Below are 144,179 nucleotides of genomic sequence, written 5' to 3'. Positions count from 1 at the left end.
GCCCCCAGCTCACAGTCCTGCTGGGTGAGAGGCATAGCCCCTAGTGTCCGCCACAATAATAATAAAAAAACAAAAACAAAATCTAATTGTCCCGTTGAGGAGAGCAGTATTTGAGCAAGAGTCATATTGAGAGAGACAGACAGACACAGAGAGAGAGAGAGAGAGAGAGAGAGAGAGAGAGAGAGAGAGAGAGAGAGAGAGAGAGAGAGAGAGAGAGAGAGAGAGAGAGAGAGAGAGAGAGAACAGACAGTTATTTGAGAGAGACCGACCAAAGTTACATATTTTTGTGTATTTCAGTAGTTCTAATTTGATAGTGCTTTTTTCAACCTGAAATGTGATGACTTCTCCTAGCGGGACATCAACATTAGAAAAAGTGAAACACGGTTTTTGTTCATATTTCCATGAAAGCTGTACACCACTAGGGTACTAAGATTGTCTTAGGGTCATGGTCATGTTTGACCCTAAGACATGTCTTAGGGTCAAACATGACCCAGACATGTGTGGGTCATGTGTGACTGTGTCCACTGATTAAATGCAGTCTTTCTGCACCGTGAAGAGAGAAAAACCAGATGGTCACACAGTTTGTGATGAATGACAGCTTGTTTCTTCGTGCAAAATAGATTTGGGTTTAAAGTTAAATTCAGTTGCTTTAATGTAGAGGTTTAATGAAGGCAGCTCATAAATGACCCTTAAGACCAGGGCAGTATACACAATGTGTGGACAACACGAGGGTTAAACATTCTCACAAGTGCATGCAATACCCTAACAATCATAGTGCGTGTTAACTATTTTTCCGCAATAAGCATGTCCGTCGTCTTCCACCTCAGAGGATGGACATGCGTACTACAGAAAAACAGTAAAAAACTACAATGTCACGTTAGGATTATGCATGAGCTCGTGAAAACGTTGGATAAGAAAAATAGTTAATGCCAGTGTAACCGGTTATTTTCTTGCCCGGTGCGGGATTCGATACGGGTGTACTGCACCACAAGGCGACATCACTAACCGCTCGGCTAAAAGGTCAGATCCGTTAGCGAGGGACTAACGTGTCTTATTAGTAGTTTACACCAGGCTAACAAGTAAACTACTGATGGGTGACTTCGGAGAAGGGGTCTCCTTTCTTCCGAGAAGTGCAGTTTAGGATCCCAGGGGACATCCAGCAACAGAGCTAGACTAGACTTACTCACGCTCCTCTGTACCTTCACACTGCACACAGACCAAGAAGCATCCACAGGTTTGTCTGGCTTTATGACTTCTTCTAATTTCAGCTTGTTCCCTGTTTCCCGGGCTCGCTAGAGTGGATTGGATAGTTTCCATCGGTACCAGGTGAGGGCACAGTACCAATGGCGGTGTTGTGGTTACACCGCCTCGAGCTGCCTCCCCGGCACGCTCAAGCCACTCCCCCAGCTCGGACATGCCGGAAACATCCGGGCGCTCGGCTCGCGCTCTGAGGAGACGAGCGCTGCGCTGCACCAGGTGTTTTCGATCATCTATCAGGCGCACCTGCAGCAATCAGGCAGCCCCCTACAAGAAGCCTCCCAGAACGTCTTTCCGTGCTTCGACGTACTGAACCCTGCGACTCTCCCTCCGCGACTTCCACGGCTCCCCGCGTCTCCCTCGCTCCTCGTCCCAAGCGACCTTCACGTTTTTCCCCGGACCTCTCCAGCGATCTCCCTCCGTGTCTTTCTACCCGGACCCCTCATTTCGGACTTGACTTATGTATCTCGGACCCGGACTTCCTCGGACAACCCCTCGCTCAACGAATTCGGACTTTGGTAGCCAGAATCACATCGTCTCAACAACGCCCACCTGAGATTCCCTATCCCCTGTGGCAGGGTTGTTTATTTTTCCTGCATTAAAATCGCCCTTCGGATTATCCCGGTGCCCTGTTGTCTGTCTGTCCTTTGGGTTTCGTTACACTGGCCTTTGGTCTTCATTCGAGACCCGTAACAGGCGGCCGTTGTTAACACGGGCCTCAGCCAATCCCGTATAGAGCCTCAATTGATCCGGTATGGTCTTGTCAATCCGCATAATCTACTACTACTACTTTCGGCTGCTTCCGTTAGGGGTCGCCACAGCGGATCATCCGGTTTCATGTCGTCCTGTCTTCTGCATCTTTCTCTGTCACACCATCCACCTGCATGTCCTCCATCACCACATCCATAAACCTCCTCTTTGGCCTTCCTCTTCTCCTCTTCCCTGGCAGCTCTGTATTCAGCATCCCTCTCCCAATATACCCAGCATCTTTCCTCCACACATGTCCAAGCCATCTCAATCTTGTCTCTGTTGCTTTGTCGCCAAACCGTCCAACCTGAGCTGTCCTTCTAATATAATCAATCCTAATCCTGTCCTTCTTCATCACTCCCAATTAAAATCTTATCATCTTCAACTCTGCCACCTCCTGTCTTTTCATCAGTGCCACTGTCTCCAAACCATAGCTGGTCTCACTACCGTCTTGTAAATCTTCCCTTTAACTCTTGCTGGTACCCTTCTGTCACAAATCACTCCTGACACTCTTCTCCACCCTGCCTGCACTCTCTTCTTCACCTCTCTCCTGCACTCCCCGTTACTTTGGACAGTTGACCCCAAGTATTTAAACTCATATGCCTTTGTCACCTCCACTCCTTGCATCCTGACCATTCCACTGTCCTCCCTCTCATTCACACATAGGTATTCCGTCTTGCTCCTACTGACTTTCCTTCCTCTTCTCTCCAGTGCATATCTCCACCTCTCCAGGCTCTCTTCAACCTGCACCCCACTCTCGCTACAGATCACAATGTCATCTGCAAACATCATCGTCCATGGAGACTCCTGCCTGATCTCGTCCGTCAACCTGTCCATCACCATTGCAAACAAGAAAGGGCTCAGAGCCGATCCTTGATGTAATCCCGCCTCCACCTTGAACCCATCTGTCCATTGTCACACTTCCCTCATACATATCCTGCACCACTCCTACATACTTCTCTGCCACTCCCGACTTCCTCATACAATACCACACCTCCTCTCTCGGCACCCTGTCATATGCTTTCTCTAAATCCACAAAGACACAATTTAACTCCTTCTGGCCTTCTCTATACTTCTTCATCAACATTCTCAAAGCAAACATCGCATCTGTGGTGTTCTTTCGTGGCATGAAACCATACTGCTGGCTAATCGTCACTTCTCCTCTTCACCTAGCTTCTACTACTCTTTCCTATATCTTCGTGCTGTGGCTGATCAACTTTATACCTCTGTAGTTGCTACAGTTCTGCACATCGCCCTTATTCTTGAAAATCGGTACCAGTATGCTTCTTCTCCACTCTTCAGGCAACCTCTCACTTTCTACATAATATCGCGAATTCGGGGGGCAGCCCGGCCGGACCGTCACAGCCGGGACGCGAACTCGGATCTCCCGCACCGCGGGTGACAACGTTAACCAGTCGACTAAAGGGTCCGACCTGTTAGCCAAGGGCTAACGTGTCTACTTATCCGTGCACGTTACACTACCCCACTCCTTCGGGAAGCGCATCCCCGCGCTTCAGCATATCAGCTCACCAATAGCCACCAACCCAGAGAAAGTCAAGGCTGTGGCAGAGTGGCCTCAGCCAGAGAATGCCCACCAGCTAAAGCGATTTTTGGGCTTGGCAAACTATTACAGACGTTTAGTAAGGAGTTACGCAGACATTGCCAGCCCCTTACACCGTGCAGGCAGAGATAGTGAAACCGTTGCAGTGGACGTACCCTTTACCAGACCGTCCCATCATACTGGATACAGATGCCAGCGACAAAGGGGTGTGGGCAGTACTCCCACAGGTGCCAGGGGGAGAGGAGCGGGTGGTGGCCTTCTACAGCCAAACCCTTAGCCATCCAGAGCGAAATTACTGCGTGACGAGACGCGAGCTGTTCGCAGTGGTGAAGGTTACGGAGCATTTCCATCCTTACCTGTATGGCCAGCATTCACAATCAGGACAGACCACGCCTTCCTACAGTGGTTGACCAACTTCAAACACCCGGAGGGCCAGCACGCTAGTTGGCTGGAACAGCTCAGTCAATATGACTTCCAGATCCAGCACAGAGTGGGGAGGCTTAATGGAAATGTGGATGCCCTTTCCTGCCGCCCATGTCTGGAGACCTACTGCCTACACTGTGAGCGACGGGAAAAGAGACAGGAAGACCTGCAGGAAGAGATACAGGAAGAGCACCACTTACTGCGCGCTGTGGAGGACCTTCCAGAGGGGTTGGAGAGGTTAACGTCGGAAGACCTGGGTCAGATGCAGGCTGTTGACAGCGAAATTGCACCTGTGTTGGAGTGGAAACTCAACTGACGTGGATGCACGGGGCCAGCTGGTGAAGAGTTTGTGGGCCATGTGGGACTGCCTGGAGCTGAAAGAAGGAGTCCTGTACCGCAAATGGGAGTCCTCCAGTGGAGGTAGGGTGGTCTGGCAACTGATAGAACCAAAAGCCCTCAGACAGCAGATCCGCAGGCTAGCTCACGACCTACCCACTGCAGGGCACTTTGGAGTCAACAAAACCCTAGCCCGCGTAAGACAGAGGTTCTTCTGGGTTAGTCTGCGCAGTGATGTAGAGAGCTGGTGCCGGAGATGTGATGCCCACTGCGGCGTCCCCAGGCCGAGATGCACGTGGGGGAAGGGATGGAAAGAGTGGCCATCGACATTCTCGGCCCCCTGCCTCTCTCAGAAAAGGGGAACCGGTATATCTTGGTTGCAATGGACTATTTCTCCAAGTGGCCGGAGAGCTATGCCATCCCAAACCAAGAGGCAACCACAGTGGCTGAAGTCCTGGTCGACGGGTTCTTCACAAGGTTTGGTATGCCTGACGAAATCCACAGCGACCAGGGTCGAAATTTCGAGAGTCAAGTCTTCAGAGAGATGTGTCGCCTACTACACATCAAGAAGACACGCACAACGGCGTTGCACCCCCAAAGCGATGGGATGGTTGAGCGGTACAACCGCACCCTCCTGGTGCAACTGTCACTCTTCGTCCAAAAGCACCAGCGTGACTGGGATGACTACTACAGTTGTTGATTATGGTTTATCGGAGTGCAGTGCGCCAAAGCACCGGTTACGCTCCAGCTTCGATCATGTTCGGCCAAGACCTGTGCGCTCCAACAGAGCTCCTTTTCTGGCGCCCTCCGGCAGAAGAACTGGGTGAAGCAGGGCCCGTGTATGTCCAGCGCATCCAGGAGCGGATGGAGAGAGTTCACGAGTTTGCGCGACACCACATCCAAGGAGAATCCAAAAGACAGAAGCAATAGTATGATACCCGTGCTCATGGAAAGCTGTACCAGCCAGGTGACCGTGTGTGGCTATACTGCCCCCAACGCCAGAGAGGATGATGCCCCAAACTGGGGAGTCAGTGGGAGGGACCCTGCATTACACTGGAAGCCCTGTCCGATGTAGTGTACTGGATAGAGAAAAATGGCCGGCGGAAGAAAGTGCTGGTGCACCAAGACCGTCTAATTCCATACAGAGAAGGGAGAGAAGTTGAGCCAGGCTCTACACCTTCAGCACACTATACTACGGCAGACGACAGCCAGCCAGACTTCGAAGCAGGGGCGACAGAAGCTTCAGCTGGGGAGGAGACAGAGGGCAATTGGGAGAAGGAAAAGGAGAGGACTTTTGAGTTGAGAAGATCAAAGCGACTGCGGCACCCAGCTCAGTGCTACTGTTGTACTGATGACGAAACAGCCTGAAAAAGAAAAAAAAAGAGCTCCTGAAAAGAGAAAAAGAGTTCCAGGGGGAAAAGGGTGTTCCTGCCCCCCCCTTCTGTGTTTCTAGGTTCCAAGGGCCAGGCGTGTTCGATATCCAGGGCCATCAGTTCAAGTTGCTGTTACATAGAGCTGTCACATTCGGGGACGAATGCTTTCTTTAAAGGGGGGGGGGGGGCAATGTAGTAGGATTCGGTAACCTTGCAACGAATGGGGGTGGGCTTTTTGGGGATGGTTTTTGAGCGGGAGTCGAGAGGAAGTAGGCGTCTTGATGTTTTGGTCTGTGCGGCGAGCAGCTAGTGCGAGTCGTGGGTGTAATAAAAAAGGGCAGTAAAACTCATCGATTGACCTGACATTGTGTCTCCGGGCCTCAGTATGGATCGAAACGCTTCATTCAGCATATCAGCTCCCTATGCTCTCACGCCTCTGGGCGCTTTTCGTGGCCTCACCATCCCACTTCTGACACTTACACATCCCACATTGTAGCGAATTCAGGGGGGCAGTCCGGGAACCGCCGCGCCCGGGACGCGAACCCGAGTCTACCGCACCACAGGAGACTATGTTAACCAGTCGACTAAAGGGTCCGACCTGTTAACCAAGGGCTAACGTGTCTACTTATCCGTGCACGTTACAATAAGATATAGTCCAGCTGTGTGCACTTTCCTCCACTCTTGTACGTCACCCTGTGTCCCTCCCTCCTCTTGAAATATGTATTCACCACATTTCCACCCTTTTCGCAAAATCCACCACCATCTGTCCTTCCACAGTTCTCTCCTTGACACTGTAGTGATACACAATTGAGGGTAGATTCACCAGGGGCTGCTGCTGCTTTAAGGCAGACGTTCAGAGTGCTGACGTAGGCACCGCTTAGAGTTTCCGGGGTGGAGCCATGTTAGCAGCAGCCTAGCGGTTGGTTAGCTGGTTGCCACGAGAGATTGTGATGTATCGGTGCCGTTTTGTGTGGCGAGTAAACGGAATTGACTCGACTCAATCTCTCCGTCTCCTCATTCCTGCACTCCCACAACACCATACCTACCCATCACCTCCTCATCACCCCTGTTCCCTTCACCAACATGTCCATTGAAGTCCTCTCCAATTACCACTCTCTCCTCCTGGGGTACCCTCTCCACCACGTCGTCCAACTCACTCCAGAATTCTTCTTTCTCGTCCATCTTACAATCCTCTCTCTTTCTCTTCCATATCAATCCGCATATTGACTTGGCAAATTTTTATCCGGATGCCCTTCCTGACACAACACTATCCTTATAGACAGGGACACGGCTGAAGCCCATGCCTGTCGCTATAAAAAACAAAAAACAAAAACTTTTTTACTTAGTAAAAACCCCGGAGACCAAACTATCCCTTCCATAGAACTAGAGCAGGGGTTCTCAAACTTTTTCACACCAAGGACCACTTGATCATAAAACAAAATTTCGTGGACCACCTAACCAGCCGGCCAACACCCCCCCCCCTCCCCGCCCCAAAAAACCTTTTAAAACAGTCTATATTAGGCTTACAATAGCATATTATGTTTTATATTACAAATTATGTCTGCAGAATATTACAATACAAAATATGTAATAAATAGGCTACTAGCAAAATTAGGCTAGGCTTCTACCATATACCTTGACCTTGATTTTTGTGAGATGTATGTGTAATTACTGTTTCATATTAATTTTGTTCAGAGCTATTGCCTTTGGTTGTGATGTGATGAATAAAACATGGGAATTTATTTGAAATACCACTGTCAGGGTGAACTCAATGTGAATTCATCATTAAAAGAGTGAACTATTAATGTTAATTTAACAAAAATTCGTTTTAATAGGAATCAAATCTTTGTACTGGCTCTTGTGAAGCTATGAAATTACACATTTCAAATAAGCATAACAGCTTTACAGGTAGCAGCAGTCAACAACTAATGGGAGGAATGCTGTTGCTTTTGCTGTTGCATCACTGACTCAATGTCTGGCTCCACACTAGAGAGTTTCAGTCTCATACAGGGGGCTACATCGATCTTGTTCCTCTGCTTGGTTTTCAAACCAACCAGTGTGGATGGAGAACCCAACTTCACAGTTGTAGGTGGTTGAAAACGGCATTAACACTTGCAAAGCAGACTCAGCCAGCTCAGGATGTTCAGGTTGGACGAGAACCCAGAAGTCTGTCAAGCATTTTTCTCTGAACGCCTTTCTCAGTGTTCCATCTGATGCAATGTCCACAAGACGATCCACCTCCCGTGCTGATAGTTTGGAACTGACGCGCTCAATGGGAGGTTGGTCTCCAAATGGATTTCTGATCCATTCAAGGTCCACATCCAATTCGGGAAAGTATCTTCCCAATTGCGTGTGAATGCCTTGCAAATGTTCCTTGAAGGCTGCAAGTGTGTTGCTATCCAGAACCTCTTCAGCTTCGGGGACAAAATCGGCTAGAATTGGGAAACAGTCAAACTCCTGGCGATCAAGACGCGCGCACCACAGATCCATTTTGATGCGAGTGGCTTTAACTTTGTCCTGCACTGTAAAAACCGTGACTGCTTTTCCTTGCAGTGCTAAATTCAAGTTATTAAGCGTGCTGAACACATCAGTGTAATGATCTGTGCCCTCTGGCTATGTTAACTTATAACATTAATAAAGCAAGGACGACTTCTCTCGTGCTGGGTGTTTATTCACCGACCGGATTCCGACTGACGTTGTTACGTACATCACGTGACTTTGTTGTGGCGCTACGGAAAGCCGTAAGGGACATTAGCAAATCAAATATTACTAGCAAATATTACATCTCCCTTTTTCTGAAAAGTGCTGCTTTCTCTGCAGAGATACAGACCACGTTGAGCACGTTTATAAACGAATACAATCTTAATAAGAAAGAATATGAAAATGGAACTCTTATATAACTGGACTGCAACAAAGTAGTGTAAAACATTTCCTTCCCTGTCTAAATGTGACACCGTAATAACATTTCATCTTTTTTTTTTTTTTTTTTTTTTTTTATAAGTCAAGGATTTGTCTTGGTTTGACCGTGCGACCTGACCTCGTGGTGTAACCAGGCTGTGTGTCTGGTTGTCGCTGATTGTTCGTGTCTGGAGGTTCAGCATGCTCTTGCTGATGGGCTTGTGTGTTGTTGTTAGCGCTGGTAACAGTCTGCTGTGAAGTGTGTGTGTGTGTAGTGTGAGTGTTCACTCTGCTTTGTCGCAGGTGTTGACGGTTGCGTCGGTAGATCTGACCTTCTTTGGTTTGGATGTGGTAGCTCCTGTCTGTGTTCGCTGGTCTTTCCACAGTTGCAGGTCTCCAGGATCCATCCTCCTGCCGGAAGCGGATTGGTGTGCCTGCGGGCAGGTGGGGCAGAGGTTTGGCTGTTCGGTTGTAGTATGCCTGCTGGCGCTGTTGACATACCTCTCTCCTTTTGTGAACATCCTCCTGACTGGCGATCTGTGGCTGCAGGTGTTTTGCTGTTGATGGGAGAATGGACCGCAGCCTCCGACTCATCAGTAGCTGTGCCGGTGATTTCAGGTTGTCCACCGGTGTGTTGCGATACTCCAGTAAGCTCATGTAGGGGTCTTTGTTCTCAGCTTTGGCTTTGTCCAGGATGCGTTTGGCCGTCTGGACAGTCTTCTCGGAGAGGCCGTTGCTCTGTGGGTAGTGGGGGCTTGTGGTGGTGTGTGAGAAACCCCATGTCTGTGAGAAGTTGCGGAACTCACCAGAGCTGTAGCACGGACCGTTGTCGCTGATGATAGTCTCGGGGATTCCGTGTCGAGCCATTGCTGCTTTCAGCTTCATGATGACGGCAGATGAGGTGCAGCTGTAAAGTCTTTCTAGCTCGAAGAATCTGGAGTAGTAGTCCACAGTGACTATGAAGTCCTGTGAGTTCCATGTGAATAGGTCTGTGCCTATCACTTGCCACGGCCGCTCGGGTATGGCGTGTGACATCATTGGTTCCTTTGCATTTGCGCTGCGCCGTTCTTGGCATATGCTGCAGTCTGCTACCGCATCCTCGATCTGTTTCCCCATGCCAGGCCAGAACAGTAAGTCTCTTGCTCGGCATTTGCTTTTTTCCACGCCAAGGTGGCTGGCATGGATGCGCTGTATCATGTCCTTGCGAAGCTTTTGGGGGACAATGATTCTCTCACCTTTGAACAGGATACCGTCCATTTCTGAGATTTCTGCTCTGTGGTTCCAGTATTCCTGGATGCTGGGCGGGCACTTTTTCTTTGTGTCTGGCCAGCCAGTGAGTGTGGCTCGTCTGAGTGCGGTGAGCTGTGGATCTTGCGCTGTTTCCTGCTTGATTTCTGTGAGTCTTGTGTCGCTCACAGGGATGTTGCTGAGGACTGTGTGCACTTGGGCCTCCATCCCTTCCTGTAGGTCACTGTCGTGGTGTTCTATTGACTTGCGTGACAGTGTGTCGGCCACCGGTATGTCCTTACCGGGGCGGTGGATGATTTGGATGTCGTATTTTTGGAGCGCCAGGATCATCCGTTGCAGCCGGGGTGGTGCTGCTGCCAGTGGCTTTTTTAGTATTGCCTCCAGAGGCTTGTGGTCTGACTCCACAATCACTTTTCGTCCATACATGTACTCGTGGAACCTCTTGCAGCCGAAGACCACAGCGTAGAGCTCCTTCTCTATCTGTGCGTAGTTTTCTTCAGTGCTGTTGAGTGACTTGGACGCATAGGCAATTGGTTTGCCATCTTGGAGCATGACAGCCCCAAGGCCACTTTTGGATGCATCCACTTGGAGTCGCAGCTCTTTCTGCGGGTCGAAATATGAGAGTACTGGACCTGGGTGCTGTGTAATGAGATTCTTCATCTCTTGGAACGCCTTGTCGTGGACTGCATCCCACACAAACTCACTGTCCTGTTTCAGAAGCTGTCTGAGGGGTGAGTTTATCTGTGAGAGGTGTGGAGCGAATCTGGCGAGGTAGTTGATCATGCCGAGGACTGTCTCCAGCTCTGCTTTGTTCTGTGGGGGTTGCATGTCCTTGACCGCCTTCACCTTGTGTGGGTCTGGTTTGATGCCTTCGTGTGAGAGCGTGTGGCCGAAGTAGCTTACCTCGGACACGCATATGTGACACTTGTCGGGGTTGAGCCGCACCCCTCGCTCCCTTGTGCGCTTCAGCATCGCTCTGAGACGCTGGTCATGTTCCTCTTTAGTCTTGCCGAACACTAGTATGTCGTCCACTATGGCCGTCACACCGTCCAATCCTTCATATGTTTCATCCACGCGTCTCTGGAACTCGTCTTGAGCGGACACGATTCCGAATGGCAGTCTGAGGAAACGATACCTGCCAAACACTGTGTTAAATGTCGTCAACATTGAGGATTCAGTGCTCAGTTTGATGGCCCAATAGCCTGACCGCGCGTCTAACACGCTAAAGTACTCAGCTCCAGCAAGCTTTGTGGTGGCGTCCTCCAGCGTGGGGAGGGGGTAGTGAGGTCGTTGTATCACTTTGTTAAGAGCTCTGGGGTCTAAACACACTCTAAGTTTGCCTGTCTTTGGCTTCTCAACAATGACGAGTGCGTTCACCCATTCTGTGGGTTCTGTTACCTTACAGATTATGCCGCCTTTCTCCATGCTGTCAAGCTCGTCCCTCAGTTTGCTGCGTAGGGCGATGGGGATTCTGCGTGGCGGGCAGACGACCGGCGTTGCATCTGGTGTGACGCGGAAGGTGCACTCGCCTGGGAACTCTCCTATTCCTTGGAAAACATCTGCATACTCATCCATTATGCTCTGTGATGTGACATTGTTTTCCTCGCTCACAGCCATCACTATTTTTACCAAGTTTAGGTCACGGCATGTTTTCATTGCCATGACTGGTGGGGCGTTTGTGTCAATGACGTAAAAGTCCAGCATCATTGCATTGTCTCTGTACTTACATTTGAGTTTGCATGTGCCTTTCACGCTCAGCGCGCCTCCTCCATATTCAGTGAGTCTGTGTATTGCTGGTTTCAGTGTCACATTTTTGAACAGCGCCTGGAACAGGTTGGTGGGAATAGTATTGGCCTGTGCCCCAGTGTCTAGTTTAAACTTTACCTTCTGTGGAGGTGTGCCTATTCCAACCTCTACGTAGGCCTGCTCGTTGCTTTTTCCGTTGTTCTCTATTGAGATGCAGTCTATGTACAGCTCTGTCTGTTCTCCCACAGCGGTGCTCTCCACTGTAATGTTGTCGAAGTACAGTTCTTCCTGCTCTCTGTCAGTGGTGCACTCTTCTGGGTTCTCTCCGACGGCATGTACTGTGCCGCGGTAGTACTTTGTCTGTCCCTGGGAGCTAGACTTGCATACTTTAGCAAAATGATTGAGCTTCTTGCATTTAATGCATTGTTTACCCTTAGCTGGGCAAGTGGCTTTAGCGCCGTGTAGCCCTCCACAATAGCTACACGCCCTAGCGGCGGTGCTAACGTTACCCTCCCTTTGTCTGAAGTTAGCGTTAGCTGCTTTGGGTGCGTTCGGTTTGTAAGTCTTTCTGCCTATTGCGTGCACCGTTTCATGTGTGCTGCCCTGGCCCATAGACTTTAGCTGTTGCTTTGCTAGCTCGTGTGAGCGGGCTACATCTATGGCCTTTTCTAGCGTTAGCTCAGCTCCCTGGCTAAGTAGCTTTTCTCTCACTCTGGGTGAGTTGGTGGCAAACACGATGCGGTCCCTGACCATCTCGTCGGCATTTGGGTAGCCACAGTCTTTGACTAGGAGCTTTAGCTCAGTTACAAATTGTTCGAAGGATTCACTCTCTCCCTGCATCTTTTCATGAAATTTATATCTGGCATAAATCGGGTTTGCTTTGGGGGTGATGTACTCAGTGTACTTATCGTAGTACGTTTCTAGCTTCTTGGCTTGTTCTCCGCTGAGTGTCCAAGTGCTGTGCACATCGCGCCCTTTTTCCCCTATCCAGAGCAGGAGGTAGCTGCATTTCTCCTCTTCGTTCTTCCCGCGCAGGGGGCCCTTGAACATTAGCTCCGTTGTTTGTCGAAATCGTCTCCATGCTTCAGGTAAGTTCGCCGATTCCCAGTCCATCCGTGGAGCTGGAACGCCGTACGAATCCATATTGGGTATTTAAACTCCGCTACTCTGACACCATGTAATGATCTGTGCCCTCTGGCTATGTTAACTTATAACATTAATAAAGCAAGGACGACTTCTCTCGTGCTGGGTGTTTATTCACCGACCGGATTCCGACTGACGTTGTTACGTACATCACGTGACTTTGTTGTGGCGCTACGGAAAGCCGTAAGGGACATTAGCAAATCAAATATTACTAGCAAATATTACAATCAGCAAGAAAGGCTAGTTTTGCGAGCCATTGAAAGTCCTGCATTCTGCCATAAAGTTCATCAGTTTGATGCAAAAGCAGCTTGACTTCATCGCGCAGTTCCAAGAGGCGGGTGAGAACTTTACCACGCGATAGCCAGGCAGCCAACTTCTGTGTGGACAAGAAGTCTTGTGTGCTCACTGCCCATTTCTTCACACAGAACTTTAAAAAGACGTGAGTTCAGTGCCTTTCTTTTAATTAAGTTGACCATTTTTACGGCCTCGTCCAAAACCTGTTTAAGAAAGGGTGGCTTTTTTTTTTTTTTACTGCCAACTGCTCTGTGTGGATACAGCAGTGCGTCGATGCGGCAGAGGGAGCGACAGCGCGGTCACGCGTCACCAGCAGGCCCTTGTGTTTGGCTGTCATCGCCGTGGCACCGCCAGTGCACGCGCCAGCACACCTCTTCCAATCAATGTTATTCTGCACAGTGAAGTTATTTAGGGACTCAAATATCGCCTCTCCTGTGGTGTTGGTTGGGAGGGATTGACAGAGAGGAAATCCTCGTGAACAGCACCCGCATGTATGTACGGCACAAAGCAGAGGAGAATAGCCTCGTGACCGATGTCCGTGGCCTCGTCCAGTTGGAGAGAGAGAAAAAGACTCTGACGCAGACGCGTCACCAGCTGATCTTGGACATTTGCAGCCATGGATGTTATTCGCCGCCTGACTGTATCGTTGGACAGAGGTACTTTGTAAAGTTCCTCACTCGCTTTCTCCCCTGGCATTATGTTGGCCATAACCTTTGCAGCTGGCTTAACCAAGGTCTCGCCGACTGAGTGAGGTTTGCCAGCTTCCGCAATGGGCAGGGAGACCTTGTATGAGGCTTCGGTAGCTTCCGCGTTTTCCCCTGCGGCATAAAAAACTGTGTGGCTTCCTTTCTCGTGTGTCGCTCGAGCTCTTCACGTTTTCTCTCCAAACATTGCGCAGGTTTCCAGGTGTATTCCTTGTGTTTTGACTCGAAGTGACGCTTGAGTTTGGCAGGTTTCATTGCTTCATTAGCTAATATGTCAGAGCACACAACACAATGAGGTTTTGGATCCTCAGCATCTCCCGGCCAGAAAAATCCAAATTGAATGTAATCGCTACTGTATTTACGTTTCCCTTTTGCAGTGGCTTTTTCAGTGTTGTGCTAGCTAGCTCCTGCTGCAAACTGTTAGCACTATGGGACTCCATGCTAACACTGACACGCTCAATGTGAGAAGGAAGTCTCTGCACCTTGTTGCTTACATTGTTCGTCGTTTCTCCGGATTTTCTCTTCAGCCACCGATCCATGATGTTTGTATTTTGAACGGTTCACTTCACTCTTTGTTAGATTCTACTTAATTTTCACAATAGTCAGGAGGTCTTTGATATGAAAATCCTGTTATTGGAATGGAAGCTAACTAGGTAGCCTAGGTAACACAGGCTAACTGAAGAGACATGACTCAAAACGCAGGTTTGCATTAGACAAATTGAACAAAATTCTTAGGCTTATTTAGGCTACATTTTGATTCACTTTTAATTTAGAAAACATTTAGAAAACAGCTGTACTCGTAACTTTGCATTGGAAGGCAGATGAAGGTGATTTGAGAAACACGATTTTTTTTGCAATCCTCCCGCGGACCACACTTTGGGTATCACTGAGTTACTAGAGTTTCAAGAGCCAAAATGTTCATCCATGCGAAAACCAAGCAAGCCTGTCCAGTTGAGATTGTTCAGTGTGAAATGAGCAGGGTAGTTATACAAATCATAAACACCCAGCTTGCAGATATTGTAATTGGCTCTGTGCATAACTGTAGTCTACTGACTTCCGGTTTGCACTGCAGCGGTCATACCAGTTTCCTGTTTGTTGGCGTGTGTTATTGACAATGGCATATTTTTCGCGATGCCTGCAAGATTTACCATGGATAAATGTCAATGACCTGAACAGAGCTGCCAAACGTTCACTTGCACCTCCCACTAAACGGGTGAACTATTTCGTCCACCGTTCCATTCGTGGACGTAACTTCACATTGTAGCGAATTCGGGGGGCAACCGCAGGAACCGCCACAGCCGGGATGCGAACCCATATCTCCCCCACCGCGGGCTACATCACTAACCGCTCGACTACAGGGTACGACCCGTGAGCCAAGGGCTAACGTGTCTACTTATCTATGCACGTTACAGTACCCCCCCTCCTTCGGAAAACGCGTCCGCGCATCCCACTTTTGACAACAATGTAGCGAATTAGGAGGGCTAACCGGATAACGTCGCCACAGCCGAGTAACGATCACGCATGGATAAGCGACTTCGTTAACCGCTCGATTAAAGGGTCCTACCCGTTAGCCAAGGGCTAACGTGTCTACTTATCCATGCACGTTACACTGACCCCCTCCTTCGGGAAGCGCGTCCGCACGCATCCCACTTTGGACAGCAATGTAGCGAATTCGGGGGCAACCGCAGGAACCGCCGCAGCCGGGACGCGAACCTGTATCTCCTGCCCCGCGGGCGACATCGCTAACCGCTCGACTAAAAAGTCCAACCCGTGGATTTCCGGTTTGGCGAATAGGTGCAATAGGCAGCGAGTTGGAAAAGCCCTGTCACCATTCCACATTTATTTGAAATCTGCTGTATTATTTACCCATATAAACATTGGAGAACCCGCTTCTAAGACTGGCTTCTGACTTGACGTCCTTTATATCAAGTTCAACATGGGCAAAACAACCACAACCAAAGACAAAGAAGCAGAACGTGAGGGGAATGGTAGTCAACATGGCAGGTTAGCTTCTGAGCTAACTAACGACGAATCCAGGTATGACGACGGCAGCAACACAGTGGTAACTTTGGCTGATATACAGAAACTACTCTCCGGCATGGAGGAGCGAATTATCACAAACATGGGCAGCACAAATTTCATCTATCCATGCTACTATTGCCAGATGTGGTGTATTGGATCGAGCACTCGGTGCTCGATTGTGTTGGACTGTCACCACTACTGAGTTCTGTAATACACTGGTCGAGCCTAGTAGTGTGTGATGTCTCCGTCAGTAAAGATCAGACTTATGCCGCATCCTCGTCTCCGTGTACTTATATATAATAGTGATTAAGTTAGTAACCCACGAATAGTAACACTACAATAGTGTACATAAGAGAAGTCACAACACCAGACACGATCAGACAATTCAGACCATTGAGACGTCAATGAATGACGTCCAGGGGAGAATAATCACACTCTAGAATCTACAGCTGGTCATCTTGTGAAGGAGAATGAACAACTGAAACTGAAGGTTGACGACCTCGAGAACAGGTCCAGGAGGTGCAATATTCGTATAACAGGCATACCAGAGAGAGCTGAAGGCACCTGTTGTGTCCGGTGCCTTTAAGACGTGATGACATAGCAGGAAGGAGGAGGAGTCTACGTGGAGTTTCGGCCGTTACTAGCGTACCTCAGAGATGTTCAATAAATAACCGTTGATTAAGATACTACTTTGCTTACTTGTTACCACAGTGCACACAACAATTGGCGACGAGATAATTTGGATTTACTTTGGAGTTCGTTTTTCCCGCTTGTTACAACGGCTGGGAATGTGCCGTTCCCACGTGTTTTCCCGCCCTGCCCTGGTGAACCTGCCGTTCCGTTCAAAACCTGGCGGTTAATTTGTGAGAACTACTTGCTAGTTATCACTGCTACTGGACACTCGTGGCCTACTGCAAGACGAAGAGCCGCTTTACTTCCCTGCCTGGGGACAGAAGGACAGAGACTTTTCTACTCGCTTCCCAACACAGGAACGGACTACCATACTGCTATGGCTGCGTTGGAGGCGCACTTTGTCCCGGGGACGAACCTTGTTGCTGAACGTCATGGATCCCGGAAGAGAGTACAAGCTCCGAATGAAACGGTTGTTCAATATGTTGCCGCGCTACGTGACCTGGCATCGACGCGCGACTTCAGTGACCAAGATGAAGTGATCCGTGATCAGCTGGTTGGATGCCTATACAACCCACGGATACGTGAGAGACTTCTGCTGGACAGTTCACTTACACTGGACAAGGCCGTGGCTACTGCTATACAAGTGGAGGCTGCACCGGAGCAAGCTGAAGTGTTCTGTGAGCCGACTGCCGCACCTGTGCAGGCTGCACATCAGGTGCCCAAACGACGAGGGAGAGAGAGAGAGAGAGTAAAACATGCTAACGCTGCTGCCGCTTCTCAACAAGGGAGGAACACATGTTACCTTCCGCTGTGGATCAGATGGACATTTAGCCAATGCATCTAAGTGCGCAGCTACATCCGTTACATGCAGGAAATGCAACAAAGTGGGACACTTGGCCAAAATGTGTTGTGGTGCCACACAGACATGCACAAGAGCGGTACGTGAGGTTGAACTACCGGAACTGACGGTGTTATATGCTGAACATTCTGCACATTTTAGTAATAAGATCTGTTATGCTCGCGCACCAGAACCTGACCCGTGTGGCGAAACCCAAGACAGACAGACACGAGATGACTTCCAAGTCTACAAAGGGGGGTTTTATTGTGGGAGGGGAATGTATGGTGAAAAAAGGCGTTCTGTTAGTGGGATGTGTGAATAAACTATGTGTGGTGTCCCGTGGTTTGCGTGTATAACTATGTGTGAGTGTTTTTAGCCAATGTGTGGTGCGGTATGTAAATGACCAGGAGGTGTTGAAGAAATGTGCGTGCACCTGGCGAGAAAGTCCAGTCCGTGATCCAAGAGGGGTTGTCCGAGAAAGTCCAGGTCCGAGATCCGGGAAGTCGAGTCCGAAAGGAGGGGTCCAGGTAGAGGGACAAGGGGGGAGATCGCAGGAGAGGTCCGGGGAGAAACGTGAAGGTCGCTGGGGACGAGGGAGACGCGGGGAGCCGTGGAAATCGCGGAGGGAGAGTCTTGGGAGTTAACAGAGACACGAAGATAAGACACTGGGGAATAAACAGAAAGCAAGGAACGCTGGAGGGCTTGTCAGAACTTTACCGCAGGGTTCAGTACGTCGAAGCACTGAGAGACGTTCTGGGAGGCTTCTTGTAGAAGGCTGCCTGATTGCCACAGGTGTGCCTGATGGATGATGGCAAACACCTGGTGCAGTGCAGCGCTCGTCTCAGAGCGCGAGCCGAGCGCTCGGATGTTTCCGGCACGTCCGAGCTGGGGGAGTGGCTTGAACGTGCCGGGGAGGCAGCTCGGGGCGGTGTAACCACAACAGGACCCCCCCTCCTACGGGAGACACCGGGCGACCGTCCGATGGCGTTGGGGTGGGCCCGATAGAACTCCTGCAGGAGTGCGGGGTCGGCCAGGTAGGACCGGGGAACCCAGCTGCGGTCCTCGGGCCCATAGCCAACCCAGTCCACCAGGTATTGGTACCGACGCCCCCGGCGGCGTACGGCGAGCAGCTGGTCGACATCCCAGACCATGTCACCACCGTCGAGGACCCTGGCGGGTGGAGGAGCTTGGACAGGGGGAGACAGGGGGCTGGTGGCTACCGGTTTGAGGCGCGAGACATGGAAGACGGGATGGATCTTGAGTGAGGTAGGGAGATGGAGACGCACCGCCGAAGGGTTGACGATGCGGTCGATGGTGTAGGGACCGACGTAGCGGGGAGCCAGCTTCCGGTTGAGGGTAGGGAGGGGCAGGTCCCGGGCCAGGAGCCATACCCTCTGGCCAGGTCGATAAGCTGGGGCCGGCACTCTCCGCCGGTTGGCGCTGCGCCGGGCCCGCTCTGTAGCTTGCAACATAGCGGCCCGGGCGGTCTTCCAAACGCGCCGGCATCGGCGGAGATGGGCCCTCGTGGACGGGACCGCTACCTCCAACTCCTGATGGGGGAACAGAGGGGGTTGATAGCCCAGGGAACACTCGAAGGGGGACAAACCGGTAGCCGAACTCTCCATGGAGTTGAGCGAGTACTCCACCCAGGGCAGGTACTTGCTCCAGGAGGCGGGGTTGCTGGTGGTAACGCAACGCAAAGCCGCCTCCAGGGCTTGATTGGCCCGCTCTGCCTGCCCATTGGTCTGGGGGTGATACCCGGAGGAGAGGCTGACCGTGGCCCCAATCCCCTTACAGAAGGCTGCCATACCTTCGAAGTGAACTGGGGACCACGGTCAGAGACAATGTCCAGGGGAATCCCATGAGGTCGGACGACGTGGGAGACGAGAAGGTCCGCCGTCTCGGCTGCAGAGGGGAGTTTGGTGAGGGCAACAAAATGGACGGCCTTGGAAAACCGGTCGACAATGGTCAGGATGGTGTCATTGCCTTGGGACACGGGGAGGCCAGTTACAAAGTCCAAGGCAATGTGGGACCAAGGTCGGCCGGGGACAGGAAGGGGGCGCAGGAGACCTGCTGGAGGGCGATGGAGAGCCTTGCTGCGGGCGCAGGTGGTGCAGGCTGCCACGAACTCTCTGGTGTCTGCCTCCATGGTGGGCCACCAGAAACCCCTGCGGATGAAGGCCGCCGTTCGGTAGACACCGGGGTGGCAGGCAAGATGGCTGGAGTGGCCCCACTCCAGCACCTGGGGCCGGACAGAGGGAGGCACAAATAGCCGGTTCCGGGGTCCATTGCCTGGGTCGGAATGGGCGCGCTGGGCCCTTCTCACCACTGATTCGATGGCCCAGGTGACGGCGCCCACCACCCGGGCCGGGGGAAGGATGGTGTCTGGGGCGTCAGGGGACCCCTCGGGAAACAGACGGGAGAGGGCGTCTGCCCTGACGTTCTTGGTGCCCGGGCGGTAGGTGAGGGTGAAGTCGAACCGGCTGAAGAAGAGAGCCCAGCGCGCCTGCCTGGGGTTGAGCCTCTTAGCCGTCCGTACGTAGGTCAGGTTTTTGTGATCGGACCATACGATGAACGGCTGCCCTGCTCCCTCCAGCCAGTGTCTCCACTCCTCTAGGGCGGCGTGGACGGCCAGCAACTCCCTGTTGCCGATGTCATAATTCTTCTCCGCAGGACTGAAACGCCGGGAGAAAAAGGCGCACGGGTGGATCTTCTGGTCCTCCTCCGACCGCTGGGAGAGGACGGCTCCGATGCCCGTGTCCGATGCGTCCACCTCCACGATGAACTGTCTGCACGGGTCCGGGTGGGCGAGCACCGGAGCCGTTGTGAACAGCCTCTTCAGGGCCAAGAAGGCGGCTTCCGCCTCCGAGTTCCAGGAGAAAGGGCGGAGGTTGGAGGTGAGTGCAGTGAGGGGGGCGGCCACACGGCTGAACCCCCTGATGAAGCGCCGGTAGAAGTTTGCAAACCCCAGGAAGCGCTGGAGTTGCGTCCTTTCGGTGGGCCGTGCCCACTCCTCCACCGCTCGGGTCTTCCTTGGGTCAGTGCGGACGAGCCCCTTCTCCACGATGTGGCCAAGGAACTCCACGGAGGCGGAGTGGAACACGCACTTCTCGGCTTTCACGAAGAGCCTGTTCTCCAGCAGCCGTTGGAGGACCAGGCGGACATGCTGGTGGTGTTCCTCCTCAGTCCTGGAGAACACGAGTATGTCATCCAGGTACACCACCGCGAACGTGTTCAGCATGTCCCGGAGCACGTCGTTGACCAATGCCTGGAAGACGGCCGGGGCGTTGGTGAGGCCGAAGGGCATAACGAGGTACTCGAAATGCCCTAGGTGGGTGTTGAAGGCCGTCTTCCATTCATCCCCTTCCCGGATGCGCACCAGGTGGTACGCGCTGCGCAGGTCCAGCTTCGTGAACACCGTGGCGTGAGTGAGTGGCTCGAACGTGGAACTCATAAGGGGGAGTGGGTATTTATTTTTCACCGTGATATTATTTAACATACGATAATCTATGCAAGGCCTCAGGCTGCCCTCCTTCTTTGCCACAAAAAAGAAGCCCGCCGCCACCGGGGAAGACGAGGGCCTTATGATTCCTGAGGCCAGGGACTCTGATATAATTGCGCATAGCCTCCTTCTCTGGGACGGAGAGGTTATACAACCGACCGGTGGGAAGGGCGGCCCCGGGAAAGAGATCTATGGCACAATCATAGGGACGGTGAGGGGGGAGGGAAAGTGCACTTTCTTTACTAAATACAGGGGCTAAATCGTGATAAATGGAAGGAACACCAGTGAGATCCGTGGGAGGAGGCACGGGTCTGAGGCCGCTGGACGGCGAGTGGGCGGAGCGAAGGCAGTTGGCATGACACGCAACGCTCCAACCCAAAATCCGCCCAGTAGACCAAGAGATGTAGGGATCGTGCCGTTCCAACCACGGTCTTCCTAACACCAGGGGCGCTGTGGGGGCGTGCAAAACCAAGAAACGGATAGCTTCCACGTGATTTCCCGAAAGAGTGAGGGAAGCAGTGCTGTGTGTGATTTTACCTAGTGAACGTCCATCTAGGGCAGCGGTCGGGAACCTATGGCTCGCGAGCCATATATGGCTCTTCCGGTGACGGCATATGGCTCCCAGACAATTTTGAGTTGAACATTATTTTTTTTTCAAAAAAATCAGTTTGGAACTGATTTTAAAATACTTGTGATATTTCTTAATAATACTGTGTCATTTTAAAGTAAACAGAAATTAGTTTTGAAGATAAATTTCACGGGTCACCCGTGGGTCGGGTCGGGAACCAATGGCTCGCGAGCATGTCCGGGTCATTGTAAAGGTGAAGAAATCAATTTTATCAGATAGCCAACTAGTTTATCCGCTTCAACCCTTGTAACGGAAAAGATGGCGAAAAGAAAAAAAGACGATGATTACCGTGCATTCCAGGCTGCGTGGACAGAGGAATCTGCATTTGTGGAGAGAGCAGGATCTGCGGTATGTCTAATATGCAATGATAAAATTGCATCGATGAAACGGTCAAATATAAAGCGGCACTTCGATACGCACCATGCTTCATTTGCATGGAAATCTCCAGCGGGGGACAGCAGGAAAAGGGCATGCGAGGAGCTACAGCGGAGAGTGCAGACGAGTCAGCAGCAACTACGTGTGTGGACCAAGCAAGGTGACGGGAATTCCGCTAGCTTTGCGGGGGCTTTGGCAATAGTAAGGAATGGAAAGTCATTCACAGATGGAGAGTATGCCAAAACACTCATGCTTGATGTGGCCAATGAACTGTTTGATGACTTCCCAAATAAAGACAAGATAATCAAACGAATAAAAGACATGCCCCTGTCAGCAAGAACTGTGCACGATCGTAGCATCATGATGGCAAATCAAGTCGAGGAAACACAAATTAAGGACATAAACGCCGGGACATACTTTTCTCTCGCGTTAGATGAGTCAACAGACGTTAGCCATCTATCTCAGTGCAGTATCATTGCCAGGTGTGCTGCAGGTGACACACTGCGTGAGGAAAGCTTGGCTGTTTTGCCAATGAAAGGGACAACAAGAGGAGAGGATTTATTCATGTCTTAAATGGAGTTTGCTAAAGAAAAAAAACTACCGATGGATAAACTTATTTCTGTCTGTACTGATGGTGCACCCTGTATGTTGGGGAAGAACAAAGGATTTGTAGCGCTTCTCCGTGAACATGAAAAGAGAGCCATCCTAAGTTTTCATTGCATCCTGCACCAGGAGGCGCTTTGCGCTCAGACGTGTGGCCAGGAGCTTGGCGAGGTGATGTCTCTGGTCATTCGAGTGGTCAACTTTATTGTTGCCCGAGCTTTAAATGATCGCCAGTTTAAAGCTCTGTTAGAAGAAGTTGGGAATCATTATCCCGGTCTGCTTTTACACAGCAACGTGCGTTGGTTGTCAAGGGGGAAGGTGCTCAGCCGTTTTGCAGCTTGCCTGAGTGAAATCCGGACTTTTCTTGAAATGAAAGGCGTCAAGCATCCTGAGCTAGACAACACTGACTGGCTCCTGCAGTTTCACTATCTCGTGGACATAACTGGCCATCTGAACCAGCTCAATGTGAAAATGCAAGGTATTGGAAATACAATCTCATCCCTTCAACAAGCAGTGTTTGCATTTGAAAGCAAGCTGGAAGTCTTTCTCAGGGACATTGAAACAGGTCGTCTTCTGCACTTTGAAAGACTGCAACAATTTAGAGATGCATGCTTAGCAAGTGACTCCACTCAACATCTGGATCTCCAGCAGCTAGCTGGCTTTACGTTCAATCTCCTGCAGTCATTCAAAGCACGTTTTGGAGAATTTCGTGCGCGCACTGGTCTTTTCAAGTTCATCACTCATCCACATGAGTGTGCAGTGGACAAAATCGCCCTGACATGCATCCCCGGGGTCTCTATCGGAGACTTTGAGCTGGAAGTTGCTGACCTGAAGGCATCAGACATGTGGATGAGTAAGTTCAAGTCACTTAATGGAGAGTTGGAAAGTCTTGCGCGACAGCGAGCAGAGCTGGCGAGGGAACACAAGTGGACAGAAATTAAAAATCTTCAACCTGAAGACCAGCCGATTCTTAAAACTTGGAACGAGCTTCCTGTGACATACCACACAATGCAGCGTGTGAGTATTGCCGTATTGACCATGTTTGGCTCTACATATGCATGTGAACAGTCTTTCTCGCATATGAGGAACATTAAGACCAACCTACGCTCACGTTTAACTGATGGAAGCCTCAACGCCTGCATGAAGCTCAACCTCACCACGTATGAACCAGACTACAAGGCCATCAGCAAAACCATGCAGCACCAGAAGTCGCATTAAAAGTAAGACATATTTAATTTATTATACGTTAAAAATACTATATGGCTCTCAATGAAATATATTTAGAAATATTTGGCTTTTATGGCTCTCCCAGTCAAAAAGGTTCCCGACCCCTGATCTAGGGCTTGGGCTGTGAGGGGTGTGTCTAGGGGGACGAGTGGAATGCCGGCCTGCCGGGCCAGCGAGGTGTCCATCAAACACTCGTCCGCCCCCGAATCCAGGAGTGCACCAACAGACAGTGAGCGGTTACCCCAGGTGAGAGTGACCGGAAAGAGGTGGTTGTGCTCCTTCTTGGGCTGGGGCTGAGGAAGGGTCGTCAGACTCACTAGGACACCCCTCACTAGTGAGCCGGGTCTTTTTGGGCGAGTCGGGCAGGCCTTGATATAGTGGCCCGACCTCCCGCAGTAGAGGCAGAGGTGGCCATGCAGCCTCTGCTCCCTAACTTCCAGCGGGAGCCGTGACCGACCCAACTGCATGGGCTCCTCCTCCGGCCTGGATCCAGAAGCCACCCAGGGTTGCGAGGTGGAGTGTGAGGGTGGAGAGAGCCCACGGGACGCTGACCCAGGGAAGGCACCGGTAGGACGGACGGGGGTTGGTCTATGGGAGGGGCCAGCGCGCGGGGCGCGTTCCTGGCGCCGCTCCCGCAGCCGTTCGTCCATCTGGAGGGCGAGGGTGACGAGCTCGTTGAAGGAGGCAGGGCGGTCCCGAACGATAAGATCTTTGATGGGCTCGCTCAGCCCCCTCCTGTACGCGCTCTTGAGCGCAGTGTCATCCCACCCACTGTCCGCCGCGAGTATCCTTACCTCCAGGGAATACTCTGCCACCGACCTGGCTCCCTGTTGGATGGAATGGAGGCGGCCGGCAGCGTCCTGCCCGTCAGCTGGGTGGTCGAACACCAGATTGAACTCGCGGCGGAAGGCACCATAGTCCGAGGCGAGCTGCTCGGTATGGCCTACCGCCGCTATGGCCCAGCTGAGGGCTTTGCCGGTGAGGAGGGACATGATAAGGGCTACCTTGGTCTCTCCTGTCCTATACCTAGCTGGCTGGTGTTTGAACAGGAGCTCACACTGACCAAGGAAACCCCTGCACAGCTCGAACTCCCCACCGAAGGCCTTGGGGCAGGGGAGGTTAGGCTCGCACCGGGGGTCCAGTGGGGGCTGACTCGGAGGGGGAACGTCGGGACCAGGAACGGGGAAACCGGAGGCCGAGCTGGGGGCAGAGACCGAGGCCAGGGCAGGGTGGTCGCTCATCCTGGAGACCGCTGTGGAGAGTGCAGCGATCTGCGCGGTGAGGGCATCTAACGTGCTCGTCGCGGCCTGGGAGCCGGACTGAAGATCGCTGATCTCTCCGGTGACACGGGTGAAGGCAGTAGTAAGCTCTGAGCAGAGAGAGGCAAGTTGGCAACTGTGACTTCTTACTACTGCCTCTAGGGGGACGGGGCTCAGGGGCGTCACAGGGACCGTCCGCTCCTTGGGTTTGCCTGGGTCCATAATGGCTTCGACGTTCTGTTATGCTCGCGCACCAGAACCTGACCCGTGTGGCGAAACCCAAGACAGACAGACACGAGATGCCTTCCAAGTCTACAAAGGGGGGTTTTATTGTGGGAGGGGAATGTATGGTGAAAAAAGGCGTTCTGTTAGTGGGATGTGTGAATAAACTATGTGTGGTGTCCCGTGGTTTGCGTGTATAACTATGTGTGAGTGTTTTTAGCCAATGTGTGGTGCGGTATGTAAATGACCAGGAGGTGTTGAAGAAATGTGCGTGCACCTGGCGAGAAAGTCCAGTCCGTGATCCAAGAGGGGTTGTCCGAGAAAGTCCAGGTCCGAGATCCGGGAAGTCGAGTCCGAAAGGAGGGGTCCAGGTAGAGGGACAAGGGGGGAGATCGCAGGAGAGGTCCGGGGAGAAACGTGAAGGTCGCTGGGGACGAGGGAGACGCGGGGAGCCGTGGAAGTGGCGGAGGGAGAGTCTTGGGAGGAAACAGAGACACGAAGAGAAGACACTGGGGAATAAACAGAAAGCAAGGAACGCTGGAGGGCTTGTCAGAACTTTACCGCAGGGTTCAGTACGTCGAAGCACTGAGAGACGTTCTGGGAGGCTTCTTGTAGAAGGCTGCCTGATTGCCACAGGTGTGCCTGATGGATGATGGCAAACACCTGGTGCAGTGCAGCGCTCGTCTCAGAGCGCGAGCCGAGCGCTCGGATGTTTCCGGCACGTCCGAGCTGGGGGAGTGGCTTGAACGTGCCGGGGAGGCAGCTCGGGGCCGTGTAACCACAACAAAGATCACCTGCATGGTGGATATTCTTGCTAAACAATCACAGTGCTGCACAGTGGAGCTGCTTGTGGACACGGGTTCGTCTGTCTCTATACTGCTGCCACAGAGTCTCTATGCACAGCATTTCAGAAGCCTTCCACTCACTGAACCTACTGCCAGGCTGATGTCATACTCAAAAACAAGCGTTCCGGTGCTGGGGTGCATGTCTGCTGCTGTTTCTCTCCATGGCCGCACTGCTACAGGAACCTTCTTCATTGTGGAGAATGGAACCCCGCTGCTGGGGAGAGACTTAATGACTGCGTTATGTGTGCGTATCGCAAAAAACAAAGTACTGTCTCCTGACACCTTCGCCTCTGCCTGTCCTCCTGCCCGTCTTATGACCTACACCTATGATGTCGTCTACCGCCCAGGTTCTGAGAATGCACCTGCCGACTGCATGTCTCGCCTACCTCTGCCTGCTACCTCCTCAGCCGATGAGTCTCCTGCGATGACGCAGAGTATGTTGCCCTCCTCACCACTGCTCGTGCGTCTCTCTCTGCTGCTGACCTTGACTCTGCCTGTGCCTCATGTTCTGAGGTCGTTAAGCTTCGTGTTATCATCACAAGGGGTTGGCCTCCTTCCTCCAAAGGCCTCGACCCTGTGCTCCTGCCATACTACTCACTCCGCCTGGAACTGTCTGTCAAGGACAATTTCGTGTTTCGTGGCTCCCGACTGATTGTGCCTGCTGCTGTCCGCTCTACGCTCATCTCCATCGCTCACAGGTCCTACCAGGGGGTGGTGCGGACAAAACAACGACTACGTGAACTCTACTGGTGGCCCAAAATGGACGCTCAGGTGCTCAGTGCCATCCGTTCCTGCTACTTGTGCCAGTCAAACGACAAGACAGCAAAACTACGCCCAGGCCCGCTACAACCTGTGCCGCTACCTGATGGACCGTGGCAAAAAGTTGCCATGGACATAGTCGGCCCCTTCGAGACTGCTGCTTCGGACTGCAGATACGCCATCACGATGACTGACTACAGCAGCAAGTGGCCTGATGTAGCCTTCACTCGTGACATTAGCGCTGACACTGTGCTTACGTTCTTGTCATCCGTGTTCAGTCGGCATGGAAACCCCCTGAGCATCGTCACTGACAACGGTGTACAGTTTACCTCTACATCGATTGCATCTTTCCTGGAGGAGAGACAGATCTCCCACAACCGCTCTTCTCTCTACTACCCTGCTGCTAATGGAGCTATAGAGATATTCAACCGCGGTCTGAAACAAACTCTCCAGTTGGCCGTTCAGCAGCATCAGCCGTGGAAACCAGCTGTGGTAGACTTCCTTCAGGTTTACCGCGTCACTCCCCACGCCACTACCAGTTCGTCTCCGTTCCAACTGCTCCAAGGTCGACCCATGCGAACCAAACTGACTCTGTTGCCTCCTGCTCCTGAACGTACATCAGCGAAGATGGACATCCGCCACAGAGTTACTCAACAACAGAGTACAGATGAAAGCCTACACGCCGTGCACGTCCTCCTGCATTCCGAAAAGGGGACAAGGTGAGGTTAGAAACCCCGAAAGGTCACAAGAGGTTCAGTGATCCTCTCACCATAAGGGAGAAGGTTGGGAACAGTACATACATTCTGAGCAATGGTAAGACTTGGACTACCCAGTCGCACGGACTTTCGATCGTGATACCATCACAATTATGACCTGATTTACGTGATGTGGTCATGACTCGAGAGTTAGGGTTAGGGTTAGGGTTCTATCAGATCGTGACCACATCATGTAAACCAGGTCATAATCGTGATTGTATCACGATTATTAATTAACGTGAGGCCATCACGATAGTCCGTGCGACTGGGTTGGACTTGGAATGCCTCCTCCCACCTTACTGCGTTCCCGGACACCACACCTACAGACAAAGACACCGTCGAACTGCAAACTGATCCTTCACCCAGACCTACACGGGGAACTCGCCGGTCTGTGTGGCTCAAGGACTATGTGACTTGAATTAAGAGACTTGAATCACAAATGGTTATCCTTGCTTATTCTTGAAAAATGCTTGATCGTTTATAGAAGTGTGGTTGTTCTTAAAAAAAGAAGCTTGATCTTTTGGAAGTGTTCTTGTTGTATTGAGATTAATCGTTGCACTTACACTGTTGCACTACTCCAGTCAGAGGGTTTGATTGTTAATGCATGCACTTAATTTGTTGCAGCAGTTATATTGTTTTCCTACCTAGACTGATAACAGTACAGATGCCCTCATGTGATATTTGTGATAGAGTGGTATATTATTTTGATTAATCTTATTGAGAATGCGTATTTTGTTTCTATACCTTTGATTGACATGCCTCCTGTTAATAGAAGTAATTATTCTAAGAAAGGGGGAAATGTTGTGTCCTGTGCATTTAAGACGTGAGGACGTAGGAGGAGAGAGAAGGAGTCTACGTGGAGCTGTGGCCGTTACTAGCGTACCTCGGAGACGTTCAATAAATAACCGTTGATTAAGATACTACTTTGCTTACTTATTACCACAGTGCACAGTGCACACACAGTGCACACAACCAACTTGTTCCATTGAATCCTGTCTCAGAGAAATATGTGGTGCCGGTGCTTTCTGCCGCCCTGTCACCGTAGACAGGGCGCATAGGGTAGCCGCCCAGAGGAGACGGGACGGCGCAGCTCGTCCCTTCATAGCCTCTATACACCACCTCCAGATGAAGCCCAAAATACTAATGCAGCTTGCACGTGAGAAAGGTCCTCTGTTTTACAGGGGCGCGGAGATCCACATCTATCCAGATTATAGTGCTGAGGCAGCCAGGAAGAGAGCCGCCTTCACTCCTGTCAAGACCGAACCGAGAAAAGCGGGGCTCGGCTTTAGCCTGCTCATTCTTCCTGCTGAGCTCCGTGTGTTGCAGGGGGTACCAGGCACGAGGTCAACACTCCGGCTGGAGCAGCTGCTTCAACAACACAACACCCCTCAGTGAGCATGGCCAGGGGACGTGTCATGACCGGGGCTGTCACATTCTCCGAGACTGGGTTGGTTGGACTGTCCGGTGCGTGAATAAAATTGCTGGCTAGCCGAGTTGACCAACACTTGAAAACTGAAGAACATCTCTCGTATGCTGTTAGTCCATGTGTGGGTGTTTATATGGGGGGGGGTCTGCGTTGTGAGCAGTTCATCATGGGGGGGGGTGTTTGCATAACGCTGTTCAGTTGTTCAGTGGTTGCTAACTCTACGCCTCTCATGCTAGGCCTCTCATGCTAAGCCTCTCATGCTAGGCCTCTCATGCTAAGCCATTAGCTCTCACGGTGAACCACATGCTGTCAGTACTAGCCGAGTACATAACAGCCCTTTATTTGGTTCAACGCTCAGCAGATGATCTCGGTCTGGCTGGTAAGGCGTGTTAAGTGTGTGCCTTGACTGTGTGCAGAGCCATGCAGCACGAGGGGTTTTCTTTATTTTCTGTATTTCTCTAACACCTCGCTATGTCATTGACGCGAATCTGACCAGGTAGAACAGAAACGGACGTGACGAATCTGACCAGGTAGAACAGAAACGGACGTGACGTTGCGTCCTCGGTCCTTCTTTTTTGGACCGGGCAGCCCGAAGGCTGCTGTGGTGCGTTGCTGCCCTCTGTTGTTTGTTGCACGTGTTCGGAGGTTGCGTCAAACACTGCAGAGTGCCTTCTTTGCCCATGTCCACAACTTCATGGCTCAGAACTTTTTTTTGTTTTGTTTGCTGGTTTGTTGTTGTTGTTGTTTTTAAATAGAAAACTAGCGGTCTAACTGGATGTTTTAGGGCTCTTACTTTGACTTAGACAGAACCCAAAATTCCCGATTATAGGTTTAAATGTCTATTTTTATTTAATTTTTTTTCCTCATCTTGTCGAGATGCAGAACTGTTGATAGAGACAGTGGTTGGAAGTTCGTTTTCACTATATCATTGCTTAGATACATAAGCAGCGGCATACCAAGTTAAATTCATTTTTCTTTGTTCTTCTCAGTTTTCCATAAAGACAGAGCTTGAAGTGCAGGATTTAAGCAAAAAGAGAATAACAGTAAAAGAGAAAGGGTCGACAGGCTTACAGGTACATGGGGCTTGAGTCCGCCCCCCCCCCGTCTTTATTTGTTTTGTTTTGTTCTATTTTTTTGTTTGTTTTTTCCTCCCCCCTTCTCTTTGCTTTCTTATCTTACCTTCTTTTCCCCATTCATGTGCTCTTTCAAACAGGACATCGTCTTTGGGCTGCCAAATGCGGTTTGCTTCTCCCTTTTTTAATTTCTTTTCTTAGACTGTCATGGTAGGTCGATCCAATAAGGCGACTGATAACCCTACTAAGTTCATATCCTGCAATGTAAAAGGGGTCAATAGCCCAGTGAAAAGACAGAGTTATGTCTCATTTGCAGCAATTGAAGGTAGATGTAGCATTTTTACAAGAAACTCATCTTTGTAAGGCCAATATTTCTGGTCTTAATCGAAATTGGTTGGTCAAATATACCATTCCAAATTTAATGCAAAAGCCAGAGGGGCAGCCATATTAATAAACAAAAACATGTCTTTTCGTTCCAGAGAGGTCATTAGTGATCCAAACGGGCGACATATTATTGTTGTTGGGAAACTCTTTGCCAGTCCTGTTATTTTAGTGAACTTATATGCTCCTAACTGCGATGAGAGTAAATTTTTTTGAGAAATTCTTTTTGAAAAATACCGAAGCTCGACAGTGGATTTCTCATAGTGGGAGGTGATTTCAATCTTGTGCTAGATGTAACTTCAGATAGGTCACCAAACACTCCCCAGAATCTCTCTAGGTCAGCTGGAGTTGTGAGTGACTTCATGAATCAATGTGGTCTTTCAGATATTTGGAGGTTTAAGTTTCCCCACACCAGAGCTTATTCCTTTTTTTTCTAACGTGTACCATACCTATACCCGCATAGACTACTTCCTACTCGATAACAGACTGCTGCCTAAGGTTAAAACTTGCTCATAAAATAGTATTGTTATATCTGATCATAGTACCATCATATTTGATTTGGATCTTGAAATCGTCCTCCCCCAAATAGAATCTGGAAACTTAACCCTCTTCTGTTATCGGATGACAAATTTGTGGACTTCATTTCAGCCCAAATACAATTTTTGCTAGAGACAAACACTTCCCCAGAGATCTCACAAGCCAGTGTACATCCGAGGGCAAATCATAGCTTATTCTTCTACAATTAAAAAAGAAAAAAAACCTCAAAATTAAAGGAGATTACTCAACAAATCCTGAATATTGACTCAAAATATGCTCAATCCCGGACCCCAGATCTATATAAGGAACGTTTGAAACTGCAAACTGAATTTAATCTTTTATCCACTGATGAGGCAACACGTCTCATTCTGAAATCCAGACACAACATCGATGAATTTGGAGATAAAGCGAATATCAAATCAAATCAAATCAAATCAAATCAATGTTATTTGTATAGCCCAATATCACACATTACAAATGTTCCTCAGTGGGCTTAACAGCAACACAACATCCTGTCCTTACACCCTCTCATCGGATAAGGAACAACTCCCTAAAAACCCTTTAACAGGGAGGAAAAACAGGAAGAAACCTCAGGGAGAGCACCAGAGGAGGATCTCTCTCCCAAGACGCACAGCGTGCAATGGATGTTGTGTTCACGCAATTTACACAACACAACATTGAAAGAGGAGAACAGAATTATAATGGACATGACATTTATGAAGAACATGATGCACAGGATGCCAAGCAGTGTCCACATGCCAACAGAGCAGTCCAGGACCCAAGCCACGCGACCAGCATCATCATGTAATAAGAAAAACTTATGTGAGGAGAGGAAGGGCAGGCAGCATCCAAATGGCGACCACCATCACCACGGAGACCTGGGAGGAGAACCGACTGCACATGCACGCAAGAGAGACTCACATGGCACCATTCACACACAGAGAAAGAGAAAGGAGAAGACATCATTCAGAGAGAGAGAAAAGACATGTTAGAGAAGAGAACAGTTTGCAGTAGTCATTAGCCATAATTAAGTCATCAACTAGTCATAATCTATACTCTGTCATCTATACTCAATAATCTTGTCGGCAGAACAGTGGTTGGTAAATTCATTGAGACAGAAAACCAACCCACCATCCAGTACAGGTTGTGAAGCACTCAACTTAAAGGCAACTAATTGTAAACTAAGGCAAAAAGATGAGTTTTAAGTTTGGATTTAAAGGACTCAACAGGCTCTGATGGTCTGATGGCAGCAGGCAGGTTATTCCACAACACTGGAGCCCGATAGGAAAAGGCCCTGCTGCCACCAGCTGACTTCTTTTTAACTTTGGGTACACACAGGAGCCCTGTATTTTGAGAACGAAGTGCTCGAGATGGCATGTAAGGTTTAAGGAGATCAGACAGGTAGGATGGGGCAAGCCCATTTAGGATTTTATAAGTCAGCAGAAGCACCTTGTATTCTGATCTAACGTGGATAGGAAACCAATGAAGGGAGGCAAGAATTTGTGTAATATGGTCAAATTTCCTAGTTTTAGTTAGGATTCTAGCAGCAGCATTCTGAACCATCTGAGGACTTTTAGTACTAGAATGTGGCAGACCTGAGAACAGAACATTACAGTAATCAAGTCTGGATGAAACAAATTCATGTATTAGAATCTCTGCATCAGCCATGGAGAGAAAAGACTGTATTGTAGCTATGTTATGTAAGTGAAAAAAGGCAGTCCTGGTGATTTATTTAATGTGCTTATCAAAGGAAAGGTGGGATCAAACGTAACACCAAGATTTTTGGCTGCCACACTTTGTGAAACCACAGAGTTGTCGATTGTTATCATTACTTGATCAAATTGGTGTCCGTGTCTAGCAGGGCCAATGACCAGCGTCTCGGTTTTATATGAATTTAAAAGCAGAAAGTTAAGTCACATCCAGTTTTTTCCACAGTGGCCAAGCAGGCCTCTAAGTTAGTGATTTGAGTATGATCATCAGCCCTTGTAGGCACATACAGCTGAGTATCATCAGCATAGCAATGGAAATTTATTCCATAACTGCGTATAATTTGGCCAAGAGGTGTAATGTAAAGAGAGAAAAGTAGAGGGCCAAGAACTGAGCCCTGAGGCACACCATATTTAACGTCAGAAAATGTTGATGTAATGTTATTATAGTAGACACAATGTGTTCTTCCAGATAAGTAGGACTTAAGGCAAGAGAGAGCTAAGCCAGAGACAGCAAAATTACAATATAATCTATCTAAAAGTATGCAGTGATCAGTGGTGTCAAAGGCTGCACTGAGGTCCAGTAGTACAAGCACAGAAGTGGAATCAGAGTCGATAGCCAGTAAAAGATCATTTACCACTGGTCAGAGCAGTTTCAGTGGAGTGACAGGGCCTGAAAGCCGACTGAAAAGGTTCATATAGATCGTTTTCTTTTATATGGGTCAAAAGTTGTTGATACACAACTCTCTCTAGTACTTTAGAGAAGAATGGAAGATTAGAGACTGGTCGATGGTTATTAGGAGACCATGGATCAAGGTGCGGTTTTTTAAGTAGAGGTTTAACCACAGCTGTCTTCAAACTGCTGGGAACAATGCCAGTAGTAAGAGATAAATTAACGATGTCTAGCATTGTAGGTCCAAGAAAAGGCCAGAGGTCTTTAAAAAGTTTTGCTGGTAAGGGATCAAGTAGGCAAGCAGTTGGTTTAGAAGCTGACACGAACTTAGTCAAAGTATCAAGAGAGATAGTCTCAAAAGCTGTAAGAACTGGAACTGTCAGTGACTCATTGTGTAGATATGAATTTAGTAAGACAGGATCTGCAGGAGTAGATAGAGTTGAAGAACTAATTGTTTAAGATCTCATCAACCTTATTGCAGAAAAAATCTAGAAATTCATGGGCTGTGAATGGTGAGCAGCGAAGAGACGACTGCTTTTTAGTAAGTTTAGATACAGTGTCAAAGAGAATCCTGGGGCTATGTTTATTAATATTGATTAAGTGAGAGAGATACGATGTTTTTGCAGTAGATAAAGCACGCGTGTATTTCAGTAAACACTCGTGCCACTTATAGGTAAAAAACTTCCAATTTTGATTTTCGCCATTTACATTCCAGTCTCCTACGGGTTCGCTTAAGAGCACGTGTCTCATCATTATACCAGGGAGTAGGGCTTTTTAGTCGCCTAGCTGTGGTAGTGACAGGTGCAACTGAATCGTGCTGACATTAACTGGACAGGTCAATAATGCTTCAAATTTGATGAGAAAATGATCTGACACAGCAGATGTGGTTGGTAAGACATTCAGATCAGAAACAGCTATTCCTTTAGATAAAACCAAATCAAGGGTGTTACCACTGCAATGAGTTGACTCTTTAATAAACTGAGTGAACCCAAAAGTATCAACTAGTGCCACAAAGGCGTTACTTAGAGGATCAGTAGCCTTACTAAGATTAATATTGAAATCACCTAGAATTAGAATCTCATCAGAGTGAGTAACAAGGCCTGAGACAAATTCTCCAAATTCTTCAAGAAATAACAAGTAACAGCCAGGAGGCCGGTAGAGTATCACAATTTGGACTGAGCCGAGTCTGTTCTTGGCTGAGGGAGATGGACCAAGAATAAGAGACTCAAAAGACTGTAATTTAGATTCAAGTGTAGAAGTCAGATTGAAAATAGATTTATATATTAAGGCAACACCCCCACCTTGTTTATTTGCCCGAGCTACATGGGCATAAGTATAGTCAGGTGGGGAAGCTTCATTTAAGGGAAGGAAAACATTTGGTTTCAACCATGTTTCACATAACCCAATCATATCAAAACTACGTTCAAGAATCAGATCATTTATTAGTAAGGCTTTGGTAAACAGTGATCTGATATTTACGAAACCAAATTTCAGCATCTTGTGGAAGTGATCAGTAGTAGGCAGAGCTTTAGAGCTACCAATAGGTGAAAGATTAATTGGAATTAGACACCTTGTTGAGAGTTTTGGCCACCAACGCTTTGGACGATATGTGGTCACATTCTTGATAACATTAGCTGTTTGGTTTTGTAGATTATTAGGTACTTTGTCGCACATCTCACCACTACCAGTGGTAGGAATAATTACTAGATTATTGTGATTCACACATTTAGGAGAGGAGAGCTTGGGAGCAATACAGCAGGGTAGGGAGACAGTCTCAATGTTATAGACCAAGCTATCAGGTTGATAATCTACCCTATGAGAAATTCCCTGACTAATCATATTAATTAAACTACTTGACTCCACATCCGCACTAGATTTAAACCTAGCAGGCTCTCTAATCACCTGCAATCTGCTGAATGACAAGTTCCTAGTGTCAAACTAAACGTAAACAGCTATCTATATTGCTGTCCCCAGTAGGGTGAATGCCGTCCGCTTTCAGCAGGTAAGGGCGGCCCCAGAAAGAAGGCCAGTTATCAACAAACAAGCCTACTCTACATCTCATCATTACCCCTCAGAGGTAAGGGGCCAGAGGCAATTAATCGATGCCGACACATCTTCCTGGCAAACTCAAGCATTCTGACTAGGCTGGCTTTTGTGATCTCTGATTGCTTCATCCTAGCATTATTGGTGCCGACATGAATAACAATGTTGCTGAAAGTAGTGGTGCTGTGTGCCTGGGTTCCCTGACTCTCCCTCCGTGATGCCAGCACCCTAAGATTATCCTCTGTGTCAGAGACTCTGGCCCCGGGTAAACAGTGAACCAATGCTGGCGAAGCTAATCTAACATTGCGGGTAATGGAGTCTCCTATCACTAGCGTACGTTGCTTTATTCTGTCGACAGAAGGGGGAGAAGCACGATGGCCGGTAGGACTACCAACAGGGCTGGTGAGTGGTGAAAACCGGTTTGCAGTCGGGAGAGGTGACTGCAGACCAGGTCACACGACCGATGGCTTGCTCTTTCGAGCCTTCCCACGTCGGTAAACATAGACAAACTCCGCCGCATCTGCTCACGAAGCTGAGCTAGTGCTAACAATAGCAGGCCTGCTGTCAGGCCCGGGGCTACTGAGCTAGTGCTAACAATAGCAGGTCTGCTGTCAGGCCCGGGGCTACTGAGCTAGTGCTAACAATAGCAGGTCTGCTGTCAGGCCCGGGGCTACTGAGCTAGTGCTAACGATAGCAGGCCTGCTGTCAGGCCCGGGGCTACTGAGCTAGTGCTAACGATAGCAGGCCTGCTGTCAGGCCCGGGGCTACTGAGCTAGTGCTAACAATAGCAGGCCTGCTGTCAGGCCCGGGGCTAAGGCTATCTGGAGTGCCCGTCACATCTAACGTAATCCTAGCCGAAAGCAGCTGCTCTAACTCACGGACACGTCTCTCTAGTAGAGACAACCTATCGTTAACTACGGAGCAGTCACCACAAACCATCGTTTTAACGAGGCTGCTTTGACTGCGAATGTAATAGAGCTAACTGGTAGGCTAAGCTCAAAGCTAGTGTTGAGTCTTATCTTTTGCAAAAGACTCGCCCGGTTCTTTGATTCAGGTCGACATAGGCAAATAAGAAGTCAGACGACTTCTTGCTGGTTCGTGATGTTTTATTTGGCACACAACAAATAGTTCACAGGTAATGCTGCAGCGCTGGAGACGTACCCTCGGTGCAACCGGGAGTCGTCTCCCAAATAACAGAAACACATAGTGATATATACTAAAACAACAAGGCGTGGTTCTTTTTCAGAGACAGGCGTGATCTTCTTTTTTGGTTTCCCTTCGTCACTGTCGATTACGTTTTCCTCGTGTTGTTTTGCATGTGTCCTAATCCGGTTTATGTGCATGGCGTTCCTGCTCCAAGGCCGTCCTAATGAGGTGGGTGCACATAGTGTTTCTACTCCAAGGCTGTCTCTATCAGGCCGGCGTACCATGTTCCTACTCTCAGGCCCAGCTTCTTAACAAACTGGGAACAAGAAGCTACCTACTAAACACAAGATTTGTATAAGAAAGAAACTAGAGAATCTAGCGATAAGTGAACTAAGCACAGAAAATAGCTAAATCAGAACAAAACGAGGAGGTTAGGGCAGAATATAAAGAACTACTAAAAGAAAAATAAAAGTTGTCGATCTCACGAAGCCGCCGCTCACGAAGGCGGAAGCTGAAAACAGCTGGCATTGATCAGTCAACTCGAATAGATTATTGGCTTTGCATGCCCGTCAAGCAGCTGCAACCCGCTCAATCACAAAGATTCAGTCACATACAGGAGAGATGGTGACAGATCATGATGACATAAACAAACACTTTTTGCAATGTTACTCTAGCCTCTATGCATCAGAATGTAGTGATGACCCTACTCCCCTACATGCCTTCTTTGAAAACTTGACTATTCCCACTGTATCAGAAGAAAAAAATACCAAGATGAGTGCGGACATTTCGATCTCTGAAATAATTTCGGCCATTAAATCTATGCAAAATAACAAGTCGCCTGGCCCTGATGGGTTTACGGCTGAATTTTATAAAAAGTTTTCCCTCCAATTGGCACCAATTCTTCAAGCTATGTTTATAGAGGCACTCTCCTCAGGCATTCTTCCTATGACTTTGAGACAGGCCTCTATATGTCTGCTGGCAAAGAAAGATAAAGATCCATCATTATGTGCATCACATCGTACTATTTCTTTGCTAAATGTAGATTTTAAGGTACTGTCCAAGTTCTTAGCTAAGCGCCTGGAGAGTGTGATTCTAAATATTGTTTCACCTGCTCAAACAGGATTTATTCAAGGCCAGCACTCTTACTCAAATCTAAGAAAACTATTCAATGTTGTCCACTTGGACCGGTCAAAATGCCCAGAAATTGTGATTTCACTTGATGTTGAGAAGGCCTTTGACCGGGTCGAGTGGAAATATCTATTTTTCACCCTCCAAAAATTTGGCTTTAAAGACGAATACATTGCTTCGATCAAATAGCTTTATTCATCTCCCCTTGCAGCTGTAATCTCTAATTACACCCAGTCTGATTACTTTCCCCTTGGAAGGGGGACAAGACAAGGGTGCCCACTCTTCCCCCTATTGTACGCATTAGCAATTGAGCCCCTAGCAATAGCACTGCGACACTGTAAGGACTTTAAAGGCATACACCGAGGTGGGCTAGAGTTTAAAGTTTCTCTCTGTGCTGATGATCTGCTTCTGTATGTCTCTGGTCCAGCTTTATCACTCCCCTGCATTCTAGACATCCTGAATCAATTTGGAAAAATCTCAGGGTATAAGATAAATTTGCAAAAAAGTGAACTCTTCCCTTTAAACCCTGAAGCAAATGCACTTCCTCCTAGCCTTTTCCTCTTTAAAAGGGTCCAAGATGATTTTAAACACTTGGGAATTGAGGTCACTCGCTCCTTTCCAGCTACTTTTACAACAAACTTCACTGCTCTTTTTAATATGTGTAAACAGGATATGAATCACTGGTCCTCTTTACCATCATCATTAATAGGGCGTATTAACCTAATCAAAATGATAGTATTACCAAAGTTTTTATATCTCGTCCAAAACATCCCCATCCTAATTAAAAAATATATTTTTTAAAAGCCTTGATAAAAGTATCATCTCGTTCATATGGGGGAATAAGTCTAGCCGAATCAGCAAAACCAATCTCAAAAGACCAAAGCGCTCAGGAGGCCTGGCTTTACCTAATTTCCTTTTTTTATTATTGGGCATGCAATATTCAGAAAATAATTCACTGGTTTGAAGACAAACCAATTGCAGGAAAGGTAGACTGGGTACGATTAGAGTTATCATCATGCCAACACCATTTGGGCTCAGTGGTTGGTGCAGCCTTGCCCTATCTTAGCAATAACTTGAGTTCAAATATAATAGTCAATCACTTAATAAGAATATGGGCTCAGTTTAGAAGGCATTTTGGGCTGCAAGGAACTTCTATCCTCTGCCCTATTAAGTCTAATCACATGTTCATTCCCTCCTGTACAGACCCTGCATTTACTTTATGGTTTAACAAAGGAATTAGATCAATCCATAATCTATACATAGAAGACATATTTGCATCTTTTCCTCAATTATCCAAAGTCTATGACTTACCTAAGAACCACTTCTTTCGTTATTTACAGATCAGGAATTTTGTACAAAAGACATATAACTAATTTCCAAACAAACCCATAAAATCACATGTCGACCCTATCCTGGACTTGAATTCAGACCATAGAGGATTGACATCCCAGATTTATGAGTTCATTAACAACATCAATCCACATTCCATGGAAAATTTAAAACTGGCCTGGAACTCCGATCTTGGAATAGCTTTATGAGATGACCAATGGGACTCTATTATAGATTTGATACACACATCATCTACGTCTGCTAAACATGGCTTAATATGATTAAAAGTTGTACACAGAGTACATTTTACTCATGCTAGATTGGCAAAGATTTATCCAAACATTGAGCCTTTATGCCCTCGATGTAGAGGCCAGCCGGCATATTTAATGCACATGTTTTGGCGGTGTCCGAATCTCTCCACATTTTGGATAAAAATTTTCAAAGCCTTTACGTGAGATGTTTGAAATCCAATTTGACCCTGACCCAATCGGTGCTCTCTTTGGTTTAACATCAGAGCAATCTCGTGCTCTCTCACCAAATGAAGCCCATGTGATCAGAGCTTTCACCACATTGGTTGCGAGGTGTTTGATCCTCTTAAAATGGAAACAACACACTCCTCCATCCTTTTCTCATTGGGTCAAAGATGTTATGCATTTCTTAAATTTAGAGAAAATTAAATACACACTAAAAGGGTCATCTCAAACCTTTGCTAAGATATGGAAGCACTTTCTGGGTTTCTATGACTCTCTACAGAACCCCTTGAAAGAGTAGGGCAGAAGCCGTAAATGTCCTAACACAGTAATGAGCATCCTGTTATGGCTCGCTCACCCCGCGCCGTGGCCCGCCCACCCCGCGCGGGCAGCCAATCGGTTCGTCAGGGCCGGGCTTAGTCATCAGGGCTGGGCTTAAGTTTGGTGGCCTCCCACGTGCCCTTTGTCAGTTCGTGTTGTAACCTCCCCGCACCCGCAGTAGCGGCTACTCTCCTCTCACGGTCCTTTTCTCTCCGAACTCATCCCAGCCCTTGGTTCATGTTTTTCCCTTGCAAAGTTTCCCCGTGGAAGTATCCTGCCGTGTTCCCGTTTGGATTACCCGCGAGTTTTTTTTCCCCTTGGACTTTCCGTTTTTTCCTTGTCGCTCATTGCCTTCCTATGTTTGACTATTTGTACGCGTAAGGAATAAAGTACGCCAGTTTTCGGCTAACCCCATCTGTAACGGGGGCAGTCCTATGCTGTTCTATGCTGGTCAGCCTGCTGCACACCCGTCAGTCTCATCATTAGCTCTGCGTTGTGTTCTATTTTGGGTGGGGCCCCAGGTGTTGTGGGGGGCCCTCAGTCTCTCATCATCATCATCATCATCATCATCATGATCAAGGAAGGAGGGGGGACACACAGGACTCTATTTGGCCCACCTTGCCATTTATTTTGGTTTCAAACCCTTCGACAAACGTCCAGTCCTCCAGCTGGAGCGGTGTTTCTTACGGACGTGGGGGTCGAAGCTCAACCACTGCCCGGACTTCACTCGTGTGCGTTAGATGGAGAAACCGTCCACGGGAATGTAAGAAAGGATAAACAAGTATTTTATCCCACAGCTTGCAGTATCTTCTTACAGGGATACTCAAGGTTACGTTCTCCTCAACCAGCAAAACTGTCCTACGGTAAGAAACACGCGTGGCTCGGCCCGGTCGCTGCTTGACACTCCCTCCACAAAACAAAAATGGCCTCTCCCGCGTTCCCTCTTCCGTGTACCCACAAGACCTCGCTCTTAAAGCGACAGTACATGTATATGACGGTCGTTGTAAAACATACATAAAAGTAAATAATGACATAAAATAAAATGTAGTAAACACAAATAACAGCACACAGACAGGATTTGGTGATATTTCATACTCAAACAAAATAAAATAAAAACATTAATTTTAACCTGGTTACATTCACCCCTCCTGAAATTCACCAACATCCTGACAGCAGGATAAAAAGAGAAAGAGGAAAGGAAAAGCCCATCACTGACTACTGGCACAAGTGAAAAGAAGGACCTAGTCCTCCAGTCAACTTAGGAGCTACCTCGGTTACGAGGTTCAGAAAATAATGAGGTTGATCAAGTCTCAGTATTCCCTTAGATCAATGTGACGCCTGATACGCCACACCATGCACTTGGCCCAAAACAACCCTGTCTGATAGACACGTAATAACTCAGATTAAACTAGTCTGAATGACTCCAACCTCCATCAAAGTTCAATCCCTCACACTCCGTAGAAATGGCATCTGAGCCATAGATTCTATTAACCCGTTCACAAGCCCAGTCCATGGTAACCACAGCTATGACTGTCCAGTGTCCACACAGCTCAACTCCAGTCCACTGTAACATGAGTGTACAGTCTATAGAAATACCTGAGGACGTCTGGGGCTTGATGACGACAGCAGCCTCCCGCGGCGAGCAATTGATGTCGCTCTCAGGATCCAGGAGGGTCACGGCACCAATGTAACGGGGGCAGTCCTATGCTGTTCTATGCTGGTCAGCCTGCTGCACGCCCGTCACTCTCATCGTTAGCTCTGCGTTGTGTTCTATTTTGGGTGGGGCCCCAGGTGTTGTGGGGGGCCCTCAGTCTCTCATCATCATCATCATCATCATCATCATGATCAAGGAAGGAGGGGGGACACACGGGACTCTATTTGGCCCACCTTGCCATTTATTTTGGTTTCAAACCCTTCGACAAACGTCCAGTCCTCCAGCGGGAGCGGTGTTTCTTACGGACGTGGGGGTCGAAGCTCAACCACTGCCGGACTTCACTCGTGTGCGTTAGAAGGAGAAACCGTCCACGGGACTCCGATGTAAGAAAGGATAAACAAGTATTTTATCCCACAGCTTGCAGTATCTTCTTACAGGGATACTCAAGGTTACGTTCTCCTCAACCAGCAAAACTGTGCTACGGTAAGAAACACGCATGGCTCGGCCCGGTCGCTGCTTGACACTCCCTCCACAAAACAAAAATGGCCTCTCCCGCGTTCCCTCTTCCGTGTACCCACAAGACCTCGCTCTTAAAGCGACAGTACATGTATATGACGGTCGTTGTAAAACATACATAAAAGTAAATAATGACATAAAATAAAATGTAGTAAACACAAATAACAGCACACAGACAGGATTTGGTGATATTTCATACTCAAACAAAATAAAATAAAAACATTAATTTTAACCTGGTTACACATCTCTGTCTGGTGTCGTGCGCTTGGGGTCTTCCACAAACCCTAACAGTACGAACTGACCATGACGACCCCAGCCGACACGGAGAGCGTACCGGCCAGCCCGCTTAGAGCGGCTCCCATCGAACAGATCCAACTGACTAACTCTCACACCCAGCAGCTAGAGACAGCCTCCGCCGCGGTGAGAGATCTTCAGACTCGGGTCCCGCCCCTCCAGGCCTGTGTGGGTAACCTAACGAGGTAGCAGGCGGCGTTTGTGAGCCAACAAGCAGAGATCCTGCGGCAGTTGCAAACCATCACGGCGGCTCTCACCATCCAGCCGCCGGGCCAGCCTGACCCTGGAGTCGTGGGTAACCCGCCCCTTGGGCCCGCTGCCCCGGTTAACCCTGTGGGGCTCAACCCAGTTACCCGGGAGCCCTGCCTCTCCAGCCCACGACCGTTTGATGGCGACTTTGAGACCTGTGCCACGTTCATCATGCAGTGTGAGCTGGTCTTCCCGCACCAACCCAGCATGTTCACGTCTGATGCTGCCTGGGTCGCTTACGTGACCAACCTGCTCACAGGCCGAGCAGCTCAGTGGGCCACTGCTTCCTGGTCCATGAAGGCCAGTTTCTGCCTCACCTACGAGGCCTTTGAGGCGGGACTATGGAAGGTTTTCCACCATCCAGTCGGTGGCCAGGACCCTGGTGCTCGGCTGAGCAGTATCCAGCAGGGCAGTGGCAGTGTCACAGACTACTCGGTGGAGTTCAGGCTGGCCGCAGCTGAGAGCGGCTGGAACGACCGGTCACTTCGGGTCACCTTCCGGAGAGGTCTCAGCGATGCTGTCAAGGACCAGCTAGCCACCCGGGAGGTGCCCACCTCCCTCGAGGACCTGATCAAGCTCGCCATCCGCATCGACGGACGCCTCCGGGAGAGGAGGCGCGAGCGAGCCCTGTGTGGATCTCCGTCCATTCCCCAGTCGTCCAGCACTCCTAACAGGATCCCTACTCCTGTTCGCCCCACTTTCCCTGTGGCCGTTTCTCCCCCCGCGCCCCAGACCACGACGGGGGAGGAACCTATTATGCAGCTGGGGCGCACGCGCCTTAGCCCGGCCGAACGGGAGGCCCGGTTCAAGGCGGGTCAGTGCCTCTACTGTGGCCAGAAGGGACATCTGATCAGCAGCTGCCCCACTCGGCCAAAAGACTAGGCTCACTGGGGCCCCAGGAGATCCTAGTGAGCCGACTTTCCTGTTCCCGCCGTCCTGCCCCACAGAACCATCTAGTTAGCGTTACCCTGGCCTGGGCTGACCAGCGGCTCACGGTGGGTGCACTCCTCGACTCGGGGGCTGATGAGTGTTTCCTGGACTCGGAGTTTGCTGCCCAGGCTAACATCCCGCTGGAGACGCTGGAGAAGCCCATGGAGGCCTTCGCGCTGGACGAGCGCTGCCTGGCCAGCGTCACCCAACGTACCCACCCTGTCTCTCTCACCATAGCAGGTAACCATGTGGAGAGACTTCGGTTCTACATCATCCAGTCCCCGTTAGTCCCTGTGATCCTAGGGCGCCCCTGGTTAGTGCAGCATGAGCCACACATCACCTGGGCCTCCGGTACCATCATGGAGTGGAGCTCCTCCTGTCATGCCCAATGTCTCCAGGCTGCTCCCGCCCCATCCACCCGACGTGCCCCTAGTACCCCGCCTCCCGACCTCTCCTCTGTTCCCCCTGAGTACCATGAGTTAGGTGAGGTTTTCAGCAAGATCCGGGCCCAATCTCTTCCTCCTCATCGGCCTTATGACTGTGCTATCGACCTCCACTCTGGGGCACCCCTTCCCAGCAGTCGTCTGTACAGTCTGACCATCCCCGAGAAAGCTGCGATGGACGAGTACATCTCCGAGTCCTTGGCAGCGGGGCTCATTCGGCCCTCGTCCTCCCAGGTGGCAGCTGGATTCTTTTTCGTGAAGAAAAACGGGGGCCTCCGACCTTGCATTGACGATCTCCAACTCAATGAGATAACCGTCAAGAACAAGTGCCCCCTTCCTCTCATGAGTTCCACCCTTGAGCCCCTCACCCAGGCTACAGTCTTCACTAAGCTGGACCTCCGGTGTGCCTATCATCTGGTCCGGATCCGGAAGGGGAACGGGTGGAAGACAGCGTTTAAGACGCTCCGGGGTCATTATGAGTACCTGGTCATGCCGTTCGGCCTCACCAACGCCCCGGTGGTATTCCAGGCTCTCATGAATGACATTCTCCGCGACATGCTCGACGAGTTTGTGGTGGTGTACCTCGATGACATCCTCATCTTCTCCAGGACCCTCGAGGAACATGTCCAGCATGTCCGCCGGGTACTCGAACGTCTCCTCCGGAACCGGCTCTTCGTCAAGGCAGAGAAGTGCCGGTTCCATTCCCCTTCCCTTGACTACCTGGGCTTCGTCGTTGAGAGGGGACAGACCCGGGCCGACCCCCGCAAGATCCAGGCTGTGGTGGACTGGCCCGATCCCACATCACGGAAGGAATTACAGAGCTTCCTCGGGTTTGAGAACTTCTATCGGAGGTTCATCCGGATCTACAGCTGCGTGGCAGAACCTCTCACCAGGCTGACCTCCCCCTCCCAGCCGTTCATCTGGTCCCCGGCTGCCCGCTGTGCATTCCAGTCCCTCAAGGAGAGGTTCACCAGCGCCCCGGTCCTGCTCCACCCCGACCCCAAGAGGCAGTTCATCGTAGAGGTGGACGCTTCGGACACCGGGTTGGGGGCTGTCCTCTCCCAGCGGTCAGCGTCTGACCAGAAGGTCCACCCATGCGCCTTCTTCTCTCGCCGGTTCCTCCTCGCCGAGGAGAACTACGATGTCGGGAACCGGGAGCTGCTGGCAGTGGTGGCTGCTCTGGAGGAGTGGCGCCATTGGCTGGTGGGGGCGGAACAGCCGTTCACCATCTGGACGGATCATAAGAACTCGACGTTCATCCGGGCAACCAAGCACCTCAATGGTCGGCAGGCACGGTGGGCCAGCTTCCTCAGTCGGTTTGACTTCACGCTGACTTATCGCCCCGGGTCCCGCAACACGAAGGCAGACTCCCTGGGAGGAGGGAGCCAGCTACAGAGGAGCCGACTCCCATCCTTCCTGAGGCCAGGGTGGTTGTCGTGGTTACCTGGGGCATCGAGACCGTGGTCAGGCAGGCGTTGCGCTCCCATGCCGCCCCGAGCCACGTCCCTCCACGCCGCCTATTCGTCCCGGACGCAGTCCGGCCCCGGGTTCTCCAGTGGGGCCAGTCAGTTTGCTTGCCACCCGGGTGTCCACCGCACCTTCACCTTTCTGGCTCGGCGTTTCTGGTGGCCCACCATGAGGAACGACGTCAGGGACTTCGTAGGGGCCTGCTCCATCTGTGCTCGCAGCAAGGCCTCTCACCAGGCACCCGCGGGTCTACTGCAGCCCCTCCCAACTCCAAGCCGGCCCTGGTCCCATGCGGATTTTGTCTCCGGACTGCCTCCCTCCCAGGGTAACACTGTGATCCTGACAGTGGTGGACCGCTTCAATAAGGGAGTGCACCTGGTGGCCCTCCCCAGACTCCCATCGGCTTCTGAGACGGCGGACCTCCTGACGAGCCACGTGTTCCGTCTCCACGGCCTTCCCCTGGACGTCGTCTCGGACCGAGGGCCCCAACTCGTCTCCCAGGTATGGCGGGCCTTTTGTAAGGGGTTGGGTGTCTCTGTTAGTCTCTCCTCTGGCTATCACCCACAGACTAACAGACAGACAGAGAGGATGAACCAGAGCGTGGAATCTGCCCTCCGATGCGTGGCCGCCAAGAAGCCCAGCTCCTGGAGCCGGTCCCTCCCCTGGGTCGAGTATGCCATCAACTCCCTGGTCAGCTCTGCCACCGGCCTCTCGTCTTTTGAGGTGTCCCTGGGCTACCAGCCGCCTCTCTTTGCTGCGCAGGAGTCAGAAGATGCGGTTCCCTCCGTGCAGGCCCATCTGAACCGGTGTCGTCGCGTCTGGGAGGTGACCAGAGCCGCTCTGCTCCGGGCAGCTGAGCGCGCCAGTCGGGGAGCCAACCGACGCCGGTCACCAGCACCTACGTACCAACCAGGCCAAAGGGTGTGGCTGTCCTCGAAGGATCTCCCGCTTCAGTCCACCGCGAAGAAGCTGAACCCCCGGTTTGTCGGGCCCTTTGAGATCAGGAAGGTTCTCAGCCCCGCGGCGGTGAGTCTTAAGCTTCCGGCTTCCTTGAAGACCCATCCCGTGTCTCATGTGTCTCGGGTTAAGCCTGTCTCCCACAGTCCTCTGATGCCTCCGGCCCCGGCTCAGCCTCCCCCTGAGATCGTGGATGGGCACCCCCAGTGGAAGGTCCGCCGGCTGCTGGACGTCCGGCGCCGAGGACGGGGGTTCCAGTATTTGGTGGACTGGGAGGGCTACGGTCCGGAGGAACGTAGCTGGGTCTCCCGCCAGCGCATCCTGGACCCTGGGCTGCTCACTGAGTTCCATCATTCCCATCCCGACAAGCCGGGCAAGTCGCCTGGTGGCTCCCGTGGAGGGGGGGTACTGTTATGGCTCGCCCACCCCGCGCCGTGGCCCGCCCACCCCGCGCCGGCAGCCAATCGGCTCGTCAGGGCCGGGCTTAGTCATCAGGGCTGGGCTTAAGTTTGGTGGCCTCCCACGCGTCCGTTGTCAGTTCGTCTTGTAACCTCCCCGCAGTAGCGGCTACTCTCCTCCCACGGTCCTTTCCTTGGTTCATGTTTTTCCCTTGCAAAGTTTCCCCGTGGAAGTATCCTGCCGTGTTCCCGTTTGGATTACCCGCGAGCCTTTTCCCCCTTGGACTTTCCGTTTTTCCTTGTCGCTCATTGCCTTCCTATGTTTGACTATTTGTACGCGTAAGGAATAAAGTGCGCCAGTTTTCGGCTAACCCCATCTCTGTCTGGTGTCGTGCGCTTGGGGTCTTCCACAAACCCTAACACATCCTCCCCTCCCGTTTTTTTCCTATTTTTGTTTTGTTTATTATTTTTGTTTTTTTCCTTTCCCCCTTCATCTTTCCTTCCTTTTGTTTGAATAATTAATAACATTGTTTGATTATCTTATGTTTTGCCTTCTTTACCTAAATGTGTTCTGTAACCTGTGATCCCACGAGTGGGTGGGTGGGTAGGTAGTGATGGGAATTTGTTAGTACATGTGATGAATAATACTTTGTATCTGGGGATGAGTAGCTGGATTGACGTTATACATGTTTTGTAATTCTTGTGGGATAAAACATTTGAAAATCAATAAAATGTATTTGCAAAAAAAAGTCCGACCCGTTAGCCAAGGGCTACCGAGCGTATCCATCCGTGATCGTTACATGATGTACAACGTGAATGCTGGCGAGTGCAGGTGAAAGTTTGTCAGAGATGCACTCTGTTAATTGAAGACAAGTTGTATCTGTTTGTGTCTATATTAGAAAATAATCTACATGGTGAGAGTTCTGTGCCGTAGGGTGCATGCTCTGCTGCAGCGGCGCTGCTTCTTGTGTCTGCACAGGCTGTGGTGGCAGATCTCCTCTAACAGAGGACAACAAAATGATCTAGCTATCAAAGTGTGCTATAAAATGGTGTGTACATTTACCCTGATGGATTTGTAACGTGCACGCTCGCTAGCCCTTTGCTAATGGGTCGGACCCTTTAGTCGCCTGGTTAACGTTGTCGCCGTGGTGCGGGAGATCTGGATTCGCGTCCAGGCTGCGGCGGTTCCCGGTTGCCCCCTCCTTCAGGAAGGAAGCGCGTCCCCGCTCTTCAGCATACGTGCTCATTCACGCCTCTGGGCGCACGCGCTTCCGATGGCCTCACGGTCTCACCATCCCACTTCTGACACCAATGTAGTGAATTCAGGGGGCAGCCGGGACGTGAACCCCGCACCACGGGCGACTACCTTAACCGGTCGACTAAAAGGTACGACCCCTTAGCCAAGGGCTAGCGAGTCTGGTTATCCGTGCACGTTGCAGACTCGATAGGAAAACGACAGGGGAAGCACCCGCTGACTTCCCTGAGGTCTCATTGCAGTCCACCGTACTCGTGCAGATACTCTGAGAGTTCCGACTGTAAACTCTGACTACGATAACTGTCCTTTGTGGTGACCCACATCTATATATCGAGAGACATTCACCTAAGAGGACGGTGTACCTTTAAGGGAAGAGGCGAGGGGTCAGATAATGCACTTCCGCTTCCGGTTCACAGTCTGTTCAGTGTCGTTGTCGAACGTATGACATGCAAAGTTGGAGCTAGTAAACTACCTCGACTACGTCTACTCTCACGTCTACTGTCTCGTTGTTTTCTAACTCCACATTGGTGACCCCGACGTGATCGAACTACTAATACGAGTATGTCTGACAACGACGACGCCGGTGCTAACAACATGGCTATTGCTAACGCTAGCATTTACACCGCTACTGTGAAGCTACCTGACTTTTGGCAGCATAATCCACGGCCGTGGTTTCCACATGTGGAAGCCCAGTTCCAGCTGAGAGGGATAACGCAGGATGCAACGCAGTACTTCTACGTAGTGGCAGCGTTAGACGCATCGACAACGGCGCGAGCAATGACGCTGTTGGAAGCTCCGCCAGCTGCTGGCAAGTACGATGCTATAAAGACATTCCTCCTGAAACTATTTGAACTGTCGGAGCTGGAGAAGGCAGACCGTTTACTGTCCCCGAATGGCCTCGGCGACGGCAAACCGTCTGAGTTAATGGAACAAATGCTGTCTGTGCTGGGATCGGCTGATCCGGCCTTTCTTTTCACACACGTTTTTCTGAGGCAGCTCCCCGCACCTGTACGCACAGCACTGGCCAGTTCTCCTCTCGCCTCCTCCAAGGACTACCGTTCTCTGGCTGCTGAAGCAGACAGGGTTTTCCTGGCCAACCGGCAACAGTTTGTGCATGCCCTGCTACCCCACCAGACCACCCCACCACCACCTGTGTACGACTATATGGACACCGCGGCTGCGGTGACAGCCCGCCGCCAACCTGACGACGGGCTCTGTTATTACCATGCCAGGTTTGGGGCAAAAGCAAAACAGTGTCGCAAACCCTGCAATTACAGGGTTCAGGGAAACGCCAAGGCCGGCGCTCGTTAACGGCTATGGGCGCCGGCCGTGACTGCAAGCTGTTGTTCATCAGAGACTCCATGTCGGGCCGACGGCTGCTGGTTGACTCTGGCGCTCAACGCAGCATACTACCAGCACAAGCTGTGGACACGATGACCGACAGTCACGGCCCCCAGATGGACGCCGCCAATGGCACGTCCATTCGGACGTACGGTATCAGACATGTGGACGTGTGTTTTGGCGGCCGACGTTTCGGCTGGGACTTTGTGATGGCTGCTGTATCCACCCCACTCCTAGGTGCGGATTTCCTCTGTGCTTTCAACCTGCTGGTGGATGTTAAAAACTGTCGCGTGATTGATGCCGTCTCTTTTGCGTCATACCCCTGCACGCTTGGGGGGCGCTGGAGCGCTGTGCCTCGCTAACACACTCTCCACCGGGGATCCATACCAACGCCTGCTCGCAAATTTCCCCGAGCTCACCACACCCACCTTCTCCTCGGCGGTGGCCAAGCACGGCGTGGAACATCATATCACCACAGTGGGCCCCCCAGTTTACGCCCGGGCCCGACGCCTCGACTCGGCCAAGCTCGCAATAGCCAGGGAGGAGTTTTCGACTATGGAGCGCCTCGGCATTGTCCGCCGTTCTGACAGCCCGTGGGCTTCCCCTCTTCACATGGTTACTAAGGCCGACGGGGGTTGGCGCCCGTGCGGGGACTACCGTCGCCTAAACAATGCCACGACCCCCGACCGGTACCCCATACCGCACATACAAGATTTCTCTACCCACCTGGCGGGCGCTGCCATCTATTCCAAAATCGACTTAGTGCGGGGGTATCACCAAGTGCCGGTCCACCCACTGGATGTCCCAAAAAAGGCTGTCATCACACCCTTTGGGCTCTTTGAGTTTTTACGTATGCCTTTCGGCCTTAAAGGGGCGGCGCAGACGTTTCAGCGCCTTATGGATTCTGTGCTCCGCGACATGCCATTTTTGTTTGTGTACTTAGACGACATCCTCGTGGCCAGCGCGTCGGTGGAGGAACACATGACGCACCTCACACAGCTGTTCGACAGGCTCAGCGAACACGGCCTCATCATCAACCCAGCTAAGTGTCAGTTCGGGGAGTCGTCCATCACCTTCCTCGGGCACCACATCACTCCACAGGGGGCCGTTCCCCTCCCTGCCAGGGTTGAGGCTGTCACCATGTTCCCCCGCCCCCGCACTGTACAGTCGCTGCAGGAATTCCTGGGCATGGTGAACTTTTATAACCGTTTCCTGCCCCGTGCCGCCCACATCATGCGTCCCCTGTATGAGGCCCTGCGGGGTAAGAAGTCTAAGGACGAGCTGGACTGGTCTTCGGGGATGGACGAGGCTTTTGTGGCCGCCAAGACCGCGCTGGCCAACGCTGCGCTGCTAGCTCACCCGTCGCCTGCCGCCCCCATAGCCCTTACAACGGATGCCTCCGACTACGCCGTGGGGGCCGTGTGTGAGCAGTGGGTGGAGGGGGGCTGGCAGCCGTTGGCGTTCTTCAGTAAACAACTCCGTGAGAGCGAGCGCAAATACAGCACCTTTGATAGGGACTACTGGGTCTCTTCCTCGCAACCAGACACTTAAGGTTCCTATTGGAGGGCCGACAGTTCACCGCTTTCGTGGACCACAAACCGCTGACGTTCTGTATGGCCAAAACCTCAGAACCGTGGTCTGGGCGTCAGCAGCGCCATCTCGCGGCGGTTTCCGAGTTTACCACGGACATACAACACGTGTCGGGCAAGGATAACTTCGTCGCCGACTGCCTTTCACGGGCAGTTGTTAACGCCGTTCACTTGGGACTCGACTACGCCGCTATGGCAGCGGACCAAGCCAAGGACGCGACCGTTCAAGACTACCGGTCGACCCCTAAGGCGCTACGGCTGGAGGAAGTGACGTTCGACGCGGCCAACACCACCCTCCTCTGTGACATCTCCACCGGTCAACCGCGCCCCCTGGTGCCTACATCCTGGCGGCGCCGAGTTTTCGACACCGTCCACGGCCTTTCCCACCCGGGAGTGAAGGCCTCGACCAAGCTGGTGAGCGTCAAGTTCGTTTGGCCTGGGCTCCGTAAGGATGTTAGAGCCTGGGCCGGCTCGTGTGTGGCGTGCCAACGCGCCAAGGTGCACCGCCATACCAAGGCCCCTTTGGCGCCGTTTGTGGTTCCAGAGAGGCGGTTTGACCACGTCAATGTTGACCTGGTGGGTCCCCTGCCCCCCTCCCGTGGTTATAGGTTCCTCCTCACTATTGTGGACAGGGCCACCAGGTGGCCAGAGGCTATTCCCTTGTCCTCCACGACGGCAGCAGAGGTAGCACGGGCGTTCATCGGCTGCTGGGTGGCCCGTTTCGGCACGCCTGGTGACATCACGAGCGACCGGGGCTCCCAGTTTACCTCGGAGCTCTGGACGGCGGTCGCTGAGCACCTGGGGATGAAGATCCACCGCACTACGGCGTACAACCCGCAGAGCAACGGACTTTGTGAGCGGTTCCATCGGGACATGAAAGCCGCTTTGCGGGCAAGCCTCACTGGCTGCGACTGGATGGACCGGCTCCCGTGGGTCATGCTCGGCCTGCGTTCGGCCCCGAAGGAAGACCTCCAGACCTCCTCCGCTGAGCTGGTGTATGGCCAGCCCCTGCGGGTTCCGGGGGAGTTTCTTCCGGATGCTACGGCTCCCTGGTCGGCCGCCTCTCACCTCAGTGCGTCCCGGAGCGCTGCCGGTGCCTTCGCTCCCGTTCCGATGTCTCAACACTGCCTCCCCCGGTCCTACGTCCCCAAGGATCTGCCATCGGCGAGGTACGTCTTCATTAGGCACGACAGCCATCGGTCCCCGCTGCAGCCCCCATACGACGGGCCCTTCCGCGTCCTGGAGGCGGGGGATAAGAACTTTGTGGTGGACATGGGGGGCAGGCCGGAGCGGGTCGCTATAGACCGTCTCAAGCCCGCTCACTTGGACATTGGGGAGCCAATGCAATTGGCCCTACCCCCGTGGCGGGGGCGCCCTCCTAGGTCGGCCCCGGCACCTGCCTCTGTTCCTGCTTCGGCCCCGCCTATGGCCCGGGTTTCGGCCCCATCTGTTTCCCCTCCTGTGAAGCGCAGCCGTTATGGCCGCAGGGTCCGCCCTCCGACTCGTCACCTGTTTTCCCCGTGACTTTGCACTATGTCATTGACTGTTCTGTTGTAGAGTCTATCTTTATGTTCATGACTTGCACTTTTGCTGTTTTGCATTGTTTTGTTTAGGTGAATTCTGGGGGGGCCTGTGTGGTGACCCACATCTATATAACGACAGACATTCACCTAAGAGGACGGTGTACCTTTAAGGGAAGAGGCGAGGGGTCAGATAATGCACTTCCGCTTCCGGTTCACAGTCTGTTCAGTGTCGTTGTCGAACGTATGACATGCAAAGTTGGAGCTAGTAAACTACCTCGACTACGTCTACTCTCACGTCTCCTGTCTCGTTGTTTTCTAACTCCACACCTTCAATAAAACACACCAAGTAGGAAAATGTTGATTTAATCGCTGGTATTTGTTGCGGGGATGCTGGAGCCTACCCCAGCAGTCACATTGGGCGGCAGGCGGGGAGACACCCTGAACAGGCCGCCAGGCCATCACAGGGCCAGAGAAAAAACACAAAAAGAAACATGAGGGGAAAAAGACATATTTATGTTGGCAGGTGGCTTTAAATGCAATAAGCAGGATTTCTGTTTTGTTTACTTCCAGATCTTCTCGATGGACATTTTCTTCTCACTCTTTCTGCATCAGCTGGCGGAGAGAGCACACAACAGTCATTTGGGGAAAAGGCAAACATGTTCGTCATCAGATGTCTTGATGCATGCTCAACAATCCAGGCAAAATAACCAAAGACGTGACATCTTCAGGCTGAAGAGGTCATTAGATGATGATGAGACGTACGTGTCAGTCCACGTTGTGTCCAGATGAACTCACTCAACCTTCTGCGGTTTGTCATCAGACTAAGCAACACCTATACAGGGCTGTATCATAAAGTGAAAGGCATGGCTAGCAGACCACGTGTGGTGATATCTTTCAGGTTAGTGTAAGCAGATGGAAGCAAGCTTATTCATTTTGGGATCTTATGGAGGACAAAACTGGTGAACCAACCAGAAATCCAAAGACCAAAACAGTACAGAGGACACAGGGCGAGCTTGAGGAGACGGGTTGTAATACAAACCTTTACTACGGCCATCTCAGAGTCCTCCTGGGTAACATGGACCCTCCTCTCTCTCAGAGCATGCATCCCTTCCTCTGTGCAGACGCCCTGAGAACAAATACAGGTGGTAACACCGTGAGGTGCAGAAGACTATGTGTTTCTGCAAGCCTGCATTCAAGGCTCAGCGTTTCGGTTTTTATGTTTCAAAGCCATCCAGCACGCCACAAGAGGACACTGTTACATAACCTCACACGAAAAGGAACAACTTTTGGATCCGTGGAAACATAAAATGCGGGTGAGAATCAGTTTAAACCGATCTGCTCCTTTTCAAAAATCTGGGTATTTTTCGGTGAAAATCGGTAAAAACCGAAAACGCTGAGCCTTGCCTGCACTGACTACGACACCTGGCAGGTGAGACACGCTGCGCTGTTACCTGACCAAGCTGAGAGGAAGTCATACATATGCAAGTCACAAATAACTCTTAAGTCCCCCCCCCTTTTTTCTCCCCAGTCGTACTTGGACAATCACCCCACTCTTCCGAGCCCTCCTGGTTTCTGCTCCACCCCCTCTGCCGATCCGGGGACAGCTGCAGACTACCACATGCCTCCTCCGATACATGTGGAGTCACCAGCCGCTTCTTTTCACCTGACAGTGAGGAGTTTCACCAGGGGGATGAGCGCGTGGGAGGGTCGCGCTATTCCACCCAGTCCCCACCCCCCCGAACAGACGCCCTGACCGACCAGAGGAGGCGCTAGTGCAGCGACCAGGACACATACCCACATCAGGCTTCCCACCAGCAGGCACGGCATATTGTGTCTGTAGGGACGCCCGACCAAGCCGGAGGTAACACGAGGATTCGAACCGGCGATCCCCAGTAGGCAATGGAATAGATCGCTACACTACCCAGACGCCCAGGTCTTAAGTCTTAACCTTCAAATCTGGACCCAAATCACAAATTACAGTGTTTAAAATCCAGCAAGTTGAGTCCTTGGCAAAAGTAAAGCAAGACAAGTCAAGTCATCGCTCGGGTCAAGCAGTTCACAAGCCATCTGGAATTCAGATGATCTCGCCCGGTTTCCACATTTAATGCGGCCAGAGACACTGGTCAAGGGGCATGTTGGGTTTTACTTTCAAAATTAAAACTAGTTTCTACATGAACAAAAACTGCTTCAGCTAAATTTAACATTACTGCACAAATCTTACTGTTTGTTCTTTTGTGTGTGGACTGTGGGAGAATCCACTACAAGCCATTTAAATGAAAACAGATAGTAAGGCTCTGAAATTAAATGTAGCGTTATAGTGCTAAACTGATCTTAAGTGAAAACAGAAAAATACAAACGTTTAATGAACATGACAAAAAGTGTCACAGGTGTCCACACCACAGCTGGTAAGCTTCTGTCCGGGTGCCTTCAGCGCTGTCTCGGTGCGCAGACTATGAGATGCACTGTGAGCATTTCCTTATACATTTATCAGTTACACCAGGAGCCCAACTGATTTCAGAGCAAGAGAGGCGAGATGGAGATGGTTTGGACATGTGTGGAGGAGAGAGGCTGAGTATATTGGGAGAAGGATGCTGAATATGGAGCTGCCAGGGAAGAGGAGAAGAGGAAGGCCAAAGAGGAGGTTTATGGATGTGGTGAGGGAGGACATGCAGGTGGCTGGTGTGACAGAGGAAGACGCAGAAGACAGGAAGAGATGGAAACGGATGATCCGCTGTAAAGTACGAATGAAAAAACGGATGATCCGCCGGAAAGTAGGTAGACCAGGAGCCACGACACGTTTTGCGCTAATTGCCTCGATGAAGGCAGCATCGCACTGGAAATCGTGATCTGAATAAATACCTAAAAGCACAAAACTGCTTCACAAGAGCATCATCATCATCAGTGGCCACCCGGGGTCGAGTATGAGCGTCCTCCCTCTGGGTCCCTCTGGGTAATTAGGTGGGTGTAGAGGCCGATCCTGAAGCCACATAATGGGAGGACACCTGCGCGTGACAGCTTTTTACGTGGAGTGGCTGATGCACGTGCAGCCACCACACGGTGCTTGGCAGGGGGTGGCCAGAGAGTCCAATGGCATGAAGAACCAAGACGATTGGGGACCACCCTCTGTTGCAGCCTTCATCCGCCTTCACTGCCGTTGTGACCTGGAGACATCTTCCACCAGTTCCACCATTGAGGTCTTTGTTGGGCCGCGCTTCGTCTGGAACCCCCAACTTGACCTATCCGCCTTGGGTGACCCTACCAGGAGCCAAGCTCCCGACGGCATAGCTCTTGAGATCATTGGTACACGCAAGCTTCTCCACCACGGAAAGGTGGCGATCAAGGAGAAGTTCACAAGAACAATGCTGCTGTAACTAATAGATTCACAGAACATTTTTACATGCATGGATTGTCAACTTCAATACACGTTCGTTCACACTTCTGCAACAGCCGGACATCGGGGTGAGCTCCAGCTAGCAGCAGGATCTTCTAGCGGCACAAATGCAGTGACTGGTGATCGTGAGCAAAGCCAGGAAAGCACAGTCGAGCGACAGTAGAATCCGTTCATGAATGAAACAATAATAGGCTGTATTTCCAGAAATCAGACAAAACGCTCAGTGAGCAAGTATAAATAAATAACACTGTCGATCGTGACCACGGCTGAGAGTTGAGTCCATACGGTTCTCGCCACATACAACATCAGCACCGTGCAACGATCCGTGCAACAATCGATGATCGAATAAAATCCATAAAACAGTACAGGCAAATCATAATATCAATTAAAAGCTGAAAAGCAAGGAAACAGGGCAACAAACAAACAAACATCAGCGGACAACAGCAAATGACACAGCAGAGCATGCGCATGCGCAGAAAGAACAGCCTGAGCGTAATCGGGTTAAATCGTTTACATGGCACAGTTTTTCTTTTGATCGGTTCATGAAAAGGTTTAAACCAGCCCTCTGGGCCTGTTTATCCTGACTGAGGTGTGTATGTGGCGATGGCCTGGCGGCCTGTCCGGGGTGTCTCCTCGCCTGCCGCCCTATGACTGCTGGGATAGGCTCCAGCATCTCCGCGACCCCGCCTGGGATAAGCGGCTTGGATAATGGATGGATTTTTATTCTGTTTGGACTTTTAGATCAATTATCATCGGAGTAGACTCCATGTAAACGTAGCTACCGCTGGAGAGTGACCACACATATTCTCTGGAATCGTACAAAGATACAGTTATATTGGGAGAATGTTAGGGCAGTTGTTACAAATATTCTGGGATATGAAATCCCAAAACATTTGTAACAGCTTAACTTAACAACAAAACAAGTGCATAAGAGCTAGGGCATTTTCAGGCTGTTCCGACTTGTATAAATTGGAGTAAAATAATGTAAATTCTTTATGAATAGTTTTGGTATCTTACGGCACTGGCAACTGTTGTGTGGACCAGACATGGCCCAAATGTAATGAACCGAGTTTACAGCATATCCTATGTGGGCCAAATGTGGCCCAAATGTAATGGATCGAGTTTACAGCATATCCTATGTGGGCCAGATGTGGCCCAAATGTAATGGATCGAGTCTACAGCATATCCTATGTGGGCCAAATGTGGCCAAAATGTAATGAACCGAGTTTACAGCATATCCTATGTGGGCCAGATGTGGTCCAAATTTAATGAGCCAGGCTTGACTTTAGTTAAGTCACATGCTGTGCGGGCCAGAAGAGGCCAAAATGTCATGAGCCGGGCCTGACTTGGGTAACAGCAAGTGTTGTGTGGGCCAGATGTGGCCCAAATTTAACGTTGTGTGGGCCAGACGTGGCCCAAATGCGGGCAGTAAGAGAACTCCAGATGTGGGCCATATAAGGTGGACCTGTGGCTGAGTTGAGGCAGCCACACTCACCCTGAGTCAACGTCGTCATTCGAGGCCAAATGTGGGCCGTAAGATAACTGCAGATGTGGGCCATATTTGGGCCAAAGGTGCTTTGCTATCTGGGAAATGATCTGACACCATCCATCCATCCGTTATCCAAGCCGGTCATCCCAACCGGGGTTGTGGGGATGCTGGAGTCTATCCCAGCAGTCACTGGGCGGCATCTGGCAGGCACCACTGGAGCCTGTAATAGAGACAATAATTTGAGGGTCTGCCCTCTTTTTAACAAGTATTTGGGATATGAAATCCTAAATACATGCCCTGTGGTGTGGCTTGGTAACCTTGATGATGTTGTGATGAGAGAAGATCTTTACTTGAGTAATGATTTACTTGCACCAATTAAGAAAGCCGTCACCGGAAATCGGCCTAATGTAAACACTCCAAAACAGGAACAGTGGATTGAAACGGTCAAGAGATGTTTGTTATGGGAAAGTTGACATACCTTCTGATGGTGTGAAAGAACACATTTAAAAATAACTGGGAAAACCTGAACACGAGACATGAGACACAGCACCGACTAAATGAGTGCCTAATTAAAATATATTTGTGTGAATACTGAAATATTTCCATGTATTTATTGTTGTTGTTTATTGTTATTTGTTTGTGTGTCTTCTGTGTTCTTTTGCGTGTTTAAGATGGTTTGCTGTTGTGTTTGTATCTGTGTGAAGACTCAATGAAAACTTAAGCGAGGGAAGAGAAGTGTGATAAATTAGTCAAATTAAATGATTATTAATGTTAAATGAGTCAAGACCCATCTCATCCAGGGTGACATGGTCAGAAGGGCCGAGGGAAAGACGTGTACATCGTCGAGCAGACACGGGGAGGGGGACTGCACGACAGTGACTCAGTGCGGGGCACTAATGAGCTTACTCGGGCAGCGCTATTAAAGAGGCTGCTGACATCATGAGACAAATGGAAATGATCAACATTTAATGGGCTTAGTTTGCACTGGATTCCTTCATTAGCGGAACAGTACAGGAGACAGGCGTAGTGAGTGAGGGGACGAGGCAGGGATAGATGTTGAGACTGTACTGTTTTCAAGGCATATAACCGCCCCTCTGATATGCACAGACGTGTACATGCAACGCACTCCGTGCAGAAAATGGCGTTCCACGCCATGGCTCAGCCAATGGCTTGTTGCAACTTGCATGTTGACTTGACGGTGATGAAGGGCTGACTCTTCTTCCTCACCTCCCCACTCGCATTAGTAAAACCCACCGGCGCTCGGCTGAAGAGTCGCCGACGATAATGTAGGCGCTACAACGGTGTGGTCTTACAGAGGCAGCGTGTTCCGCCGGCTGAACAGCTGAGCCCTGCCTCCAGCAGCAGAGCGCAGCAGGACCCGGATGGGACTGTCATGGCCGCCGTCGCCGAGCTGCGAAAGACAAGAGAAAAGAAAGGTAAGATTTGCGATATTGCCTGTGTTTTAAGGCGTCCCGCACTCCCCACCACACCTGAACACAAGCTAGCAGGAAGTGTAAGCGAGCACGCGTGCAGACGGGGCGGCCGAGGAGACGTGCCTCGCGTGGGTGGAGGGCTTTATTTTGGTTTCAGATAAATGCTTCTTAAACTCCACACTCACTCAAATTCTCGCAAAGTAGCTGGTATGGCAGTGCCGAGGTTACAAACGCCGGGGCTCGGCAAACCCCCTCTTGACGGGACCCACAAGTTGACTGCCGTCGTCTTGTCGGAGCTTGAATTCTTCTGGAAATGGGACTTCTTCCCGCTAATGAAACTTGCCAGACAGACAAAGTGAAGCCAGGTACCCGCTAAACTACTAGCTAATACACGTCCTACAGCCAGGTCATAAATGAAACCACGCTTACTTCTGCCATACTTATCATGACCCCTGGTCCCCCCCCCGAAACCACCACGTTCCAGCCTGTTCCAGCTTCCGGAGCCTGCAACTTTTATTTGTGTGTGTGAGCCTCCCTACCATCTGCTCCAGGTCCACTTCAGTCCAATGTCTTTCACTTATAGCACACTTCAACTGGTATCACTTTCCTTTGTATTACAGCACGATATGCGAGCCTAGTTCTGAAAAAGGTAATTTGATGGGAGGATAGTAGTTATACCTTCTTCACAGAACACTAGACATGTCCGTTTTGCTACATATGTATTTTGAGAAGCCCCCCCAGACATATAAGACATACAAGACATACAAGACATATAAGACATATAAGACATATAAGGGGAATGTCTTAGATTTCATTAATTCTACTAGCTGGTGCAGATTAGTCATAAAAACCTGGCAGCCATTTTTTCCAACATGGCTACCTCAGACCCATAAGGTCGACAGCTCAGTAATCTACATGGAGCAAGACAACCTCTTGCTCCATGTAGATTAAGTGAATATAATGAATGTAGTGTGTGATTGTAGTGTGTGCATGTAGCTGTGCATCATCTGCTGAAGAGATGATGCACAGCTACACTCACAACAACAGTTTATAACTGACTGACTTACTATAGGAGTATTACATTATTGTCATAACATGAAATTGAGCATCCTACAGTACTGTGTCAGTACACTTGCTGCTATATCTTTTTTATAGCTCGGTGTTCTGTATTTTACAATTAACCTCACAAGACAGAGACAGTAATGCAAAGCTATGAAGTATATTTCCATGTGAAGAGGCAGTCCAGAACTTTGCGGAGAATGATGCTAAAGAGAATAATGGTGGTGACAACCTGAGTGTGCTGGATTTGAAGGGAAATTCCACAATCATTACCGTGGACGTTGTCAGTCTTGAATGTTAGCTGAATTGAGAGAAACAAAGAAAAAGATCCAAATACTCCCAGTATTGGTTTAGAAAATGCCCTTTTTTTCTGCAAACAGTCAAGTTGTGTCTAGATTTAGCTGTGGCTACAAGACAGAATTTATTGTGATCACGGTGGTTTGAGGTCAAACCCCCCCCCCCTCCCCGAGCCAAGGCAACACTTTGCGTCTTGTGTGTCATGATAAAGGACACAAGCACAGGTGTTTTTGGTTGAGTTGGCTGATGAGACCCCTTCTCCGGTCTGTTTCGGTGTGCACATTGACTTCTACCTGACTCTATTACATTAGTTTTGTTGCACGCTAGGAGGGACAGCTTATCCTATCCAATCTCAACTTCAGAAGAGGTGCAGTCAGCTGAGGTAACCAAAAACACCTCAGCATGTGTCCTGGGCCTGTAAATAAGTGATGGCAATGCTACATTACCAAATATAGCAAAAACTGTTACCTATCCACCTACTACTTCCTCTTTTGTTCACACCTGTGTACAAGAGGCTAGGAGATGATGTCACATAGGCTAGCTCAAGGCTGTGTGTGTGTGTGTGTGTGTGTGTGTGTGTGTGTGTGTGTGTGTGTGTGTGTGTGTGTGTGTGTGTGTGTGTGTGTGTGTGTGTGTGTGTGTGTGTGTGTGTGTGAATAACTCGGTTTGGGAAGCGGGTAACAGAGAGAGCATGCTGACTAGGATTGGTGACTGAAAGTGTGTCTGTTGAAACAGAGGACCCTGAACATACCAGGTGAAAACACTGTTAGAAAACATAACATGCAAAGGTGATCAGTCAGAATCAGAATCATGTTTATTGGCCATGGGGTTTGCACTACATGGCCCGTGACTGGTTTCATGGCTCTCTCAGTGTACTTAACATAGAAGCACAACACTACAACACAACAATCTTCACATATATACACAAAGATTGAATTATACAGGAGAAATAAGAGGTGATAAAGTGCAATGGTGCAGATAATATATCAGAGATGCTGAAATGGATGTTAGCAGGTTACTTACATACATGCCTAAGGTAGATGTACATGACAGAGCGTACCAGTATACGTACAATGTACAGTACAGTATATACAACATGGTTGGATTTATTGACAGTGTTAAGAGTTCATTTGAATGACAGCCAATGGAGAGAAACTGTTTTTATATCTGGTTGTTTTGGGGTACAGTGCTCTGTAGCACCTGCCAGAGGGGAGAAGTTGGAACAGGTTGTAACCTAGGTGACCAGGGTCTGCAGTGATATTGAATGCTCGTTTCCTGAGTCTGGAGGTGTATAAGTCCTGAATGGAGGGCAGGTTGGCACCAATGATTTTCTCTGCCAACTTAACTGTCTGCTGTGGTCTGTCCCTGCCCTGTTTGGTGGCTGAACCAAACCAGAAAGTGATGGATGTGCAGAGGACAGACTGGATTATTCAAGTGTAGAACTGAATCAGCAGTTCCTGAGGCAGGTCGGGCTTTTTGAGCTGGTGGAGAAAGTACATCTTCTGCTGGGCCTTTTTGATGATTGTGTTGTGTCTATGTTGGATGCCCACCTTAGGTCTGGGAGATTGTGGAACACAGAAATCTGTAGATTTTCACCGTAGACATCGTGTTGTTGAGTATGGTGGGGGGGGGGCAGTGTTGGGACTCCCCCTGAAGTCCACTGTCATAGCCACTGTTTTGGGCTTGTTCAGCTCCAGGTTGTTATGGCCGCACCAGAGGACCAGTTGAGGGCCAGTTGATCAATCTTCTTCTATATGCAGACTTGTCACCATCCTGGATAGGGCCAATGATGGTTGTGTTGTCTGCAAATTTCAGGAGTTTAACAGATAGGTCACCTGAGGTACAGTCATTTGTGTAGAGAGAGAAGAGTAGAGGGGAGAGCACACATCCCTGGGGGGCACCAGTGCTGATTGTCTGGGTGCTGAATGTGTTTTTCCCCACCCTCACCAGCTGCCTGCCGTCTGTCAGGAAGTTTTTATTCCACTGGCAGATGGGGGCTGGTAAAGTGAGCTAGGTGAGTCTAGAGTGGAGGATATTTGGGGTGATGGTGTTGAATACTGTCCAAAAACAGGACCTTGCATATGTCCCTGGGCAGTCGAGGTGTTGGAAGATGTAGTGCAATCCCATGTTGCATCGTCCACTGCATCATCCACTGACCTGTTTGCTTGGTAGGCAAACTGCAGGGGGCTGAGCAGGAGGCCTGTGATTCCCTTCAGGTGGGCTAACACCAGTCTCTCGAAAGACTTCATGACCACAGACGCTAGGGCGATGAGCCTGTCATTTAATCCATTGATATGGGATTTCTTGGGGACCGGGATGATAGTGGGGTTCTTGAAGCAGGAGGGGACTTTACACAGCTCCACTGACTTGTTGAAGAGCAGTGTGAAAATTGGGGCCAGCTGGTCAGCACAGACTTAAAGACAGGAGGGTGCTATCCAGGCCTTGTGTCTTCCTGGTCCTCTGTCTCTGGAAGAGCTGGCGCACATCTTCAACACAGTTCCTGAGTGCGGGTGGGGGTTCGGTGGGGAGGGGAGAGTGGCTGGCATGGAGTGCAGTTGGTTGTGATTGGACAGGACTTAATTTGTGCCGGAGCAAGCTGGAGCACGCTCCGGGACCTCCCAGATTTGGACCGGCACCTATATGATTGGCTCCGCCACCTCTTTCGTCACTATAAAAATCTGTAAAAACAATTTCTCTAATATTCAGTGTTATCTGTTCTGTCACTATTATTTCCCATTGACGTTTTTCATAAATCGCTTGTTTGCCTACGTTTGATGCATTTTAAATCGGCTATTTTTTTAAAGAGAGAGAGAGAGAGACATCAATCGCTCAAGTCACGCAGTGCACGTCGCGTCACAGGAGCTAACATTACTGCCATATTAGACTCACAACAACAAGCCGCCTGCTCTATCAAAAGCCATTGATTAAAAAATGTCAAAAAGACAGTCAGATGTGTTTAGTTTGTTCAGACCAGCAGGTCAGCCGAACCCTAAGAAAGCCATGGTCATTTCGGAAGACCAACAGGGAAGGGCGCAGCACAGCAGCAGCAGCTAGCACAAGCGAGGCAGCATGTGCTACTAGCAAACATGAGGAGCAGGAGGGAAAAGAGGAGGAGAACGAGCCAGAGGGCAATCGAAGAGAACTTTTTTCAAGATGTACCCCTACATACAGGACTAACGAGTGATAGAACCTTGGACCAGAGGGCATTTTTCGGAAGCCTGGCAAGGAATCTGGAGAAACGTATGCTAACACAAGGGAAATACCAAACAGGATACAACGAGTTAATTGATTATTTAAAAGTACTCTTCCCACAATATTGGTCAGATGACCCTGGGGCACTGTTTGGGGAAGATGAAGTCGAAAGACGCTGCCAGCAGTTTAGAATGGATGGCGTGCGGAATGTCATTTGGGCATATAGAGAATATGGGGACAACAGTGGGAAATTGTCCCAGATGTACTGAAAGACCTCTTGGCAGCAATCAACACTGTCCCCATCTCAAGTGCCGAGTGTGAGAGGGGCTTTTCCCAGATGAACCTACTCTGCACCGCCAACAGGTCATCTCTTCACACATCCACCATCTCCACGCTACTCTTCCTTTGCCTTGTTGGACCACCGCTCACCCTGTTCAACCCCATTCCAGGTCACGGATTACTAAAGGACATAGAACTGCACAGGACACTAGCAGTAAAGTAAGAAGCAGGGAGAAGGAGGCTGAAGGAGGCTGAAGGCTCTATTGATGTTTTGTGGGCTGTTTTGGACAAATATATAAAGGTACTTTTTAAAGATTATTTTCTGCAGTGTTGTTAATTTAGCTTTATAGTTTTGTGGTGGTGATCAGTGTATCGGGTCAAGTTGCGTAATTCAAGCGCTGTAGCCTATATGCATTGTATGCTGGCAAGTTGTTTAATGTTTTTTGTCTAAACATTTGAAAGTTTCTTTAGCTCGGCATTAACTTGGTGAACTTTGCTACCATGCATGTGTCTACTGCCTCATTGTCACGTCAGATTAGGCTAGGCCCGTCTATTTAATAGAAGCAGCAATACAATTATTGGTCGAAAAGCACGTGACTATTGCGTAGCTGTTTCAGCATCCTGAAAAGCACTGTTTTGTACATTTTTAAAATGCATTCCGTGACTTTTTTTCTCACCCCTAACCTGCCGGAGCAGCACCCTGTCAGTGCTCCAGGACCTCCTCATTTACAATTAAGCACTGGGTGTGAAAGTTTGCTTTTCAAACCTGTAGTAGAACCCATTTAGGTCATCAGCCAGTTGATGGTTCCCTGCAGTGTGGGGGGATGGTCTCCTATAGTTGGCAATGTCTTTCAAACCACTCCAGACTGATGATGGGTCGTGGGCACAAACCTGTTCTTCAACGTTTCAGAGTAGCACCTTTTTGCCACTCTGATCTCTTTTGTGAGTGTATTTCTGGCTTTGTTGTACCTGATCCCATCTCCACTCCTGTAGGCTTCCTCTTTGGCTTGACGAAGCCACCTGAGGTTAGCTGTCAACCAGGGCTTATTGATGTTAAAGATACAGAAAGTTTTGGTGGGCACACATATGTCCTCAACAAAATTCTGATGTAAGGGGCGTTCGGGTGGTGTGACGGTCTATTCCGTTGCTTACCACCATGGGGACAGCGGTTCGAATCCCCATGTTACCACTGGCTTGGTCGGCCATCCATACAGACGCAATTGGTTGTGTCGACAGGAGGGAAGCCAGATGTGGGTATGTGTCCTGGTCACTGCATTAGTGCCTCCTCTGGTCAGCCGGGGTGCCTGTTCAGGGGGAGGGGGAACTGGGGTCAATAGCATAATCCTCCCACACGCTACGTCTCCCTGGCGAAACTCCTCACTGGCAGGTAAAAAGAAGCAGCTGGCAACTCCACATGTATTGGAAAAGGCATGTGGTAGTCTGCAGCCCGCCCCGGATCGGCAGAAGGAACGGAGCAGCTACCAGGACAACTTGGAAGAGTGGGATAATTGGCCAGACACAATTAGGGGGAAAAAAAGGGGGAAAATCCTAAAAAAAAAAAAATCTGATGTAGGATGTCACAGTATCAATAAGTTCGTCCAGGTCTGTAGATGCAGCCTCAAAAACACTCCAGTTGAGGCAGGCCTGGAGCTCCAGTTTTGACTCATTGGTCCATTTCCTCACAGTTTTAACCACAGGCTTTGCAGATTTTAGATTCTGCCTGTAGGTTGGGATAAGATGAATCAGACAGTGATCAGTCAGGCCCAGGGCTGCACGGGGGATAGAGCGTTAGGCGGGCTGCATGGGGGACAGAATGATAGGCGTCCTTTAATATTGAGTAGCAATGATCCTGAGGGTCTGTGAATGTTCTCATTCATCCTGAGTGTTTTTCTCTCTGGTGGGACATTTAACATGTATTTTGGCAGTTTGTGGCTGAGGTTTGCTCTGTTAAAATCCCCAACGATAATGAGTAGGGAATCTGGATATTTGTGCTCCATGTTTGTAATTTGATCAGCCAGGGTTTTAATGCCTCTTGAACACAGGCCTGGGGTGGGATATAGAGACCGACCAGAATAAATGATGAAAATTCCCACGGTGAATAGAATAGTTTCCAGTCAATGAAAAAGGTCTCTAAGTGAGGACTGCATGATTTCTTCAACACCGTGACATTCGTACACCAACCTTCGTTTATGTAGAAGCATATGTTGCCACCCCATTTTTTCCCCGTCAAATATGATAAAAGACCTCCAGGAATACTGTGTAACTGTCAAAGAAACCGTGCACTGTGTTTTGAGTGTTTAAGGGTGCTATTAAGGTAACATACGTAAATATCAGTCCATACGAGACTCTTTAAGGAGCCAACATGGATTAGACTAAATCTTTCACTTGGGGGAATTAAGGACCACTGTTGCAGCATCATAACTGAAAGGTGTCTTAACCCACCGGCTTTGTTTTCGGAGCATACAGACATCAAGTTAATCCAACTTGTGATGGACAAATAAGAGCTGAAGGTCTAAGTTGTCCACCAACATATTAGTTGAGTGTGACATGAAGGGGACAGCTGATGAGGTAGCAGATGCCTGCACCAGGAAAAGGATGAGGTAGACCTGGTTTTATAAGGTAGGATGTTGTTTTCTTTATTATTAGTGTAAACCCATTGAGTTATTGTCAAAGGAACTGTTTATTGCCATCATAACCAACTGCATTACTAGTTCTGACGCTTGTCAGATATGGTGTAACTGCAGGTCATTCACATAACTCAAACAAACTTATGTCACCGTATCCGTTGCATGTTGATGATATATGTAAGAATTATTTGCTATGGCAGTGTTTTCTTCAACTTTCATCATTATATAAGTTAAAAGGGTAAAAAATAATTCTTCTAAAAATCCAGTGGAGTCCTTGTTCTACAATGCTTGTTGAAAGTTGAAATTTTCAATATGAAATGGTACTGACGGGAAATTAACACAGTGCACCTTAAAAAATGTACGAGCACTGCAAGAGCTAGCAAGCAACCAAATTCTGTGTATGAGAGAAAGATTAATTTGGGGCTCATAGGAAATCTTGCACCTGGGCCCTTTGTGTCAGACTTAGGCCCCTACAGTAAGCCACCGCTATAGTTGCGTCTTGGGCAGGAAATCATGCCATTGCAGGAGCTGCTCATCCTGTTGCTCCATTTGATGCACACCCTCTTCAGTGTGCTTGTGTAAGTACAGTTGTACAGTAGCCTATGCCAAAATATAATGAAACATGTGCTCATCCATCACATTCTTTACTGTTGCAACTCAGCTGGTCTTGTCTGCTTTTTGTATTTTATGTTTCAAAATTACCACGATGTAAATGAAGAAGTCTGTAGGCCTGTGAATATGTGTTGTTAGCAAGTCTTCCTCTTTGAAGTTGGACCCTGCCCACTTTGCCTTGTTCCCTATCCCTGAAAGTGTGACCAAGAATCGGGCAGGAAAACGGCTTTTATTCTCATCAGTCTGAAATCGCTGCTAATGATGTCATTGGTAGTTAAATTTTTGATAGATCCACAGCGCTCTCCAGGGACACAGACCGAGTAGGCAGAAATGGTGTGCCCCTATAGTGAGTATCGCTGAGGACCGATAAATGAAGATGAAGTTGAAAAACAGTCATGTTTTCCTCAAGCTAGAACAATTAATTTCCTGTGCAGGCTTGTTGAAAGTTTTAGAAAGGTGGTTGCTAAGTATGACTCAAGTGTTCACACATGATGTGACATTGCTAAAGTTGCCATTGTTCACAGTTTGTGGGTATGTCCCCTTGTGTATTCTAGTGTCCTTCAAGTAGCTACAATGTGCTAACAATAATCATCAATTCATATGATCATCAGCATTTATTGTTTGAGTCACCTCTTTCTCTGTAGTTCCTTTTAGTTTGTTATTGTGATAGTGTTGTAGCTGAATGCTGTATGAAATCAGGAATCCTCAGATAAGCTCGTTGTCCATTTTTGTTTTACGGAGAACCAAGAAATGGTTTACCAAGGTTCGGTTTGTTGTTTTAGCATGTTAGGTAAAAAGTGAGACACTTGCATTGGATTGACTATTACCAGGAGATGTGTTGGCGCATTTCTCAACTTGTCACAGGTCGCCTCCCTGCCAGTGATGCCATATTACCCCATCTCCTATTTTGCTTGGTTATTGCTAATTTGTAAATGTGGTTATTTACTGTCTCCTACATTGTTCTTAAGAAGTTGCTAAGTGGTTGTTGGGTGGTTACTAGACAGTAGCTAAACCAGGCCCCTTAGGAGTCTGCAGTAAAAAGTACAAAATTCGACAGTTGATTGCTTTTTTCTAAATATGCATTTATGAAATATCAATTTCTGCAACATTCTGCAGCTATAAGAACATATTAAATTAAGTAAAACAAAATGGTCTGTAAAATATTCTTCAGGAAAATGGCCTTTATTAATTTTGTGAAAAAGAGTAAAGTGCTTTATTAACTTCAGATAAATACAGACATTCAACAGCTCATCAGTTTGTGCAAAATGTCCTCCATTGCTGGCCATGGAAAACAATGATGTAAACAAAACCACACTGAGCATGATAGAAAGGGATCTGTGTACATTGTGGCAGATCAAATCCTGTGTAAACTCAGTATCGTAAATCTTCTTCTTCTTCTTTCGGCTTGTTCCCTGTTTCCCAGGGGTCGCCACAGCGGAATCGACAGTTTCCATCGGTACCCTGTGAGGGCACAACACCGATGGCGGTCTTGTCAATCCGCATAATGATCTGGCAAAATTTTACGTCGGATGCCCTTCCTGACACAACCACTAACCCTATGGACGGGGGCACAGGTAAAGCGCTGGATGCCATCCCAGTATTCATGGACCTCCGCTTAGTAATGGGCTTAAATTCAGCGGGTTGTCTCGTCTGATCTGAGGTCATAGTCCAATCATGGATGGCGTGCGTGCGAGGCTGACGGGCTGACGCACATCTCATGGCAGCTGCCTTTGCTCTTTGCGCGCCTCGGAGACACCGACAGCAGCTCTCTCAGCGCTCACGGAAACCCCGACCCGCACGCGTAAAAGAAGAAAAAAGTAACCATCGGGTACCCGGAGGTGCACGGAGGGGACGTCAGGGCGAGCCGCCCCGTACCGCGCTTTGTTTCATGGTTCCCAGAGTAGCACCGGAGATGGGGGACCCCACCGCGCAGCCGACGACGCCCAGAGTCATGTCGTTGTTGCCGCCCTTGGGTGAACTCCGCAAGACCGAAGGAAGCGGCCACCCGAACGCCGGCAAAGCCGGCCGGTGGAGGCCCTCCGAAAGCGGGTCAAGTCAGTCCATCGATCAAAAACTCAGTATCGTAAATAATCACCCAAAATTTTAAACGACAAGCATGAAAATTTATATTTGTGAGTCGTGAAAATTTCCTAATCATTACCAAATTTTATGCAGCGACTGAGTCATGACCCTAAATTGTGCTAACCGAATTTTGTATGAATCCATCCATTTATTCCAGGGTCTGGTAGTAGTATGCTACCTAAGTCCAAATAATTAACTAATAGACTGGAACGTATCCTCCGTCAAATAAATGTCAGCCCTTTGTTTTAAGGAAATGCGCAAAAAATAAAATAAAATAAATTATCTTCTGCTGTAATTTGTAAGTTATGACTTATAAATGAAAGCGAATGAATGACATGAATGAATGACAATATAACAAGCATGAACGAATGACATTAAAGAGATAATTTAGCTATTAAGAAAATAAAATCAAGTTCTTGTTCAATATTTTTTTTCTTTCAGTCTTAATCAAAAGTGAAAATGTTACTGTTGTAAACAGTTAAACCTCCTAGAAAGGAATGTCTTTATCCTTGATTTGATACTCCTCAATCCATGCGAAAATACTCCCAGCAAACAGCTTAAACAAAACAAAAATTGGGTACCCAAAAGAAATATTATTGTACTCGATATCAAAGAAATATGTTCTCTGATACTCAAGTGACCTGAGAACAGAAATAGGTGATGGTGGCCAACTCGTGCGTCCCTGCACACACAATTGGTTGTGTTTGTGGGTGGGAAACCAGATGTGTGTATGTGTCCTGGTCACTGCACTAGCGCCTGCTCTAGTTGGTGCGGGCGCCTGTTCGGGGGGGGGGGGCTGGGGGGAATAGCGTGATCCTCCCATGCACTATGTCCCCTTGGCGAAACTCCTCACTGTCAGGTGAAAAGAAGCGGCTGGCGACTCCACATGTATCAGAGGAGGCATGTGGTAGTCTGCAGCCCTCCGCGGATCGGCAGAGGGGCTGGAGCAGCAACCGGAATTTCGAAAATAGGATAATTGGCCAAGTACAATTGGGGAGGAAAAAGGGGGGGGGGGTTCGAGACTGTAATCATGACAGTATTTTGATTTCAGATCATGCCCCAAATAGCCTAATTTATACAGATCCAGGGCTGCTACATCAAAGATGTAGATTTCGCCAAAAATGGTTACAGGACCCAGAATTAATTTATTTTCTTGGGAAACAGATTGATTTATATTGTGCAGTTAACACTTCTGAAACATCTGCAAGCACCAGATGGGAAGCTTTTAAAGCTTATTTTCGGGATCAGGTTATTAATTTCCTGAGTTCCAAATCTAAAAAAAGCCAAGCAAAAATTAATATTACTGGAGGCAAAAATGAAGACCATCCATCCATTATCCAAACCGCTTATCCTGCTCTCAGGGTTGTGGGGATGTTGGAGCCTATCCCAGCGGTCATTTGGCGGCAGGCGGGGAGACACCCTGGACAAGCCGCCAGGTCATTACGGAGCCGACACACACATTCCCACCTAAGGACAATTTAGTACGGCCATTTCACCTGATATACATGTCTTTGGACTGTGGGAGAAAATTAAGACAGTGGAGCACAAATATGTTTAAAATCGCTGTTGTCTATGTGTCCTGGTCGCTGCACTAGCACCTCCTCTGGTTGGTCGGGGCACCTGTTCGGGGGGGAGGGGGAAATGGGGGGAATAGCGTGATCCTCCAACGCGCTCTGTCCCCCTGGCGAAACTCCTTACTGTCAGGTGCAAAGAAGCGGCTGACAACGCCACGTGTATCGGTGGAGGCACGTGGTAGTCTGCAGCCCTCCCTGTATTGGCAGAGAGGGTGGAGCAGAGATCAGGACGGGGTCGAAGAGTGGGGTAATTGGCCAGATACAATTGGGGAGAAAAGGGGGGGGGGATCCCTGTCCTAAATTACACCAATATCTTTTACTATTAAGAGCACGATATAACAAAATTTCAGCCTCTGAAGTAGCAGCAAATCTATTAAAACTTAAACAGAACATCTTTGATCAAGGGGAGGAGACTGGTCGGATTCTGGCGTGGTGCATTAAAACGACTTCAAATTGAGAGAATGATCACTGTGTTAACAAATGACAGGGGGAGACCATCGCAGGTCCTATTTCAATAAATGAGTCATTTAGGGATTATTCTGAAAGATTGTACAGTGCTGAAACAGACCAAAGACAACTGGACAAAACACATTCCTAAACAACCTCAATATTCCAAAAATCATGGTGGAGGAAAGTTTGAAGTTAAGAGCAGAATTGACCATAGGGGAGATCACTGAGGCAATAAAGAATATGAAATCTGTAAAATCAGCAGGACTGGGTGGTCCTGATATTCCAGATACCCATTGATATTTACAAAAAATTTGAATCAAAATTAAACACCCTTTTTTGAAATATTTTCTGAATCTGTTCAAAACGGGATACTCCCACCCTCCCTAAGAGGGGCCCTGATTACACTCCTTCCGAAACCTGGAAAATCAAATTATAAATGTGGAAAATATGCGCCCCATCAGTCTCCTAAATTTATACTTGAAGATACTTTGTAAAATCTTGGGAAAGAGGCAGGAACATCTGCTACCAGGAATCATAAAGTCTTGGTCGGGTGTCCCTACAGACACAATTGGCTGTGTCTGCGGGTAGAAAGACAGATGTGGGTATGTGTCCTGGTCACTGCACTAGCGCCTCCTCTGGTCGGTTGGGGCGCCTATTTGGGGGGAGGGGGAACTGGGGTCAATAGCATAATACTCCCACACGCTACGTCTCCCTGGCGAAACTCCTCACTGTCAGGTGAAAAGAAGTGGCTGGCGACTCCACATGTATTGGAGGAGGCATGTGGTAGTCTGCAGCCCTCCCCGGATCAGCAGAGGAGGTGAAGCAGTGACCGGGATGGCTTGGAAGAGTGGGGTAATTGGCCAAGTACAACTGGGGAGAAAAAAAGGGGGGCGGAAAAATTGAATCAAAACTAAAAACAACCCTTTTGGACATGTTTTCTTAATCTGTTCAAAAAGGGATTCCTCCACCCTCCCTAAGAGGGGCCCTGATTACTCGCCTTCCAAAACCTGGAAAATCAAATGATAAATGTGAAAATATTCGCCCTATCGGTCTCCTAAATTCAGACTCAAAGATACTTTGTAAAATCTTGGCAAAAAGGCGGGAACATCTGTTACCAGGAATCATAAAGGAAGATCAAAATGGGTTGATTGTGGGATGCCAGGGATGTCACAATGTTAGAAGGGTCTTGAACATTCTACATGTCCAAAAGGGGTTGTCAGGTACAGCTTTCTTGGCATTAGATTCTGAGAAAGCTTTTGACAGTGTGGAATGCTCTTATTTGTTTGAGCTCCTTGGCAGATGTGGTTTTGGGGAGAATTTTTGTAGCTGCGTAAAACTTTTGTACAATGACCCTTTTGCAGAAGTAATTACTAATAACATATCAAAACTGATAAGGATTAGTAGAAGTTGTAGATAAGGATGTCATCTGTCTCCTCTTTTACTCATAATCGTTATTAAACCATTTAAGATTGCTGTGAGAGAGCACACAATAATTACGGGCATAGGTACAGGACGATCTGAACATTGCATAGCTCTTTATGCAGACGACGTGATTCTCTTCCTTAGGAAATTGAGAGATTCTGTCCCGGCTCTTTTGGAAGTGATAAAACAACTCAAAATCCTCCATAATACTCCTTAACTCGGAGGAGAGGTATAAACCACCCAAACATTGTTGGTTATTTTAGAACAGTAAATCATTTTACTTATTTAGGAATCCAGATTGTTCCCAAATTGAAACATGTTGTAGATTCCAACTATAATCCTATTAAAACAGCTATTTCTAATTCAGGTGATAGATGGTCAAAACTCCCAATTTCCCTAACAGGTAGAATATACTCAAAATTAATATACTCCCCAAGCTGCTATGCCTGTTTCAGAATATCCCCTTGCCACCTCCACTGAACTTCTTTTCTAGGATGAAGAAATTATTTATTAATTTTTTAATAGAATAGATGCCCCAGACTACGTTTATTGCTTTTATTTTTACCTTATGATAGAGGAGGGTTACAATGTCCCAACATGCTGTGGTATTACTGGGCAGGTCAATTAAGAACATTGATGTTTTACTACACAGCAGAAAACTCTCCAGCATGAAAAGATATTGAGTCATACGCTTTAAAACTACCACTTCCCACTTAAATCTACTCGGATAACCCCAAAAAGCTCAAAAAGATAACACCCAACCCTATAGTCAAAAACATGTGTATGGTATGAGGTTAAAAAATACTTAAGTATAACTTCTTCCCTCTCTAGCTTTAGTCCAATTTGGGGTAATAATAGTTTTGTGCCAGGTAAAGTTGATGGGGGCTTTAAAATATGGGCTGGCGGGGGGGTAGGACGGTTGAAAGATATCTTTGGAGCTCAGGATGGGAGTCTTTTAACGTCTGAGGAATTGTCATTAATAATAATACCCCTCGTAAGCACTTTTTAAAATATTCACAGCTCAGGAAGGGTCTCAAAGCTGAATTCTATGACTTGTTAGCATATTCTTCAGAATCCTCAGACTCTAAACTTAACACATGGAAAGTTGATTTACAGCAGGACGAATTGACAGGAACTTACTGGAAAGTTGACTTACATAAACAATGGAGCAGGGTATGTGAGGTAGCCCAAACACAGACAGCTAATACAAGGTTAAAATTCCTGCAATATAATTGGCTAAAGTGTTTGTAAATTAAACCAGAAAAAAAAATTAATTTAATACTAACATTCTAGACCTATGCACCAAACATGGTGAAGATAAGGGTACATTGGTCCATTGTTTCTGGCAATGTCCCAAAATAAGGGAATTTGGGGAAAATGTTAGACTAACTGCAAGAAATTTTTTTGATTAAATTACAGTTGGAGCCAAAGTTTTTTTTTTTTACTTTGCCTCTATCCAGATGGGTATAATGTAAAACGTAGTGAACAAATCTTTATAAACGCGTTTCTTACAAGCAAAAAGAGTGATTGCTTTAACATGGAAAAAGATGGGCAGTCCAAGTATTGCATAGTGATTTAAGGAACCATCTTATGTTTTACCTTTAGAAAGAATCACGTACACTCTTAAAGATGAAAAACATGTTGCAGAAAGTGTGGGGCCGATTTATACATTATATCAAGAGCAATGCTTTATCTCACTTAATGGATGGGGTAGGGTGATGGCACCCTCTGCAAAATTATGGTCATCTAAGCTGCTTACCTGTGTGAAAGTAGTGTAAAATTTGGATGGACTCTCATACTTGAGTGCCTTCATTGAACGTTACTTTTTAGTATTGTCGTTATTTGTTTTTGTTATTTTTTTGTTGTATAGAGATGTATACGTTTGTATACAGATGTAATTTCCATTGTTTATATGCATATACATATATATATATATATATATATATATATATATACACACACACACACACACACACACACACTAGGAGAGATACCTGGCGTTGCCCAGGGAAAATGTTCTCACCAAAACCACTAACACGATCTATCTGATCTTTACAATATGATCGATGATGAAATATAGGATAATTTACGATATGATACATGTGATAAACGAATGTCGAATAAACAAATTTTACAAACCCCAATTCCAATGAAGTTGGGACGTTATGTAAAATGTGAATAAAAACAGAATACAATGATTTGCAAATCCTTTTCCACCTATATTCAATTGAATACACTACAAAGACAAGATATTTAATGTTCAAACTGATAAACTTTATTGTTTTTTGCAAATATTCACTCATTTTGAATTTGATGCCTGCAACACGTTCCATAGAAGCTGGGACAGGGGCAACAAAAGACTGGGAAAGTTGAGGAATGCTCAAAAAACACCTGTCTGGAACATTCCACAGGTGAACAGGTTAACTGGAAACAGGGGAGAGTCCTGATTGGGTATAAAAGGAGCATCCCCGAAAGGCTCAGTCGTTCACAAGCAAGGATGGGGCGAGGTTCACCACTTTGTGAACAACTGTGTGAGCAAATAGTCCAACAGTTTAAGAACAATGTTTCTCAACGTACAATTGCAAGGAATTTAGGGATTTCATCATCTCCAGTCCATAATATCATCACAAGATTCAGAGAATCTGGAGTAATCTCTGCATGTAAGCGGCAAGGCCGAAAACCAACATTGAATACCCGTGACCTTCGACCCCTCAGGCGGCACTGCATTAAAAACCGACATCATTGTGTAAAGGATATTACCACGTGGGCTCAGGAGCACTTGGGAAAACCATCATCAGTTAACACAGTTGGTCGCTACATCTACAAGTGCAAGTTAAAACTCTACCATGCAAAGCCAAAGCCAGATATCAACACCACCCAGAAACACCGCCGGCTTCTCTGGCCCGAGCTCATCTGAGATGGACTGACGCAAAGTGGACAAGTGTGCTCTGGTCTGACGAGTCCACATTTCACATTGTTTTTGGAAATCATGGACGTCGTGTCCTCCGGGCTAAAGAGGAAAAGGACCATCCAGATTGTTATCAGCGCAGAGTCCAAAAGCCAGCATCTGTGATGGTATGGGGGTGTGTTAGTGCCCATGGCATCATGGGTAACTTGCACAACTGTGAAGGCACCATTAATGCTGAAAGGTACATACAGGTTTTGGAGCAACATATGCTGCCATCCAAGCCACGTCTTTTTCAGGGACGTCCCTGCTTATTTCAGCAAGACAATGCCAAGCCACATTCTGCACGTGTTCCAACAGCGTGGCTTCGTAGTAAAAGAGTGCGGGTACAGGACTGGCCTGCCTGCAGTCCAGACCTGTCTCCCATTGAACATGTGTGGCGCATTATGAAGCGCAACATAAGACAACGGAGACCCCGGACTGTTGAGCAGCTGAAGTCGTACATCAAGCAAGGATGGGAAAGAATTCCACCTACAAAGCTTCAACAATTAGTGTCCTCAGTTCCCAAACGCTTGAGTGTTGTTAAAAGGAAAGGTGATGTAACACAGTGGTGAACATGCCCTTGTCCCAGCTTCTTTGGAACGTGTTGCAGGCATCAAATTCAAAATGAGGGAATATTTGCAAAAAAACAATAAAGTTTATCAGTTTGAACATTAAATATCTTGTCTTTGTAGTGTATTCAACTGAATATAGGTCAAAAAGGATTTGCAAGTCATTGTATTCTGTTTTTATTTACGTTTTACACAATGTCCCAACTTCATTGGAATTGGGGTTTGTATTAATGAAAATTATCAAATGTCATAATTTTCAACCCAATCATCAAGCTTCTTTGCCAATGTGTGTATTAGTCGCTCAGTGCTCAAGCGCCTCAGGGTAAACCACGTTGCGTGCCTTCAGACTAGCATTGACAATATTAGGTGTAGTGCCTCACTTGACCACTGGAAGGATTTGCCAGAAGTCTCCACGAAGCATCGTTGGAATGCCTCTTTCGCAAATAAATAAAAATTTTTACTTGGTTTTTGAAAAACTGTGCAATCCTCGGAAAATGCTGATTCTAAAGATACCTTTGTTTTTGTTGTTCTACAGTGAGTATTTCTGGAGATTTAAGCGAACATACAAACATACACTCTTGCTTTATATATAAATATAGAGAATATATATAACTTTGTTAAAAGAAACACTCAACGGTAGGGAAAGTGTTCAACAGATAAGGAGCAGAATAATCCAGTGAGTCAGGTAAATGTACGTCTCCTAAAGAATTTACTTGACTCACTGGATTTTTTATATATATATATATTTTGTGTGTGTGTGTGTGTGTGTGTGTGTGTGTGTGTGTGTGTGTGTGTGTGTGTGTGTGTGTGTGTGTGTGTTTGTGTGTGTTGTAATCTTTTTGAGTTGTAGAAATTTTACTAACTATATTGATGGAAAAAAATAATTCGGGCTCAAGTTTTAAAATTTGTTTTAATGACTGTAATTTATACATTAAAAAGCCTATCTCATAAAGCTCTTGTATGACAAACTGCAGAACTACATGGCTATCAACATAACCAGTGGCCATATGGGTCACTCACACTGATAAATCATTTTGAAATATTAAATCTAGACTACAGGCAGTTTTGCTTGATGCCACATAAAACCTTGATTCCAGAAAAGTTTGGACGGTATGGAAAATACTAATAAAAACTTAGAGGAGGGATTTTTCAATTCTATTCTCCATGTACTATATTGAAGACACTACAACACTTGATTTGATGTTTTATCTTGTGAATTTAATTTTTTTTAATTTTTTTTTTTATATATATACAGTCATGTCTCAAGTTTGAAGTCTGACTGCAACATGCGGCAAAAAAAAGTTGGGACTGTCGCATGTTTACCACTGTGTTACATCACCATTTCTTTTAATACCACTTAAGCATTTCGGCACTGAAGATGCCTGTTGGTTATGTTTAGCAAGGGACCTTTTCTCTGATTCATCTATTATGCAGGTCTTCAGCTTAGCAATTGTATGGGGCCTTGTTGCCTTATTTTGCGTTTCATAATGCACCACACATTCTAAATCAGAGACAGGTCAGGACTGCAGGCTGGCCAATCTTGCACTCTGGCCAATCTAGCACTCTGTTTACGCAGTCATGCACTTGTAGTCCGTGCAGTATGTGGTTTGGCATTGAGCTGCTGAAAAATGCAGGGACATCCCTGGTAAAAACATCGTCTGTATGGCAGCATATGTTGCCCAAATTTGTGCATATATTTCCGCATTAATGGTGCCCTTCTCTCAAATGTGCAAGTTACCCATGCAATGCTTACTGAGTCACCCCCATACTATGACAGATGCTGGCTTTTGGACCTGACGTTGATAACGGATTGGGCCTTTTCCACTTTTGCCCAATGAAGACAATGGCTGTTTTTTTCCATAAACTATCTGAAATGTGGAACTGTCAGACCATAAAACTTGGTTCCATTGTGCTGTTTTCCATGTCAGATGAGACTGAGCCCAGAGAAGTTGGCGGCACTTCTAGACGCTGTTGATGTATGGCTTCTGCTTTGCATAGTAAAGCCCGAACTTGCATCTGTGGATGCAGTGGCAAATGGTGTTGACTGACAAAGGTTTACTGAAGTATTCCCAAGCCTGTCATGATATCCATTACAGATGCATGACAGTTTTTAAGACGGTAACATCTGAGGGATTGGAGATCACATGCATTAAGAAGAGGCGTTTGGTCTTGCGCTTTACGCACAGAGATTTGGCCAGATTCCTTAAATCTTTTAATTATATTGTGCACTGTAGAGGATGAAATGCCCAAAATTCTAGCAATTTGTCTTTGGGGAATTTCGTGGCAAATATTTAAATTCCACTCTGACGATAAATAAGGAGCGAGACAAAAATGTCTTACAGTATTGTAACAATCTAGCAATGCTCAGAGCATGGTGCACCCAAAGTCAACTTTACAAGCACACCCCAAGGTCAATCTCACAGTCTCTCTTATAGGGCAGTTGTTTGTTCCTCCTTATCTCATGTCTTCCAGCTCATAGCCCACCAAGGCCGTTTCTCCAGTTACTTTGTACAAACTGCTACACTCCATGAGTTTCTCACAAATTCCCTCTGGAAACTCTGCTACACCAGCGATTTTCTCACACATCCCCTCTGCTATCAGCTAACAGTTAACAATAGGCCTTAATTTGTTCACACAGAGAAGACACTCTATGACACTACCTTTGCTCTGTTACATGTGCACTTTATAGGAGCATCTATCTAAGTCAGCGATGAGTGACATGAGCCAAAAAGAGCCGGTGTGCGTGCTGGTTTTTGTTCTAACCATGCAGTTACACACCTGATTCAATTAGTTAACCAATAGCCTTTGCTAAGGACCTTGAGTTGTAGACTCAGGTGTGTAACTGCTTGGTTGGAACAAAGACCTGCACCCACACCGGTCCTTTCGGGATCATGTTGCCCACCCCGCTATGTAGACTAAAGTTAAACATGGTCATACATGGGTAAAGATTGAAAGTAAGCAAACACCATATATGATCATATGGCAAACACATGATCATACAATTGCCTTCACAGGGAACATTGTTCTCAAAGTGCTGGATTATTTGCTGATGCATCTGTTGGCAGATTGGCAAGGCTCAACCCATCCTTGTTCTTGAAGGACTAGGCCTTTTGTGGAGGCTCCTCGTATACTATAACACGATTGCCTTACCTGTTTAACAGCACTTAATAATAATAATAGTAATAATCATTAAATTTATATAGTGCTTTTCTAGACACCCAAAGCGCTTCACATTGAAGGGGGTAACTCACTTCTGTGTAGCACCACCTGGGTGATGCACGACAGCCATTTTGTGCCCGAACGCTCACCACACATCAGCTTCAGGTGGAGAGGGAGGAATCATTGAGCGAATTACATGGGGGGGATGATTAGGTGGCCAAAAGGAGAGAGCTAGGTTGGGAATTTTTGTCAGGACACCGGGGAACCCCCTACTCTTTGTGATAAGTGCCATGGGATCTTTAATGACCACAGTGAGTCAGGACCTTGGTTTAACATCTCATCCGAAGGACGGTGTCTCCTACAGCACAATGTCCCCATCACTGCACTGGGGCATTGGGATTTTTGATATTTGTTGTTTTTATTAGGACCAGAGGGAAGACTGCCTCCTACTGGCCCACCAACACCACTTCCGTGTTGTTTCACATCACCTTGTTATTTTAACTTCTCACATCGTTATTAATCCTTAATTGCTTCCGGAGCGCTTCACATTGTGCTACTTGGGTAGCCTACCCATCCTTGTTGTTTAATTGTTTTTAACGTCTATCCAACGTGCCTAATCTCGTGTGTGACGTTCGATGTCAAAGAACCAGTGATACAGACTATGGGGAGGTTTGTAGTTTTTCACACTTTTATTCATGATATCTTTGAGGTTTTTACACAAGCCAGGTGATCGGACATGAACTGGGTGGATATCATGGTGTTATCCCTGGGAGAATCACCCTCAGTTGCGAGGTTCTCTTATCCCTACAGTCTTAACCAAAGGGCATTGTGCCAGCGAGCATTCCAACAGAGCTTTACAGAACGGATAAAAAGACTAATCATCTGAAAAGAGGGAGAAGGGGTGGAATACACCGTAGACTTAGGAGTATGGGTCTCAGTGACCGCCACAACCTTCCTGCACTACCAACAGTCCTTCTCTCTAACATGCAGTCTGTCTGCAACAAGTTAGATGAGCTGGAGTTGTGAGCCAAATTCAAACGAAAAGTGAAGGAAACCCGTCTCCTTGCTTTTACCGAAACATGACTCAGGCAATCAAACCGGGACAAGGATCTGTCAATAAGTGGGTTTGGTAGCCCATTTCCACTGGACTGGTCGCCGACCATTACCAACAAGTGGACAAGTGGATGGGTGTGTGCTTCTATGTCAACCAGAGGTACTGTAACACCGTCATAGTCTGGGAGTGGATATGTACCCCAGATATTGAACTTCTGACAATCTCACTCCGCCCTTACTATTTTCCCCATGAATTCCAACTGCTGTTTTTCTGGGGTTGTTTACATACATCCGCAAGCCAATGCATCTGCAGCTGCACTGCTAATTGCTAACATAATGCATAGACTAGACTCAATTTGCCCCTGGATGCCCCTACATTTATTCTCGGTGATTTTAATCACTCCGGAATCAGGAACATTTTTTGTCATTTCATGCACTTGTGTACATGAAATGAAACGAAATAAACAATTAAGTAAAATAAGTAAAACATAGCTTGGCCTGCCCCGCTTCTGCGTCTTGTCAGACCGCCCTCGGTATTTACTCTTCGGGTGCAGCTCCAGGCAGGGCCATGGTCCCTGGGCCCACAGGATGCGGCAGACCAAGCTCTCCCAGCCGATCCAGCGCCAGCTCTCCCAGCCATCAAACGAAGACACAAACTTAGACGTGGACAAAGACACTGCATGGATGGTACTGGGTGAGTCCGCCGCAAACGTAAATTCGCGCTGCCATCTTGCCACGCCAGTACTGGGTGAGGCTGCTGCAAACATGAATTCGCGCTGCCATCTTCCCACACCAGAAACAGAACTGTCCACTGCCAACTTTGAGAACGTTTATACAGAATGCGAGTTGTGCCACTACACAAAAGAACACTGATCGACTTTTGTTATGGTTCAATGGGTGGTGCTTCCAAGTCTTTGCCCATGCCTTTCTTCAGTGCATTCTACCACAGTGGTGTGTATCTTATGCCTATGTTCAGACTCTCCTTCAGACACCTCGAGCGTGTAGAGAGAACAGTGAAGAGTTGGTCAGAGGACAGTGTCTCCTCTCTTCAAGCGTATTTTGACTGTACAGATTGGCAATGTTTTTATGGTGTTTGTGATGATATTGATGAACATTAATGAACTATCTGACACTGCATCACATCCTGTGTCGACTCAGTAATCCCAGCTAAAAAAGATTGTTACTTATCTAAATTACAAGCTTTGGGTAACAGAAGAGCTTAAATCAGTTATTAATAAAACGAAACAGACTTGGCGATACTGACAATCCTCTGGAGAAAAAGGTTGTCTCCAGAGATGTGCATAATAAAATAAGAAAGACTAAAATAAAGTATAGGAAAAAGATAGAAATGTGATGTAAAAGTGGCGATCTTAGAGCAGCCTGTCAAGGGATTAAAACGATGGCATCCATTAATCTATGTGGAAAAGAGACTAAACAATCTACCAGTGTAAATATGGTGGATGATTCTGATTTGCTGAACTCTTTCTTTCAAAAGGTCTGATTTGTCGGAGATATTTTCATGCCTAGAAGGTCTCGTGCACCTCAGAATGATGTTGCGATATCTCAGGAATGTGTCAGAGCCCTGTTCAAGAGGGTGAACATAAGAAAGTCTGCTTGTCCTGATGTCATCTGTGGGCACACTTTGCACTAATGTGCTGACCAGTTTAGTGAGGTCTTCACTAAACTTTTCCAGATGTGTGCCGGAATTGGCTAGATGCCTACGATCTGGAAAACATCCACTATAATACCCATCCCAAAATAATAATAATACAAATTTAAAAAAAATCCCAGGGAACTAAATGAGTTTAGAGCTGTTGCGCTTTCATCCTTTGTCATGAAACGTTTTGAGAAGATTTTAAGAGATTTGGTTGTCTCCATCATTGATGGCAAATTAGACCCATTGCAGTTTGCTTATGAAGCTGGAAAAGGTGTGGAGGATGCACAACTCCTCATCCTCGACAGTGTACAAGCATCTTGAGAAACCCAAATCTCATGTCCAACACCAAGGTCTCAAATACAGGCTCACCCTAGTGTTATGTCCTGTCCCCCCTGCTTTTTATCATGTACACTGACAGCTGCGGGACTTCTCAAGAGGGCCGCTATCATGTGAAATGCTCTGACACCACCCTTTTGTCTCTTCTCCATTGTCAGATCATGGTTGTGTCCTACCTGCCGTTGTTTAATGGTGCGATGATAACTTGCTCGACCTTAGCATATCAAAAACTAAGGAGTTAATCACTGACCAAAAGCCGGTATTATACATGGTAAGGATGTTCAAATTCTCAACACGAGTATTCAGGGGGAGTGTTGGACTCGACTCAAAGTCGATGTGAACACAGTCGGTTGTCAAGCGTGGACAACGAAGAATTCATTTGATGGGGAAGCTTGACTCTTTGAATGTCTGCAACACTATTTCATATACTTTTCATCAATAATTCATCGAAGTCTTCTAATTTTCTCATGTATTTGCTGGTGAAGGACAAGAAGAGGCTATATGGTATTGTTAAGGTCTCCTCCGAGATACTTGGAGTCCGGTGTGCTCCATCTGGGAGAAACGTGCGGCCCAGAAAGCAAAAAGTCTGACCGTTTTCTGTCCAGTGAATTCACCGTAGTGCCCTCAGGCCGGCATTATGGTGTACCCCTTGGGAGAACAATCTGCTACACGAAGTCCTCCACTCCCTTCGCTGTCAGGCTTGTACATGCTGATAGTAGTCTTTTAAAACGACTCTTACATTCTTTTAAACTTGGCAACAAATGTTGTGTACTGTTTACTGCTGCTTGTGTTTACATGGTTTCCTTGTGTGTATGTTGATCTGAAACCTGTAGGTTTTTTAGTTGTGTTATGGACTGGGTAAGCTGCAAATGAATTGCCCTTCTTGGGATCAGTAAAGTTGTCTGAACCGAACTGTCCCTGTCCCAACGTTATTGGAACATGTTGTAGTCATCAGTTTCAGAATGAACGCATATCTTCAAAAAACGATGCCGTTGCTAAGGTAAAACATAAAATACCTTGTCTTTATACTGTTTTTGTTTGAATACAAGTCAAAGTAAATTTACAAATCACTCCTTTTTGTTTTTATTAGCATTTCTCATACCGTCCCAACTTTTTTGGAATTGGTGTTTTAATTTTAAAGGAGAAATTAATTGAAACCGAGTGGCTACAACACAAGCTACAAAACATATAAGACACATTGAAGCAAAGGCCGACCATCATACAATGGGGTAAAACAATATGGGATAAAGATGTTTATTAAACCTTTATTTATTAGCTTTTGTATTTTACAAATCACAGAATCAAACATATGAAATAAATCCAGTATCACCCCCCCCAACATCCTCCAAAATGACATCAAGTACAAATAAATATGTGACAGAGATACAATGACCTCATTTACATAAACAGACAAGGGAGAAAAAAATACACTCATTTTTATTTTTTTTAAATAATTCTTAATTGGACTGCTACAGTTCTGTTCCAACCAAGAAATAATTGCTTAATTATTGCTTAACAACTGCAATAATTGATAAAATAAGCAAAAGATTGCTTTTTTATATGGGACTCAGCTTGCCCTGGCATATCACAGGGTGCATATGCCTACTGTGGACAGGACTGGTCACTATTATTTGTTGTTATGGGTAGTATATTTTGCAACTTCTTTGAATATCGAGGGTAGATTGCCACTCGATGAAGTTAAGTAAGTATAGCCTAAACTGAAAGATAAACAAGTGAGCCATTACATTATTATTACTGTTATTAGTGTTATTTTGATGATGATGATGATAATAATTCTAATTGTCACCTAAAAATCTCAATAACCCAGGCAAGTGCTTCAATCAGCTGTAGTACAAGCAAACATACATTAAATACGTGTTTTCTGGCAAGAACACATAGGGGAACATACGGGCCTGTTCTTCATGCACAATTCTAGAAATTTTATTGGTTTTTTGTTTAACTTCAAGTTGGAAGTGTCAGCTGTAAACTTGAATTTAACTTGTAAACTCTAGCAAATATTTTCCCTTGATTGTTGCAGTTGCACGGAAAGGGCTGAATGTTTTGTGTGTTAACTTTAGGTTGAAAGATTCAATATTGAATTAAAATCTGAAATTTAGACTGAAATCCAGCTTGATTTCTTCATGAAGTTATTTAATGAAGCAACTCTTGAAGCCTGGTCCACAGGATTTAGTGTTGAACTCGCATACTTCTTCTGTGAGACGTCAGAACTTTCTCTGATGGCAGTGCTCCTATTGGCTACAAGGGTCCAAAATCATGTAGTTTTGTTGTAGATGTATGTATTTTAGTACTGATGTACTGTTTGTCCAGAAAATGGAGTCTTCAATTGGAAACTTGTTCTCGGCTCTAAGCTGCTGCTACTACTACTACTACTACTACTACTACTACTTTCGGCAGCTTCCGTTAGGGGTCGCCACAGCGGATCATCAGTTTCCATTTCTTCCCGTCTTCTGCGTCTTCCTCTGTCAAGCCAGCCACCTGCATGTCTCGGCTCTAAGCACTGTGCCAATGCAGACTGGACTTGGTATATAATAATAATCAGTTGCACTTGATTCAATTCCTTTGGATTACCATGACCTGGATGAATGAGAACATTCACAGACAATGCAGACCGCAACCATAGTGGCAGCAAGATCCTGTTTTGGGATTACTGTTTTAATTGGAGCAACTCTGGCTTTCCCAAAGATACATTTTATTGTCTTAAACTGTAAGCAAGAAACTGGTCTCGCTTGCATCAGCAAAATGATGGAGCTGAACTGAAATTGGTTCTGCACAGGCTTGTGGTTTGAAACATGCTCATTTAAAGTCAGATATCCAACACCATTGAGTCAACCACTTGGTCCACTGATGAGCATGTGCATCAGGTACTACTGTGTCCCAGCCACACATCATCTAGCACAACTCCTGCACAATATGTTAAGCTGGTGGAATTAATTGTGCAAGGATTACAGTGGCATAATAGATTGAGCAAACCATCGAAAGAATACCCCTTCTGGTGAGAGGTCTGTTCTTGATGACCATCTTGCTTCTGAAAAATGGCCTTTATTATCTTCTGCACATTTTCTAAATGCAAAGCTTACACAGCTGGGTGACAAGGTTGCACCGAAGAGATGATCTATCATTTTGTATTTGTTGAAATAGGAATTAATAATTTTCTTATCTTAACCTGGAAATAAAGAGGTTTGGTCCGTTCTGCAGCACATTAGGGGTTTGATAGATCAGGTGCATTAGAGAGAATGCATGAAGCATAAAGAGGGTCAGGCTATCTCTTACCAGTACAGAAACAGTTGCTTGCTTATAAGGACAGATAACACCAAGGTTAGGGAGGGAACACAGTGCTACTTGGGTCTTAAGGAATATTCAGTTTGTGTAAAACAGGGGTAACACCCTGCCACTTGGGTCTTAAGGAATATTCAGTTTTTTGTAAAACAGGATTATGAGGGTCAATAGGTCTTTAAAGAGAAGAGGGACACAAGTCTATTAATCAAATAGTGTGATACATTAAGAAGCACACACATATGGAAGTAATTATACTTTTCCTTGAGGATCTATCAGGAACTCTGACCTGGTGAAACATGGCCTCAGTATTTACCATCAGAGCGATAGGCTCCAGTCTGAATTTGGTGAATAAGCCAGTGAAACTTTTGGTCAAGTTTGGGTCTTGAGGGAGTTGGTCATAACACTCTACCCAGATAGGTGGTGCCAAAATCAAATACCACTAGTATTTTATTTTTTCCTGGGTGGTACACCCCATTATAGGGAATGCATCAAACCTGCCTTTCTGTAAGAACTTGGGCAACTTCACTACATGTCCATCCATCCATTATCTTAACCGCTTATCCTGCTCTCAGGGTCGCGGGGATGCTGGAGCGGAGCCTATCCCAGCAGTCATTGGGTGGCAGGAAGGGAGACACCTTGGACAGGCCGCCAGGCCATCACAGGGCCTCGCCATCCTTGTCAATAATATCCTACATGAAGTTTGCATAGTCATCACAGACTAGTCTGCTTTTCATTAAACTCCTTTTGAGTGCTTGTTGTTGTGCTCCATACTTGATGTGAGGAAATTAATACTCTTTATTCTTTAAGTGGAGGCCAATACTGGAATGCTCATCAACTAGTTTTGCTGACTTTTTGGGGGGGGGATTCCCCCCCCTTTTTTTTCTCCCCAATTGCACTTGGCCAATTAACCCACTCTTCCGAGCCATCCCGGTCTTTGCTCAACCCCCTCTGCCGAACTGGAGAGGGCTGCAGACTTCCACATGTCTCCTCCGATACATGTGGAGTCACCAGCCACTTCTTTTCACCTGACAGTGAGGAGTTTTGCCAGGGGGACGTAGCGCCTGGGAGGATCATATTATTCCCCCAGTTCCCCTCCCCCCTGAACAGGTGCCCTGACTGACCAGAGGAGGCGCTAGTTCAGTGACCAGGACACATACCCACATCCAGCTTCCCACTCGCAGACACGGCCAATTGTGTCTGTAGGGAAGCCCGACCAAGCTGAAGGTAACACGAGGATTCGAACCGCTGATCCCCGTGTTGGTAGGCAATGGAATAGACTGCTATGCTACCCGGACACCCTTTGCTGACTTTTTAACATGGTCTATAAACTGTTGGTCGTTAGCTGGTTGACATTTCCTGTTGTTCTTCATTCTGTTTTTCAGGGAAGTCATATTTAAGATGATGCTGTATGAGTTCATCCAGCCTTACAACAGTATTCCTGTGGCCCATTTTGTTAGCGGGTACCTCCTCCTTTCAGGCTTCCATCGATAGTTCAGGCCAAAATGGTATTGACTGCATACGGCCAATCTCCATCCATCAATCCATCCATTATCCCAACCACTTATCCTGCTCTCAGGGTCACGGGGATGCTGGAGTCTATCCTAGCAGTCACTGGGCGGCAGGCGGGGAGACACCCTGGACAGGCCACCAGGCCATCACAGGGCCGACACCCTCAAAGGCTCAATAGCATTTGGGATATTGATTCCAATCTCAGCATCACTGTGAGGAATATAGATTTATATTCCTCAAATAGAACCATTTGTCTGCATCATGTTGCAGTGGAATGTTGTTTTGTGCTGACTGAGGTTTTTCTTTGAGTAAAGGGCTGAGTAATGTCTAAGAATTCATCCTCTTTCAGTCCGCTGACCTCCAGACCAGAGAGGCTGTGGGAACCCACATACCTTTCTTATCCCATTGTTTGCAATAAAATATCAGTTCTCTTTTCAGGTATTTTGAGCTCTCTCATAAGGGCTTCTGTGCAAAATGATGCGCTACTGCCACAAATCAAGAAAAGCATAGGTCGCAACAGACTTGTTACCTTTCTTCACTGGAATCCAAACAAGTACACTTGGGAGAATACTTTCCATCTCACTGACTCCAGTGTGCCCACTGACTATATCGTTCATGGTTACCAGAGTACTGGTGAATGTTACTTCATTATCTTGCTCTACTTTCGTTCAGTCTCTCTAATTTAAGGATTAAGGCCATGACACACTGTAAAAATAACATCACCCTTCACCTTAGCAATGACACTTTTCTCCCTGAAGTTCTAAACCAGTTCTTTGCTTGATTTGAACCAAAAATGGCAGAGTAGTCACTTATGCTGTGCCACATGAGTGTGAGCAAATGCGTGTCCTACATCCCCCCCAGGTGAAGTCCATTCTGTGCAGCATTGACATGAGCAAAGCCAGCTGGTCCAGATGGGTCCTGGATCACACACTGAAGGCAGTGGCGCCGGCAGCCATAATCCTGTACGCACCGTGTGTACATGTTCTATAAACTGTACCCGGATAGGTGGTATGCACCGTGCGCTATTAGTTAGCCAGTGACGTTAACACCAATCATCGGCCTTCAAATTTATTTGCGTCAAACGGCGTGAGTGGCAAAAAAAACCCCAAACAAACAAAAAAAACCCGAACAAAATCATAAACAAATGTACGGACATACAGGATTACGGCTGCCGGCGCCAATGACTGAAGGCATGTGCTGACCAACTAGCATGGATGTTTACCAACATATTCAACCTCTCACTACAACAGGCTGTTGTCCCCATCTTCCTTAAATCCACTACAGTCATCCCTGTGCCTATAAGAAAACAGCAGTCAAGAGCCTGCATGACTATCACCCAGTTGCTCTAACCCTGATAACCATGAAGTATTTTGAAAGACTGATACTTTCACACATTAAAGCTGCCATCCCCTCCGATCTTGGTCGTCAGCAGGTTGTTTACTGGGCAAACATATCCACAGATGATGCGGTCACGATAGCACTTCACACAGCATTCACACACCTAGAGCAACAAAACACATATGTGAGGATGTTGTTGATTTTAGCTCTGCCTTTGATGCCATAATCCCCCGTAAAGTGATTAACTCAGCAATTTAGGACTAGAAACTTCACTCTGCCCTTGGATCATGGACCTCTTAACCAATAGACCCCATAATGTCAGGATTGGCAGCCACACTTCCCTCTTTACTCATGACTGCACTCCAATTCACTCTTCTAACACCATAGTAAAGTTCGCAGATGACACCACCTAATGGGGCTGATATCAGACAACAATGAGACCTACAGGGAGGAGGTTTGAAATTTGGCTGTAGTCCAATGACAACCTGGCCCTGAACACCACTAAAACCAAGGAGACCGTAGTAGAGTTCAGGAAGACAAGGAAAACCAACCACTCTACCCTCCACATAGTACATGGAGAGGAGGTGGAAAGTTCTAAGTTTCTTGGAGTGTACATTACAACATTTCTGATGTGGTCCCTATACACCTTCCATCTGGTGGTTAAAAACCCAACAGAGACTGTTCTAAGAAAGTTGAAAAAGCCCACTTACCTCTGTGGCTACAAATACACTTCTCCCATGGAAAGCAAACTCTCCTACTGCACATGGATGTGGTACACCATCTGCACTGCTGCCAACCAGAGGGATTTGCATCGAGTGGTGAAAGTGGCCCAGCAGGTCATCAGAATTTAGTTCCCAAACCTGGACAATGTCTACACCAGCCAACTGCTGAGGAAGGCTGCTAGCATTGCCAGGGACCCAACCCACCCCGGTCACTGTCTTTATCCTTCCTACGATCTGGCAAGAGCTACAGGACAACCTGCACATGAAGAAATAGACTAAAGAACAGTTTCTCTCCAAGAGCTGTAGGCCTCTGCCCATACCCCCACCCCTAATGTTGGGGAGTAACTCGTTACCTGTAACGGTGTTACATAATTACAAAATAAATGCAATTGTAATCTGTTACAGTTACTGTGAAGTAGTATGTAATTGCCGTTCCTAATCAAAACGTAGGTGATTACAAAGGGGTTACATCCCAGAGTTTTCCATAAACACAGGCGGTCGTCCATTAAAACATTTCCAGCCAACTACTTTCTTACCGTTTTTTTTTTCATAGCGAGTTGCTTCTCGCCCTGTTGATATAAGGTGCTTTGCATCCAACTGAGTGGAGCCTACGTCATGAAAATTAAAGCTAAACTGTCACTCACTGCTTGTTTGTGTGTATGTGCTTGTCAGTCACACGAGGAGTAGGCAGGGCAGGTAATGAGGCCACAAATTTAAAGTCCAAATGGCTTTCTGCTTCTTTCCAGCAAAGAAAATAGACACATGGCTTTTTGTTATTGTGAGCTGCCTTCCACACTCATTGCATCGTGCTGATGTATTGAAGCGGAGTGTTGTTTTAGAACTCGTTTGTCTTGCCTGTCTACTCTACATTGCTTTTAACATCAGTCATGCAACTTAGCAACTATGAGCTGCTCTCACTGTGCTGTTTGTTTTCGTGTTTGTCAGTTTTGTTGCACAAAACACAAACACAAAACAAATGTGACAGGCATGGGCACAAGACCATGAATACGGGTATGGCATGCAGCACTTTACCCCATCCATATTGCTTATGAAGCTTCTGAATTATCGACCCTTAATCATTCATTTCAAATTGATTAATTCACCGCACAATTCCCAATGTGTTTTGACCTTTATTTTTCAACAGTGCATTTATTCTTAAGCAGTTTCCTTCCAACATATCTAAAAACGTCAACATCTTCGTTCACTCAGATGGCGCCATGAAATTGTATAGCTACACACCCTTAAGTTACTTTCAAGCCAATGCAGTTCTCTCTGTTAGCATGGTAAAAGTTCCAATATGACTGCTTCCAGAAGAACGTTTAGCCGTCCGTATAAATCTTCAAGTTGAGAAGTTTTTGACCTAACATTAGATTAAGTCAATTATACTTGGATAGCCCCAATATCTGATCTCACAAATTTGCCTCAGGGGGCTTCACAGCCGCAAAACATCCTGTCCTTAGACCCTGTCTTCGGTTAAAGAACAACTCCCAAAAAAACAAAAACAAAAAACAACTTTAACAGGTAGAAAAAATAGAAGACACCTCGGGGAGAGCAACAGAGGAGGGATCTCTCTTCCAAGACGGACAGACGTGCAATGGATGTTGTGTTTACAGAATAAATCACAATTTACAGAATGCAACACTGAAGGAGGCTAACAGAATTATAATGGAATTATAAAATATATGAAGAAAGTGATGAGGAGGATGCCAAGCAGTCTCCAGATGCCACTGGAACAGCCCAGAACCTGAGCCATGCAACCACCATCACCATGTAGACCTGACAGGAGGACAGAAAACTCTTGAACACATGGGAGGCTAGCATCAAATGTGGGGCGCCCCATATACATAGGAGAAGAGACAAGGAAAGACATTAGTCACAAATCGGAGCGAGAGAAGGTGTGAGGAAGCCTGACCTGAGTGGCTAAAATGTAGGAAGCAGACTCAAATCAAATCAAAATCAAATCAATTTTATTTGTATAGCCCAGTATTACAAATTTACCTCAGTGGGCTTAACAGCGACACAGTATCCTGTCCTAAGACCCTCTCATCGGATAAGGAACACCTCCCTAAAAAAACCCTTTAACAGGGAGAAAGAAATAGGAAGAAACCTCAGGGAGAGCACCAGACTCAAAACTGTTTCTATAAAAATGATTTACTTACAGGGTGTAGCTACATATGAAATGAAAGAATGAACAAGAAAGCAAACGAACAAATTAATAGTTAACACATCTTAACTGAAAAACTCACCTCCCAGTAATTGAGTTTAAACTAACAAATAAACAAAATTCAAATCATAACAATTGAGCTTTAAATTAACAAATAACTGAACAGAACTCAACTCATAACAATTAACCTGAAATTAACATCATGTGCACACATCTACACCCTGATATCTACCGCCCCTAACATCTCCAAAGCTACTTCTTTTATACTCCCTTCGAGTTGACCAGCAGCACCTGAGTTTAGGCTGCACCGCTGTGGCAGGGAAAGCTAACACCTGTAAGTGATTCAAGATCGCTGATGACGGGACAAATGGTGTGTTCTCACACACTTTGTCACAGAGGGATATACCACTGAAACAGGATAACAAAATTATTTCGATTTATAAGATACATAACGAATGTGACGAGGGGGATGCCAAGCAATATCCACGTGGCAGCCACAATCACCATAGAGACCTGGCAGGGGGACAAGACTACACATGCACACAAGGGAGACTCGCATCACACCATTCACATATACGGGAGAAGACAGGAAGAGACATTATTGAGCAAGAGAAGAGAATAGATTGCAATAATCAATAATCTATACTCTATAATCTCGTCAGCAGACAGAGTTTGGTGAATTCATTGAGACAGAAACCGACCCACCATGCAGTACAGGTCATGAAGTACTCAATTTAAAGGCAACCAATTGTAGGTTAAGGCAAAAAGGTGAGTTTAGGGGGCGTCTGGGTAGCGCAGCGGTCTATTCCGTTGTTTACCAACACAGGTATCCCGGTTCAAATCCCCGTGTTGCCTTCGGCTTGGTCGGGCGTCCCTACAGACACAATTGGCTGTCTGCGGGTGGGAAGCCGGATGTGGGTATGTGTCCTGGTCACTGCACTAGGGCCTCCTCTGGTTGGTCGGGGCACCTGTTCGGGGGGAGGGGGAACTAGGGGGAATAGTGTGATCCTCCCATGTCCTACGTCCCCCTGGTGAAACTCTTCACTGTCAGGTGAAAAGACATGACTGATGATTCCACAAGTATTGGAGGAGGTATGTGGTAGTCTGCAGCCCTCCTCGGATTGGCAGAGGGGGTGCAGCAGCGACTGGAAAGGCTCGGAAGAGTGGGGTACAATTGGGGAGAAAAAGGGGGAACTCCCCCCCGCCCCCCCAAAAAAAAATATTTTAAAGTTTGGATTGTCTGATGGCAGCTGGCAGGTCATTTCATTAGAACAGAGCTCAATAGGAAAAGGCCCTGTCGCCTGCTGACCTTTTCTTTTTTAACTTGGGGTACACACAAGAACCCTGTATTTTGAGAGCAGAGAACATGAGATGGAATATACGGTTTAAGGAGATCATACATGTATGTTGGGGCAAGCCCATTTGGGATTTTATCTACTACTACTACTACTACTACTTTCGGCTGCTCCCGTTAGGGGTCGCCACAGCGGATCATCCGTTTCCATTTCTTCCTGTGTTCTGCGTCTTTCTCTGTCACACCAGCCACCTGCATGTCTTCTCTCACCACGTCCATAAACCTCCTCTTTGGCCTTCCTCTTCTCCTCTTCCCTGGCAGCTCCATATTCAGCATCCTTCTCCCAATATACTCAGCATCTCTCCTCCACACATGTCCAAGCCATCTCAATCTTGCCTCTCTTGCTTTGTCTCCAAACCGTCCAACCTGAGCGGTCCCTCTAATATAATTGTTCCTAATCCTGTCCTTCTTCGTTACTCCCAGTGAAAATCTTAGCATCTTCAACTCTGCCACCTCCAGCTCCGCCTCCTGTGTTTTCGTCAGTGCCACTGTCTCCAAACCATATAACATAGCTGGTCTCACAACCATCTTGTAAACTTTCCCTTTAACTCTTGCTGATACCCTTCTGTCGCAAATCACTCCTGACACACTTCTCCACCCACTCCAACCTGTCTGCACTGTCTTTTTCACCTCTCTACTGCACTCCCCGTTACTTTGGACAGTTGACCCCAAGTATTTAAACTCAAATGCCTTTGTCACCTCCACTCCTTGCATCCTGACCATTCCACTGTCCTCTCTCTCATTCACGCATAAGTATTCCGTCTTGCTCCTGCTGACTTTCATTCCTCTTCTCTCCAGTGCATACCTCCACCTCTCCAGGCTCTCCTCAACCTGCACCCTACTCTCGCTACAGATCACAATGTCATTCGCGAACATCATCGTCCATGGAGACTCCTGCCTGATCTTGTCCGTCAACCTGTCCATCACCATTGCAAACAAGAAAGGGCTCAGAGCCGATCCTTGATGTAATCCCACCTCCACCTTGAACCCATCTGTCATTCCAACCGCACACCTCACCATTGTCACACTTCCCTCATACATATCCTGCACCACTCCTACATACTTCTCTGCAACTCCTGACTTCCTCATACAATACCACACCTCCTCTCTCGGCACTCTGTCATAAGCTTTCTCTAAATCTACAAAGACACAATGCAACTCTTTCTGGCCTTCTCTATACTTCTCAATCAACATTCTCAAAGCAAACATCGCATCTGTGGTGCTCTTTCGTGGCATGAAACCATACTGCTGCTCGCTGATCGTCACCTCTCCTCTTAACCTAGCTTCTAGTACTCTTTCCCAAATCTTCATGCTGTGGCTGATCAACTTTATACCTCTGTAGTTGTTACAGTTCTGCACATCGCCCTTGTTCTTGAAAATCGGTACCAGTATGCTTCTTCTCCACTCCTCAGGCATCCTCTCACTTTCCAGGATTGTGTTAAACAATCTAGTTAAAAACTCCACTGCCATCTCTCCTAAATATCTCCATGCCTCCACAGGTATGTCATCAGGACCAACTGCCTTTCCATTCTTCATCCTCTTCATAGCTGCCCTCACTTCCTCCTTGTTAATCCGCTGAACTTCCTGATTCACTATCCCTACATCATCCAACCTTCTCTCTCTCTCATTTTCTTCATTCATCAGCCCCTCAAAGTATTCCTTCCACCTTCTTAGCACACTCTCCTCGCTTGTCAGCACATTTCCATCTCTATTCTTGATCGCCCTAACTTGCTGCACATCCTTTGCAGCTTGGTCCCTCTGTCTAGCCAATCGGTACAAGTCCTTTTCTCCTTCCTTAGTGTCTAATCTGTCATACAACTCATCATGCGCCTTTTCCTTTGCCTTTGCCACCTCTCTCTTTGCTTTACGCTGCATCTCCTTGTACTCCTGTCTACTTTCTTCATCTCTCTTACTATCCCATTTCTGCTTTGCCAACCTTTTCCTCTGTATAATTTGCTGTACTTCCTCATTCCACCACCAAGTCTCCTTGTCTTCCCTCCTCTGTCCTGATGACACACCAAGTACCTTCCTAGCTGTCTCCCTCACTATTTCTGCAGTGGTTGTCCAGCCATCTGGCAACTCTTCACTACCACCCAGTGCCTGTCTTAACTCCTGCCTGAACTCCACACAACAGTCTTCCTTCTTCAACTTCCACCATTTGATCTTCGGCTGTGTCTTCACTCGCTTCCTCTTCTTGGTCTCCAAAGTCATCCTACAGACCACCATCCGATGCTGCCTAGCTACGTTCTCCCCTGTCACCACCTTGCAGTCTCCAATCCCTTTTAGATGGCGCCTTCTACATAAGATATAGTCCACCTGTGTGCCCTTTCCTCCACTCTTGTACGTCACCCTGTGTTCCTCCCTCTTCTTGAAATATGTATTTACCACAGCCATTTCCATCCTTTTTGCAAAATCGACCACCATCTGTCCTTCCACATTTCTCTTCTTGACTCCATACCTTCCCATCACCTCCTCATCACCTCTGTTCCCTTCACCAACATGTCCATTGAAGTCTGCTCCAATCACCACTCTCTCCTCCTTGGGTACTCTCTCCACCATGTCGTCCAATTCACTCCAGAATTCTTCTTTTTCGTCCATCTCACACCCAACTTGCGGGGCATATGCGCTGATAACATTCAGCAATAAACCTTCAATTTTATAAGTCAGCAAAAGCACCTTGAATATTTCTTTTCCACCAGGATGGTACCGGTACCAGTGCCAAGTGCGGAGCCAGTTCTGCCTTGGTGCGTTTTGAAAACTAGCCCATATTGCAACAGGTTTGAGAACCAAACATTGAATAGCGGAAGTTGGAGTAATTTCCATTGGAAAAAAATCATGGCGGACAGAATGCATCTGCTTTTCTTGCTTTTTTATAAATCCACTTTTATTTCCCTGCTTTCACTCATGTTTTATCCAAATGGCGGTGAATTTCTTGCAGCAGCCCCTCCCATAGCCACTGATGTCAGGGGTCCCAACTTTTGGACCAGCAATTTTGGAGAGCCGTGACGGTGCCAGCTTTTTGGCAATGGCACCATTATTTCTTCCGTGGAAATGTGTGGAACTGCTTTTGATTAGGCACCGGCACCACATCAGTGGAAGAGGGCTGGAAGTCTGATCTAACATTGATAGGATGACTACAAAAGGAAGTAAGAATTGGTAATATGGTCAATTTTTCTTGTTTTTTTTTTTTTAGGATTTTAGCTGCAGCAGTTTGAACAATCTGAAGATGTATAGTACTAGCACGTGCCAGACCTGAAAACAGAACATTACAGTAGTCAAGTGTGGATGAAAGAAATGCATATATTAGAGTCTCTGCGTCAGCCATGGAGAGGAAAGACCAAATTTTAGCAATGTTGGGTAAGTGAAAAAATCAGTCTTGGGGATTTTGTTAATGCGCTTATCAAAGGAAAGGCTGGGATCAAACATAACACCAAGATTTTTGGCTGCCATACTTTGTGGAATCATAGAGTTGTCAAGTGTTACTATTACTTGATCAAATTGGTGTCTATGTCTAGCAGGGCCAACGATCAGCGTCTCTTTGTTTTTTTTATCCGAACTTAAAAGCAGGACGTTTAGAGACATCCAGTTTTTCACAGCAGCTAAGCAGGTCTCTAAACTAGTAATTTGAGTTTGATCATCAGCCCCTATAGGCACATACAGCTGAGTATGATGCACATAGAAATGTAAATGTATTCCATGGCTGCGTATAATCTGGCCAAGAGGCAAAATATAAAGGTAGAAAAGTAGAGGGCCAAGAACCAAGCCATGAGGTATGCCATAATTAACATCTGCGAATTCTGATGTGATATTATTATAGCAGATAATATTTGTTCTTCTGGATAAGTAGAACTGAAGCCGATAGAGAGCTAGGCTAGAGACACTAAAATTACTATTTATTCTATCTAATATTATACAGTGATCAATGGTCTCAAACGCTGCACTGAGGTCCAGTAGTAGAAGCACAGAGGTGGAATTAGAGTCCATAACAAGTACAAGATCATTTAGCACTGGTCAGAACAGTTTCAGTGGAGTGACAGGCCCTGAATGTCGATTGAAAAGGTTCATATAGTTGTTTTTCTTATATATGAGTCGAGGGTTGTTGATACACAACTCTCTCTAGTACTTTAGAAAAGAATGGAAGATTAGAGACGGGTTGATAGTTATTAGGAGACCCTGAGTCGAGGTGCGGGTTCTTAAGTAGAGGTTTAACCACAGCTGTCTTAAAACTGCTGGGAACAGTGCCAATAGTAAGTGTGGTTACACTTTATTTTAGGGGGTTGGAGGAGGTCGGAAATTATTTGGTAATTTCCTAGTAATGTGGTAATTATCACGTAATTTCTTAGAAATAAGGTTGGAATTACCTTGTAATTTGGGTTAGGATTAGCTGTAAAATGGGTTAGGGTTAGCTGTAAAATTACCTGTAAAAGCTGGCACCTTATTACTAAGAAATTAAAGGTAATTTCAACCTTATTTCTAAGAAATTACGTGATAATTACCACCTTAATACTAGATAATTTCCAACCCCCTAAAATAAAGCGTTACTGTAAGTGATAAATGAACAAAGTCTAGCTTTGTAGGTCCCAGGAAAGGCCAGAGGTTGGTTTAGATCAGGGGTCGGCAGCTTTTTGGATTTCCCGTGGCACTTTACAAAGTTAAAAAAAGAAGAACAGACCCTAGTGCAAGCGCATTTTCACAATGAGCATTTATCTATTTATTTCTTTACTGCTGCTGCTTGTCTCCCCGTCTAGATACTGTTTGCGAAAAGATCTGCACTCCACACACACATATACACACACACACACACACACACACACACACACACACACACACACACACACTTTGTGCAAATGTATGAAATTTACTAGGGTACAAAAGAAAATTAATTAAATCATACTGATTTAGTACGACCCTCCTTTGTTGCAATATCTGGTAACCACTGCTAGACGTAGAAAGTCGTTTACATCCACACTCTCATCAACAGGTATGCTGAATACCAACACACTTTCAATGCAAGAGTTTCCTGGTGCTTTACATTTTCAGCCATGTCTACTGCGCCTCTACAGTTCTCACAGAAACGGGCATTTCTTTGGTCCTGTGGATGTCCGAGTCTTTGTTTGGTAACCAATCAAATATGACCTGCGAACTGCGAGGAAAGCCTCCTTTATATTCTCTCCATCTGAGAATGGCTTCCCGCGTTAAGCAATGCCCTGTACGACCTGATAGCTGCCCCTCTGGGGCATGGTTTTTGGTGGCACATCAGGTTGTAAACCCGTTGCTTTGCTTCCCGTACTGGGCCACTGCCTTCTTGGTTGATTCCGCTTTATCAGCCTTGTCTTTGGACGTTTTTTTTGGGCCTTGTTTCAAAATGACTTTACACTCAACGTTGGATGCAGTATATTCGCAGCAGAATGCACACATCTCGGCCCTTTTGTGAAATCCAAATACATTTGTCCAAGACGGCTGAAAGAGACAATATTGGACAACCTGTTTATATTTGCTTCTGCCATCATCCATTGTTCTTGGCATAAAGCAAAAACAGAAAGCTAGCTAGCTATGCTACATCCCCACTACCACTGTAATGTTGCGCAGGTCAGAGGGAGGGGAGGAGGGGATGATAGACCACGTCAGTTGTGTGCGCTCTCTTGCTGTCAAGCACAATGGTGTATTTTGAGATTAATTACATATTTCAGTACTATTTTAAATCAGATTGGTCGTCTAGTTCACCATTAGCTTATATTTTATATTAAAAATAATTTTTTACCAAAAAATATTAAAAAATATTTTTATTGAATTGCTCCACATGCCTGTGTTAATGGTCTTGCGTGTCATAGGTTGCTGACCCCTGATTTATATTAAATTCTGTGGTGTAGTGGGTGGCTCAGGATTATGGTTTGTGATGGATCGACAAAGTTCACAATGTACAGTTAAATTCATCCCAAAATTCAAAAAATAATTTGTATGAAACGATTTTTTAATCAATTCATTATGGCTCCTTTTAACTAAGGTGCCAAATATGAATTGACTTGGGGCCCATTGTACGCAAAGTGGACTGGCCTTTGTTCAGTTCCCATCCCTGATGAGATAAAAATCACCTCTGTGTGATTTAAATGACTTATGCAAACATTTTGGCTTCATGCCTTCGTTACAGAGTGACAGTTTAATGTACCCACACGTGGCTCAATGCTTGACAAGGTTTTGGCTAATTCTTGCATTGGGCTGTTAGCCGTGACTAAAGCCACAGCGGGCCAATAATCATGGGTAGGTTATCCTCAAGTGTGAACATACTCAAAATTTAATTGCTCCCTTCTGACTCCTGACCAGTTTTTGCAGCTGACTTTTTTTAAGCATGTTTAATTTCATCAGAACTGCATTGCATAATGGGAATGGGTCAAAGATAGAAATTAGAGACCGGCTCTGGTGACAATGAATGGGATTGAAGCTTTAGAAAGGGGTGGCTAACCATGTGCCATGGAGAGCCATGTGTATGCAGGTTTTCATTCCAGCCGGACTCCACACCAGGTGATTTCACTGATTAGCAACCCTTCAACCAAAGAGTCATTGAAATCACCTGGTGTGGCGTCAGGTTGGAATGAAAACCTGCATACACATGGCTCTCTATGGCACATGGTTAGCCACCGCTGCTTTAGAACATACATAGAAAGGCCAGGATATGCAGTCACTTTAATAACCATAAATCCTACTGACACACACAGGAGAAACAAAATTTAATGACAATGGCTCTTGTGGCTGCCTTCACTCTTTCTACAGAGTATACAATCTTTGCAGCGGCGATCTCTCAAGCCATGTCTTCAGTGTGGAACGTCTTGACTTTTTAGTTTGAGTTTGAAGCTGAGTGAAGGGCTATACAACCAACGCTCAAGTTTAATTGTGTTCTGTATTTGTTGGTTTACGTTGACCAGCATGTTGACTTTGATGCGAGCGCTACTGTTAGTCTGCCGTTCCTCTTGCCTCTGCAGTTTAATGTATTATGCAAACATGTTGGCACTCATTCTTCTTGTTTCTGCATGTGTAACCAGGTTAAAATTAATGTTTTTATTTTATTTTGTTTGAGTATGAAATATCACCAAATCCTGTCTGTGTGCTGTGATTTGTGTTTACTACATTTTATTTTATGTCATTATTTACTTTTATGTATGTTTTCCAACGACCGTCATATACATGTACTGTCGCTTTAAGAGAGAGGTCTTGTGGGTACACGGAAGAGGGAACGCGGGAGAGGCCATTTTTGTTTGGTGGGGGGGGAGTCTCAAGCAGCGATCGAGCCGAGCCACGCGTGTTTCTTACCGTAGGACAGTTTTGCTGGTTGAGGAGAACGTAACCTTGAGTGTCCCTGTAAGAAGATACTGCAAGCTGTGGGATAAAATACTTGTTTATCCTTTCTTACATCGGAGTCCCGTGGACGGTTTCTCCTTCTAACGCACACAAGTGAAGTCCGGGCAGTGGTTGAACTTCGACCCCCACGTCCGTAAGAAACACCGCTCCAGCTGGAGGACTGGACGTTTGTCGAAGGGTTTGAAACTAAAATAAATGCCAAGGTGGGCCAAATAGAGTCATGTGTGTCCCCCCTCCTTCCTTGATCATGATGATGATGATGATGAGAGACTGAGGGCCCCCCACAACACCTGGGGCCCCACCCAAAATAGAACACAACGCAGAGCTAACGATGAGAGTGACGGGCGTGCTGCAGGCTGACCAGCATAGAACAGCATAGGACTGCCCCCGTTACACATGATTCTGTAAAATTTGAGATGAGAAGTGAAGAAACCCCCAATCTGTCCCTTGTCGCCCAGTGTGAATAGGATCAAGACAGCAGGCGAGACTGATAGTTAAGACCAATTTTGTGAGACCAATGTAGAGCTGCCTTGACGTGTTCTCTGTATTTAACTTAGCTTATATTGTATAGGAGCAGTGGGCAGCTGCAGTGCCCGGGTTCTGTCCAACTGCAGTTCTTCTTTCCACTGCCTTACTCAGGGGCACAGACAGGAGTATTAACCCTAACATGCATGTCTTTTTGATGGTGGGAGGAAACCGGAACACCCGGAGGAAACCTACATAGACACGGGGAGAACATGCAAACTCCACACAGAAAGGACCTGGGATGGCCTGGGGTTCAAACCTAGGACCTTCTTGCTGTGAGGCAACAGTGCTGACCACTGGGCCACCGTGCTGATTCAAACAGTATTTAACACACAATACTGGGAAAACACACTGCCATGATACTTAAACCATAATAACAATCATGATTACTGTAACAGCAGTTCCATACTGGATTCACATACTACCCTGGCCTGAGTAGACTACAAGGAGATGGATGGATGGCTGGATGGATTAGTTGCATTTATATAGCACTTTTCTAGCTGCAACAGCCACGGAAAGTTACAAATATTCACATTAATTGTCTTACTGAAATCTTTATCTGACTGCCTTTATTTAAATATAACCTAACCTATGAACTTAGACTATCTTTATGTCAGTGTACTCTGACAGTCCCAGTGCTAGTGCTACTACTGCTACTGCCAATCACTTCTGTGTTTCCCTCTGCTGCTAGAGGATGAGAGATCTGCTCTGATGCTGGCACTGAAGTCCTAGGAAGTTACTGCTTTGCATCCCCTACCATTGCCATTAGTGAGCAGCCCGCACACTAACCCCCTGTTTGTCATGACTGCTCCCGGTTCCGGCCACTCCAGCCCTGGTCTCTACGTCTCATTTGTCTTGCCCTGCTCTTACAGCACCTGAGTCCTGTCCAGTTTTCCTCAGTTACCCATTTGCCTCAAAGCTGTTATTATTATTCAGTCAAGTTTCTGGGCATCACGGTGGCTCAGTGGTTAGCACTGTTGCCTCACAGCAAGATGGTCCTGGGTTCGAAGCCCAGGCTGTCCCAGGTCCTTTCTATGTGGAGTTGGCATGTTCTCCCCGTGTCTGCGTAGGTTTCCTCTGGGTGCTCCAGTTTCCTCCCACCATCAATTGACATGCAAGTTAGGGTTAACATTCCTGCCTGTGCCCCTGAGCAAGACAATGGAAAGAAGAACTGGAGTTGGCCCCTCGGCGCTGCATGGCGGCTGCCCACTGCTCCTAGCTACAGTGTTTGTTGGGATGGTTTAAATGCAGAGGAAGAGTTCCCCCATTTGGATTAGTAAAGTCATCTTAATCTTACTGTTCCGGTGTATTTAAGTCTGGCTGTTTAGTTTGTTTGTTGTCAGAGCGTACCAAGTCACCGTCATGTCATGTCATGTCACCGTCATGTCATGTCATGCTGCTGTCATGCCACCGTCATGTCGCTCTCATGTCACCGTCATGTCACTGTCATGTCATGTCGTCGCTATCATGTCACCGTCATGTCATGTCACCATCATGTCACCATCATGTCGTCATGTCATGTCACTGCCATGTCACGTCATGTCACTGCCATGTCACCGTCATGTCATGTCGTCGCTGTCATGTCATGTCACCATCATGTCATCGTGTCATGTCACTGCCATGTCACGTCATGTCACTGTCATGTCACCGTCATGTCATCGCTGTCATGTCACTGTCATGTCATGTCACCATCATGTCACCATCATGTCATGTCACTGCCATGTCACTGTCATGTCACCGTCATGTCATCATGTCATGTCACTGCCATGTCACCGTCATGTCACCATCTTTTAACCGTTGCGTAGCCTTGTGTGTTCCTGATAGTAAACCTTTTGTTTTAGTGGTTACTGCGTAGGCACTTGGGTCCTCAATTCCTGCTCCCGCTGTGACACTGTTAGTGAAGTGTGAGAATGAATGTTTTCATTTCAAGTCGAAAAAGACTGCAACAAAAGCTCATTTTACTGTACCGTAGAATTACAGGTTTTCAAAAGAATAAGCTGCAGTACTGTTTAATATTTGCCCTAGAAATGTGATGCAAAATGTAAGATGATGAATCCATGCAAAGAGCTGCAGTGCTGCTGTTCTCTATTGCTGTAGAAATTATACTGTTTTCACCTATTAGATAATGTTATTGTTAACCATTTGCTCCACACCTCCTCCTTCATTCAATTTCTCTGTCTTGTTTTGTGTGATGCACCGGTTTTGATTGGCCGATGCAAAGATTTTTTCTTTGTTTTGGTGAAAACATCATCATTGTCAGCTGCTAGCTCATATTTTTTCTGTTTATGTCTTGTTAAGGTATGAATTGTGACTAGCAGTAAGTGTCACTGATAGCTGTGATTGGTCTTTAGTGCGAGACTGACTGGCTGTCTATGATTTGGTCGCTGTGAGAACCCGTCGGAAGCAGGGCAGTGCCCTAGCTCTAGGCAGTTCGATGTCGGATAACAACGTTCACAACACATCTGGCGTATTTTAGAACTGGCTGGAAGTACAACGTGATATTCTCTCGGGCGGTGTTGGGTGTATGTGTCGGATTTTTCCCACTCTATAAACTCAGGTAATATTCAGGATTGACCTGACATCCACAACAATGATGGCAAAATGTCCCTTCAATGTCGTCATTCCTGACTCGGTGAGGAATTTAGCAGTGCAAATGGCGATACTGCAGTAACACGCGGTGATTCATGTAGGTGTTGGAGGAATGGTCTGTTTGTGTGCGAGACATTTTGTCCGTCTGTTTGTTAGTCTGTACGGGCAGTGGGCCACCACTGAAATCACTGAACAGTGTTACCTTCTGTGAACAATGGCTGTTGTGTTTATCCAGGCAAAATTCAACGACAACGTAGGGTGTCCGGGTAGCGTGACGGTCTATTCCGTTGCCTACCAGCACAGGGATTGCCAGTTTGAATTCCTGTGTTACCTCCGGCTTGGTCGGGTGTCCCTAGTGACTGCGGGTGGGAAGCCGGATGTGGGTATGTGTCGTGGCTGCTGCACTAGCGCCTCCTCTGGTCAGTCGAGGCGCCTGTTAGGGGGGAGGGGGAACTGGGGGGAATAGTGTCATCCTCCCACGTGCTACGTCCCCCTGGTGAAACTCCTCACTGTCAGGTGAAAAGAAGTGGCCGGTGACTCCACATGTATGGGAGGAGGCATGTGGTAGTCTGCAGCCCTCCCCGGATCAGCAGAGGGGGTGGAGCAGAGACCAGGATGGCTCGGAACAGTGGGGTGGTGAGCTGAGTTTAAAGTGGATGTAAATCTGTCGCCAGCACAGCAGTGGAGGTTAAGACTGAACTGTCCCCGATAAGTTTTATAGTGGAAACCTCTTATCGGGATTATAAGTGGTTTGATCACTTTAAGCAAAGTAACTTGTTTTTTCTTTCATTTTCTTTTTTCATTTTCAGATGACCATGTAATGTCTGTTTTATTTAACCTTTATTTATCCGAGACGCCCAATCTCTTTTGAGCAGAGGCGTTACTGATCAAGACAACCATGTACAAGTAATATATCTATTTGTTACATTATTTATTATAGTTATTATGTTTATTACATTAAGTAATATATTATTTAAATATATTTAATATATTTTAAGTACAAACGATAACATAAAACATACAATAAAAGCATAAAATGAAAACCCAATGTAGAGGTAGGTACCAGAGTGAAACAATGAGGGGAGCCACCAGGCTACAACAAGTGCATTCTACCCCTAGGCGGTGTCACTAATTCAAAAAGTCTTTCCCTCATTATTGGCCATAGATTTACATATGCCCCATGATCATTTCCACACCGACTTAACATGTGGTTGATAAAAGCAGGCATTACTTATTGGATTCACCACAGTTTTATAGCTATCAAAATAAAAATATAAGCTATCAACATAAAAATATAAGCGATCAAAATAAAAATATAAGCAATGTGCCTTCAACAGTGGAAAAGTTCAGAATACACCCTCCAATATTTGGAAAAACTGTCTGACTGCAATCAGTAGTTAATTCTGAAGTCCGTCACTCAACATTTTGCTACAGTACAAAACTAATTAACTCCAAATGCTAACAATGTAGCTTAAATGCTGTCAACATTAGTACACACAGCATGCTGGGAACTTTTTAACCCCCACATGCGGCTGTATGTTTGAGATGAAAAAAAAACTCTTTTGCTCCTTGACCATGTTGTTTGTATTTAGTTTTTTTTTTCTCAAAGTTTACACTTCTTTTTTCATTTATCTTTAGTATTTGCTTATTTTATGTTTGCAGACTTATATACTTAACACTAGAACGACCGGGATTTCACTCCTATCTGAAACGACCATGGGCGGTCAAAATGACCACCGGTTTTTAAACTCTGTATTCTGTAAAGATAAAGTTAACCATTTGAGATATTGTAGCGATTTCGGGGGGCAGTCTGGGAACCGCCACAGCCGGGGTGCGAACCCGGCTGTCCCGCACCATGGGCAACAGCGTTAACTACTCGACTAAAGGGTCCGACCCGTTAGCCAAGGGCTAGCGAGTCTACCTATTCGTGGTCGTTACAATATTAATGCATTACATATGTTAGTATGTCTGTTATGAAACTAACTGACACCAAAATGATCATGTTAACAACCATAATACTATTTTTAAACAATTTAAACTTCAGAGAGACATGGTCGAACTTGAATAGCAATACTGAAAAAGTGAAAATTTTACCTGAAAAACAAAACTGAAAACACATATTGCTAATCTAACAAATGTGACAAGGCCTACAAAACATGACATGTAAAATAAGAACTGAAAATAAATCTTGAAACAGTCCCAAACAACGACCGGAACTTAAAAACTGCTAGAACGACTAGAACGACCATGGTTTTTAAACTCTATATTGTGTCAAGATAAATACCCAGTTGAGATATTAATGCATTACATATGTTAGGGTGTCTGTTATGAAACTAACTGACACCAAAATTATCATTTTAACAACTTTAATACTATTTTTCAAACAATTTAAAATGGCCGCTGTCCAACGCCTGTAAATACTGCAAGGCCTCGGTGGTAGTCATGGTGCGTCTGTACCGGCGTCTGTAACCACTCATGTTGGACATAATCACACATCAAGTGTAGACTATTTCTGTGCAGTGGAGGGCGCTAGTGTGTTTCTAGGACACAGCAATGAACTCCACGAAGGAAATGATGCCACCAACACACGTCATAAATACTGACATGACGCACACCATCATGCGCAAATTACAAGGCGGTCATGTTGACCGCTCATGGTCATTTTAGGTAGATCTTATCATAACTTTGTTTTTTGGTGCAATCGATCTAAAACTAATTTTATTGCAAATTTATGCAATTGTAGGAGAATTCACTGAGCGGCAGGTCTGTATCTTTTTTTTTTCCATTGTTATTGAACTTTGAAAATCCAAAACCGTCAAAATGAAGGCCTTGGCCAAAATACATTTTAAACATAGGCCCTGTGTTACTAATTCCTGGAAGATTTCATCACCATGCCATCTTTATGTCATGTCAGCTTTTGCTTCAAAAATGTATTGTTTGTATGAAAGCTGCATTGTAGTAGCACAAAGTGTCCTTGAAATAATGTGAAGCAAGTGGCATGTTGTCAGAAGTAAAATGAATACCGTGTGGCTGTAGGAGAGACAGGCAACAAGTACATATGCCAATAAATACAGAGAGCAGGAAGTATGTTGTACATATTTGGAAACTTTGTGGTTTGAGTTTGAAGTGCAGATTGCCTCTTTTGGCATCTTGGATCATAAATTGATATATTATGTCTAGATGACGTTTGAGGTCACTAACAATGATAAAATTACAGTGACTCCAAATGGCACATCGTCCTTGTGACCATGCCTTATTGCTCTTGATATGTGTGTAGAGGTGAATAGTAGTACAAAAGTCACAACTTAAACTACAACAGTAATAGTTATTACCTATGCTACTGTTACTGGTTATTATAATTGCATTTTTGGTTACAAAATAATGTAAGCTAAACATCAAGAAGTAGCTTATCACAATAGGAAGGTCTTTACAGTTTAGACAACCTTGTATTCTTGCTGTTTTACTGGCAAAGATAATTTCCTACTTACTAGGATCATCATGAAACTGCTTTTCATACTATGATGCATGAATTGAATGTATTGATCTCATTTTTGCTCTCTTACAGATCAAAAAAGGTAAAATTATGGAAGAAATCTTTGCAACGCCTAATGATTCTTCAAAAAATGGCAACATCCCAGGAATACATGATGAAAAGGAAGAGATTAAAGACTTTGTGTGTAAGCAGTTAAAAGAGGTGGTCAATCAGTCCAGCGATGTGCTCCCTTTTGATCCTGAGGAATGTTACATTGAGGAGTCGTTGAGTCCTACAAAGACGGATAAAAAAACATTGAAGAAATCCCCTTGTAAAGTTCAACAGGGAGCTGTTTTCTCTGGGAAGATTCTCAGTTTTGGCTGTTCAGTATGCAAAGATAATTTAACATATAGTCCCAATGACCTCCTCAAACATTTTCATGGGACACACCAAGGAACCCTACCTACATATCCTTGTGATCTCTGTGGCTTTGTCACAAATGAGTTCCCTGCTCTTCAGCGACATCGGATTGGGCACAGAAATACTCTGGTCACATGTGAGATCTGCAATGATGATGTTCAATATTCTCTGCTTTTGCTTACCAGGCATTACAATATGTGTCACAGTCTGAATGGACATTTTCATTGTGAACAATGTGAGTTTACAACAGTTGATGCAGGTACATTTGTCCAGCATATCCATCACCATAATGAGAGTCATGTCAAACCTATTAAACATCAACATGTTAACTCAAACCACGAAGAGTACCAGAAGTGCATGAACTTGTATTCTGGTACTTCCCCCTTTACCTGTCAAGTCTGTGGGTATGGTGCAGTAGGGATCGAGTTCCTTAAAAAACACATGGTAAATGCTCATGGCGAGGAGACCGAAAGTAAGATTGTATGGAAATCTCTAGAAGACAACAATTCCACAGCACAGTCATCTGCAAGTTTAAAACTTTTGCTCAAGAAAAACTCCTCGATTGATGGAGAATCAAAGGACTTTCAGTGGATGTCAAAACTCAACTGTCTTCCGGAGAGTGTACAAAACAAACACGTCAGGTTTTTCAAACCAGAGAGTTCACTGGAGGAGACTGGATGCTTTGTTGATAAGACTGAATTTAAAATGGGCAGCAAAATTTTAAACAAAAGCTCTCATAATAGAGAACAGTCTGCCTGTCAGGTTGCACCATTTGTACCATTACCATCTCAGGAACCTGAAAACTGTTCAGGATCTGAGACAACAGCTCACAGCAATTCCAATGGACTGACTGTTCTTATGGTCAAGAATAAAATTTCTATTCCTCCCAACTGTACAACCAGGGTGATGGGGTTCAAAATGGTTGATGGCAAAAAACATTTAGTACTTAAAGTAATACCAACAGCAAAAGCGGAGTCATTCAATCACAACCTCTCTTCAGTAGATGACATAGGCTCTGCAGTGTGTGACGAGAGTAAGCTCCTTGCAGAGAATGGTAAACATACCAATATTAACCATCTAACATCCCCTTTCTTGGCTGTTTCTCAAAGAGGTGAATCATGTTTCCAGGCTTATCAAGATGATGTTATGGCAGTAAAGGTGAAGGTAGAAGAGGACGAAGCTTTTCTTAGCCACAATTATACCAGCCTACAAAAAGATGAAGTTGGAGAGCAAGATGGATGTGAAAATAATAGGTGGTCAGAATCTTCAACCTTTGTAGATCTAATACATCCCATGGCTAAAGAGTCTGATCATTTGGGTGAACCAAGTGATCCTGATATCATGAATACAAAGGTTGATACAAACTCAAGATCTTTGACTGTAAATGATGATAAAACTTCAAAAATTGGTAACATATCTTGTCCAGTGTCATCTACTGATAAGTTTACTGATATATTCCTACTCTCAAAACTGGATCATGACATTTTGCTTCCAAAACCAGTCTGCAAAACGACTGTTGAAAGCTGTGGTTCTGTAGACCCAAGTGTAGCTACAGATATTGTAGCTGATAACCCAATTGGCACCAACAAAGAGAGCGCTATCTTTAACAACAGGCCAACCAAAGACAAAACCTCTCAAAATACTCTGGACATGATTAACAGTGTTACAAACGACACAAAACAGTTTGACACAAATAAAAGTCAGCTATGTACAGCGGCTCAACATGATTCGACAAAGCAGTCAAGTCCAGTTCTTCAGCTAGAGTCACCCTCAGCCTCTTTCAATAATGTCAGAGGAAGTGCCACATCCACAGGAAACAATAGGCAAAATTCCCCACACCAGGAAGTATTTAATTTTCACAATTATTCCAAGGAAACCTTCAGCATTTCATCTTACACCAATCAAACTATTTGCAATCTGCCTGAAATTTCACCAGAAAGCAATGGGGTTTTTGAGCAAGAATCATCTCTTTGGACACTGACATTAGCAGAGTCTCTTCAAACTCATAGACATAATGGAAATGGAGAGGTCCGAACTGCAGGTAGTAATCTGCGCACTCAGGAGGAGGACATTGAAATTGATGAGTGCATTGCCAGTGTTGAGGATCAACCAACTGAGGAGTCACTGTTTCAAGAATTCAATATTATCAAAATTGAGGAAGAGAACATACCTGTCTGTAAGAAGCAGCCAAGCAGCAAGAGTAGTTCAGCTTCTTTGGGTCGTGTTGTGGAAGAACATTCAGATGCCATCATTACCCACCAACTTAATAAAGAAAGAACAGGATCCTCAGCAAGCAGAGATTCTGTAAATCCAACAAAGTCGACTTTACGAATTCTTCAGGTGCCAGAAGCTAAGCAGCAAATGTTCTTGCAGACTGTTGATAACAGATATGCTTTGCCGTTCCAGCTTAAAGGCAACCCTGGTTTTAAGCTGATGAGTAAATCCAGTGGTCCTCAAATCAATGTGTCACATAAGAATTCGGAATTTGAAAGATCAAGTAACTCTGCTGGTGTAGTTCTCACTCCAAATAGTGGAAAGCTAGGCATGTCAACACCAGTATCAGGAGCAAGGGAAAAAGGAGCAACACAGCTTTCTGCTGTACAATCAGGTGCAAGTAGCTCAACAAGTCCCTACATTATTAATAGTACATGTAAGGGTCCTCTTCTATTTTCAGGTGCAACAAATTGCAAAACCGTGAAGACACAGCCAACTTGCTATTTGGTGCACAGGTCATTTCCTGTTGTTCAGGCTCCCACCAATCCTAGTTTAAAAATTTCAAGCTCACAGGTACCACTCAGTTCATGTCCAGTTCTCACAATGCCTATGAACTCTGCAGACAAATCTGTTTTGCAGACTGGGCGTCAAGCCATTCTGGTTAGATATATCTCTCCAGCAAAGTCAGGCATACTTGTGAATAGTTTAGATGGAAAGACTTTGAATCAGTCTAGCCAAACTGTTGAAAGTGCAGCAAACAAAGTTGTATTTAAGATAGTCACACCTACTGTCGGGGTTCTTTCAAGTGGAGCTCCCACTTCCACAAATCAGTCTTTGTTTTTGGCCACAAGACCACAATCTCAGTGTTTTCTCGTGTCATCCACTAAATCTAATGCAAATAATTCCACTGGAGTGAGGAAATTTATCCCCATACAAAACGTTGCTCAGAAACAGTTGGAAGCATCCTCTCTTTTGGTCTCCCAACCAAATGTAAAAGTTAAGATAATGCAGAACGAGGGGAAGGAAATTAAATTGGCTCCAAGGCCAGTTCGACCACCAAGCCAAAGGAAAAGGCGCAGGAAAACCATGTTTGATGAGATTCCAGTGTCTATGCATAAAGCTCGGAGACTTGCAAGCAAAACACTGACTGAGAAAGAGACTCCTGAACTATGGCAGCCTGTAGCAAAAGAAGTTGAAAGGACACTGAGAATTTGCCCATTTAGTTCTCTTCAGCAGGTGAAATGCCCTCGTAGATATCAACCTGTAGTGGTGCTCAACCATCCAGATGCTGACATTCCTGAAGTAGCCAGTATCATGAGGTCGGTCAACAGGTACAGAGGTGCCATTATAAAAGTATCCCTCTCTCAAAAAACAGTCCAAGCGCTCTCTGAGCTAAACCAGAGTGGGGAAGGGAACAAGTCTTTGATTAATCATAATATGTCTCAAATCAATGGTGCTAGACACCGGCCAGTTCACAGTTTTGTCTGTGAGCGCTTCTTGCTTAAACTTAAGTTAAAGAAAAAAAGCAAGAAAAAGTACGAGGTAGTGACAAAGTTATCGAGATCTGCCGAGCAGTCATCAGTGTTCGACTGCTGGTTTTGTGGTCGGCGTTTCAACAGTCAAGAAGATTGGATTGGCCATGGTCAACGACATCTCATGGAGGCCACTAGGGACTGGAATAAGTTGTTCTGAATTATTTACACTGCTTTGTATAAACTGATATGCCATCTTCTAGAGGTGGAACAGATGAATATGGTAATATTGTAAGTTTTTAAATGACTTTCTATTGTCCTTTTATTCTAGCAGCAATTTGTATTCATGCATTCATACTTAAAGAAATTAGTACTCTTTTCATATGTAGATATTTTAGTAACATACTTTAAAACTGATTTCTAAAATCACACATGTACAGGTTGAATGGAAATGTGAAAACGGTGCTAACTGTAACGGAACAGATTTAGTTCACTTGCTAAAGTAAGGGTGGTAACAGCAAAGGTTTTAAGCATAGTTTTTACCTAATTACTCAGGTGATTTCATTTTCTGAAATAACTACCCTATGTTTGAAAGACAAGTTGTTCATTGTCATTTTTGCTTTTAAGTTTAATAAGTGGTTTTTAGGATATTTTTTGTATATTCTTGTCATTCTTTTTGTGCAGGAGGACTGGAAACCCAATTTGTATAGTATTAAATAACAGCGGTTAGATGACATTACCCTTTGTGCTTGTGTTAAATGTTAATCATGATGACTCCTTTTTGAACAAAGATTAATCCCAGATTATATGTACGTATATATTTTTTTTACTCATGAATCAGTTGTTTTTGTTTTGTTTTTTTGATTAGGATTTCATCAACATGTAGCATGCATTCTTATAGCTAGAGCTGAGAAACTACGGGGGTGGTTTGGAAACCAAAGTGGCCCAACAAAACTGAGATGTTCCTTAAGGAATGCTTGCAAGAAGAAAAAAACAAACAAAACAAAACTAGAAAATACATCATCTGTCAAACATAGCCTATATGATTTGATGTTTTTTTAACAATACATTAGAAATAAAAGTTATTCAACTGTATATAATATGCGGTTGTGATGAAAATCGTTTCTTTATGCAGAACCAGTCGAGGCCACTTGTAATTGATAACATGAACCAAAGTTTGCTTTCTCAATTCGCTGACAAATTACACACTTTCCCAGGTGAGATGAGCTCACTGTCAAAACTGTTTCATTTTGTTTACGTTTATGTTTAAAGAGGAAACAAACATTTTTGACTTTCACTCCCTTATTTTTACATACTGAGTTTTATATATATATACTATATATATATATTTGTTTTTTTTGCCCATACTCTATTTGGTATGGTCATGCCAGCTTGAATTTGAATCTATAGACAGTTTAGGAACCTTCGTCAAGATTATTTGATAGTGTCAAGCTATATCAGCCTGCACACTGCCAGCAGCCATGCCAGCATGCACCCTGGCTCTGCTGCATGACGGAAGCTAAGCAGGTACGGGCTTGGCTAGTACTCGGATGGAAGACCTCCCGGGAAAACTTGAGTTGCTACCGGAAGTGGTGCTGGTGGGCCAGTAGGGGGTGGTCTTCCCTCTGGTTCTAATTAAAACAAGTATCAGTGACCAGGACACTGTGCTGTAGGAAATGCCGTTCTGTAGATGAGACGTTAAACCGAGGTCCTGACTCACTGCGCTCATTAAAGATCCCACGACACTTATCACAAAGAGTAGGGGGTTCCCCGGTGTCCTGGCAACATTCCCAACCTGGCTCTCCATCTGGCCACCTCTCCACCTCAAGCTCATGTGTGGTGAGCGTACTGGTGCAAAACAGCTGCCATGCATCACCCAGGTGGTGCTACACATTGGTGGTGGTGGAGGTGAGTTACCCCCTTCACTGTGAAGCGCTTTGGGTGTCTAGAAAAGCGCTATATGAATGTAATGATTATTATTATTATTATTAGTAGTAGTAGTAGTAGTACATCCAACCTGGCCCTGTTATCATCAGCTAGAAATGCTGTCTGGCATTAATGCAAACATGCAGATGTTGCCTTGATGCATGCTCAATAATGCCAGTAAGAACATCACAGAAGGTCGAATCAGTTTATCTGGATACAAGGGTTATCGATCTGGATACCACCTTTATGGGTCTGGATACCACATTTATTGATCTGGATACAACGATCATTGATATAGATTATCTGGACACGTTTATTGACAGACACATTTCATCAATAACGTATCTGTCAATAAACGTTGTGTCCGCAGGAACTGATTCAACCTTCTGTGATGCAGAATCTGTAACATTATGGGTTTTTTTCCTTTTGCACTTTTGCATTTTATTTTCATGATTGAACTGAACGAAGCTCACGAACAGTGGAAGACGTTGTGTGCTGTTGACATGCAGAGGACACCTCTGGACAACTACGGAGGAAGTAACGCGCCACGCTGATGCTCTGACACGTGGTCCTTCTGACTTCAACATAACGGAGACGCACCGAAACTCACCTGCACTTCGTTTTTGCATTGCAGTAAACGTGTGTCATCCTTCAGCCAGCAGCACATCTGATCCATCCTCATGGGATTATTAGACAGCACAATTTCACATAGTGTTTCTATTGGTGCCATTGATCAAGATTTGAATGATTTTTGTGGGATGAAATAATTTCACAATAAGTAGCCAATGACGGTTATAAATACAATAATGGAATTGTCGTGTAATGTGGGAATACCGCTTGTGCCAGACTAATAATGATAGTAATAACAACAACAAAAACAACAACTTTATTTATAAAGCACTATCACCCCTCAACTTTGGACACCTGCGTTTGCAGCCACGTGTAAGGAGCCCACACCTGTTGTGGAAAGCGAATAAGTTTAATTTGTTTATGTTTTTAATATACTCCTAGAAACATGTTCCTGGAGATTTTGTTCTATCCCCGTCCCTCCAAAACATTTAATTGGCTTGTTTTCCTCCTGAGGACCAGTGATGAACTGCTGATACCGAGAAGTCCAGGGTGTGTTGATATCAAGATGTCCAGGGTGTGTAGATACCAAGATGTCTAGGGTGTGTTGATACCGATATGTCCAGGGTGTGTTGATACCGAGATGTCCAGGGTGTGTTGATACCGAGATGTCCAGGGTGTGTTGATACCGATATGTCCAGGGCGTGTTGATACCAAGATGTCCAGGGTGTGTAGATGCGGAGATGTCCAGGGTGTGTTGATACCGAGATGTCCAGGGTGTGTTGATACCGAGATGTCCAGGGTGTGTAGATGCGGAGATGTCCAGGCTGTGTAGATACCGATATGTCCAGGGTGTGTTGATACCAAGATGTCCAGGGTGTGTAGATGCGGAGATGTCCAGGGTGTGTAGATACCAAGATGTCCAGGGTGTGTTGATACCGAGATGTCCAGGGTGTGTTGATACCGATATGTCCAGGGCGTGTTGATACCAAGATGTCCAGGGTGTGTAGATGCGGAGATGTCCAGGGTGTGTAGATACCGATATGTCCAGGGTGTGTTGATACCGAGATGTCCAGGGTGTGTTGATACCGAGATGTCCAGGCTGTGTAGATACCGATATGTCCAGGGTGTGTTGATACCAAGATGTCCAGGGTGTGTAGATGCGGAGATGTCCAGGGTGTGTAGATACCAAGATGTCCAGGGTGTGTAGATACCAAGATGTCCAGGGTGTGTTGATACCGATATGTCCAGGCTGTGTAGATACCGATATGTCCAGGGTGTGTTGATACCAAGATGTCCAGGCTGTGTAGATGCGGAGATGTCCAGGGTGTGTGGATACCGATATGTCCAGGGTGTGTAGATACCGAGATGTCCAGGGTGTGTAGATACCGAGATGTCCAGGGTGTGTAGATACCAAGATGCCCAGGGTATGTTGATACCAAGATGTCCAGGGTGTGTTGATACCGATATGTCCAGGGTGTGTTGATACCGATATGTCCAGGGTGTGTTTATTCCGATATGTCCAGGGTGTGTAGATACCTAGATGTCCAGGGTGTGTAGATACCAAGATGTCCAGGGTGTGGAGATACCGATATGTCCATGGTGTGTTGATACCAAGATGTCCAGGGTGTGTTGATACCGATATGTCCAGGGTGTGTTGATACCGAGATGTCCAGGGTGTGTTGATACCGAGATGTCCAGGCTGTGTAGATACCGATATGTCCAGGGTGTGTTGATACCAAGATGTCCAGGGTGTGTAGATGCGGAGATGTCCAGGGTGTGGAGATACCGATATGTCCAGGGTGTGTTGATACCAAGATGTCCAGGGTGTGTAGATACCGAGATGTCCAGGGTGTGGAGATACCGAGATGTCCAGGGTGTGTAGATACCGAGATGTCCAGGGTGTGGAGATACCTAGATGTCCAGGGTGTGTTGATTCCAAGATGTCCATTGTGTGTAGATTCGGAGATGTCCAGGGTGTGTAGATGCGGAGATGTCCAGGGTGTGTTGATACCGAGATGTCCAGGGTGTGTAGATGCGGAGATGTCCAGGATGTGTAGATGCGGAGATGTCCAGGGTGTGTTGACTCGGAGATGTCCAGGGTGTGTAGATACCGAGATGTCCAGGGTGTGTAGATGCGAAGATGTCCAGGGTGTGTATGTAGATGCCGAGATGTCCAGGGTGTGTATGTAGATACCGAGATGTCCAGGGTGTGTAGATGCGGAGATGTCCAGGGTGTGTTGACACGGAGATGTCCAGGGTGTGTAGATACCGAGATGTCCAGGCTGTGTAGATACCAAGATGTCCAGGGTGTGTTGATACCGATATGTTCAGGCTGTGTAGATACCGATATGTCCAGGCTGTGTAGATACCAAGATGTCCAGGGTGTGTAGATGCGGAGATGTCCAGGGTGTGTGGATACCGATATGTCCAGGGTGTGTAGATACCAAGATGTCCAGGGTGTGTAGATACCAAGATGTCCAGGGTGTGTAGATACCAAGATGCCCAGGGTGTGTTGATACCAAGATGTCCAGGGTGTGTTGATACCGATATGTCCAGGGTGTGTTGATACCGATATGTCCAGGGTGTGTTGATTCCGATATGTCCAGGGTGTGTAGATACCTAGATGTCCAGGGTGTGTAGATACCAAGATGTCCAGGGTGTGGAGATACCGATATGTCCATGGTGTGTTGATACCAAGATGTCCAGGGTGTGGAGATGCGGAGATGTCCAGGGTGTGTTGATACCGATATGTCCAGGGTGTGTTGATACCGAGATGTCCAGGGTGTGTTGATACCGAGATGTCCAGGGTGTGTAGATACCGATATGTCCAGGGTGTGTTGATACCAAGATGTCCAGGGTGTGTAGATACCAAGATGTCCAGGGTGTGGAGATACCGATATGTCCAGGGTGTGTTGATACGAAGATGTCCAGGGTGTGTAGATACCGAGATGTCCAGGGTGTGGAGATACCGAGATGTCCAGGGTGTGTAGATACCGAGATGTCCAGGATGTGGAGATACCTAGATGTCCAGGGTGTGTAGATGCGGAGATGTCCAGGGTGTGTTGATTCCAAGATGTCCATTGTGTTTAGATTCGGAGATGTCCAGGGTGTGTAGATGCGGAGATGTCCAGGGTGTGTTGATACTGATATGTCCAGGGTGTGTTGATACCGAGATGTCCAGGGTGTGTTGATACCGAGATGTCCAGGCTGTGTAGATACCGATATGTCCAGGGTGTGTTGATACCAAGATGTCCAGGGTGTGTAGATGCGGAGATGTCCAGGGTGTGTAGATACCAAGATGTCCAGGGTGTGTAGATACCAAGATGTCCAGGGTGTGTTGATACCGATATGTCCAGGCTGTGTAGATACCGATATGTCCAGGGTGTGTTCATACCAAGATGTCCAGGGTGTGTAGATGCGGAGATGTCCAGGGTGTGTGGATACCGATATGTCCAGGGTGTGTAGATACCAAGATGTCCAGGGTGTGTAGATACCGAGATGTCCAGGGTGTGTAGATACCAAGATGCCCAGGGTGTGTTGATACCAAGATGTCCAGGGTGTGTTGATACCGATATGTCCAGGGTGTGTTGATTCCGATATGTCCAGGGTGTGTAGATACCTAGATGTCCAGGGTGTGTAGATACCAAGATGTCCAGGGTGTGGAGATACCGATATGTCCATGGTGTGTTGATACCAAGATGTCCAGGGTGTGGAGATGCGGAGATGTCCAGGGTGTGTTGATACGGATATGTCCAGGGTGTGTTGATACCGAGATATCCAGGGTGTGTTGATACCGAGATGTCCAGGCTGTGTAGATACCGATATGTCCAGGGTGTGTTGATACCAAGATGTCCAGGGTGTGTAGATACCAAGATGTCCAGGGTGTGGAGATACCGATATGTCCAGGGTGTGTTGATACCAAGATGTCCAGGGTGTGTAGATACCGAGATGTCCAGGGTGTGGAGATACCGAGATGTCCAGGGTGTGTAGATACCGAGATGTCCAGGGTGTGGAGATACCTAGATGTCCAGGGTGTGTAGATGCGGAGATGTCCAGGGTGTGTTGATTCCAAGATGTCCATTGTGTGTAGATTCGGAGATGTCCAGGGTGTGTAGATGCGGAGATGTCCAGGGTGTGTTGATACCAAGATGTCCAGGGTGTGTAGATGCGGAGATGTCCAGGGTGTGTAGATGCGGAGATGTCCAGGGTGTGTTGACTCGGAGATGTCCAGGGTGTGTAGATACCGAGATGTCCAGGGTGTGTAGATGCGGAGATGTCCAGGGTGTGTAGATACCGAGATGTCCAGGGTGTGTAGATGCGGAGATGTCCAGGGTGTGTTGACACGGAGATATCCAGGGTGTGTTGACACGGAGATGTCCAGGGTGTGTAGATACCGAGATGTCCAGGCTGTGTAGATACCAAGATGTCCAGGGTGTGTTGATACCGATATGTCCAGGCTGTGTAGATACCGATATGTCCAGGGTGTGTTGATACCAAGATGTCCAGGGTGTGTAGATGCGGAGATGTCCAGGGTGTGTGGATACCGATATGTCCAGGGTGTGTAGATACCAAGATGTCCAGGGTGTGTAGATACCGAGATGTCCAGGGTGTGTAGATACCAAGATGCCCAGGGTGTGTTGATACCAAGTTGTCCAGGGTGTGTTGATACCGATATGTCCAGGGTGTGTTGATACCGATATGTCCAGGGTGTGTTGATTCCGATATGTCCAGGGTGTGTAGATACCTAGATGTCCAGGGTGTGTAGATACCAAGATGTCCAGGGTGTGGAGATACCGATATGTCCATGGTGTGTTGATACCAAGATGTCCAGGGTGTGGAGATGCGGAGATGTCCAGGGTGTGTTGATACCGATATGTCCAGGGTGTGTTGATACCGAGATGTCAAGGGTGTGTTGATACCGAGATGTCCAGGCTGTGTAGATACCGATATGTCCAGGGTGTGTTGATACCAAGATGTCCAGGGTGTGTAGATACCAAGATGTCCAGGGTGTGGAGATACCGATATGTCCAGGGTGTGTTGATACCAAGATGTCCAGGGTGTGTAGATACCGAGATGTCCAGGGTGTGGAGATACCGAGATGTCCAGGGTGTGTAGATACCGAGATGTCCAGGGTGTGGAGATACCTAGATGTCCAGGGTGTGTAGATGCGGAGATGTCCAGGGTGTGTTGATTCCAAGATGTCCATTGTGTGTAGATTCGGAGATGTCCAGGGTGTGTAGATGCGGAGATGTCCAGGGTGTGTTGATACCAAGATGTCCAGGGTGTGTAGATGCGGAGATGTCCAGGGTGTGTAGATGCGGAGATGTCCAGGGTGTGTTGACTCGGAGATGTCCAGGGTGTGTAGATACCGAGATGTCCAGGGTGTGTAGATGCGGAGATGTCCAGGGTGTGTAGATACCGAGATGTCCAGGGTGTGTAGATGCGGAGATGTCCAGGGTGTGTTGACACGGAGATGTCCAGGGTGTGTTGACACGTAGATGTCCAGGGTGTGTAGATACCGAGATGTCCAGGCTGTGTAGATGCGGAGATGTCCAGGGTGTGTAGATGCGGAGATGTCCAGGGTGTGTTGACACGGAGATGTCCAGGTTGTGTAGATGCGGAGATGTCCAGGGTGTGTAGATGCGGAGATGTCCAGGGTATGTTGACACGGAGATGTCCAGGGTGTGTTGATATGGAGATGTCCAGGGTGTGTAGATACCAAGATGTCCAGGGTGTGTAGATGCGGAGATGTCCAGGGTGTGTTGATACCGATATGTCCAGGGTGTGTTGATACCGATATGTCCAGGGTGTGTTGATACCGATATGTCCAGGGTGTGTTGATACCGATATGTCCAGGGTGTGTAGATGCGGAGATGTCCAGGGTGTGTAGATGCGGAGATGTCCAGGGTGTGTAGATGTGGAGATGTCCAGGTGTGGAGATGTCCAGGTGTGGAGATGTCCAGGTGTGTAGATGCGGAGATGTCCAGGGTGTGTAGATGCGGAGATGTCCAGGGTGTGTAGATGCGGAGATGTCCAGGGTGTGTAGATGCGGAGATGTCCAGGGTGTGTAGATGTCCAGGTGTGGAGATGTCCAGGTGTGGAGATGCCGAGATGTCCAGGGTGTGTAGATGCGGAGATGTCCAGGGTGTGTAGATGTCCAGATGTGGAGATGTCCAGGTGTGGAGATGTCCAGGGTGTGCAGATGTTTTGTTGTGTGTGACATTCAGGGTAGGGTTTCATGGCCAACAAGGAAGTTACGTGTGTGTCCGTTGTGGTTTTTACGTGTGTCTTAATGTGTATGGATTTACTCGTAGCCTTAACGGTTTGGTAATCCACTGTGGTGAACGAGTGAGATTGTTGCACTTTTTCTTCCTTTTTTCTTTCTAACCATGAATAAAGACAGCTTATGTCCCATGTCCACATCCGGCAGCAGCTGTGACTGAACTCTTGTTTAACAAAGCAGGATTTGTGCATTTTTGTTCTGGTTTCTTCATGAATTGCTTTGTTTTTTTCTATTTTTTGTAAATTGGATGACTTAGCCTACATTTCTAAATGCATCATAATGAATTCGCCTACATTTCTAAATGCATCATAATGAATTCGCCTACATTTCTAAATGCATCATAATGAATTCGCCTACATTTCTAAAGGCATCATAATGAATTCGCCTACATTTCTAAATGCATCATAATGAATTCGCCTACATTTCTAAATGCATCATAATGAATTCGCCTACATTTCTAAATGCATCATAATGAATTCGCCTACATTTCTAAATGCATCATAATGAATTCGCCTACATTTCTAAATGCATCATAATGAATTCGCCTACATTTGGCATTACGTTGACAAGAACGCAGTGTAGAGATGTCAGGCCAAGTGCGTTGCTACATACATTATATGAAACGTGTGCATGACGACCGAAAAGCATCATCAAACCAGGATGCAGAACCACGTGTCTGGTAGGAGGCGCGTGCAGCAGCAACGTGTTTACACTGGGATCTCTCTGGTTGAGACTGTCCTCCACCAAGAAACGACCCCATACAAGCAGCTTATTACGAGCTATAGTTACGTTTTGAAGTTAAGCGACCTCTAGCGGTCGTGAAAACAACGACAATCTGGTGTCTCGGGTGCCTCGTCATTATATGACCTTTGCCCTTCGTTACCAATCAAAATACGACTAGCCAAGAGAGGGGGGAGTGGTCTACACAGTTCACTGACGTCTTAGCTCTGGCAAGTTCGGCAAGGTTGTGTACCGGTATTTCATTGTATTTGGTTATGTCATTAAAGTAATCGTGCTGATTGTCTGCAATAACGTTAAACGTGTAACCAAGCTAGTTCAGTTTGACGTTTTAGTTACAAATGATTGTTAAGCTTAAAAGCGTAAAGTACCTGTGGCATATCTCCTGCCGCCGGTAGGGGCGCTAATTTAGGAAACACTCATGTGGGTCGTATTAGAGGGTAGGAACAAACAACCTATGTGGTCGTATGGGTTGGAGGACTTGATGATTTGTAGACCTGGCCTGATGTAGTGTACTGGAGAGCACATCATTACACCATGACACTCTTATCCCAGTAAATGTACAGCAGGTGACGTAAACTTTACTTCCAAGATGGTATCCTGAGCAGACCATGTGGCACTTCAGTAGTCAGTAAATATATCTGAAGCCTCCTGGGCCTCCTGAAGCTGCATCACATAGCACCTGAAGCTGCATCATATAACACTTGAAGCTGCATCACATAGCACCTGAAGCTGCATCACCTACCACCTGAAGCTGCATCACATAGCACCTGAAGCTGCATCACATAACACCTGAAGCTGCATCACATACCACCTGAAGCTGCATCACATAACACCTGAAGCTGCATCACATACCACCTGAAGCTGCATCACATAACACCTGAAGCTGCATCACATAACAACTGAAGCTGCATCACATAGCAACTGAAGCTGCATCACATACCACCTGAAGCTGCATCACATAGCACCTGAAGCTGCATCATATAACACTTGAAGCTGCATCACATAACACCTGAAGCTGCATCACATACCACCTGAAGCTGCATCACATACCACCTGAAGCTGGATCACATACCAACTGAAGCTGCATCACATACCACCTGAAGCTGCATCACATAGCAACTGAAGCTGCATCACATACCACCTGAAGCTGGATCACATACCAACTGAAGCTGCATCACATAGCACCTGAAACTGCATCACATACCACCTGAAGCTGCATCACATAGCACCTGAAGCTGCATCACATAGCACCTGAAACTGCATCACATACCACCTGAAGCTGCATCACATAGCACCTGAAGCTGCATCACATACCACCTGAAGCTGCATCACATACCACCTGAAGCTGCATCACATACCACCTGAAGCTGCATCACATACCACCTGAAGCTGCATCACATAACACCTGAAGCTGCATCACATACCACCTGAAGCTGCATCACATAACACCTGAAGCTGCATCACATAACACCTGAAGCTGCATCACATACCACCTGAAGCTGCATCACATAACACCTGAAGCTGCATCACATAACAACTGAAGCTGCATCACATAGCAACTGAAGCTGCATCACATAGCAACTGAAGCTGCATCACATACCACCTGAAGCTGCATCACATAGCACCTGAAGCTGCATCACATACCACCTGAAGCTGCATCACATAGCACCTGAAGCTGCATCACATACCACCTGAAGCTGCATCACATAACACCTGAAGCTGCATCACATAGCACCTGAAGCTGCATCACATAACACCTGAAGCTGCATCACATACCACCTGAAGCTGCATCACATACCACCTGAAGCTGCATCACATACCACCTGAAGCTGCATCACATAGCATCTGAAGCTGCATCACATAACAACTGAAGCTGCATCACATAACACCTGAAGCTGCATCACATACCACCTGAAGCTGCATCACATAGCATCTGAAGCTGCATCACATAACACCTGAAACTGCATCACATACCACCTGAAGCTGCATCACATAGCACCTGAAGCTGCATCACATAACACCTGAAACTGCATCACATAGCACCTGAAGCTGCATCACATAACAACTGAAGCTGCATCACATAGCTCCTGAAGCTGCATCACATAACAACTGAAGCTGCATCACATAACACCTGAAACTGCATCACATACCACCTGAAGCTGCATCACATAGCACCTGAAGCTGCATCACATAACAACTGAAGCTGCATCACATAGCTCCTGAAGCTGCATCACATAACAACTGAAGCTGCATCACATAACAACTGAAGCTGCATCACATAACACCTGAAACTGCATCACATAGCACCTGAAGCTGCATCACATAACAACTGAAGCTGCATCACATAGCACCTGAAGCTGCATCACATAACACCTGAAGCTGCATCACATAACACCTGAAGCTGCATCACATAGCACCTGAAGCTGCATCACATAACAACTGAAGCTGCATCACATAGCTCCTGAAGCTGCATCACATAACACCTGAAGCTGCATCACATAGCAACTGAAGCTGCATCACATAGCACCTGAAGCTGCATCACATAGCACCTGAAGCTGCATCACATAACACCTGAAGCTGCATCACATACCAGCTGAAGCTGCATCACATACCAGCTGAAGCTGCATCACATAACACCTGAAGCTGCATCACATAACACCTGAAGCTGCATCACATAGCAACTGAAGCTGCATCACATAGCTCCTGAAGCTGCATCACATAACACCTGAAGCTGCATCACATAACACCTGAAGCTGCATCACATACCACCTGAAGCTGCATCACATAACACCTGAAGCTGCATCACATAACAACTGAAGCTGCATCACATAGCAACTGAAGCTGCATCACATAGCACCTGAAGCTGCATCACATACCACCTGAAGCTGCATCACATAGCACCTGAAGTTGCATCACATACCACCTGAAGCTGCATCACATAGCACCTGAAGCTGCATCACATACCACCTGAAGCTGCATCACATAACACCTGAAGCTGCATCACATAGCACCTGAAGCTGCATCACATAACACCTGAAGCTGCATCACATACCACCTGAAGCTGCATCACATACCACCTGAAGCTGCATCACATACCACCTGAAGCTGCATCACATAGCATCTGAAGCTGCATCACATAACAACTGAAGCTGCATCACATAACACCTGAAGCTGCATCACATACCACCTGAAGCTGCATCACATAGCATCTGAAGCTGCATCACATAACACCTGAAACTGCATCACATACCACCTGAAGCTGCATCACATAGCACCTGAAGCTGCATCACATAACACCTGAAACTGCATCACATAGCACCTGAAGCTGCATCACATAACAACTGAAGCTGCATCACATAGCTCCTGAAGCTGCATCACATAACAACTGAAGCTGCATCACATAACACCTGAAACTGCATCACATACCACCTGAAGCTGCATCACATAGCACCTGAAGCTGCATCACATAACAACTGAAGCTGCATCACATAGCTCCTGAAGCTGCATCACATAACAACTGAAGCTGCATCACATAACAACTGAAGCTGCATCACATAACACCTGAAACTGCATCACATAGCACCTGAAGCTGCATCACATAACAACTGAAGCTGCATCACATAGCACCTGAAGCTGCATCACATAACACCTGAAGCTGCATCACATAACACCTGAAGCTGCATCACATAGCACCTGAAGCTGCATCACATAGCTCCTGAAGCTGCATCACATAGCTCCTGAAGCTGCATCACATAACACCTGAAGCTGCATCACATAGCAACTGAAGCTGCATCACATAGCACCTGAAGCTGCATCACATAGCACCTGAAGCTGCATCACATAACACCTGAAGCTGCATCACATACCAGCTGAAGCTGCATCACATACCAGCTGAAGCTGCATCACATAACACCTGAAGCTGCATCACATAACACCTGAAGCTGCATCACATAGCAACTGAAGCTGCATCACATAGCTCCTGAAGCTGCATCACATAACACCTGAAGCTGCATCACATAACACCTGAAGCTGCATCACATACCACCTGAAGCTGCATCACATAACACCTGAAGCTGCATCACATAACAACTGAAGCTGCATCACATAGCAACTGAAGCTGCATCACATAGCAACTGAAGCTGCATCACATACCACCTGAAGCTGCATCACATAGCACCTGAAGCTGCATCACATACCACTTGAAGCTGCATCACATAGCACCTGAATTTGCATCACATACCACCTGAAGCTGCATCACATAACACCTGAAGCTGCATCACATAGCACCTGAAGCTGCATCACATAACACCTGAAGCTGCATCACATACCACCTGAAGCTGCATCACATACCACCTGAAGCTGCATCACATACCACCTGAAGCTGCATCACATAGCATCTGAAGCTGCATCACATAACAACTGAAGCTGCATCACATAGCTCCTGAAGCTGCATCACATAACAACTGAAGCTGCATCACATAACAACTGAAGCTGCATCACATAGCTCCTGAAGCTGCATCACATAACAACTGAAGCTGCATCACATAACAACTGAAGCTGCATCACATAACACCTGAAACTGCATCACATAGCACCTGAAGCTGCATCACATAACAACTGAAGCTGCATCACATAGCACCTGAAGCTGCATCACATAACACCTGAAGCTGCATCACATAACACCTGAAGCTGCATCACATAGCACCTGAAGCTGCATCACATAACAACTGAAGCTGCATCACATAGCTCCTGAAGCTGCATCACATACCACCTGAAGCTGCATCACATAGCATCTGAAGCTGCATCACATAACAACTGAAGCTGCATCACATAACACCTGAAGCTGCATCACATAACAACTGAAGCTGCATCACATAGCTCCTGAAGCTGCATCACATAACAACTGAAGCTGCATCACATAACAACTGAAGCTGCATCACATAGCTCCTGAAGCTGCATCACATAACAACTGAAGCTGCATCACATAACAACTGAAGCTGCATCACATAACACCTGAAACTGCATCACATAGCACCTGAAGCTGCATCACATAACAACTGAAGCTGCATCACATAGCACCTGAAGCTGCATCACATAGCACCTGAAGCTGCATCACATACCAGCTGAAGCTGCATCACATACCAGCTGAAGCTGCATCACATAACACCTGAAGCTGCATCACATAACACCTGAAGCTGCATCACATAGCTCCTGAAGCTGCATCACATACCACCTGAAGCTGCATCACATAACACCTGAAGCTGCATCACATAACACCTGAAGCTGCATCACATACCACCTGAAGCTGCATCACGTAACACCTGAAGCTGCATCACATAACAACTGAAGCTGCATCACATAGCAACTGAAGCTGCATCACATAGCAACTGAAGCTGCATCACATACCAGCTGAAGCTGCATCACAAAACACAACTTGGAGTTTTTCTGAACACATGGGAGATTGTTTTCCTATTTCCCTTGAAGTGAATACTTCCCTGCTCAGGATGAATGTAAAGCTGCAGCACCAGCAACACATCAGTGTCTTGTAATGTACGTGTTTTTGTGGCCTTGCTCTCTAGTCTGGCTATAAATCCCCCTACACAGACACACACACACACACACACACACACACACACACACACACACACACACACACACACACACACACACACACACACACACACACACACACACGCACACCCGTGTTGCTTGTGGGATCAGACACTGCGCTGCAGCCCGGACCTCAGAGTGTCAGCAGAATACACGTGGTGTGTTGGAGGCCATTCAGGGAAACTGTGTGTGTGAGGTCATGGCAGGTCAGGGAAGGCTGACCGGTGGCCCTGGAAGAGGACAGTCTGGGCCATGAGTCATCACATGGCAGCCGAGCACGGTTGCGTTCTCCAGTGACCTTCATGTTCATAACTTCGCCTCGACCACAAGCAAGCAGTTCTGGCAATGAACAATGTGGCAGTCTCACATTTGTTTACCTGACGTATGTTTTTCTTTTGATTTCCTCCCTCATTGTACTTGGCCACTTACCCCACTCTCACGAGCCGCCGCCCCGGTCTCTGCTCCACCCCCTCTGCTCATCCGGGGAGGGCTGCAGACTGCCACATGCCTCCTCCCATACACGTGGAGTCGCCAGCCGCTTCTCCTCACCTGACAGTGAAGAGTTTCACCAGGGGGGCGTAGCACGTGGGAGGATCACGCTATTCCCCCCAGTTCCCCCTCCTCCCCGAACAGGCGCCCCGACCGACCAGAGGAGGCGCTAGTGCAGCAACCAGGACGCACACCCACATCTTGCTTCCCACCCACAGACACAGCCAACTGTGTCTGTAGGGATGCCCGACCAAGCCGGAGGTAACACGGGGATTCGAACCGAAGATCCCTGTCGGTAGGCAACGGAACAGACCGCCACGCCACCCGGACGAGTGCTGGAGGTATTGTGTAGGATGGGAGGCTTCCTCTGTAGTGTCCACCACTTTAAAAGAAACACACTTCACCACGGAGGCCTGAGGGTTGCTTTATTCTCAGCTGTTGTCAGCCACAGCCAGTACAGACCGCAGTACAGACCGCCACTGAACCCACCTCACAGACCGCCACTGAACCCACCTCACAGACCGCCACTGAACCCACCTCACAGACCGCCACTGAACCCACCTCACAGACCGCCACTAAACCCACCTCACAGGTCGTCTCTAAACCCGACTCACAGGTCGTCTCTAAACCCGACTCACAGGTCGTCTCTAAACCGACCTCACAGGTCGTCTCTAAACCCGACTCACAGGTCGTCTCTAAACCCACCTCACAGGTCGTCTCTCTCTCTCCAAAAACCCGTCCCACTAATTCTTGACATGATGTCATGTGATGTGTCAGAGTTGTCACGTTTGAATCATCTGTGTGATGTCATGTGTCAGATTTAACATTTCTGAATCGTCTGTGTGATGTCATGTGATGTGTCAGAGTTGTCACGTTTGAATCATCTGTGATTTCATGTGTCAGAGTTGTCAAGTTTGAATCATCCGTGTGATGTCATGTGTCAGAGTTATCACGTTTGAATCATCTGTGTGATGTCATGTGTCAGAGTTGTCACGTTTGAATCGTCTGTGTGATGTCATGTGTCAGAGTTATCACGTTTGAATCATCTGTGATTTCATGTGTCAGAGTTGTCACGTTTGAATCATCCGTGTGATGTCATGTGTCAGAGTTATCACGTTTGAATCATCTGTGATTTCATGTGTCAGAGTTGTCACGTTTGAATCATCCGTGTGATGTCATGTGTCAGAGTTGTCACGTTTGAATCATCTGTGATTTCATGTGTCAGAGTTGTCACGTTTGAATCATCCGTGTGATGTCATGTGTCAGAGTTGTCACGTTTGAATCATCTGTGTGATGTCATGTGTCAGAGTTGTCACGTTTGAATCATCTGTGTGATGTCATGTGTCAGATTTAATACTTCTGAATCATCTGTGTGATGTCATGTGATGTGTCAGAGTTGTCACGTTTGAATCATCTGTGTGATGTCATGTGTCAGAGTTATCACGTTTGAATCATCTGTGTGATGTCATGTGTCAGAGTTGTCACGTTTGAATCATCTGTGTGACGTCATGTGTCAGAGTTGTCACGTTTGAATCATCTGTGTGATGTCATGTGTCAGATTTAATACTTCTGAATCATCTGTGTGATGTCATGTGATGTGTCAGAGTTGTCACGTTTGAATCATCTGTGTGATGTCATGTGTCAGAGTTGTCACGTTTGAATCATCTGTGTGATGTCATGTGTCAGAGTTGTCACGTTTGAATCATCTGTGTGATGTCATGTGTCAGATTTAACATTTCTGAATCGTCTGTGTGATGTCATGTGATGTGTCAGAGTTGTCACGTTTGAATCATCTGTGTGATGTCATGTGTCAGATTTAACATTTCTGAATCGTCTGTGTGATGTCATCTGATGTGTCAGAGTTGTCACGTTTGAATCATCTGTGTGATGTCATGTGTCAGATTTAACATTTCTGAATCGTCTGTGTGATGTCATGTGATGTGTCAGAGTTGTCACGTTTGAATCATCTGTGATTTCATGTGTCAGAGTTGTCACGTTTGAATCATCTGTGTGATGTCATGTGTCAGAGTTGTCACGTTTGAATCATCCGTGTGATGTCATGTGTCAGAGTTATCACGTTTGAATCATCTGTGTGATGTCATGTGTCAGAGTTATCACGTTTGAATCATCTGTGTGATGTCATGTGCCAGAGTTGTCACGTTTGAATCATCTGTGTGATGTCATGTGTCAGAGTTATCACGTTTGAATCATCTGTGTGATGTCATGTGATGTGTCAGAGTTGTCACGTTTGAATCATCTGTGTGATGTCATGTGTCAGAGTTGTCACGTTTGAATCATCTGTGTGATGTCTTGTGTCAGATTTAATACTTCTGAATCATCTGTGTGATGTCATGTGATGTGTCAGAGTTGTCACGTTTGAATCATCTGTGTGATGTCATGTGTCAGAGTTGTCACGTTTGAATCATCTGTGTGATGTCATGTGTCAGAGTTGTCACGTTTGAATCATCTGTGTGATGTCATGTGTCGAGTTGTCACGTTTGAATCATCTGTGTGATGTCTTGTGTCAGATTTAATACTTCTGAATCATCTGTGTGATGTCATGTGATGTGTCAGAGTTGTCACGTTTGAATCATCTGTGTGATGTCATGTGTCAGATTTAACATTTCTGAATCGTCTGTGTGATGTCATGTGATGTGTCAGAGTTGTCACGTTTGAATCATCTGTGATTTCATGTGTCAGAGTTGTCACGTTTGAATCATCCGTGTGATGTCATGTGTCAGAGTTATCACGTTTGAATCATCTGTGTGATGTCATGTGTCAGAGTTATCACGTTTGAATCATCTGTGTGATGTCATGTGATGTGTCAGAGTTGTCACGTTTGAATCATCTGTGTGATGTCATGTGTCAGAGTTGTCACGTTTGAATCATCTGTCTGATGTCTTGTGTCAGATTTAATACTTCTGAATCATCTGTGTGATGTCATGTGATGTGTCAGAGTTGTCACGTTTGAATCATCTGTGTGATGTCATGTGTCAGAGTTGTCACGTTTGAATCATCTGTGTGATGTCATGTGTCAGAGTTGTCACGTTTGAATCATCTGTGTGATGTCATGTGTCAGAGTTGTCACGTTTGAATCATCTGTGTGATGTCATGTGTCAGATTTAATACTTCTGAATCATCTGTGTGATGTCATGTGATGTGTCAGAGTTGTCACGTTTGAATCATCTGTGTGATGTCATGTGTCAGATTTAACATTTCTGAATCGTCTGTGTGATGTCATGTGATGTGTCAGAGTTGTCACGTTTGAATCATCTGTGATTTCATGTGTCAGAGTTGTCACGTTTGAATCATCTGTGTGATGTCATGTGTCAGAGTTGTCACGTTTGAATCATCCGTGTGATGTCATGTGTCAGAGTTATCACGTTTGAATCATCTGTGTGATGTCATGTGTCAGAGTTATCACGTTTGAATCATCTGTGTGATGTCATGTGCCAGAGTTGTCACGTTTGAATCATCTGTGTGATGTCATGTGTCAGAGTTATCACGTTTGAATCATCTGTGTGATGTCATGTGATGTGTCAGAGTTGTCACGTTTGAATCATCTGTGTGATGTCATGTGTCAGAGTTGTCACGTTTGAATCATCTGTGTGATGTCTTGTGTCAGATTTAATACTTCTGAATCATCTGTGTGATGTCATGTGATGTGTCAGAGTTGTCACGTTTGAATCATCTGTGTGATGTCATGTGTCAGAGTTGTCACGTTTGAATCATCTGTGTGATGTCATGTGTCAGAGTTGTCACGTTTGAATCATCTGTGTGATGTCATGTGTCGAGTTGTCACGTTTGAATCATCTGTGTGATGTCTTGTGTCAGATTTAATACTTCTGAATCATCTGTGTGATGTCATGTGATGTGTCAGAGTTGTCACGTTTGAATCATCTGTGTGATGTCATGTGTCAGATTTAACATTTCTGAATCGTCTGTGTGATGTCATGTGATGTGTCAGAGTTGTCACGTTTGAATCATCTGTGATTTCATGTGTCAGAGTTGTCACGTTTGAATCATCCGTGTGATGTCATGTGTCAGAGTTATCACGTTTGAATCATCTGTGTGATGTCATGTGTCAGAGTTATCACGTTTGAATCATCTGTGTGATGTCATGTGATGTGTCAGAGTTGTCACGTTTGAATCATCTGTGTGATGTCATGTGTCAGAGTTGTCACGTTTGAATCATCTGTCTGATGTCTTGTGTCAGATTTAATACTTCTGAATCATCTGTGTGATGTCATGTGATGTGTCAGAGTTGTCACGTTTGAATCATCTGTGTGATGTCATGTGTCAGAGTTGTCACGTTTGAATCATCTGTGTGATGTCATGTGTCAGAGTTGTCACGTTTGAATCATCTGTGTGATGTCATGTGTCAGAGTTGTCACGTTTGAATCATCTGTGTGATGTCATGTGTCAGATTTAATACTTCTGAATCATCTGTGTGATGTCATGTGATGTGTCAGAGTTGTCACGTTTGAATCATCTGTGTGATGTCATGTGTCAGATTTAACATTTCTGAATCGTCTGTGTGATGTCATGTGATGTGTCAGAGTTGTCACGTTTGAATCATCTGTGATTTCATGTGTCAGAGTTGTCACGTTTGAATCATCCGTGTGATGTCATGTGTCAGAGTTATCACGTTTGAATCATCTGTGTGATGTCATGTGTCAGAGTTATCACGTTTGAATCATCTGTGTGATGTCATGTGTCAGAGTTGTCACGTTTGAATCATCTGTGTGATGTCATGTGTCAGAGTTATCACGTTTGAATCATCTGTGTGATGTCATGTGATGTGTCAGAGTTGTCACGTTTGAATCATCTGTGTGATGTCATGTGTCAGAGTTGTCACGTTTGAATCATCTGTGTGATGTCATGTGTCAGAGTTGTCACGTTTGAATCATCTGTGTGATGTAATGTGTCAGATTTAATACTTCTGAATCATCTGTGTGATGTCATGTGATGTGTCAGAGTTGTCACGTTTGAATCATCTGTGTGATGTCATGTGTCAGAGTTATCACGTTTGAATCATCTGTGTGATGTCATGTGTCAGATTTAACATTTCTGAATCGTCTGTGTGATGTCATGTGATGTGTCAGAGTTGTCACGTTTGAATCATCTGTGTGATGTCATGTGTCAGATTTAACATTTCTGAATCGTCTGTGTGATGTCATCTGATGTGTCAGAGTTGTCACGTTTGAATCATCTGTGTGATGTCATGTGTCAGATTTAACATTTCTGATTCGTCTGTGTGATGTCATGTGATGTGTCAGAGTTGTCACGTTTGAATCATCTGTGATTTCATGTGTCAGAGTTGTCACGTTTGAATCATCTGTGTGATGTCATGTGTCAGAGTTGTCACGTTTGAATCATCCGTGTGATGTCATGTGTCAGAGTTATCACGTTTGAATCATCTGTGTGATGTCATGTGTCAGAGTTGTCACGTTTGAATCATCTGTGTGATGTCATGTGTCGAGTTGTCACGTTTGAATCATCTGTGTGATGTCTTGTGTCAGATTTAATACTTCTGAATCATCTGTGTGATGTCATGTGATGTGTCAGAGTTGTCACGTTTGAATCATCTGTGTGATGTCATGTGTCAGATTTAACATTTCTGAATCGTCTGTGTGATGTCATGTGATGTGTCAGAGTTGTCACGTTTGAATCATCTGTGATTTCATGTGTCAGAGTTGTCACGTTTGAATCATCCGTGTGATGTCATGTGTCAGAGTTATCACGTTTGAATCATCTGTGTGATGTCATGTGTCAGAGTTATCACGTTTGAATCATCTGTGTGATGTCATGTGATGTGTCAGAGTTGTCACGTTTGAATCATCTGTGTGATGTCATGTGTCAGAGTTGTCACGTTTGAATCATCTGTCTGATGTCTTGTGTCAGATTTAATACTTCTGAATCATCTGTGTGATGTCATGTGATGTGTCAGAGTTGTCACGTTTGAATCATCTGTGTGATGTCATGTGTCAGAGTTGTCACGTTTGAATCATCTGTGTGATGTCATGTGTCAGAGTTGTCACGTTTGAATCATCTGTGTGATGTCATGTGTCAGAGTTGTCACGTTTGAATCATCTGTGTGATGTCATATGTCAGATTTAATACTTCTGAATCATCTGTGTGATGTCATGTGATGTGTCAGAGTTGTCACGTTTGAATCATCTGTGTGATGTCATGTGTCAGATTTAACATTTCTGAATCGTCTGTGTGATGTCATGTGATGTGTCAGAGTTGTCACGTTTGAATCATCTGTGATTTCATGTGTCAGAGTTGTCACGTTTGAATCATCCGTGTGATGTCATGTGTCAGAGTTATCACGTTTGAATCATCTGTGTGATGTCATGTGTCAGAGTTATCACGTTTGAATCATCTGTGTGATGTCATGTGTCAGAGTTGTCACGTTTGAATCATCTGTGTGATGTCATGTGTCAGAGTTATCACGTTTGAATCATCTGTGTGATGTCATGTGATGTGTCAGAGTTGTCACGTTTGAATCATCTGTGTGATGTCATGTGTCAGAGTTGTCACGTTTGAATCATCTGTGTGATGTCATGTGATGTGTCAGAGTTGTCACGTTTGAATCATCTGTGTGATGTAATGTGTCAGATTTAATACTTCTGAATCATCTGTGTGATGTCATGTGATGTGTCAGAGTTGTCACGTTTGAATCATCTGTGTGATGTCATGTGTCAGAGTTATCACGTTTGAATCATCTGTGTGATGTCATGTGTCAGAGTTGTCACGTTTGAATCATCTGTGTGACGTCATGTGTCAGAGTTGTCACGTTTGAATCATCTGTGTGATGTCATGTGTCAGATTTAATACTTCTGAATCATCTGTGTGATGTCATGTGATGTGTCAGAGTTGTCACGTTTGAATCATCTGTGTGATGTCATGTGTCAGAGTTGTCACGTTTGAATCATCTGTGTGATGTCATGTGTCAGATTTAACATTTCTGAATCGTCTGTGTGATGTCATGTGATGTGTCAGAGTTGTCACGTTTGAATCATCTGTGTGATGTCATGTGTCAGATTTAACATTTCTGAATCGTCTGTGTGATGTCATGTGATGTGTCAGAGTTGTCACGTTTGAATCATCTGTGTGATGTCATGTGTCAGATTTAACATTTCTGAATCGTCTATGTGATGTCATGTGATGTGTCAGAGTTGTCACGTTTGAATCATCTGTGATTTCATGTGTCAGAGTTGTCACGTTTGAATCATCCGTGTGATGTCATGTGTCAGAGTTATCACGTTTGAATCATCTGTGTGATGTCATGTGTCAGAGTTATCACGTTTGAATCATCTGTGTGATGTCATGTGTCAGAGTTGTCACGTTTGAATCATCTGTGTGATGTCATGTGTCAGAGTTATCACGTTTGAATCATCTGTGTGATGTCATGTGATGTGTCAGAGTTGTCACGTTTGAATCATCTGTGTGATGTCATGTGTCAGAGTTGTCACGTTTGAATCATCTGTGTGATGTCATGTGTCAGATTTAATACTTCTGAATCATCTGTGTGATGTCATGTGATGTGTCAGAGTTGTCACGTTTGAATCATCTGTGTGATGTCATGTGTCAGAGTTGTCACGTTTGAATCATCTGTGTGATGTCATGTGTTAGAGTTGTCACGTTTGAATCATCTGTGTGATGTCATGTGTCAGAGTTGTCACGTTTGAATCATCTGTGTGATGTCATGTGATGTGTCAGAGTTGTCACGTTTGAATCATCTGTGTGATGTCATGTGTCAGATTTAACATTTCTGAATCGTCTGTGTGATGTCATGTGATGTGTCAGAGTTGTCACGTTTGAGTCATCTGTGATGTCATGTGTCAGAGTTATCACGTTTGAATCATCTGTGTGATGTCATGTGTCAGAGTTGTCACGTTTGAATCATCTGTGTGATGTGATGTGTCAGAGTTATCACGTTTGAATCATCTGTGTGATGTGATATCATGTGATGTGTCAGAGTTGTCACGTTTGAATCATCTGTGTGATGTCATGTGTCAGAGTTATCACATTTGAATCATCTGTGTGATGTCATGTGTCAGAGTTGTCACGTTTGAATGGTCTGTGTGATGTAATGTGTCAGATTTAACATTTCTGAATCGTCTGTGTGATGTCATGTGTCAGAGTTATCACGTTTGAATCATCTGTGTGATGTCATGTGTCAGAGTTGTCACGTTTGAATCATATGTGTGATGTCATGTGTCAGATTTAACATTTCTGAATCGTCTGTGTGATGTCATGTGATGTGTCAGAGTTGTCACGTTTGAATCATCTGTGTGATGTCATGTGTCAGAGTTGTCACGTTTGAATCATCTGTGTGATGTCATGTGTCAGAGTTGTCACGTTTGAATCATCTGTGTGATGTCATGTGTCAGAGTTATCACGTTTGAATCATCTGTGTGATGTCATGTGTCAGAGTTGTCACGTTTGAAACATTTGTGTGATGTCATGTGTCAGAGTTGTCACGTTTGAATCATCTGTGTGATGTCATGTGTCAGATTTAATACTTCTGAATCATCTGTGTGATGTCATGTGTCAGAGTTGTCACGTTTGAATCATCTGTGATGTCATGTGTCAGATTTAACATTTCTGAATCGTCTGTGTGATGTCATGTCATGTGTCAGATTTAACATTTCTGAATCGTCTGTGTGATGTTATGTGATGTGTCAGAGTTGTCACGTTTGAATCATCTGTGTGATGTCATGTGTCAGAGTTATCACGTTTGAATCATCTGTGTGATGTCATGTGTCAGAGTTGTCACGTTTGAATCATCTGTGTGATGTCATATGTCAGAGTTGTGACGTTTGAATCATCTGTGTGATGTCATGTGTCAGAGTTGTCACGTTTGAATCATCTGTGTGATGTCATGTGTCAGATTTAATGCTTCTGAATCATCTGTGTGATGTCATGTGATGTGTCAGAGTTGTCACGTTTGAATCATCTGTGTGATGTCATGTGTCAGAGTTGTCACGTTTGAATCATCTGTGTGATGTCATGTGTCAGAGTTGTCACGTTTGAATCATCTGTGTGATGTCATGTGTCAGATTTAATACTTCTGAATCATCTGTGTGATGTCATGTGTCAGAGTTGTCACGTTTGAATCATCTGTGATGTGATGTGTCAGATTTAACATTTCTGAATCGTCTGTGTGATGTCATGTGATGTGTCAGAGTTGTCACGTTTGAATCATCTGTGTGATGTCATGTTTCAGAGTTGTCACGTTTGAATCATCTGTGTGATGTCATGTGTCAGAGTTATCACGTTTGAATCATCTGTGTGATGTGATGTCATGTGTCAGAGTTGTCACGTTTGAATCATCTGTGTGATGTCATGTGTCAGAGTTGTCACGTTTGAATCATCTGTGTGATGTCATGTGTCAGAGTTGTCACGTTTGAATCATCTGTGTGATGTCATGTGTCAGAGTTGTCACGTTTGAATCATCTGTGTGATGTCATGTGTCAGAGTTGTCACGTTTGAATCATCTGTGTGATGTCATGTGTCAGATTTAATACTTCTGAATCATCTGTGTGATGTCATGTGTCAGAGTTGTCACGTTTGAATCATCTGTGATGTCATGTGTCAGATTTAACATTTCTGAATCGTCTGTGTGATGTCATGTGATGTGTCAGAGTTTTCACGTTTGAATCATCTGTGTGATGTCATGTGTCAGAGTTGTCACGTTTGAATCATCTGTGTGATGTCATGTGTCAGAGTTATCACGTTTGAATCATCTGTGTGATGTGATTTCATGTGTCAGAGTTGTCACGTTTGAATCATCTGTGTGATGTCATGTGTCAGAGTTATCACGTTTGAATCATCTGTGTGATGTCATGTGTCAGAGTTATCACGTTTGAATCATCCGTGTGATGTCATGTGTCAGACTTTTCACGTTTGAATCATCTGTTTGATGTCATGTGTCAGAGTTGTCACGTTTGAATCATCTGTGTGATGTCATGTGTCAGATTTAATACTTCTGAATCATCTGTGTGATGTCATGTGATCTGTCAGAGTTGTCACGTTTGAATCATCTGTGTGATGTCATGTGTTAGATTTAACATTTCTGAATCGTCTGTGTGATGTCATGTGATGTGTCAGAGTTGTCACGTTTGAATCATCTGTGTGATGTCATGTGTCAGAGTTGTCACGTTTGAATCATCTGTGTGATGTCATGTGTCAGAGTTGTCACGTTTGAATCATCTGTGTGATGTCATGTGTCAGAGTTATCACGTTTGAATCATCTGTGTGATGTCATGTGTCAGAGTTGTCACGTTTGAATCATCTGTGTGATGTCATGTGTCAGATTTAACATTTCTGAATCGTCTGTGTGATGTCATGTGATGTGTCAGAGTTGTCACGTTTGAATCATTGTGTGATGTCATGTGTCAGAGTTGTCACGTTTGAATCATCTGTGTGATGTCATGTGTCAGAGTTATCACGTTTGAATCATCTGTGTGATGTCATGTGTCAGAGTTGTCACGTTTGAATCATCTGTGTGATGTCATGTGTCAGAGTTGTCACGTTTGAATCATCTGTGTGATGTCATGTGTCAGATTTAATACTTCTGAATCATCTGTGTGATGTCATGTGTCAGAGTTGTCACGTTTGAATCATCTGTGATGTCATGTGTCAGATTTAACATTTCTGAATCGTCTGTGTGATGTCATGTGATGTGTCAGAGTTGTCACGTTTGAATCATCTGTGTGATGTCATGTGTCAGAGTTGTCACGTTTGAATCATCTGTGTGATGTCATGTGTCAGAGTTATCACGTTTGAATCATCTGTGTGATGTGATGTCATGTGTCAGAGTTGTCACGTTTGAATCATCTGTGTGATGTCATGTGTCAGAGTTGTCACGTTTGAATCATCTGTGTGATGTCATGTGTCAGAGTTGTCACGTTTGAATCATCTGTGTGATGTCATGTGTCAGAGTTGTCACGTTTGAATCATCTGTGTGATGTCATGTGTCAGAGTTGTCACGTTTGAATCATCTGTGTGATGTCATGTGTCAGATTTAATACTTCTGAATCATCTGTGTGATGTCATGTGTCAGAGTTGTCACGTTTGAATCATCTGTGATGTCATGTGTCAGATTTAACATTTCTGAATCGTCTGTGTGATGTCATGTGATGTGTCAGAGTTGTCACGTTTGAATCATCTGTGTGATGTCATGTGTCAGAGTTGTCACGTTTGAATCATCTGTGTGATGTCATGTGTCAGAGTTATCACGTTTGAATCATCTGTGTGATGTGATGTCATGTGTCAGAGTTGTCACGTTTGAATCATCTGTGTGATGTCATGTGTCAGAGTTGTCACGTTTGAATCATCTGTGTGATGTCATGTGTCAGAGTTGTCACGTTTGAATCATCTGTGTGATGTCATGTGTCAGATTTAATACTTCTGAATCATCTGTGTGATGTCATGTGTCAGATTTAATATTTCTGAATCGTCTGTGTGATGTCGTGTGATGTGTCAGAGTTATCACGTTTGAATCATCTGTGTGATGTCATGTGTCAGAGTTGTCACGTTTGAATCATCTGTGTGATGTCATGTGTCAGAGTTATCACGTTTGAATCATCTGTGTGATGTCATGTGTCAGAGTTATCACGTTTGAATCATCCGTGTGATGTCATGTGTCAGAATTTTTACGTTTGAATCATCTGTGTGATGTCATGTGTCAGAGTTGTCACGTTTGAATCATCTGTGTGATGTCATGTGTCAGATTTAATACTTCTGAATCATCTGTGTGATGTCATGTGATGTGTCAGAGTTGTCACGTTTGAATCATCTGTGTGATGTCATGTGTCAGATTTAACATTTCTGAATCGTCTGTGTGATGTCATGCGATGTGTCAGAGTTGTCACGTTTGAATCATCTGTGTGATGTCATGTGTCAGAGTTGTCACGTTTGAATCATCTGTGTGATGTCATGTGTCAGAGTTGTCACGTTTGAATCATCTGTGTGATGTCATGTGTCAGAGTTATCACGTTTGAATCATCTGTGATGTCATGTGTCAGAGTTGTCACGTTTGAATCATCTGTGTGATGTCATGTGTCAGATTTAACATTTCTGAATCGTCTGTGTGATGTCATGTGATGTGTCAGAGTTGTCACGTTTGAATCATCTGTGTGATATCATGTGTCAGAGTTGTCACGTTTGAATCATCTGTGTGATGTCATGTGTCAGAGTTATCACGTTTGAATCATCTGTGTGATGTCATGTGTCAGAGTTGTCACGTTTGAATCATCTGTGTGATGTCATGTGTCAGAGTTGTCACGTTTGAATCATCTGTGTGATGTCATGTGTCAGATTTAATACTTCTGAATCATCTGTGTGATGTCATGTGTCAGAGTTGTCACGTTTGAATCATCTGTGATGTCATGTGTCAGATTTAACATTTCTGAATCGTCTGTGTGATGTCATGTGATGTGTCAGAGTTGTCACGTTTGAATCATCTGTGTGATGTCATGTGTCAGAGTTGTCACGTTTGAATCATCTGTGTGATGTCATGTGTCAGACTTGTCACGTTTGAATCATCTGTGTGATGTCATGTGTCAGAGTTGTCACGTTTGAATCATCTGTGTGATGTCATGTGTCAGAGTTGTCACGTTTGAATCATCTGTGTGACGTCTTGTGTCAGAGTTGTCACGTTTGAATCATCTGTGTGATGTCATGTGTCAGATTTAACATTTCTGAATCGTCTGTGTGATGTCATGTGATGTGTCAGAGTTGTCACTTTTGAATCATCTGTGTGATGTCATGTGTCAGATTTAACATTTCTGAATCATCTGTGTGATGTCATGTGATGTGTCAGAGTTGTCACGTTTGAATCATCTGTGATGTCATGTGTCAGAGTTGTCACGTTTGAATCATCTGTGTGATGTCATGTGTCAGAGTTATCACGTTTGAATCATCTGTGTAATGTCATGTGTCAGAGTTATCACGTTTGAATCATCTGTGTGATGTCATGTGTCAGAGTTGTCACGTTTGAATCATCTGTGTGACGTCATGTGTCAGAGTTGTCACGTTTGAATCATCTGTGTGATGTCATGTGTCAGATTTAATACTTCTGAATCATCTGTGTGATGTCATGTGATGTGTCAGAGTTGTCACGTTTGAATCATCTGTGTGATGTCATGTGTCAGAGTTGTCACGTTTGAATCATCTGTGTGATGTCATGTGTCAGAGTTGTCACGTTTGAATCATCTGTGTGATGTCATGTGTCAGATTTAACATTTCTGAATCGTCTGTGTGATGTCATGTGATGTGTCAGAGTTGTCACGTTTGAATCATCTGTGTGATGTCATGTGTCAGATTTAACATTTCTGAATCGTCTGTGTGATGTCATGTGATGTGTCAGAGTTGTCACGTTTGAATCATCTGTGATTTCATGTGTCAGAGTTGTCACGTTTGAATCATCCGTGTGATGTCATGTGTCAGAGTTATCACGTTTGAATCATCTGTGTGATGTCATGTGTCAGAGTTATCACGTTTGAATCATCTGTGTGATGTCATGTGATGTGTCAGAGTTGTCACGTTTGAATCATCTGTGTGATGTCATGTGTCAGAGTTGTCACGTTTGAATCATCTGTGTGATGTCATGTGTCAGAGTTGTCACGTTTGAATCATCTGTGTGATGTAATGTGTCAGATTTAATACTTCTGAATCATCTGTGTGATGTCATGTGATGTGACAGAGTTGTCACGTTTGAAACATCTGTGTGATGTCATGTGTCAGAGTTATCACGTTTGAATCATCTGTGTGATGTCATGTGTCAGAGTTGTCACGTTTGAATCATCTGTGTGACGTCATGTGTCAGAGTTGTCACGTTTGAATCATCTGTGTGATGTCATGTGTCAGATTTAATACTTCTGAATCATCTGTGTGATGTCATGTGATGTGTCAGAGTTGTCACGTTTGAATCATCTGTGTGATGTCATGTGTCAGAGTTGTCACGTTTGAATCATCTGTGTGATGTCATGTGTCAGAGTTGTCGCGTTTGAATCATCTGTGTGATGTCATGTGTCAGATTTAACATTTCTGAATCGTCTGTGTGATGTCATGTGATGTGTCAGAGTTGTCACGTTTGAATCATCTGTGTGATGTCATGTGTCAGATTTAACATTTCTGAATCGTCTGTGTGATGTCATGTGATGTGTCAGAGTTGTCACGTTTGAATCATCTGTGTGATGTCATGTGTCAGATTTAACATTTCTGAATCGTCTATGTGATGTCATGTGATGTGTCAGAGTTGTCACGTTTGAATCATCTGTGATTTCATGTGTCAGAGTTGTCACGTTTGAATCATCCGTGTGATGTCATGTGTCAGAGTTATCACGTTTGAATCATCTGTGTGATGTCATGTGTCAGAGTTATCACGTTTGAATCATCTGTGTGATGTCATGTGTCAGAGTTGTCACGTTTGAATCATCTGTGTGATGTCATGTGTCAGAGTTGTCACGTTTGAATCATCTGTGTGATGTCATGTGTCAGAGTTGTCACGTTTGAATCATCTGTGTGATGTCATGTGTCAGATTTAATACTTCTGAATCATCTGTGTGATGTCATGTGTCAGATTTAATATTTCTGAATCGTCTGTGTGATGTCGTGTGATGTGTCAGAGTTATCACGTTTGAATCATCTGTGTGATGTCATGTGTCAGAGTTGTCACGTTTGAATCATCTGTGTGATGTCATGTGTCAGAGTTATCACGTTTGAATCATCTGTGTGATGTCATGTGTCAGAGTTATCACGTTTGAATCATCCGTGTGATGTCATGTGTCAGAATTTTTACGTTTGAATCATCTGTGTGATGTCATGTGTCAGAGTTGTCACGTTTGAATCATCTGTGTGATGTCATGTGTCAGATTTAATACTTCTGAATCATCTGTGTGATGTCATGTGATGTGTCAGAGTTGTCACGTTTGAATCATCTGTGTGATGTCATGTGTCAGATTTAACATTTCTGAATCGTCTGTGTGATGTCATGCGATGTGTCAGAGTTGTCACGTTTGAATCATCTGTGTGATGTCATGTGTCAGAGTTGTCACGTTTGAATCATCTGTGTGATGTCATGTGTCAGAGTTGTCACGTTTGAATCATCTGTGTGATGTCATGTGTCAGAGTTATCACGTTTGAATCATCTGTGATGTCATTTGTCAGAGTTGTCACGTTTGAATCATCTGTGTGATGTCATGTGTCAGATTTAACATTTCTGAATCGTCTGTGTGATGTCATGTGATGTGTCAGAGTTGTCACGTTTGAATCATCTGTGTGATATCATGTGTCAGAGTTGTCACGTTTGAATCATCTGTGTGATGTCATGTGTCAGAGTTATCACGTTTGAATCATCTGTGTGATGTCATGTGTCAGAGTTGTCACGTTTGAATCATCTGTGTGATGTCATGTGTCAGAGTTGTCACGTTTGAATCATCTGTGTGATGTCATGTGTCAGATTTAATACTTCTGAATCATCTGTGTGATGTCATGTGTCAGAGTTGTCACGTTTGAATCATCTGTGATGTCATGTGTCAGATTTAACATTTCTGAATCGTCTGTGTGATGTCATGTGATGTGTCAGAGTTGTCACGTTTGAATCATCTGTGTGATGTCATGTGTCAGAGTTGTCACGTTTGAATCATCTGTGTGATGTCATGTGTCAGACTTGTCACGTTTGAATCATCTGTGTGATGTCATGTGTCAGAGTTGTCACGTTTGAATCATCTGTGTGATGTCATGTGTCAGAGTTGTCACGTTTGAATCATCTGTGTGACGTCTTGTGTCAGAGTTGTCACGTTTGAATCATCTGTGTGATGTCATGTGTCAGATTTAACATTTCTGAATCGTCTGTGTGATGTCATGTGATGTGTCAGAGTTGTCACTTTTGAATCATCTGTGTGATGTCATGTGTCAGATTTAACATTTCTGAATCATCTGTGTGATGTCATGTGATGTGTCAGAGTTGTCACGTTTGAATCATCTGTGATGTCATGTGTCAGAGTTGTCACGTTTGAATCATCTGTGTGATGTCATGTGTCAGAGTTATCACGTTTGAATCATCTGTGTAATGTCATGTGTCAGAGTTATCACGTTTGAATCATCTGTGTGATGTCATGTGTCAGAGTTGTCACGTTTGAATCATCTGTGTGACGTCATGTGTCAGAGTTGTCACGTTTGAATCATCTGTGTGATGTCATGTGTCAGATTTAATACTTCTGAATCATCTGTGTGATGTCATGTGATGTGTCAGAGTTGTCACGTTTGAATCATCTGTGTGATGTCATGTGTCAGAGTTGTCACGTTTGAATCATCTGTGTGATGTCATGTGTCAGAGTTGTCACGTTTGAATCATCTGTGTGATGTCATGTGTCAGATTTAACATTTCTGAATCGTCTGTGTGATGTCATGTGATGTGTCAGAGTTGTCACGTTTGAATCATCTGTGTGATGTCATGTGTCAGATTTAACATTTCTGAATCGTCTGTGTGATGTCATGTGATGTGTCAGAGTTGTCACGTTTGAATCATCTGTGATTTCATGTGTCAGAGTTGTCACGTTTGAATCATCCGTGTGATGTCATGTGTCAGAGTTATCACGTTTGAATCATCTGTGTGATGTCATGTGTCAGAGTTATCACGTTTGAATCATCTGTGTGATGTCATGTGATGTGTCAGAGTTGTCACGTTTGAATCATCTGTGTGATGTCATGTGTCAGAGTTGTCACGTTTGAATCATCTGTGTGATGTCATGTGTCAGAGTTGTCACGTTTGAATCATCTGTGTGATGTAATGTGTCAGATTTAATACTTCTGAATCATCTGTGTGATGTCATGTGATGTGACAGAGTTGTCACGTTTGAAACATCTGTGTGATGTCATGTGTCAGAGTTATCACGTTTGAATCATCTGTGTGATGTCATGTGTCAGAGTTGTCACGTTTGAATCATCTGTGTGACGTCATGTGTCAGAGTTGTCACGTTTGAATCATCTGTGTGATGTCATGTGTCAGATTTAATACTTCTGAATCATCTGTGTGATGTCATGTGATGTGTCAGAGTTGTCACGTTTGAATCATCTGTGTGATGTCATGTGTCAGAGTTGTCACGTTTGAATCATCTGTGTGATGTCATGTGTCAGAGTTGTCGCGTTTGAATCATCTGTGTGATGTCATGTGTCAGATTTAACATTTCTGAATCGTCTGTGTGATGTCATGTGATGTGTCAGAGTTGTCACGTTTGAATCATCTGTGTGATGTCATGTGTCAGATTTAACATTTCTGAATCGTCTGTGTGATGTCATGTGATGTGTCAGAGTTGTCACGTTTGAATCATCTGTGTGATGTCATGTGTCAGATTTAACATTTCTGAATCGTCTATGTGATGTCATGTGATGTGTCAGAGTTGTCACGTTTGAATCATCTGTGATTTCATGTGTCAGAGTTGTCACGTTTGAATCATCCGTGTGATGTCATGTGTCAGAGTTATCACGTTTGAATCATCTGTGTGATGTCATGTGTCAGAGTTATCACGTTTGAATCATCTGTGTGATGTCATGTGTCAGAGTTGTCACGTTTGAATCATCTGTGTGATGTCATGTGTCAGAGTTATCACGTTTGAATCATCTGTGTGATGTCATGTGATGTGTCAGAGTTGTCACGTTTGAATCATCTGTGTGATGTCATGTGTCAGAGTTGTCACGTTTGAATCATCTGTGTGATGTCATGTGTCAGATTTAATACTTCTGAATCATCTGTGTGATGTCATGTGATGTGTCAGAGTTGTCACGTTTGAATCATCTGTGTGATGTCATGTGTCAGAGTTGTCACGTTTGAATCATCTGTGTGATGTCATGTGTTAGAGTTGTCACGTTTGAATCATCTGTGTGATGTCATGTGTCAGAGTTGTCACGTTTGAATCATCTGTGTGATGTCATGTGATGTGTCAGAGTTGTCACGTTTGAATCATCTGTGTGATGTCATGTGTCAGATTTAACATTTCTGAATCGTCTGTGTGATGTCATGTGTCAGAGTTGTCACGTTTGAATCATCTGTGTGATGTGATGTGTCAGAGTTATCACGTTTGAATCATCTGTGTGATGTGATATCATGTGATGTGTCAGAGTTGTCACGTTTGAATCATCTGTGTGATGTCATGTGTCAGAGTTATCACGTTTGAATCATCTGTGTGATGTCATGTGTCAGAGTTGTCACGTTTGAATGGTCTGTGTGATGTAATGT

The 144,179-nt window shown here is 46.1% G+C and overlaps 1 protein-coding gene across 1 annotated transcript; it reads left to right on the top strand.

The window, feature by feature from the left end:
* The first annotated feature begins 57,987 nt into the window (after positions 1-57,987).
* si:ch211-214e3.5 (zinc finger protein 518A) lies at positions 57,988-111,329 on the top strand. Its single transcript, XM_056296805.1, has 3 exons — positions 57,988-58,563; positions 106,292-107,090; positions 107,190-111,329. Exons 1-3 carry the CDS (start codon positions 58,510-58,512, stop codon positions 110,522-110,524), a joined length of 4,188 nt encoding a protein of 1,395 aa, XP_056152780.1. The 5' UTR covers positions 57,988-58,509; the 3' UTR covers positions 110,525-111,329.
* The last annotated feature ends 32,850 nt before the right edge of the window (positions 111,330-144,179 follow it).

The sequence above is a fragment of the Lampris incognitus genome, chromosome 17 (assembly GCF_029633865.1).
Source record: "Lampris incognitus isolate fLamInc1 chromosome 17, fLamInc1.hap2, whole genome shotgun sequence".
NCBI lineage: Eukaryota > Metazoa > Chordata > Actinopteri > Lampriformes > Lampridae > Lampris > Lampris incognitus.
Note: the sequence above shows the minus strand (reverse complement) of the source record. Positions and strands in the feature narration are given on the sequence as shown.

What these genes read in the sequence shown, in the direction of transcription:
- si:ch211-214e3.5 (XM_056296805.1), top strand. Translation starts at nt 58,510, where the DNA reads ATGGGACTGTCATGGCCGCCGTCGCCGAGCTGCGAAAGACAAGAGAAA. An exon ending in AAAGACAAGAGAAAAGAAAG is followed by an intron (nt 58,564 to 106,291) that starts GTAAGATTTGCG and finishes GCTCTCTTACAG; the next exon opens with ATCAAAAAAGGTAAAATTAT. An exon ending in TCATGGCGAGGAGACCGAAA is followed by an intron (nt 107,091 to 107,189) that starts GTAAGATTGTAT and finishes CGATTGATGGAG; the next exon opens with AATCAAAGGACTTTCAGTGG.